General features: G+C 37.8%; 1 protein-coding gene and 1 non-coding gene across 2 annotated transcripts; both read left to right on the forward strand.

Moving 5' to 3' along the window:
- Positions 1-16,802: 16,802 nt before the first annotated feature.
- Positions 16,803-85,044, forward strand: LOC145989473 (uncharacterized). The gene is made up of 5 exons (XM_083124821.1): positions 16,803-16,999; positions 22,442-22,642; positions 51,032-51,232; positions 54,343-54,561; positions 84,160-85,044. Exons 1-5 carry the CDS (start codon positions 16,946-16,948, stop codon positions 84,340-84,342), a joined length of 858 nt encoding a protein of 285 aa, XP_082980947.1. The 5' UTR covers positions 16,803-16,945; the 3' UTR covers positions 84,343-85,044.
- Positions 85,045-100,982: 15,938 nt separating this feature from the next.
- On the forward strand, positions 100,983-101,054 carry TRNAT-UGU (transfer RNA threonine (anticodon UGU)). The gene has a single exon. It is a non-coding gene; the product is annotated as a tRNA-Thr (tRNA).
- Positions 101,055-115,752: the final 14,698 nt, after the last annotated feature.

Genomic DNA, 115,752 nt, shown 5'->3' on the forward strand with positions numbered 1-115,752 from the left:
TTAACAATTATATTTTGCATTGCACAGCATTGGGTATTAAATAACATACCCCCAAAAAATCTCTGCATTATGCGTTCTGTAAAAAATTGCCCTACGTGCCAAACTGCTGTGTCAAGTAAAAATTTTCAAAGGCACTGTCGTACTTGTGTGCCGGGAAAGCGAATATGTGCGACCAAACTGTGCTCTAAGTGTGGAAAAAATATTACTATTGCCAACTTCAAGCGACACCAGGTTACTTGCAAGAGCACTGGAACATCTCTACCGCAACCTTCCAAGCGAAAGGTAGAAGTAACCTCCCTCGATGCATCGCCACCTGCCAAACGCGTCAAGCTGGCAAAGAAAGCAGACCGGTTTGCGTTTGAGCATTTATTAGAAGACTTTGACATAACATCAGACAGCTTCTGCGATGTGCGTAGTTTTCTGGAGAGCGAGCGAGCTAAGATAATATCCATCCTCAACGATGCATTGGCCACACACCCCACTAAATTCTATGCTGTGCTATGCTGCAAGTATAAGAAACCGTCTGATGAAATATATAAATTCTTCCATGCCACAAAAGCAAAAACACTGCATCAGGCAGATGTCACTGACCTCGACAGCATCTACGACAAGTTTGTCGAGGAGCTTGTGGCAAAGCACGAGGAGCATCAGGCTGAAGGCTCGGGCGGTTCGCTGTGTGGCGACCCCCACGAACTTTGTCTGACACTTAACAAGTTCCTGCCACTGGCAGGGTCTAGCTATATTGCCCTACCACCCGAGGTTGAAGCAAGGAAAGCTGTTCTCAATATTCAGAACAAAGACACCAAATGCTTCCTCTGGTCGGTGCTGGCAGCATTGCACCCTATACCTTGGGAAAACAGTCCACGCTATGTTGCACACTACAAGCAGTATGAGTCGGAACTGGAGGATGCAATGGCCGGGATTGCCTACCCTGTAGAAGTCTCGCATATTCGCAAGTTTGAGGTTCGTGCTCGTGACTTGTTGGGCCTGCAATTAGCCATCAATGTTTACGGTCTCACCGAGGCAAACATCGTCTACCCTATTCGGGTAAGTGATGTAGATGATGATAGTGGACAGCAAATTGACCTTCTTCTTATCAAGAATAACACCTGCCACCATTATACGCTTATTCGCTCTCTTTCCAGACTTGTTTCAAATCAGAAAAATAGACATGATGGTCACATCGTGGTGTGTCGCAGGTGCCTGTCCACTTTCGACAACCAAAACCATTATAAATTCAAACACTCTCGAGGACCCAACATTGCTGCTGAGAAGCTAGCTCGCCACATGCTCTACTGTGGTACCAACAAGCCTGCACAAACTATCCTGCCCAAACCTGGTGCAGTAGAGTGTTTTCGCATGCACAGTGCTATGGTGAAGCATCCTGCCTATATTGTAGCAGACTTCGAGGCCTTTCTTCAACCTCTGTCTAACTGCCATCCCAACCCCGAAACATCCTCTACTATTCCTTTCCAAATCCACGAGGCCTCGAGTTACTCCTATGTTGTGGTGTGGCGAGACCAACATATTGCCTCCGAGCCCCATGTGTATCGCGGTCCCGACCCGGTCAAACACTTTCTGGAGAGAATGCAACAGGAAGGCATCAAGATAGGGAAGGTGCTGTTGGCCCCCAAGCCCATGCTGCCTCTGTCTCCGGAAGACAAGCATCAGCACGAAATGGCTCTAAATTGTCCTGTTTGCAACTCAGTCTTCAATGACGATAACAAAAAGGTCCACCACCATGACCATTATGGGACCGGAAGCTACATTGGCCCGTGGTGCAACAGGTGTAACTTGAGAGCCAGGGACCCGCGCTTCATACCGGTTTTTTTTCACAATGGCTCGGGATATGATTTCCATCACTTGGTTACACATCTAGGGTACGACAATGCAAGAATCAATATCCTGGCACAAAACGAGGAGCGTTATATTAGCGTCAGCAAGTGGGTGCCGATCCCCGACTCAAAAAACAGGAGCATCGAGCTTCGGTTCCTCGACTCTCTGAGGTTCCTCCAGGCAAGCCTGGATGCTCTTGCTGGGAAGCTCAGAGACGACCAACTAGCCATTACCACATCAAGTTTCCCGAACTTAGATGTCGCACTCATCAGACGTAAAGGGGTCTACCCCTACGAATACGTCACCGACCCTTCCAAGTTCGAAGAAGAGTTGCTGCCTCCCCAGGATAAGTTCTACAGCCAGCTGAGAGGTTCAGGTATTACCGACGAGGAGTACAAGCATGCTCAGTCTATGTGGGTCAAGTTGGGTTGCCGAACTTTTGGTGATTACCACGATGCATACCTGAAGCTTGATGTGACGCTTCTTGCCGATGTGTTCCAGGCGTTTCGGGCGACTGCGATAAACATTTACAACATGGACCCTGTATATTTTTACAGCCTTCCTGGACTGGCATGGTCGGCCATGCTCCTGCTGACTAAAATTAAACTTTCACTTATCTCTGATATTGATATCATGCTTTTCATCGAGAGAGCTATCCGGGGCGGCATGGTCCAAGTGTCGCAACGCTTCGCACACGCCAACAATCACCACATGGCCACTGGTTACGACCCCTCCCAACCATCAAGCTACATCATGTACACTGATGTGAATAATCTTTACGGGCACTCCATGATGCAGCCACTCCCAACAGGACAGTTTAAGTGGGTTGATCCTTTATACCACGACATCGAAAAAGAGTGCGACGAGTTTGGGTTTTTTGCCGAGGTGGACCTTGACTTCCCCGAGAAGCTGCAGGATACATTCTGTGACCTTTCGCCTGCTCCGGAATTCAAGTGTCCACCTGGCTCGGATCAACCGAAGCTCGTCATGGACTTGGAGCCCAAAAAGCGTTATGTGCTACACTACCGGAACCTCCAGTGGTTAATGCAGCAAGGGGTCTCGGTCAAAGCAGTTTACCGCGTGCTCTTGTTCAGGCAGTCTCCATGGTTGAAGCCGTACATCGAACTGAACACCAAACATCGCACTGCTGCCACTTCGGAACTTGATCGCGATTTTTTCAAATTAATGAACAATGCGGTATTTGGGAAGACCATGGAGAATGTGCGAAATCGCGTTGATGTGAGGTTGGTGATGAAGAAAACACAGTGTCGTCGACTTGTTGCAAGCCCGCTGTTCAGGTCTCGAACAATTTACAACGAACAGATGTCTCTGATTCACATGAACCGGGGCGAGGTGCTACTCAACAAGCCCATCTATGTGGGAGCTGCAGTTTTGGATCTGAGCAAGTTGTGCATGTTCGAGACATATTACGGCATACTACGTGCACACTACAACCACAATATCTCGCTCCTCTACACAGACACAGACAGCTTGGTGTACCATGTTCGCACGGCCGATGCGTATGGTGATATAGCCAAAGTTCCAGCTCTTGTCAAGCTCTTCGACACATCGGGCTATCCCCAGCTAAACCGGTATGGAATTCTGCCCCGGAACAAAAAAATACCCGGCAAACTCAAGGACGAGAAAGACGGGGATGTGATTGTGGAGTTTGCTGGACTTCGTGCCAAAGCCTATGCGATCCGGGCTGAGGGTTCTGTAACAAAAAAGGCAAAGGGTGTAAGTAGGCAAGTGGTTCGGGAGCACCTCAAGTTTGAGGATTACCTCGAGTGCCTCAGAACAAAATCGCCCATTCTACAAAAAGAGCATCGTATCCAAAGCGTCGATCATGTGCTTACAACTAATATTGTCAGGAAAGTTGCTCTGGATGCACACGACGACAAGAGGTGTATTCTTGAATGTGGGGTCCATACACTTCCGTGGGGCCACTATCGCCTCCAAACTAGTAAGGCCTGCCCAGAGTGTAACAAAAAGTAATAGGCAATGCGAAAAAAAAAACAATTTTAATTTACTTCCACTTCCTCGATTACATGCATGCATGGCACAGCAAAATTAAACTTCTGGAAACTGCTAATTGCAATTTGTACTTATATATATAAAATTCCACATTTCTTATTGTGTGCTATTTTTTTTTATTTATTTAAAACTGTTCAGTCACTCTTTCATTCTTGACGTCATACACAAATATTTTCTCTGCAATAAGAATGACACTGCACAGAGTATCTGCAGGCAAGGCGTCGTGGAACTCGCATACAATCTTGATGTTGGTACGATCGTTGACCACCATTTGCTTTCTTTTCGTGGTGTTGATAACGAACATCGGCCTGCGTGTTTTGAATTCGCTGGGCGCGTAGTACACGTCCACGCTTCCCTCGGTCACGCGTTTGTAAGCCGTGTAAGCTTCGTAAAGTTTGAGGTAATCGTCTTTGGTCATGTCGAGGTTGTAATTCTCGCGCGGGAACACTTCGTTCCTACCGTTCTTCAGATAAACGTTCTTGATCTTGCAGTCGTCGAACTTGCTGGAATCTTTTTCCTGATTCTTGTCCCTCCCGGTCTGAAAAAGCACTACGACGAAATCTGGCATGTCGAACTGTATGTTGTTGAACTGTGTCGTCACGTCGAATTCCATGTGACTTCCCGACGCCATCTTCTGCACGCACTGGTAACCGTGAAAGTGAATCGGCACCTGCGGACTTTTCAAGATCTCCGCTTTGTACTTGAGGGCGTAGTTCGTCTCGTATTCCACGATCGGCATTCTCAATTCCATGCTCCGGATGACGCATTTCGCTGCTTCGGGTAAAGTATTGGCTATCGGCGTGGTGCCGTCCGGACCCAAAGTAGCGTATCGCATTAGTGCGTCGTTGTCGTTGGCCGCTCTTCGAAACGTGATCCTCAGTCCTCCCTTCCACATGATCTCCTTGTAGTCCGAGAAGAAACCAGGCAGCAGACGCATGGGAAAGAGCACCGTGTGACTTCTCGTCGATATTTTGGTCCCGGCTTCGAATCCCCCGGCCTGGTAGTACGCTGCGTCCGTTTTGGATAATTTCAACGTTCCCACTGCCGTCGACGTGATGCCTGGATAATCTATTCTGTCGATGACGGTGTTGTGTTTCCTCACCTCCACCTGCGAGAACAGGTGAGGCACGAAGTTGTCCACGAGTATCAAGTTTGCTGCTGCAGGAAACGCGTCTCCGCTTTCCTTCTTCACCACGTCGAATTGAAGGTAGAGGTCCGCTCTGTGAGGATGAATGAACCCGTCGCCTACGTCCACGTCGTATTCGATCTCCCTGTTCGCTTCGTTCAGATTGGCGAACGTGCGACGGTTGGGAGGGAAAGATTGCAATTCGTAACTTTCGATTTGCTCCATTTTACATGTATGGTTATTTATTATACGTTGATCTCCACGATGGCCGTCGTAGTGGCACCTGCGAAATCCACCACGTCTCCTTTCTCGTTCGTCACCACCAACTCTATGTCGTCTATGCGGTTGCGACATACTGGAAAATAGATCGGCGAAGAGGGCGTGTAGATGATCGGTTCCATGAACTCGGAACTTGGTTTGAAAGTGGCTATGATTCCCGTCTGCTTGTGACTTCCTAATAATCCGTCCGAAGATTTCGTGATCATGCCTTCCGCCACGTTGCAGTGTACGTTCAGAGTCTCTATGGCCAAGAATTTAGGAATGTTGGTTGCTACGTGCTTGATGCCAGCTTCGAGTTTTGGGTGGTTGTTCTCGAAACCTAAAAGTTCTCCCATGGTGCCCAGGTCCACGGTCTCCGTCGCGGATAGGATTTCCACTTTGTGCGTGACCGAATTTTGAGAAAGGTATGTGCCTTTGGGTAATTGAGCTTGCAAAGTGGAAAGATTGTATTGTCCTGGCGTGACGACGTTGTGTTCGCTTCCGACGCTAATTTTGTTGTTGTGCTGCGTGACGTTAGGTATGAGGTACATGCTGTAGAATGCACGCAGAGCCACGGATTTAGGATAGACGATGTCGTCGTGCAGCGTGAGTTTCAAGATTGAAGATTCGCTCGTGAGATGGAACACGCCCATCCTAGTGATGCTGTTTGAGGTTCCACAATGCTTTCTGGAAATCCTCGATCGTAGGGTTATTTATTTTAGAGAGAAACGCGAGCACGGAGAGGCAGAGATGACCGCAGTTCATGTCTCCGAAATTTTGAATGCGTTCGTCGTTGTAGTATATAGAGGTTTTGTTCGTTTTCAGATAATGAATTAAATTTGTAGGTGGAACACCTCCGAAAGAATCGAAAACGAATGCTTTATCATCATTTTTGTGGTAACATATCCAATGCGTGCCTGGATTTTCTTGACCGTCCAAGTTGACTACTCCGCATTCTCTTCTTTTAACGCTTGAAGGTAACGAGTCGGACATGAAAACTCCTCTGAAGTGTTTGATTTGTAACGGTTCGATCAGAGATTCAATGTCTCGGTTGGTGAGTGCTGTTGTTTCTTTTTTTTAAACTTCTTCATCACGCCCTTCCCCCCTTTCTTCTCCATGGCCAGGTTGTGACGTTTCTGTTCTTCCAATTCCGCCTTGTTCTTCTTCGAGTCGATGACGGTTTTCGCGATGGCGGCACTTCCGCCAGCCAAACTTCCAACGGCCCCCAATGCTGCTAGGATGGCCGGGATGCTGAATATGAAACCTCCGATCTTTTGCTGTTTCCGCGAACGCTGCAAGCGTCTCAATTGAGGTGTGCTGAGAAGTAATTTCATTCCGTGTCCTTTGCTCAAGCAAGAACGTTTCTTCTCGCGTTGTTTCTTGGTGAGTAACCCATCGAGGGCACCTAGATTTTTAAGATTGGAGTATGGTATCTGGTACACGACACCCTTGGGCTTCATGTTGATGCTCTATGTGTTATTTTCACGGTATGTTATTTATATATATATTCTGAGATTTTTTCTTGTGTAGTTTTTTTACGGTATGTTATTTATATACCCCACCCTAATTTATGTTTCGTGTTCATGGCGATGGTGGTACCCAGTGCGGCGACCCGTTCACCCAGCGATGCGTCTCTGCTCACGAACCTTTCGAAAGCTGCGTGCTCTAACTTTCTGTCTGCTTCGTGACGTGCATCCAGATCCGTCTGCGTGGTGTTGTAAGCGATGTCGTGATCTTTGCATGCGGCGTCCAACGGATTCACACCCTTGTCTCCTCTCTCCAATCTTTTCTCGAGTTTGGTACCCGGTCCGCAGTACTGGTAGCCAGGTAGATGCATCTCGAAAGGTAACTTGTTGATGATGTCGTTCACGAGTCCCTTTCCTTCGGCCACGTTCCAAAATTTCGGAGGCAGCGTGTTGATGATTTTGATCAGGTAACCTATGCCCTTGTCGTCGTTCACGATGAAGTTGGAAAGTTTCGTGCTGATCATGTCCACGATGCCAACCTTCTCGTTGTAGAAATTACGATTGCCTGCATTCTCTTCGCCGGTTATCACCAACAATCGGTCCACGAGTTTCCTAACGTCGTCCACCCAAACGAATTCTTTGGGTAACGTGTTGTAGCGTTTGACGCCGCTGCCTGTTTTGACCTGGTTCCAAATCGGTTTGATGAGATTCCTGTACTTCTCGCCGCTGCTCGATTTCACCCTATTCTGCGAGGCGTCGTTGTTCTGGTACAAGGCATCCGTCATGATCAGAATTTCCTTGTAACTTTGGTAATCTTCGTCGGTGTAATCTTTCGGCTGCTTTTTGGCAACGAGTTCCCACAGTCCCACCGTACCCGGATACCTGGTCCAACTATCCTTCTCGCCTAAATTAACTTTAATGTCGTTGCCTTCGAAGGTCACCTTCGATTTCCCAATCTTCCACACCACACCACCGCCTTCGTTGGTTTCCATGCTGGGATACAATCCGAACACTTCATCCTTGTCGAATTTCCTCGTGCTCAGGTAGTCTCGTGCCAAAGGTCCCAACTCGATTTTATCCGAAGACGTGCTGCCTATGGCTCGACGTCGTGCCGGTGCATCCTTCAGTTCGAACGGCGTCGAAGGAATGCTCGAAATGGGCGTGGGTACGGCGTAACTTTTAGCTGCGAGCGGTACGAGTTCGTTGATCAAATTTTTATTTTGTTCCGTGACACTTTTAATTTCTTTACCTAGACCGCTGATGGCATCGATCACAGGTTGATCCTGACGTTTCTTCTCTTCGTACAATCCGCGATTCTCGGATTTCCAACCTTTGAAGCGTTTCGCGAGGTAATCGCGAAGCTTGAGATTTTCGTCTTCGATTTTTCGTTTCGTCATGACGTTATTTATACACATCGTTTCTCACAACGTTGCAACGTTTAGAAAGTCGTTGATTTTGTTTCTGTATTTTCCGTCGTTGGGTTTCCTCGTCATGTCGATCGTCGCGAATCCGAAATCGTCACCGTTCCAGCAAGTAGAGCAGCAGCGTTCCGAAAATTGATTGTAGTTCATGTCTCCGCCTACGTAGTCATCGTACGCGTGCTTGAGGTTGGTGAGATCTTGACGAAACAAACATATGAAATTAGCGTTGTCGCGTACTAACTGTTTTGGAATTTTGGAAAACGTTTGAGCTAGGTAGAAGCAATCCATTCCTTTGTGACGACCTTGCGTGAAAAAGTTGCGAATTTCATTTTGATTTTCCAGGATGGCGTCGTCGAACACAACGACTGAATTTTCACGACAATCGTCGAGTGGTTTTATTTCCGAGGCGAACGTTGCAATGTCCAGACCATCGTACAGTTTCATCAGTTGCTGGTATTTGGATTGCTCCAAACTTTTCGAGAACACGTACAGGTGCCTGTTCTTCCAATCTAACCAATTCGGTGCGAGGAGAAAATTGTCCACGAGCAGTGTCGTTTTCCCACACCCCGAAGGACCTACGATCAGACAGCGGATGCTGTCGGGAAGCAACTCACCGTTCTTTTTTTTTCTCGTTTGACTTTCCGGATCCGGTAGACGCTTCACCACGTTCCACGTACTCACAAGATCACTTCGTTCGCGTCGATCCAACTCTTTTCCGGAAGTCCCAGCCATTTGACAAACAGTTTGTCACCTTTCCTACGCAATACTTTCTCGATGAGGTACGTGTCGGGGTGTTTCGTTTTAGAGAGTTCCTCTTCGTAAAATCTTCCTTTCAAAATCTCGCCGCTACTATCTTTTATTATATACGTGTGTCGGTTTCCGGGTAAAACTAGAACCACCGTAAAAAGTTCCGTGCTCCAATTTTTTGTGAATCCCTTCTCGAAGGTGCGTTTGAATTTGCTGATCCTCACCCGGTCTCCAATTTTGTATTTAGCTTTTTTTGTCGTGGGTGTGTACTTTGGACAGTAAACTGTAGAAATTAAACGCTGCTCGTCAGATTTCGTAACGTCAGCTGGCTTCATGCCTATCGTTCTGTGTACCGTATCATTATAGGTGTCGACGAGTTCCGGCAGGATGTCGACCCATTTGTAATTTCCCCGAAGCGTGAATCGTTTCCACATGTGTGTTTTCAAGGTTCGATTGAATCTTTCCACGATGCTGGCTTTGATGTGACTGAAGGTCGAATAATGTTGAATCTTGTGTTTTTGAATAAACTTTTGGAATACGGCGTTGTAAAATTCTTTACCGTTGTCCGTTTGCAGAAACCGTGGTTGTCTGCCGCCGCTTTCGCGAAAAATTAATTTGAATGCTTCCGTGACGCATGTTCCCGTTTTCGCCTTCAAAGGTAGAGCCCATGCGAATTTCGAAAATGTGTCTATGACGGTGAGGAGGTACTTGTTGCCCTTGTTCAATTTATGTACGTTTTTCAAATTGCCGCTACTCATCTCCACGAGGTCACTTTGCCAGAGGTCGTCGATGCCCTTGGTTACCACAGCCAAACGTTCGTAGTTACGGCGTGCAGGTTTATGCAATTCTTCGACGATGGCTTGCCTAGTCATTTTTTTTTTAGAGATTACGTTTCAAGAGAAGCACAAGCGTGATGGGATTCAAAGAGGGTGGCACTTCGCTCGTGTTTTGAATGATCAGCTTATCGCCGGCACTCACGTCGAAAACGGTAAGATCTTCGTCTTCGTGTATTTCATATATGTTGCGCGTTTCGTTCCAACGTGCCAGAGGAATGTTTCCTGCTTTCTGGACACCACGATTCGATATCAAAGTCATGGTGGGAACACTAGCTTTTCTACCGTGAGACCAGTACGAAAATTCGTTTATCTGAATCGTGCCATCGAGGAGAAACTTGTAGTACGGATGATAAGGATGTAACATGTACAGTTTGTTACCTTCGACGAACGTGGAGATTCTCTGTTGATTGGGTACGCTGTTGATTTCGATGGCTTGCAGAGAATGCAGTTTAGCGAATTTAGTGTCGACGCCGAGCAGATTGCTGTGAACGTGTCCGAGTTTATTTTCGATGGGCAGCAAATGCTCGACTATGGTATCCGTTACGGCAGACAACGACGGTTTGATTTTCACTTCCACGTTCAACTGCTTGTAGTTTTCGTTGAGTTCTTGCAACTTGGCACCGAAAGAGGCCAGCGTCGATTCCTGCGTGGATTCCAGCACTCCAACTTGATCTCTGATGTTGACGACAATGTTCTGAAGGTTCTCGACTTGATTCAATTTCGAGCTCTTCTCGGTAAGATCGTTCACGATCCTTCGCATCTCTGTAAACTGCGTGTGAAGGTCGGCGACGCTCTGCGAAGTGGGCAGCGTCGACACCAGCGAACTAATTTCGTCTGGAATCTGTTCCACGTTCGCCGTTTCCGTTTCTAGTCGTTTCAGCATTCGAGATATGTTTCTTTTCAAAGCGTGCAATTCTTTGGAGGTGGGGAGATTGGCCACCCTACTCTCGAGATCGCTCAATGAACTTTTGATGTCGTTCGAATCGGATAGTGCCGTCACCGCCGTTTTCAATTTTTCCAAATCTTCGCCCGAAGGCACGCTCGTCCGTAACGATTCCAAGTCACCCTGTATGTTGTCGAGTACGTGATGAAAATGAGCGAGATTCGTTTCGACGTTCAAATTTTCTAAATATTCGATCTTCTGCTGAACCGTGCTTAACGTGTCTTGAATGCTCGTCAACGCTCTTGCTTCAGCGTGAATATTTTTAATTTCTTCGTTGATCAATTCCAAAGACGCCTGAAGCGTAGCGATGGTGGTTTGAATGTGTTCGAAATCTCGATACGCCTCCAATTGAATTTTTATGTTCGCGACGCTTTTACCGATGACCTGCAGTTCGTCCGACGATGGTAGGTTCGTCATTGTATCTTCCAAAGTCTGCAACTTGGATTTAATTTCTTCCAACGTGCTGGTGAATTCTTCTTGTAATTTGGAAACGACGACATGTAAGCGTTCTGCATCTATATCGTTCACGACGGTTTGAAGTTCAGAAAAATTCTTTTCTATTGCGGAAGTTCGTTCTTCGATTTCGAGTTTCAATTTTTCCAAATCTTCATTTTTCGATTGAAATTGCTGTAATTTGGCCAAATCATTTTGAAGCGAATCCACGCTCAACTGTATATTTTGAACGTTGTCGTAAGAAGGTACGTCGACATAATTTTTTATCAGCGTCTTCAGTTCGGAATCGATTTTCAGAATGGGGTCGAGACATTGCGTTTGGAGCGTAGCGATTTCCGACTCTAAACTTTTGTTTAAGGTCTCCTGCAAAGCAATCAAATCGGTCCTCAACTTCTTAACTCGAATGTCCAACATGAGAATCTCTTCTGCGTGGTCTACACGCTTGGTGTTGCCGAAAATGTCGTTAGGCATTTTTGGTTAACGGTTATTTATAATAGGATAGACGATTCGTAATTCTACAAAGAGAGGAATGAGTTTGTCGTAATCTCCGAGAAGTTCCATGTAAAGATAATCTCCTGCAGAAACATCGTACGTAATGTTAGAAAGCATCTTGTCGTGCTTGATTCGAAAAATATTCTTGCCGGTAGAAATTTTGATTTCGCCTGCGTTTTCCGGATTCACGGTGATTTGAAGTTTCCCGTCGATCGGAATTTCGTAGAAATGTAAATTGTTATTAAAAACATAAAACATCTTGCCCACATAGTCATTCAGTTTCGTCCAAATGCTGTTGAGATGAACAATCAGTAAACCATTGAGTTTAGATAACACGGAAGGTAAGAGGTTATTGAAATTTGGCGGTGCAGTCTCCATGTTGATCTGTTTGCGGAAGCCAAAAAGATTCATTGTCCTTGTTAGTTATTTAAGAATACGGTCAAAGTTTTTTGGCAAAGTTTTTTTTTTGTTTGCTTGCGTCACAATACAGGCACGCGCGCGCGCGTGTGTGTGTGCGACACATTGTTCCCGAAAGAGGTTTACAAAGGTCACGATATATAAACATTTGGTCCCACAGTTGGAAAATTATGATAAGGTGCATTCATCCTTCAAGGATGAGAGAGTGCATTCGTCACAATACACGCGCGCGCGCGCGTGTGTGTGTGTGGCACATCGTTCCCGAAAGAGGTTTACAAAGGTCACGATATATAAACATTTGACCAGGACTTGGAAAATTACAATAAGGTGCATTCATCCTTCAAAGGATGAGAGAGTGCATTATTTACTCATCACGCTGTGTCAGCGCAACGAATAAATGCGCGGAACGTGGAGAGAAAGTGAGGTTTTGAGGTTTTGATGAAATTTTCGTAGGTTTTGCAACACTGTGGCTCACTTCAGTGAATTGAACTGAGTTTTTTGATGTTTTGGTGTTGTTTTCTTCGCTGCGAAACATCATCACCGCAATAAATGAGTCGCGGAACGTGGAGAGAAAGTGACTTTTTGAGGTTTTTTTTTTTTATCCTCACTTAATAACGTTCAACCGGCCCACCTGCACTACTAAAGCCCTTTTTCTTTACCCCCTACGTATGTTTGCTTCGTACAAAAAAAAATAGGTTAAATTAACCTCTCTCCGAGAACTGACCCCGAGCGTCCATTTTCAGCGAGCATCATTTCAGCAAGCGCCATTTCAGCGAGTTTAGTGTTTTGTAGAGCAAGTTGGTAATACTGTTAGTGAGGTTAACATACATTATCAAAAGCACATCGTGAAAAGCTACGTTTTGCTCGGGCACACGTACACTCACACACACACAAAAAGCTAAAAAAATTATACGCCGTGAAAGGCTACAACGAGTTGGAAACACTGCTAGTAGGAAACACTGCTAGTAAAATTAACATACACCGTGAAAGGCTTCAAAATATCATATAGTGGAATTTTTGTAGAGTGGGTTGGCAACACCGACGAGCATCAAATGATGATTCGAGCCTCAAATAATAATTCGAGCCTCGTCAGTGCTGGCAATTTCTATTTGTAGGTTAGCTTAGCCAGTGAAAGATCATATAGTGGAATTTTCTTCGGATGGGTTGGCAAAACCCAAGCCTCAAAGAAGGAACATCCAATAGAGTTGCCAAATGTAAAAAGGGGACAATAGGTCCCCCTCATAAAAAGCTACAATAAGAGCCCACAGGTCGCCAACACTAAGCCCTTAATAGTGTTGCCAGACATAAAAAATACATGGACCCCTCAGGCCCCTTGATGAAAATTTACAGTGAAAAACCCAGTAGGTTAACAACACTGTCAAAAAATCTACGGCAGTGTTGCTAGATGTAAACAGGGGGCAATAGACCCCCTCATAAAAAGCTACAGTAAGAGCCCACAGTGTTGCCAACTCTGTGCCCTCAAAATATACATCATAAAAGGCTACGACAAGCCTCAAATGATGATTCGAGCCTCAAAAGATTATTTAGAACTGTCTTATTGTGTCTACTAACCCAACCTTCCCTTGACCATAAGAAGACTTTCGTCAATAGATAGTTCTCTTTCTGGTGTAACAAGTGTTCGAAATTTCTGCCACAGATATTCAATAACGGGCCATATTTTATTTAGCTTTGGATTTGGATGGGTTGCTGCATCATAGGTTTGATTGTTTGAAAAATGAAGGTAGCTTTTGATCTCAAGGAAACGACGGTGGCTCATTGTTTGTGAAAAAAAAATGGAGTTAGCAAGAATGGATTTTTTGTCCAATAAAACTGTAGGTCGGGTTTCTTTACAATGCTTTGTAGTATTGTAAGAGCAAGGAAAATTCGCATTTGGTTCACACTTACTTGATTCCAAGTTGCATTCCCTTCTTGCACTGCAAATGTGTTCGTTTCATTCACTATTAGAGTCACAATATCATTATCAATGTACTGTTCGAAAAATTGTATCAAGCCCTTACTTTCGTCTACATCATACTTGGCACATGGTTGAGCAGAAAAAGGAAAGTGTGGTGGAGCTGATGCTGGAGATTCAGGATCAAGTTCTTGCCACACTCGTACAGACGTCAAACTAACATCAGAATGCGAACTTTCGATTGAAATATCATCACAGTCAGTTAGCGTTGTTTCACTCCACTAGCACTTACACTACACTCTGATGCACTTATGACTGTGCTTATATCACTCATTTTGCTGCCAAAAGGACGAGAAAGTTCCAACCGAATCAACGCTTCCGAACAATGCGTTCTTGCAAGCAACCAAATGTCACGCAATGCAGAAAAGCTGTTGTCTTTCTTCACTTCTTGGCGCCTCAAGGCAGGCACAAAAATTAGTGCACACTCGAGACATCTGTTGGCCAGACTTGCAACTAACTCCACCTACCCAATTCATCATGAAAGTTCCGCCCGACTTAGTATGGCCGGTAAGAAAATTACATTCAAACTCCTCAGGTTTCCGAGATAACTCAGGATAATATTTTTCCGGAAGAGTGCCACATCCGAGATAATTCGGGTTAGTAAGGCAAGTGGTTAATGGCATCATGGTATGGTAGTCTTCTGTCATCCAGAGTACTTCTTTATTTCAACATGATTGAATTGTAGTAACATAGCTTTCTACCATAAATAACACCTCTGAATTTTGTTGACATAACTTAAGGTGTAATATGATTGACATTATAGTATTATACTTTTTTTCCATACATGTCACTTGATTATTTTCATGACAATGAACTGCCATCAGTGACACTGCTTTGTTTTATCACTAATGACATTGTTCTATGTTGACCTTCAGCACTGCAAGCCATTTCATTATTTAGACACCAGGTGCGTGCATTGCAAGTGTTTGGAAGTAAGAAGTTGCAATGCAGTTACAAGTAGGCATTACTTTTGAAATAGTGGTAACTGTCTCTTTATAAGCAACTCTGACAGAGTAACTTTTTCTGATAAATGTTATGAAATAAGGAAGTACTTGTACACTTACTTTTGTTTGCATTTTCCAATGAAATGAATTGTTTATCTGCTTCTTTTACCACATATTAAATCAAAAAATCTTCTGAGAGAATGGTTACACATTACACTTTCAGGTGTTTGGACATGACAGCAAATCCTGAAGCTTCCACTGTATTTAGTACAATTTAGCACTGAAAGAAACTGATTACTTTTTCGAGTTTCTGGTGTGTAATAGGTGACTTGACTCTTCCTAAAGCCACCCAAATGCCTGGCAACTAGACTCACTCTCATTATACTCCTCTGTGGGACTTACGTTGCACCGTATATGTGTTTGTGATTGTCCATACATCAACTCCATTGTATCACCATTCATTCTCGTCTTCATGATCAGCCAAAAGTGGCAGAAAAGCGATGTATTCCTAGGAATACATGTGGCAAAGAGGCTTGTTTCCACTCTTTCAGTATACCTTTTCTGTTTTTTCAATACGTCTTAACTCTACCTGCATGCTTCCTGAATTTTTTTATATCTTGTTTGATATCTGAAGTGGACAAGTCTGAGAGCAAAGTGATGTAGAGAGCTACTTTTTTCATCATCTAGAGCACAAAGTCTAAGTGCTTAGATGAAATGTTCATCAGCAAAAAGTTACTTGTTTGTATGATATCTACCAACATGCAGCCATTGTTGAAGTTGTTTTTCAACATCCTGAATATAATTCAATAGTTTGGAAGAAGACAAAAGTAATTTTATCTTTAAACAATCCAATACTATAATTGACTTAAAGCAATTGTTTTATTGGCATGTGTGCCTTGGGTTGGTTTGCTGTTCCTGATTTATAAATATATATTTTTCTCGACATTTTCCTTAAAACGTTGTTTGCAGTGAACTAAACATAACAAAACCATAATTTGTATTTGAAAGGAAATGCAATTTTTCTCAATCTAGCATGAGCTGAAGGTTGGCCATCCCTGATTTATAAATATATATTTTTGCAACATTTTCCTTAAAACGTTGTTTGCAGTGAACTAAACATAAGAAAACCATAATTTGTATTTGAAAGGAAATGTGATTTTTCCCAACCTCGCATGAGCTGAAGGGACTGTAGACTGCATTACACTGCTCTGTAAGAGTTACCTCATGTAATGGTGCTTTAATGACCATCTGTTGTGGGAAGGAGATGACTATTCTCAACTCTCACTTACTAGGTTCCTTGTTTTAGATATCACTTAATTTTAAACAGAAAGTATCATAAAGTTTACTCTATGTTATTTGGCAATATATTGTTAGTTTTGGATGTCTCAGTGGGAGCGTTATTCAATTTTTATGTTGGTGGAAGGTGATTGATTACCTGTTATGAATATTAAGAGTGGGAACCCTTGCTCTTCACGGTTATGTTAATTAATGAATTGTTAGATTTTACATGGAAATGTAAGTGAAAAATGCAGTTTATCATTATGTTAATTGATAAACTACTGTTAATTCTTTGATGACTCAAGATGATTACCTATTTTTAAATACCAAGTTCAGCTGATTTCTTGTATCAATGTCAAAGAGGACTCCTTTTTCATATTTGTCTTAATGTTGTACATATGTACTAATGGATAATTGCTTAAATATCATATGTCAAGTGATATGATCCTATTTTTAGAAATTTTGTTTGTTTTATCCTTATTTTCGTGATTGTACTTAAGAGGTAGAGAAATTGCATTAAATTTTAGATAAACTGTTACATTCTTATTCATCCTGTAATATTTCTTTCTATACAGGAAATAAATGTAATATATGGCAAGCATCTCCTGCAGCTTAGCATTACTGAATATGAACGTATCATCAGAGAATACACTCACCTGGATTACTTGATTGAAATACACAAAGTAACTTATATCAACCTCAAAAGGAAGTTTCAGAAAGCAATGTGTGATACATCTGAGGGTGATGCAGATGATTATGTTAGCAAACTGGAAAAGGTAAGACAAAGCACTCACTTCAAGGTTTTTAATAATATTTCTTTTCACTTTGTGTGAACATCAATAATGTTGTACAGCAAGTACAAGTGGTTAGCCTTCCCCTACCATTGCACCACATCAAACCACATAACCAAAACCCTTCCCTTCTAAGACATTAAAGTAGCACACAAACCCAATGCCAAAATAGCTAACAAACTAAACATACAAAAATGGTAGTACTTCCTCTCCCTCTTTGATAACCCAGGTGTATTTGATGCAGAGTGCGAGTGCAAAGCACATTACATCATCAGCAGATCCATGAGCTCCATCAATGAAAGAATCCAACAACACCTATCTGGTGCAAAATAGCTCAACCCACTACTGGTCTTCCTAAGCACATCAAATACAATAGCCATAAAATCCAAAAGGTGCATGTCAAGCACACAGCCCACACACTCGTAGACACCAAAATCAGTGAAACACATGCCATAATGCACTTCCCACATGAGCTAAACATCAATAGCACACAAGCACACCACAGTTGGATTCCTCTACTACAACAGTTAACTCCAGCCAATAGCAGATGACATGGACACAGTCGGATGGTTGACAACAGTGCACGTAGAGGCAGCCAGGAAACTATGAAAAATAGAAGCATGCGAAGCAGCAGTGCAACAAGTTTCAATGAGGATGGTGACAGTGGCCACTGAAATTAATAGAACAACAAATAAAACAGTTTCGTGGAATAAGTGAGTACTATTTTCTTGGCATTTATCTACTACCGTGTGTTTCATTTTCACATTATAAATCAATAGTGTTGAAGTTCAACTGCCCCCTCTTCACAGAGTATTTCATTGTTTTTGTGTTAACCACTTGCCTTACGACTTTTTTTTCCAAATTTATATCAAAATTCTACACTTTTTTTATTTTATATTTTACTACTACTTTACATGCAAAATTACATTAACAATGATTTTTGGTACAACAATCAAAAATAATCAAAATATTCTACTCCAAATAGGCATTCCTTTATTAACCCGAGTATACTCGGAGCTGTTAAATGTGATATAAATTGTGATATTTACTAACAATAATGCAACGAACAAAATGGTATGTTGTTTATGTTATAAATGATATAATATTGATTTCAAAAGACAAAAGAAGTAATTATTATTTTCACAAACCACTCACATAATTACTAGCCCGAGTTAACTCGGAGCAACAATTTTCTTTTTCATTTGAAAATGTTCGTTTTACCAACGTTTAGGTGTTCTGCTACCTGTAGCATTTCATTTCAGACACTAGGTGCTGTGTGGTATACACGGAAACAGGGCACTACACACAAAGCCACATTACAGTCAGGACAGTAGAAGCGGGATTCCCTTCTGATTTTTTTGCCCCGGGCATCACGTACTCTTGAACACATATAACACTGCTTCGTAGGATTTGATTTCTTCGGAGTGGGTGGCAAATACTCGAGGAAATGACGACCTGAAAGTCGTAGTGGACTTGGATGTATGCTTGGTCGTCCAAATCTTGGTGACAGTGATGGTGTGTGGTTCTGCTTGATCAGGTCATTCACAAGTTCCAGACGGAATTCCAGGTGTGTTTTTGTTCCACCACATTTTGTGTACAAAACAAACGAGTTCCATATGGCCAGATCAAGAAGGTGTAGGAAAATCTTCTTATAGTATTTTTTTTCCACGCTTTCTGGGTGTTGCATAATCAGCAAGATGCTGATCTACCCTATCCACCCCACCCATAGTGTCATTATAGTTAATAACAACCCGAGGTCTATATTTTGCTTCTCCCCGCCTCTCTACTTTCACCATATCAACTGTGTGTACACTCGACAATAGACCAACATATTTTTTGTCGTTCCACTTCATAACTGTTACTTTACCCCTCCTGAAACCTATGATTCCTCCCTTTTCAACTCGTGTATCTTTCAGTTCCTTTGGTAAGTCTTTTCTGTTTGTATTTAGTGTACCATAAACGTCTGTCTTGTTTGATATAAGAATATCTGCCAGCTGTGGTGAATTGTAATAATTGTCCATTGTTACGCTGAATCCCTGGTTTAGAAGAGGATGTAAGAGAGACATAACAACACGGGAAGACACCGGTAAATCTTTGTATTCTTCCATGAAGTGTGTATCTTTCCCAGTGTAAACAATTATATCCCAAACATAGCCACTTTTAGATTCACAAAGCATATACGACTTTATCCCAAACCTCGCTCTTTTTAGTGGTATGTACTGAATCCAACCCAACCTTCCCTTGACCATAAGAAGACTTTCGTCAATAGATAGTTCTCTTTCTGGTGTAACAAGTGTTCGAAATTTCTGCCACAGATATTCAATAACGGGCCATATTTTATTTAGCTTTGGATTTGGATGGGTTGCTGCATCATAGGTTTGATTGTTTGAAAAATGAAGGTAGCTTTTGATCTCAAGGAAACGACGGTGGCTCATTGTTTGTGAAAAAAAAATGGAGTTAGCAAGAATGGATTTTTTGTCCAATAAAACTGTAGGTCGGGTTTCTTTACAATGCTTTGTAGTATTGTAAGAGCAAGGAAAATTCGCATTTGGTTCACACTTACTTGATTCCAAGTTGCATTCCCTTCTTGCACTGCAAATGTGTTCGTTTCATTCACTATTAGAGTCACAATATCATTATCAATGTACTGTTCGAAAAATTGTATCAAGCCCTTACTTTCGTCTACATCATACTTGGCACGTGGTTGAGCAGAAAAAGGAAAGTGTGGTGGAGCTGATGCTGGAGATTCAGGATCAAGTTCTTGCCACACTCGTACAGACGTCAAACTAACATCAGAATGCGAACTTTCGATTGAAATATCATCACAGTCAGTTAGCGTTGTTTCACTCCACTAGCACTTACACTACACTCTGATGCACTTATGTCTGTGCTTATATCACTCATTTTGCTGCCAAAAGGACGAGAAAGTTCCAACCGAATCAACCCTTCCGAACAATGCGTTCTTGCAAGCAATCAAATGTCATGCAATGCAGAAAAGCTGTTGTCTTTCTTCACTTCTTGGCGCCTCAAGGAAGGCACAAAAATTAGTGCACACTCGAGACATCTGTTGGCCAGACTTGCAACTAACTCCACCTACCCAATTCATCATGAAAGTTCCGCCCGACTTAGTATGGCCGGTAAGAAAATTACATTCAAACTCCTCAGGTTTCCGAGATAACTCAGGATAATATTTTGCCGGAAGAGTGCCACATCCGAGATAATTCGGGTTAGTAAGGCAAGTGGTTAATGGCATCATGGTATGGTAGTCTTCTGTCATCCAGAGTACTTCTTTATTTCAACATGATTGAATTGTAGTAACATAGCTTTCTACCATAAATAACACCTCTGAATTTTGTTGACATAACTTAAGGTGTAATATGATTGACATTATAGTATTATACTTTTTTTCCATACATGTCACTTGATTATTTTCATGACAATGAACTGCCATCAGTGACACTGCTTTGTTTTATCACTAATGACATTGTTCTATGTTGACCTTCAGCACTGCAAGCCATTTCATTATTTAGACCCCAGGTGCGTGCTTTGCAAGTGTTTGGAAGTAAGAAGTTGCAATGCAGTTACAAGTAGGCATTACTTTTGAAATAGTGGTAACTGTCTCTTTATAAGCAACTCTGACAGAGTAACTTTTTCTGATAAATGTTATGAAATAAGGAAGTACTTGTACACTTACTTTTGTTTGCATTTTCCAATGAAATGAATTGTTTATCTGCTTCTTTTACCACATATTAAATCAAAAAATCTTCTGAGAGAATGGTTACACATTACACTTTCAGGTGTTTGGACATGACAGCAAATCCTGAAGCTTCCACTGTATTTAGTACAATTTAGCACTGAAAGAAACTGATTACTTTTTCGAGTTTCTGGTGTGTAATAGGTGACTTGACTCTTCCTAAAGCCACCCAAATGCCTGGCAACTAGACTCACTCTCATTATACTCCTCTGTGGGACTTACGTTGCACCGTATATGTGTTTGTGATTGTCCATACATCAACTCCATTGTATCACCATTCATTCTCGTCTTCATGATCAGCCAAAAGTGGCAGAAAAGCGATGTATTCCTAGGAATACATGTGGCAAAGAGGCTTGTTTCCACTCTTTCAGTATACCTTTTCTGTTTTTTCAATACGTCTTAACTCTACCTGCATGCTTCCTGATTTTTTTTATATCTTGTTTGATATCTGAAGTGGACAAGTCTGAGAGCAAAGTGATGTAGAGAGCTACTTTTTTCATCATCTAGAGCACAAAGTCTAAGTGCTTAGATGAAATGTTCATCAGCAAAAAGTTACTTGTTTGTGTGATATCTACCAACATGCAGCCATTGTTGAAGTTGTTTTTCAACATCCTGAATATAATTCAATAGTTTGGAAGAAAACAAAAGTAATTTTATCTTTAAACAATCCAATACTATAATTGACTTAAAGCAATTGTTTTATTGGCATGTGTGCCTTGGGTTGGTTTGCTGTTCCTGATTTATAAATATATATTTTTCTCGACATTTTCCTTAAAACGTTGTTTGCAGTGAACTAAACATAACAAAACCATAATTTGTATTTGAAAGGAAATGCAATTTTTCTCAATCTAGCATGAGCTGAAGGTTGGCCATCCCTGATTTATAAATATATATATATGCAACATTTTCATTAAAACATTGTTTACAGTGAACTAAACATAAGAAAACCATAATTTGTATTTGAAAGGAAATGTGATTTTTCCCAACCTCGCATGAGCTGAAGGGACTGTAGACTGCATTACACTGCTCTGTAAGAGTTACCTCATGTAATGGTGCTTTAATGACCATCTGTTGTGGGAAGGAGATGACTATTCTCAACTCTCACTTACTAGGTTCCTTGTTTTAGATATCACTTAATTTTAAACAGAAAGTATCATAAAGTTTACTCTATGTTATTTGGCAATATATTGTTAGTTTTGGATGTCTCAGTGGGAGCGTTATTCAATTTTTATGTTGGTGGAAGGTGATTGATTACCTGTTATGAATATTAAGAGTGGGAACCCTTGCTCTTCACGGTTATGTTAATTAATGACTTGTTAGATTTTACATGGAAATGTAAGTGAAAAATGCAGTTTATCATTATGTTAATTGATAAACTACTGTTAATTCTTTGATGACTCAAGATGATTACCTATTTTTAAATACCAAGTTCAGCTGATTTCTTGTATCAATGTCAAAGAGGACTCCTTTTTCATATTTGTCTTAATGTTGTACATATGTACTAATGAATAATTGCTTAAATATCATATGTCAAGTGATATGATCCTATTTTTAGAAATTTTGTTTGTTTTATCCTTATTTTCGTGATTGTACTTAAGAGGTAGAGAAATTGCATTAAATTTTAGATAAACTGTTACATTCTTATTCATCCTGTAATATTTCTTTCTATACAGGAAATAAATGTAATATATGGCAAGCATCTCCTGCAGCTTAGCATTACTGAATATGAACGTATCATCAGAGAATACACTCACCTGGATTACTTGATTGAAATACACAAAGTAACTTATATCAACCTCAAAAGGAAGTTTCAGAAAGCAATGTGTGATACATCTGAGGGTGATGCAGATGATTATGTTAGCAAACTGGAAAAGGTAAGACAAAGCACTCACTTCAAGGTTTTTAATAATATTTCTTTTCACTTTGTGTGAACATCAATAATGTTGTACAGCAAGTACAAGTGGTTAGCCTTCCCCTACCATTGCACCACATCAAACCACATAACCAAAACCCTTCCCTTCTAAGACATTAAAGTAGCACACAAACCCAATGCCAAAATAGCTAACAAACTAAACATACAAAAATGGTAGTACTTCCTCTCCCTCTTTGATAACCCAGGTGTATTTGATGCAGAGTGCGAGTGCAAAGCACATTACATCATCAGCAGATCCATGAGCTCCATCAATGAAAGAATCCAACAACACCTATCTGGTGCAAAATAGCTCAACCCACTACTGGTCTTCCTAAGCACATCAAATACAATAGCCATAAAATCCAAAAGGTGCATGTCAAGCACACAGCCCACACACTCGTAGACACCAAAATCAGTGAAACACATGCCATAATGCACTTCCCACATGAGCTAAACATCAATAGCACACAAGCACACCACAGTTGGATTCCTCTACTACAACAGTTAGCACCAGCCAATAGCAGATGACATGGACACAGTCGGATGGTTGACAACAGTGCACGTAGAGGCAGCCAGGAAACTATGAAAAATAGAAGCATGCGAAGCAGCAGTGCAACAAGTTTCAACGAGGATGGTGACAGTGGCCACTGATATTAATAGAAGCTCAAAACGAAGTTTCAGAAAGCAATGTGTGATACATCTGATGGTGCTGCAGATGATTATGTTGCAAACTGGAAAAGGTAAAACAAAGCACTCACTTCAAGGTTAATAATAATATTTCAATTCGCTTTGTGTCAACATCAATAATGTTGTATGGCAAGTACAAGTGGTTAACCATCCCCTACCATTGCACCACATTAAACCACAAATCCAAAACCTTTCTCCTTTATAATATTAAATTAGTGCACACACCCAGTGCCAAAATAGCTAACAAACTAAACATACAAAAATGGTACTTCCTCTCCCTCCTTGATAACCCAGGTGTACAATGATACAGAGTGCGAGTTCAAGGCACATTACATCAGCAAATCCATAAGATCCATCAATGAAAGAAATCAACTACACCTATCTGATGCAAAATAGCTCAACCCACTACTGGTCTTGCTAAGCACATCAAATACAATAGCCATAAATACCAAGAGTACATGTCAATCACACAGCCCACACACCCGTAGACATCAAAATCAAGGAAACACATGCCATAATGCACTTCCCACATGAGCTAAACTTCGATAGCAGACAAGCACACCACTGTTGGATTCCTCTACTACAACAGTTAATGCCAGCCAATAGCAGACAACATGGACACAGATGAGTGGTTGACAACAGTGTACCTAGGGGCAGCCAGGAAACTATGAACAATAGAAGCATGCCAAGCAGCAGGGCAAGAAGTTTCAATGAGCATGGTGACAGTGGCCACTGAAATTAATAGAACAACAAATAAAACAGTTTTGCGGAATAAGTGAGTACTATTTTCTCGGCATTTATATACTACCGCAACTATCTTCTCCCAATTATGAATCAACTGCCCCTGTTCACAGAGTATTTCATTGTTTTTGTGTTGATGGCATCATGGTATGGTAGTCTTCTGTCATCTAGAGTACTTCTTTATTTCAACATCACTGAATTGTAGTAACATAGCTGTCCACCATAAATGATACCTCTGAATTTTGTTGACGTAACTTAGAGTGTAATATGATTGACATTATAGTATTATACTTTTTTTCATACATGTCACTTGATTATTTTCATGTCAGTGAACTGCCATCAGTGACACTGCATTGTTTTATCACTAATGACATTGTACTATGTTGACCTTCAGAACTGCAAACCATTTCATTATTTAGACACCAGGTACATGCATTGCATGTGTTTGGAAGTAAGAAGTCCTGGTCGAGCCTGCATTTTTCGCTGAAAAATTACTACATAATACAACTCTGTGGTGCCTAATCTAGAGTTTCCTAGTGTATTGCAGATAGAAAGTCATATAAAATATCTTAGGAAGGTAAAAGAAACTAAAGAAGGACTAAAATTAAATGGTATGACTCAGTTGTTAGCATATGCAGATGAAGTAGACTTATTAGGGGATGATATAAATACAATTAAGAATAATGCTAAAATATTTTACAAAACTGCTAAAGAGATAGTTTTGGAAGTTAACAATGAGAAAACTAAATATATGCTTACAGGCCGAAACCAAGTGTTAGGTAATAATCAAAATCTGATTATTGATAACAACTCGTTTGAACCAGTTTCCAAATTCAAGTACTTAGGAGTAATATTAACAAATGAAAATTATATTAAAGAGGAAGTAAAAGGTAGGCTTAATTCAGGCAATGCATGTTACTTTTGTCTTCTCATTTAATATATAAGAAACTAAAAGTTAAAATATACAAAACAGTAATTTTGCCTGTAGTATTATATGGGTGTGAAACTTGGTCCCTTACATTGAAAGAGGAAGGCTAGAGAGTTAGTTAGTGGTAAAACTATCTGTAATTTTACCAATAAATGCCTATATGGGCAGATACCGAGAGCTACCCTACCTTGGCCTCTGTGGTTTCCATGGTTTAACATGTTTAATTGTGACCATAACCTACAGTCCTTGCCTGGTTCATAGTAAGCATTATTCAGGTTGAGCGTATAAATGCTCTAACAACAGTTGAGGTTGGCAGTCTGATTGGTGCCTTTTGCACACTAATATAAGTTATTTTTTTCTGTAAAATATATTTAAATATGCCCTCAGCATGGCAATCAATATCAAGATTTAGTTGTGTGTGTAACCAAGAGTGACTCTGCTCTATTGCTTTTTAAAATATATGACCAAAGTGCTGCCTACAATGAAAAAGGTACAGCAGGTTTAGCTTAATTGCTTGTCAGTTTTGATTTGGTGAATCCTGCAATAACTGAACCGGTTACACGAATAATGTTGTACCCAACAGTTTATGGCTTCCAGAATATATTCCTCTTGTAGTCTGCAGTCATTACAAGCATAAAAACACAGCTTTGATGTTTCAGGAGAACAAATGCTACCTTCATCAGAGGAAGCATGTGATCTGGTGAAACGTCACAATGAAAAACTGTGTTTTAATGCTTGTAATGACTGTAGACTACAAGAGAAATATTTCTACAATGCATACATACAAGAAAAATTATTTTCCAGAATATAGTAAGTGGCACATTTTATGAACAGATTAAAAAGTTTTCGGCACCATGGAACTTCCTGTTTGAGAGAAAATGTATAACAGAAAACAACATGGGTGATAATTGGTTTTCTTGTGATATCAACATGGGTGATTGTTGTGCTGTTTCTGTGGCATTAGGTCTTTGCTGAATACAGCATTCATTGTGTGACCAATTCACCTCATGCAAATCAAATTTCAAGTACATATACTCAAGAACCTTCATTGCCTCTCAATAGACCCCATGAATATGCTACATTTAGTTGTTCATAACCAAATAAGAGCCCTCCAGCTTCTATGGTGCTTTCCACAACAATTAAGACTGAAGGGTGGCTGTGTAAACATGGCTAAATGATAAAGTATCAGGGGGAGGGAAATGGTGACAGAATTAACTTTTTCTAGCCAAGTTATAATGAAATTTTATTTCAGATAGACAATTGTTCACCAAGTAGAATTTTAAGCAAAAAATGCAGGCTCGACCAGGACTTGACCACTGAGCTACCGAAAGAATGGTTCACCATGTATGTCAAGGCTCATGTAAGATAAATGGCAGCACCTTAGTTGAAAAGTACACAACACACAACAATCACCACCAGATATATTTCAGAAAAGGAATTCAGGAATGTCTCACTTCTCATGTCAGCTAAAGGGTTACAGGAAGCTTTGAAATATTTTTTTCTAGTGAATTGTTGTATGTTTGAAAAGAAATTTAAAACACTTTCAAGCAACAATAGAAACATTTCTTATAATTGAAAGGAACAGTCCACATAATTTGTCCTTTTAAGTTCCAACAAATGAATGAAGGTAGCTTTGTTACAGAAAACCATTGTCACCAGAAAATACAAAGAAATGTACTTTTAACCACTGTACCCCTCGAGAGTTAATGTTTTCCTTTATAATCAACAAATTTTGATGCTTTACGAAATATATAATTGATTATTGCATGCAGAAAACACAAATAACAGGTATTTGAACCCAAATTATGGCCAGCACAAGTAGAAACCTGCCATCTCTGAATACTTTTGTTGCTTTTTATTAGTAAAAAATGCTTGTATACACACTAAAATAATGAAAAAAAAAACCATGGAACTTTCTAAAACCTCCAAACCTAAGGCCCCTAACGTAGGTGTGGAATGTCTTGTTGGATGCTATATTCACTGGTGGGAAGTCTTACTCCTTCACAGTAAAGTAACACGCTAAGGTAACTTTACTTCACAATAACACGTTTCCATGAGCTAAAAATAACTGAAAATGTTCACAGCAAAACATTTCACAGGTACAGAGGGTCAAGGGTACCAAACATACTTCAAATGAAGGTTGAAAATACCCAAACAAAATTTCTACTTTAGCAAACACTTTTATTGTATGTAATAAAGTAAGTAGAAAAGAAACATTTTTGAAAAATGTACATGTTTTAGTTATGAACGTTTCTGCTCTTTACTTTATTTTTGTGGGTAGAAAGGTATCAATTGTATTTATTTTATTTTGATTCAATGAATGTGATAGTCACATAAAAAATCTTGTATCAATAGCACTGTTGAAAAATTGATTGAATGGTTGCAGCAACAAACTTAATTTTAAAACCAGGCATCGTAAACACTAAAAATCAAACCAGTTTTCATTTTTAAGACATCATCAGCTAAAGTGAACATGTTAACAGCTCCAGAACATTCTTGTGATAAACAAAGCAACTGAATAAATTCACATCATTCCACTTGAAATCCCAGAAAACTGTAGCACATGCTGCATTAAGTACAGTAGATGCTGTAATTTTCTACATTACCAAAAACTAAAATCACATGTATAACAGCCGGCCTCAGTGGCGAAGTAGTTAGCACAGCAAGCTACAATGCCAGGGATGCTGGGTTTGAATCTTAGTCAAGGCATGGGTGCTCTTTTTTGAGTGTCCCTTCATCAATTTCATCTCATTACCATTCATCCTCACCTTTGCAATTAGCCAAAAGTAACAGAAAAGCGAGGTAATATAAACCAAACCAATCAATCACATATATAACGAAAACGAGCACTATACTTATTAATGGTAGTGTCACAGCATCCTTGCTGACAAGACAATATCTATGCATGTTTGACTTGGACTGCAGATCTTTTCTTTTGGCTTTGCCTGATAAACCAACAAGCCCATAATCCAGACGGCAAAACATTGTTGAAGAATGGTGTGGACTGGTCTTTTAGTACATTACACATCAACATTCCCCAGAATCCTACATATGAACATTTCCTTCTCTGTGGATTTGTGTTTGTACGTGAAAGTAATAGGGATAATCTAGTTTCAACTTGATGATCTCATTATCTTTAGTCCAGCAAGATGATTTTACAGAACAAATCTCATTCACAGTAAAGTTTCTCAAACTGTATGGGCACTTTATTCCGTATACTCCCTTCCCACAGCATGGGTTATACCTTTGTCACAAACTTCAGGAAAAAGAAGGAACTTGGTCTCAGTACCTTAAAAAATATAGTGAAACAGATGGTGAAACTGCCAGTTGTCACAATGACCTTCATATTTGATGCAGTGTTCATCCCTAATTTGTACTGAAACCAGTTCAGCTCTGACTTGTACTGAAACCACTTTGAACTTGCTGCTTGACCACAAAATATAACTGTACATTTATTTTCCAACTTGATCACTAAATTTTGGCCAGGTGCCTAACTTGAATAACACAGTGGCGAGGGATTTTTAAAAGTGTTACCGGTTATCAGTAGGACATTTAAGGGAGACTTGGGTGCCTCCGCACCTCATGCCCCCCTCCACCCCAATGTCTTCCAAGTAGTTCATATAATATTAATCTGGTACGTCTGCAATTCAATACTAGATTTTGGTAAAGTTATTAATCAGGAAAAAAAATGTTGACATAAGGACTGAAGTGTAATCGCAAACATTGGTTGTTGACACAATAATACGTAATTTGATACTTACAGAAACATCGAAGGCTACTTATATAGCAGATTAGTGTTGCCCAAAAGACGAGACTTTGGCCTGTCTCGTCTCATGGAAGTCTCGTGGAAATGCTGTCTCGTCTCGAAAATATTCGTTTGTCTCATGACACATGGTCAATCTCGTCTCGTCTCGAATTTTTAAAAGCCTCTCCCATCTCATCCCATGGACAACACTATAGCAGATCAATCCGACGACTCTTCTCTTTGAAAATAATTATATGATGCTGGGGTCCCGGGTTCGAATCCTGGCTTGGGCATGGACGTTTGTGATGTCTATTCATCAATTTAATCATATCATCACTCATCCCCATCTTCGCAAAATAACCAAAAGTGGCACAAGCGAAGAAAAATCAATCAAATCAAAAAAGTTCTATGATGCTGTCATAAAGTGAAGTTTTTCATTTGAATTTGAATTTTTGGGTGCGTCATGGTCATGGTCCATGTTATCCACATCTGAATTCCACCCTTTTTTCACCCGAAAATAGAGTACATGGCCAACAAAAGAGTTTCGACAACTGCGCACATCCACATAACCACGGATAGTCGTTATACCACGAAACATTGAAATGTCAGTCATATCCAGCAGACGATTTGGTTTTCAAATCGTTCAAAATAGGCTTTGGCCTCCCTTTCACCACAATTTCGATTTTTTCTGCAAAAGAACGAACCGAAAGATTGCTTCAAAATATCTTCTATCGCACGATTACACACACTGTTCAGATAGGATGAACCCGCCACCTCGGAACTCGGAGCAAGCTCCATTCCGCTTGTTAATTAATTGACAATGCCCGAAAACAACATAAAGACGAAAGACACCACTCACAAAATCGCACTGCACAGTCCCTCCCACAAACTGTTGTTTACTTTTGTAACACGTGAAGCACCCTCCTTGCCCCCTCCCCTCTCAGCATCGACCCTTCCCCAATATTTCCTTCGGAACCTGCAAGAAGTCCAGTTCTACTACTGTTGCCATTTAGTTCTTTTGAAACCAGATTTGCCCAAATCTCGAAACTTTTAGTTTCAAATAAGACGTATGTAGAGTAGATGTAGTCTTCATCTGTTGCCTAACTACTCCCACTCCCATGTTTCGCTAAATCCACTGAAATCTCATTTCTGACACCACTACTATTTCGTATATTTTACGTCCTTTGCTACCTTTAAGGCTTTCGCTTTATAGGATAATCGTGACGATGAGGATGCATGGTGAATTATTGAAATAAAATTATTTTTTTTTTTGTGTATGTAATTATTAATTTTTATAATTATGTAAGTAAAATAATAACAACGAACATTGAAATAACCATTTCTTGCTGAGGATTCGAACCTGCGACACCTGACACTTAAGAGCGTGCTAAGATAACAATCGGGAAATTATGCTTGTAAGTAAGGTTTTCACTCAAAAACAGTTCTACCACCTCAAAAACATTGCTTCAATCTGAAATTATTGCATTCCTGCAACAACGTATGTCAATCTCAATCATTATTATCAACAATTATCACAAAATTCTGTAACAGAAATAATATTATATGTGTGAAATATAGAATTTTAGGTTGACAGTTTAAAAGGACAGCAGACCCCTTGTTCATACCCATCCCTCTCCTCTCCTTCTTGCCCATGATGTCGAAGAAGGACAAAGAGGACTTTCGTAATCGCTGATATTTAGTGTAAATACAAAATATCACTTGGTAGTTTGCTTTTCCCCCAGTGTGATTTGATTTTTTTAAATTTTGATTTGGCGATTAAAACCACTTCATGCACAGTAATGCTAATCGGGACAGTTTAAAGTTGGATCCATACCACTTGTGCCTCCACCGGGTATCGAACCCGGGATCCCTTGATTTTAAGGCGGCGACGCTACCACTGTGCCATCGTTCCCCAGTGTGACTGGACACCTTCAGAGTAAGATAGACCCGATTAGGCGACTTAGCTATTTTCTGTCAATTGAATATGGCAACACTGGTCTGTATCCGGTAAGGATCACCGGCAACTGCGCCGGCTAAACAGGCATGCCAAAAACCCGCCTCCTCCTCCCGCGATCAGTCTTTGCCGTAAGGCGAAGTCTTCCTTGCGTGGGCTCAGGCCCCTTTCCTCATGTTGCCTGAGGAGGGTACTGGATCAGTCCTCCTCTTCGCTTTTGCCGGTGTCAGACAAAATGTTAGTCTGAAATGTTTACTTTATGACAATATTACCAGTTTATGTACGTAATAATATTTTAAGATGGGTTCTTCAATTCTGTATATTTTGGTGTTACCTGCGGTAACAGCGGCTACATGCACGCCACGCCTCTGGAATAACATAATTTTGAAGGAATACATCTCACTTGTCTTTTGTAGGTTTCGGAATGTTTACAAGAGACTGATATTTCATCGGTGATTTCAGTTTCACTTATCATGTCCAGCCTTATTTTCTTCTGCATGGAAGCAATAAAGTCCATGATACTTATTGGAACGGTTAGTAGTGTTTACATATGAGGAAGCAGCCATGCATTTTCTTTTTCAATGCATGATAAATGATCCCTTTATTGTACACCAGGTTCAAGCATGAAGATGATTGCAGCAAGATGAGACCTCCCCAATACCAGCCATACACAAACACAAGCCATATGTTACTTCCCCATCCTCTTCCAATTGTAGTTCTGGGAATGCTTAATCTGAAATGCTGAAAGAAAAAATGAAAATAATTAGAATGAAAAATATATACATAACTATCAGAAGTAATACACTAGCCAACATGGTAATAGTTCAGATAGTGGTAACTGTCTCTTTATAAGCAACTCTGACAGAGTAACTTTTTCTGAAAAATGTTATGGAATAAGGAAGTACTTGTACACTTACTTTAGTTTGCATTTTCCAATGATAGGAATTGTTTCTCTATTTCTTTTATCATATATTAAATCAAACAATCTTCTGATAGAATGGTTATACATTACACTTTCAGGTGTTTAGACATGACAGCAAGTCCTGAAGCTTCCACTGTATATAGTATAATTTCACACTGAAAGACACTGATTACTTTTTCGAGTTTCTGGTGTGTAATAGGTGTCTTGACACTTCCTAAGCCACCCAAATGCCTGGCAAGAGGACTCACTGTCATATACTCCTCTGTGGGACTTACGTTGCACTCTATATGTTTTTTTTTTGTTTTTTTTTTATTTAGTTTATTTTACTTCGTGTTTTGTGCCTCTTGGCTAATTTGCGAAGATGGGGATGAGTGATGAAATGATGAAATTGATGAATGGACATTCACAAACGACCAAGCCTGACCGGGATTCGAACCCGGGACCCTTGGCATCGCAGCGCGATGTGCTAACCACTCGGCCACAGGGTCGGGCAAATATATGTGTTTGTGATTGCCCTTACATCAACTCCATTGTATCACCATTCATTTTCATTTTTTTTATGATAACCAAAAGTGGCAGAAAAGCGATATATTCCTAGGAATTCATGTGGCAAAGGGGCTTGTTTCCACTCTTTCAGTATACTTTTTTTTTTTTAATACGTCTTAACTCTACCTGCATGCTTCCTGAGAATTTTTATATCTTGTTTGATATAAAAGTGATGTAGAAAGCTACTTTTTTCATCATGTATAGCACAGAATCTAAGTGCTTAGATGAAATGTTCATCTGCAGAAGTTACTTTTTTGTATGATATCTACCAACATGCAGCCATTTGACACGCACCTTCTGCCTTTAGGGCTTTATGTTAGTCTGGTTACAACCCTTTTATCGGACTTCTCAAAGCCTTCTAAGGGTTAGTAGGACCAAGCCCTTGTGAGGTCTGTGGTGTGTAACGTCCAATTTTGCAAGGTGCTTTTATTTTTAGTTAAACTGGGGCGTTATTGTTATAACGTTACCTCAAAGGCCGGGATCTGAAATTTTAAGCACCTTGGGACAAGTCACAAAATCACGTGGGTGGAGGTTAATGTTACGTTGTTCGTAACACCTCAAAGTTACTCTGAACTTCACAATCCTTATCAGTAATTCAAATAAAGGTTGGGAGAGACAAGGCAAACATGATGACGTTTGCAAAAACTCAGTCCTAAAAAAAAAAAAGTAAGTAGCAACTCTACGAATTTTTCCAAAAATGCGTAACGCACCAGAGCAAATAACTTACTACTTAGTATCAATTATTCCTTTACCATAAATTACAAAAAAAACACTAACTACCAACACTTCCATTTATAGTGCATACATGTCGTCGAAGACAATAGGTGAATTAGGAAGGTAATGAACGCAAATTATGTCAAATAGGCAAAAGTCAAAGTTTAACAATTAATAACGTAATTTATTCATGCATTCCAAAAGATCAACAACAACAATTTAAAACGTAACCCTTTTTTTACGGTTACAGCATCAAGATTATGTATATAGCGTCATTAACAAGCTCCTAATTTGATTAGGGTAATATTCGCAATTTTACGTAAACAACGACTTGTGCGATTGTTAACTCATATTAAATTACAATACATTTGAACAATACCTTTTCATCGCGTGTAAAAAAAAAAATGCTTGCATTTCATAAATAATAGTCTTAATCAATTATTCAACAACAATGATATCAAAAGGGCACTGCGTTCAGTTTATGCCAATAATCTACAATTTATATTTAACTCACGTTTCTGCACAAGTTTTAATCACCTTTTTATTATACTGGCTTAATAAAAAAAAATGGTTCTTACGCCTTTACAATAAACCTTCGATTATTGTGACTATAGATTCATATTAAATAAATGTGCAAAGAATTTACAAGAACCCTTTTGAACGTAGAAGAGAGGCTCTCCCTAGATGCTCATTCTCCAATTAAGTAATTTATTTGCCTCGTACAATTTTGCCAGCAAATTAACCAAATCCCAAAATGACGAAAAGGGGAGGTGGGGGGAAAAATGGCGTCGGCGAAGTCTTTGTCGCGATTACTCCAAGTATGACTTTGCGACGTATTTTGCAAAAAGTGCCAACGAATACTTTCTTCAAAAAAGGCAAACGCGTTGCAGAACATTAAACAATGAACCAGTTTTACGCAGGCACATTTTTAAATTTGTCAATTTAAACTCTTTTTGTGTCCACACATTTAAATTGAGCGACACATATCACAACCACGTGGTAAACCAATGTTTTACGACGATATATATTTTTAAGATTTACAATTTCGCGAACATTTACAAATTGATTAACTAGGCTTATTTCTGCAACTTGGCGCACTCAGTACGAAACTTGCATAGTTCGTCGTCGCGTAAGAAAAAAATATCTGGTTCGTATTTTTTTTGTCTCACTGCTATTCACCACAAAATACTACAAACAATTCACTTCTGCATACCTTGTTTTGTGCGTGATTGCTTTCTTAGTCCTGGGAAAGGATACGACTTCCTTCACTGATTGGCAGACAAATCCCCGTGAATGCGTGCACGTCTTGGTTGGAATCACATGTAGTCCATTTTGTCGATTTCCAATATTACTCCCAATGCTGACTGTCAAATGGCCCTTTCCAATCTACGCGTCCATTTATCAACTGGTACCAAATTTAAGAAATAGTAGTAGCCTATTTTACAACAAAGGCTCTCAGTCTATATTCCACGAACAAGCTCGCCAATTCATCGCGCGTTACAAATTGTAAGTCAAAGCGTCAAAGTTCAAACTTCATTTTAATGAAGCATTTTGCAACGTGGAGCGCGAGAGACAGAGAAAAAAAAAGTTGTTGCTGGTACCGAACGCAATACACGACTGGCTGCTCTACACACACAAGTCTGCTCACTTTCACTTCCGTTGTTCCTTCCGGTGATCCAGGTGGCGTGATTTACGACTCGATAACTCGCAAATAACTAGTGGAGCCATCTGTCGTAAATCTTGGGAATTAAATAATGAGCGATTATGTATCGCGTATTTTGAGCAGAGCATTTTTTTCAACGTAAAGTAGGAAGTTGTAGGATTTTGCAAATTCACTTGCAATAAATCGCTACAGGTGTAGGATTTTTTTTTTAATGATCACCTATGTAGGTTTGAAATGAAAGATCATCCAGATCTTTAATCGAAGATTTATTTAAACTTCCGATGATATTTAACACTTTTCAAACAGACAATTCACCCGATACAACTTGTAGGCCTAAACCTATTAGTTGTACCGAAGTTTATAACCCTGGTCTTTTTGATGATGCAGGAGAACGCCTTATTCAGAGTTGGGTTTGTAGAATATCTGCCAAATGGAACACAAGTACACCAGCCAATTCGAAGATTGGAGCAAGATGTTACCCAACATCCCCTGAACCATCATTCTTTCGGCAACCAGGACAATATCCCGTAGGCCTAAAAAAGTCTAGCTCTTTTATATCATAATTTTGGTTACAATTTAACATGGTTACTTCATAGTTGTTTTATATTTCCATAGTTTCAGCATTTTATCCTGATTTAAGTTAAACAATTCATTACCTATTGTAACATTAACAATAACATTTTTTTTGGAAAGAAATTAACAATCTTTAGAGAAAAGATTCAACACTAATTCTTAACAACATAGATTTTTATAACATAGATTGAATAATTTAGTGCTTAAAAGGCATGTGTTGACAGGGGCAACACATAGCGTTCCCCCAGAAGAAAATAAAATTAAATATAAGTTAAAGTTATTGAATTTTGTTTTATAACTTTTTCTCCTTTTTCATATATTTTCATTTTTCTTTCTCTTCTTCTTCTTCATGATGTGAGTCGATGTTTCATTTGGGATCGTCTTCTTGGACTTCATTCTTCAGCTGCATGTAGCTTGAGTAGAAAACAGGAAATTAACATCTTGTTCAACACACTCCTTCGTAAAACTTGTTGACGTCCATTAGCCAGGTCTTCCATCCATTTAGATCTTCTTCTAGATTCTCCTCTTTTGGAATGGGAGATGGATTTTGTAAAGGAAATACAGGTTGTTTTGCACTTATCTTGCAGATTGAATTATTTACAAGTCCCGGTTTGTCAGAAAATAATGTGCAGTGTAGTTCATCCTCATCTTCTTGATTCACAACCCTGGAGCGAAAGCCTTCTTTCTTATATCTTCCTCGGTGGTGGACCTATTGTCTGAATGCGTTTCCCTTTCAGCCATCGATAGTTTAACACACAAAGTTTAACCATTAATTGCTTCAAAACTATCTTCTTGGTCATCTGGAATCAAACATTCTTCAACGACTTGTCCCTTCACCGTTACATATAATTTGTTGGCACCTGCATCCAAATTGACTCTATATCTCTTGAACAAGGGATATCCAAATAACCAATCTGCCTCTAAATTCTTCACTACGTAGACTTGTTCATCAAAAGTGTGTCCTGCAATTTAATAAAGAATGGTTCGGCATCCTACAATACATGTCCAACAAAATCTTTTAACCTTATTCCTGGACATCTTTGCAGTTTCAAGCCTGGTAATCTATCTCTGAGCTTTACCCAAACATTATAATTCATGACAGTGCATTCACTTCCTGTATCCAAGGTACATCTTATTTTCAGTCCCAAAACTTCTATTAGAATTTCTGGCTTTTTGTTACAGTTTTTTGTTACTTCGAAAACTGTAAATAATTTTTCTTCTTCTGAATTTGGATAAGAATTTAGATCTAGATATAAAACATCTAAATTTTTATTAGTAATTAGTTTGTCTTCTTCGCTCTCACAAATATCAAGATTGTGTCGTGTTGTAGAAAGGAGAGCACAATCTACAATGACCTCTGGTTTAAATTTGCTCGACTGGTAGAGTGAATTTCCCAAGAAGGTGCTTTAATTGTGGAAGGAAACGAAGTTGACTACTTGGTGAAAGTAGTAACTGATATGCTGTTTTCAGTACAAAGTTGCATTTATCTCGGGTGATCCTTAAGCATTATATCTACATAAAAAAAAAAAAAACATTGAAAGTAGTGCCCCCATGAGCATACACTGTTAATTTTTATTCGTTTTAAGTAGGTTAGGATCATTAGGTTTAATTATTTTATTATTTCCGCGTGTGTGTATAAATATAAAAGTAAGAGAACCAAACCTGACCCACCTAATCTACTCAAGCAAGCAGATACGAGGGGGTATGAAAAGTAATTGCTTGTAGAAAACATAACATAACATTGCAGATTAACTTATACACATGGAACTTGGGCCTTACACAAAAGAACAGTTCATAATATTAGTTTTCGAAACTGAAACCAAATCTGTACTGATATACGAAATGAATGGAATTTGGTTGGCGGTATTTTTTCTTTTGAAAAATGCTGTGATTTTACGCAATGATTTCATACAATGTTACGATAATTATGTTCACATTAACTACATTAGGTAAAACTTACTGTATCTCCAAAAACACTGTTTATTGACTAATATCAGATGACACAATTTCAAAATTTACGGGAACAGATTGGCTGACGGCCGGATGAAGCTACTTATCAAAATTAGAAACTAAATACTGTGTGATTGAAAAATGTATAGTATACTTACATTCCTGTTACTATTATTAAATATTACATATATTTTACTCGCATTCTCGAAATACATTTTACTAAAAGAGAAGATTCATGAATATTGACACAAATTTGACTTCAGCTGGTTTGCGAGGCAACGTCTAAAAACAGACTACTAACTACGGTCAACCAATATCCCATTAGACTGAAACAGCCCTGCCATAAACCAGGCCTTGGCTTTACCCACCATTAGCGAAGGGAGGAACTGGCATTCTGCAAGGATCAATTCTAGCTCCTCTCCTATATACAATCTTCACAGCAGATTTAGAAACCAACATAGAGCATAGTACTGTACACTTTTATGCAGATGACACCCAAATTCAAATCCCATTTCCACCAAAATCACCAGATTATGCAATAGCATTACTTAACAAAGATTTGGCAGCCATCAATACCTGGTGTAATGCAAATGGTCTGAAAATAAATCCACAAAAGTCTGTTATCACAGTCACGGTTCCAAGAATAGCCTCGCAATGATAAACCCGAATAATCCATGCGTCAAAATAGAGACATCTGAAATTCCACATTCAAAAAGTATAAAGAATTTAGGAGTTACGTTAGACGAACACTTGAACTGGGACCCTCATGTTCAAGAGCAAACTAAGAAAGCCTACGCAGCACTAAGATCCCTCTATAAATTTAATGAATACTTAAAAACAGATATTAAAATGAAACTTGTGCAAACACTGATTCTCCCTCTTCTAGACTACTGTGATATAGTATATGGTGCAAACTTCTCTGTTCGAAATAAAGTAAAAATTCAAAATGTTCAAAATTCGTGTTTACGCTTCGTTTATAACATTAAAAATTTCGATCATATTCTTCCAACCCTGAACGAGAACAAAATGCTAAACATGAACAGATGTCACAGACTTCATTTCTGTTGCTTTATACAAAATCTTTTGCATAAAAAAATTCCCGAAAATGTATTCGAGAAACTAGAAACCAGAAGGGAAATACACAACTACAAAACAAGAGGAACAGCAAAACTTGAACTCTTCAAACACTCACTGGAAATTTTCAAATCGTCTTTTACACTTTCAGCGGCAAAAACATGGAATGAACTTCCCCCCTCTATTACCTCCCTCCCCAGTCCTAACAAATTTAAGAATAAACTAAAGAATTTTCTGTTAGATGAGCAATATCTCTGTTCAAGCTCCCACGAGTAACACTACACAATACAGTTTAGAAACCATGAGAGCCTCGCCAATCCAATCCAATCCTTGACAAATCTACAACTATATTGTAATATTTACGTATGCGTTGTTCTATCATACCTCACAAAACTAGCATAATCATGTACATCAATCTCAACATCCGTGCATGAATGTCCTGCTCAGAAATGTTTAGTATGTGTGTTTTATTGTGTGTGTGTGTGCGTGTGCGTGAATGTGTTTTTTTCTCTCTTTCTTTTTTACGTGTTGTCCTAATTTTTTAAAATCTCGTCTTTGTTCTTTCCTTGTAACCATTTTTTTAATGTAATTGTATTTTTTTCTCTTTTTATGATTTTGTTTATGTACACTAGGTAAGTGTCAAATGGGGTTAGGTGGGAGAACAGCCACAGGCTGAACCTCGCCCTTTAATAAAGAAAATTTGAATTTAAATCTGAATTTGATACATCATGGGCATTTTCATTAAATCCATATAAGTATTTATCTCTTCCAGGTACCTCTCAGCAGATACTGAATTTATTTCTCCATTAAACTTGGTGAGGGAATTGACGTCAAGACATTCGGAGAATTCGATTGGATGAATAGTTTAAGTAGGAATTATATTCTACCATATTTTCCATAAAGCAGTTTCTAGTTCATCTTATTCTACCATTCCTTCTTCGTTTCTTTCTTTTGCATGGTTTAGAATGTTCGGGAGATTCGGAACTGGAAGAACGTGAGGAGCCAGAGGTTCTTACACATATCTTCTTTGGCAGAGTTTCCATCTCTTCATTGCTATTCTCCTTGCCTAGCTGTAAGGTCTCCAACTTTGAGGTTAACGTTTTTATAATTTCCACTTGTTGTGTTTGGACCTCTTTCGTTTTTCTTATTTCACCTTCCAAATTTACGGATATTTCCCTCTGACTTTCCTTCAGCTTGGTTAGCAAACTGCAATTTACATTATCCTTGTCCACTCGATTCTTCTTGGTTCAAACTTTCTTGTAGCTGTTTAAAACTGTCATCATCTATCTGCTAATCTTCTCTCCTTCTTTCCACTAGTTCTTCATATTTTTCGTCTCTATCTTTCTGATTTCAGCTATCGCTTAGGATATTTCTTTTCCTAGATTTATTTTAAAATCTTCGAACATTTTCTTACTCACTTCTCTTTCTCTTTCTGCTTTCTGTTCAACATCTTGTTCACCCAACGTTTCGATTAAACGTGCGAACTTTTGGTCATTTTCTTCCTTGTCCTTTATTCTTTGCTCTTGTTTTTCTTCCTTTTCTTTTAATCTCTGTTCTTTTTATGCTTCCTTTTCTTTTAATCTTTGCTCTTTTTCTGCTTCTTTCTCTTCCTTAAAATCAGTCATAAAGGAGATCGTCATTTCCCTCCAACTATCACCTGTTGGGGTTGGCGTAACTTGTTTTTCCACGCACTGTCTACATTTATCGTCTACCTCCGCTGCTACGTCACATTCTGGGGTTTTATGTGCGCAACTTTCATGAATGTATCTGTTGCAGCCGGAGCATGGTAATAAGGTTTCCTCCTTCTTTTCTTCTTTCATACAGTAAATGAGCCTCTTCTTTTGCTGCCTGGTCAAAGATCTCTGAGAACCTATCATCTTTGCTTCTTCTGTTTCTAGAACAGGCTTCTGCTTCCGTTTCTGGAAAAGACTTCTGCTTCTGATTCTGGAACAGGCTTCTGCTTCCGTTTCTGGAACAGACTTCTTCTTCTTCTGCTGGGCCATGAAGATCCACAGGTGGTTGCTTCGATGGTCCTGGTCACGGTCACCAAAAATCACTGACACGCACCTTCTGCCTTTAGGGCTTTATGTTAGTCTGGTTACAACCCTTTCATCGGACTTCTCAATGGCTTCTAAGGGTTAATAGGACCAAGCCCTTGCAAGGTCTGTGGTTCAGGATTTATTTTTAATTATCACCTATGTAGGTTTGAAATGAAAGATCATCGAGATCTTTTACTCGAAGATTTATTTAAACTTCTGGTGTAATACAAACACTTTTCAAACAGACAGTTCACCTGATACAACTTGTAGGCCTAAACCTATTAGTTGTACCGAATTTTATAACCCTTGTCTTTTTGATGATGCAGGAGAACACCTTATTCAGAGTTGGGTTTGTGGAGCATCTGCCAAATGGAGCACAAGTACACCAGCCAATCCAAAGATTGAAGCAAGATGTTACCCAACGTCCCCTGAACCATCAGCCTTTTGGCAACCAGGAGAATGTCCCGTACCTTACAAAAGTCTAGCTCTTTTATATCAAAATTTTGTTTACAATTTACCATGTTTACTACATAGTTGTTTTATATTTCCATAGTTTCAGCATTTTTTCCTGATTTAACTTAAACAATTCATTAACTATTGTAACATTAACAATAACATTTTTTTTGGAAAGAAATCTAACAATCTTTAGAAAAAAGATTCAACACTAATTCTTAACAACATAGATTTTTATAACATAGACTGAATAGTTTAGTGCTTTAAAGGCATGTGTTGACAGGAGTGACACACATTGTTGAAAACCCTGAATATAATTCAATAGTTTGGAAGAAGACAAAAATAATTTTATCTTTAAACAATCCAATATGATAAATGATCTGAAGCAATTATTTTATTGGCATGTGTGCCTTGGGTTGGCTGTTCCGGATTTATAAATATATATTTTTGCAACATTTTCATTGAAACATTGTTTAGAGAGAACTAAACATAAGATAACCATAATTTGTATTTTAAAGGAAATGCAATTTTTCCCAACCTCGCATGAGCTGAAGGGACTGTAGACTGCATTACACTGCTTTGTAAGAGTTACCTCAGATAGTGGTGCATTAATTAATGACCATCCGTTGTGGGAATCATGACTATTCTCAACTCTCACTTACTAGGTTCCTTGTTTTAGATATCACTTAATTTTAAACAGGAAAGTGTCATAAAGTTTACTCTATGTTAATTGCCAATATATTGTTAGTTTTGGATGTCTCGTTGGGAGCGTTATTCAATTTTCATATTGGTGGAAGGTGATCACCTGTTATTAATACCATGAGTGGGAACCCTTGTTCTTCATGGTTATTTTAATTAATGACTTGTTAGATTTTACATAGAAATGTAAGTGAAAAATGCAGTTTATCATTATGTTAATTGATTAACTACTGTTATTTCTTTGATGACTCAAGATGATTATCTATTTTTAAATATCGAGTTCAACTGATTTCTTGTATCAACGTAAAAGAAGACCCTTTTATATACACTGCTGGACAAAAAAAAAGCCGACGCTTGAATTTTTTGTGATAATGCATAAATTCTGATTGGAATGCTAACTAAATGTTGCAGAAATTAGATAACAATTTAAAATTTATTGTTAATAAGTTAAATTAGAACAAAGATGAAAGTTACAGAAAACTACCAAAAAAATAAAAAGGAAATCTTAGGAATTGTTTTTTTTAAATATTGTAAACTGGTTCTGGTGGGGTATATAATCTGTCTAGTAGCGGGTGTTACCTCCCCAGCCATCAATTACAGCTTGTAACCACCGTGTCATACTTCGATAAAGGTTGGCAATCACTTCTTGGTTCAATTGCTCCCATTCTTTTTGAATAGCACATCTTAGCTCTTCAATTGGTTTTGGAACTATTGCACGGTTTCTGATATGTCGTTTCAGTTGATCCCAGATGTGCTCTATCGGATTTAGGTCCGGACTTTGTGGTGGCCATTCTAATCGCGTAATGTCATGCATAAAAACAAAGTCCGGGCCTATGAATGGTGCAAATGGTACTACATTATCTGCTAAACATTCTGTAATATACCTGCGAGCTGTCATTACCCCATTCTCTACAAGAACAAACTCTGTACGTCCTTGTAAAGAGATACCTCCCCGGACCATGACACCACCTCCTTCAAAGGGTGTTATTTCAATGACACAACATTGTGCATAACTCTCATTAGGTCTTCTATACACATGCTTACACTTGTGTCTGATGAACGTAGGTTGAATTTTGACTCATCGGAGAATAAAACCTTTTCCCACTGCTCCTCATTCCAATGTAAGTGTTGTGTAGCAAATTCCAATCTTTGCTTCCAGAGATGTGCTAACAACTTGAGATCTGTAGCTGGCCTCCGAGATGATAAACCACTTTCATTCAGTCTTCTACGAACTGTTCGTGAAGAAACCACAGTTCTATGAACATTTCTCAAACGCTGTGCCACAATATTTGAAGTCATACGATGGTCTCTTAAGACTATCATATGCATTAAATGATTTTCCCATGCTGTTGTGCATCCTTTCCAACCAGAACCTGGTCTTCTACCATAGGAACTAGTTGCATCATACCATCTGAGAGCTTCATGGATAGTACTTCATGCTATGTTTAGCACTCTAGCAATATAGCGCACACTACGACCATCATCACAAAGAGCTACTGCTTTTACTACCTCTTCACGTCTCATTTCAAGCTAGCAATCTTACAATACACTTGCAAGTAAAACACCAGCACTGACAATATCAAATTATATCTGTTACTATGGCTACTATGAACCAAAAAACTAGACATTAAACAAAATAACATCAACAGGAATTGAAAATCAATAAATTAAAACAAAATTGCATGACATTGATTTTGAGCCTACTAGGTGTTCCAAATAAGTAAATACGAGTAAATAAATAAACAGATAATAAATGAAGGGCCAGGGGGAAAAACGATGAATGTTCATTCGAGACGATTTGCCAGGAAATGAAAAACAAAGTATTTCTTTCCATAAGTACGTTAATATATGCCAAAATAATAATGCGTTTTTCAGGCACTTCTCATCGTTTCCCAACGAAGGCCGTTCTCATTCTTATAGTACAGCTTCTGAACTATCAGATGGCGTTGCGATCTCAAAATGGGCGAAAAATCGACATTCATCGTTTTTCCCCCTGGCCCTTCAAATGGAAAGAGTATGGATAATATTCCATAATGAATGTTCAATTGTTCAATACTTAACTGAGAGCATAATTCATAAGTAATTGCAATTCAGATGTCAAATATTAAGGTGTCCAGTTTTTTTTTGTCCAGCAGTATATACAGGGTAGGGTGATTGGTAATTCAACCTATTCCTGGAAAGGGGTAATACTAGAGCACATTTGCAACAAATTTGACCCTATGCACCGGGGGGTTGGAAATCAATGTGTTTCGAGTTATTGCAGTTTGTAGATTTTCGTCACGTATTCCGACTTGCGACCAAAACTACTAATTATGAAAAAATTACTACACCCTGGGCACTTAGTTGACACGTTGCTAACAGCTGATGAATGAGTGACTACTGGGAAAAAATTCATGCCCAAAATTCCCATACCCACAGAAGGAAACAGTCATTGGAGCACACGTCATGAACAAATTTGGAAATTATCTTTTAAATCGAAGAGGATTACTCAGAAAAATGGTAACACACTTAGCGTAAAAATTATGGAAAAAACTTCCTCGTTTCATAAGCTCTCCAAAAAGATACAAATGATGTCAACTGGCTGTTTGACTGTTTCTTTCTGTGGGTATTGGAATTTTGGGCTAGAATTTTTTTTTACCAGTAGTCACTCATTCGTTAGCTGTTAGCAACATGTCGATTAAGTGCCCAGGTTGTAGTAGTTTTTTTCAAAATAAGTAGTTTATGGTTGCAAGTCGGAATACGTGACGAAAATCTACAAACTGCAATAACTCAAAACCCATTGATTTCCAACCCCCGGTGCCAAGGTTCAAATTTGTTGCAAATCTGCTCTAGTATTACCCCTTTCAAGGAATAGGTCTAAGTACCAATCACCCTGTATACATATATATCTTACTGTTTTCACAGTATAAAAAGTATAAAAACTTACGTGAGTGAGTATAATAGTCGTAACAATCCTATACAAACGATGTTTCGTGAAGCTACGCTTCGCTTCTTCAGGTTTTCTTATCAGTAAATAAAATATTTCGTCATATATATAAATAAATCCAGGATTAGGTAAAAAAGGGTATTGGGATATAGAATGTAAAATTACATGACGTTAAAAGTGCCATATAGGCTAGGAGATAATTCTAAAAGAACGGTGTACCCATACTACCATACAGAATGAATGACTACTGTAGCATACGAGTGCTACATCCCTTCCAATGTGAACTCCACAGATTCCGAAGTAGTGTGGGTCACTTCCGGCGTGACAAGGAATTTATCAGACTCTTTCTACACTGTTTTTTCACCATCGTTTAAACATTTTGATACATGTTTCATCCAAGTTGCCGTCATCCCTATTTAGTCTTTTCCCCCTATCAACACAAATATTTGCAGCCTCGTGAACGTTCCTATCAGGTTGTTTATGAACTCTTTTTACCACTTCCCTTTTTCTAATCATATGTTTCAATTCCAGAAAATGCTCGGAAGGCCCAGTCTTCGGTTATTGTACCTTTATATCCTTGTCGTGCTCGTCCCAGCAAGTTCCCATGCTTCTTCCGGTTTGTCCTATATATGCTTTACTACAGGGTGATTTTTTTAAAACTCATGGTTTTCTTTGTTGTGTAAAATTTGTAAATGAAGTATTATTTCCATGCGGTTTGTGGCAAATGCATAAGGAAGGATGGGAGATTTATTGGAGTATGTTTACCGGTTTATATGCATCCCGGGTAATATCGCCCACGCCTCAATAAAAACAGCAAATATTCACCAGTGTACCTTTCGCTTCTATATGGTCTGGGGGTTTGGATGCAGTGCGGAGGTTTAAGTTTCCTCCTGTAGATAGCACCGTTGTCATTGTCAACAATATCCAGGAAACTGAGCTGTTATATTGTTGTGCTGGAAAGTTGTGTGCTTTTGCGTAATTGTTGTGCTGAAAAGTTGCGTTATTGTGATCAGGACACACAGTAAGAATGGTGTACTCCTTGCAGGAACGTGTGTTTATCGTGAAAAGTTTTTGGAAAACTGATTCTGTTGTTGCTACGCAAAGGGTATTTAGAAACAAATTTGCCTCACGTTCTGCCCCAGACAAGGAACACAATATTGTCGCTAGTGAAGAAATTGGAAGAAACAGGATCACTTCTGAGTGAGACAGGGAAACATCGGACCCCGCGGGTAGGTGTTGTGGAAGATGTCAGTGCTCGACTCTTGAGGTCGCCCAAGAAATCTCTCTGTCGTTTGTCACAAGAAACCGGCTATAGCTATTCAACATGTCAAAAGGCAGCGAAAACTGTGAAACTAAGGGCGTACAAAATTACAGCTGTTCAAGAATTGAAGGATCCAGATAAAGTTAAACGTGTAGATTACTGTAATTGGTTTTTAATGTTTATTGTGCGTAATCCTGATATTCTGAAAATAACGTGGTTTACTGATGAAGCCTGGTTTAATCTCTCTGGGTATGTTAATTCTCAGAATACATGGATATGGGCAGCTGAAAATCCACATAGTGTAATCGAAATTCCGTTGCACTCACAGAACGTTGGGGTATGGTGGGCTGTCTCAGCATCACGTATAGTGGGTCCAATCTTCTTCAATGAAACAGTGAACACAGAGCGGTGCAGGGCAATATTCATGGAATTTGTTGAAAGTTTGGACGACATTGAACTCACACAGGGTTATTTTCAACAGGATTGTGCTACATGCCATACATCGCATGACAGTATGGCACTGATTGAAAGTTTCTTTGCGAATAGGGTTATTTCAAAGGGATTGTGGCCTCCAAGGTCTCCAGACTTAACTTCACTTGACTTCTTTCTGTGGGGCTTCCTAAAGAGACGTGTGTACACAAACAACCCTACATCCCTGGAAATGTTGAAGCAGAACATTATCACTGAAATTGCGAACATTAGCGCACAAACACTATGTCAGACAGCCCTTAACATGGAACGGCGTGTTCGACTTTGTTTACAGGAAGGAGGTCGACACTTTCAGCACCTTCTTTAAAGGTAAGATGTTATGTCATATGTCTGTGCCATAATTTTTATGTTTTATTTATGTTTGAGTGAATACAAAAAAAAAAGAACTCATTTTCATTTTCATTAATTCAGTTTAGCAAAAATCAAATACTTCAATGTTATTGTACGGTACACTGGTGAATATTTGCTGTTTTTGTTGAGGCGTGGGCGATATTACCCGGGATGCATATAAACCGGTAAACATACTCCAATAAATCTCCCATCCTTCCTTATTCCTTTGCCACAAACCGCATGGAAATAATACTTCATTTACAAATTTTACACAACAAAGAAAACCATGAGTTTTAAAAAAATCACCCTGTACAAGAACAAGTTATCCTATACATGCCCTTCTCATCTCTGACCTCTTTTCACACCTTTCCATCGTTTCTGTATTCTGTGAAATACTCCTCTATATTTCGGGGTGCTCTCATTCCCCCTTTTAACCTGAAGTCTTTTAGAATTTTATCAAACTTTTTGGACACCCCTTTTACATATGGGATGCCGATGCATTTGTATTCTACTTCCCCTACTTCTTTATTCTCAATTTCTCAATTTCTCGTGAAGGAGAAGGTGAAACCTGCTCAAATTTGGCGTAGACTGCAAGCACAGTATGGTGAACAAACACTGTCACGGGCAAGAGTGTACGAATGGTGTCATAAAAGTTCCCCTCCATCCAAGAAAAGCAAAGTGCTGCCGTCTGCCGGTAAGATTTTGGGAACAGTCTTCTGGAACATGAAAGGTGTTATCCATGTGGATTTTGTGGAGAAGGGTGCCACAATTAATGCCAAGTATTACTCAACACTGCTTCACGGTGCTGTACGTGGGGCTGTTCGTAAGAAAAGGCCTGGAATGTTGTCGAAACACGTCATTCTTCTCCATGACAATTCCAGGCCCCACACGGTTCATTTGACTCAAACAACACTGGCCAGCATGCACTGGGAGGTTTTACCACACAGTCCTTACAGTCCAGATTTATGCCTCAGTGATTTCCACTTGTTTGGGGCACTTAAAGAGCATTTGGGCGAGACGCACTTCCAGACAGATGAGGAACTCAAGAACGCTGTCCTGCAGTGGTTACGACACCAACCTACTTTTTTCTACGCCATAGGCATCAAGGAACTTCCACAATGACGGCAACGGTGTCTGGATGTTGAGGGGGAATACTTTGAAAAACTGACATAGTTTGGTGCTTCTATGTATGTATATTTCCTGTCTAGAAATAAAAGTCCCGGTCAACCTTGAACGACCCTTGTAGATGAAACCACCGTACAAACTCCCAGGCCGTAACATCAGTTCCCTTATCCATAACCCACCTCTGAAGACAATCCATGGCTTTATTTCGAGGAATGCTAGGATACAAATTAATGACATCAAAACTACGAATTTCATCCTGCTTGTTTATATTTATCCTCTCTAATCCTTTCTTCACTTCCCTAGAGTTCTCAATGCTGTATTACATGACGTTACATTCTATATCCCAATACCCTTTTTTACCTAATCCTGGATTTATTTATATATATATGACGAAGTATTTTATTTACTGATAAGAAAACCTGAAGAAGCGAAGTGTAGCTTCGTGAAACGTCATTTGCATGGGATTGTTACGACTATTACACTCACTCATGTAAGTTTTTTATACTTTTTATACTGTGAATATATTTAGTGAGTAAACGCACAAATTCAGAATTTACATTACTTCCAATACGGGGAGAAATCCAGGATTAATTTGGTACATGTTATTAACAGGGTGTGGTTTCTTAAAATATTCAAGAAACTTGACATAGTACCACAATTTTTAAAATGGGGATAACGACCGTTAAGTCAAAGCAGAATTGAACAAAAATGCGATATTCAGATTAAGATGCTGGGGAAATCTGTTCGTGAGGCATATGCCGAAATTGAAAGGTTAAATAAGGAATATTTAGAACTATATTTCCAAATTAGCGGGGAACTTGATGGCGTGACTTGGAATATGGTTGAGGAAAGGCACAGTAAACATGTAGAGCAGCAAAGATCCAAAATAACTGTTTTGAACAAGTTCAATAGGTTAGTTAAGAAAAGGGAGAAGAATGAAAAAAACAGGGAATATGGGAATAAATAGCGCGAAAGAAGGGATGAACGAGAATAACACCTATAATGTTTTGAACTTACCACAATATGAGCTGCCTCGTGAACTCGTTGAAAAAACTGATAAGGGACATAAATTTGCTATAGGCCGGAATAAAATATAGATGGAAGAATTTGTTATAGCCACCGAACGAACCATAGGCATTTTGTCAGATGACGAGAAAAATGAACTAAGACATAAAATGCATGATTTCATTGAGGAAAGGATTAGGAAAGAGGTAGGGGGAGGTGGGAAGTCATATGGAGAAACGACACCGAAACCTAGGAGAAAAACGTAAATGAGTGAGGGAGTGGGCCGACAACAACAATTTATTCCTTATAAGATCCGATAAGGAAAATAAATTGGTAATAATGGAGAAGAATACATACCAGGAGAAACTGGAAAAATGTTTCACCAATGATGACTTTGAAGTAATAGAACGAAACCCAATAAGTAAAATAAGAAATGAAGTTAAAGAGGGGATCGAAATGTGTTTGACACTTTCGAGATCAGAAAAGAAGAAACTTAATGAAGACTGTAAGAGGGGTGAAATTCCTATCGCTTTCGGCATTCCTAAAACTCATAATGAAGGGATCCCGATGAGACCAATTATACCCATATATACTCACCCGGGATATAAACTGGCAAAATCATTAGTAAAGAGGTTAAGGGAGGTTGGGGGGAAGACCAAATACAGCATTGAGAACTCTTGGGAAGTCAAGAAAGGATTAGAGGGAATAAATATAAACAAGCAGGATGAAATTCGTAGTTTTGATGTCATTAATTTGTATCCTAGCATTCCTCGAGATAAAGCCATGGATTGTCTTCAGAGGTGGGTTATGGATAAGGGAACTGATGTTACGACCTGGGAGTTCGAGCGGTGGTTTCATCTAGTATCGGGGTACAATTATTTCTGTTTTAATGGTAAAATATATAGACAAAATGAAGGACTGGCTATGGGGATTTGTTGAGTGAGCTTAACAATGATATTCAATATTTTTGTAGGTATGTAGATGACATCTTGGTTATCGGGAAAAATAAATATTAGATAATATTTTCTAAATACAGGGAGAACAATATGATAGGATAAAATTCACAAGTGAGAAAGAAAACGAAGGAGTAATTAACTATTTGGACATGAGGATTGAACGAGTTAATGGTGTGTTTCGAACAGGGGTTTATCACAAGAAGTTGGCAGGGGATAGATATATCCACCAAGATTCTGAACATGCAAACAGAATTAAGAATAATGTAAACATGAACTTCTACATTCGGGCTGGGAGGCTCTGTAATAGTAGGGAGGAAAGAGAGAAAGAAGAAAATTGGATAATGAAGGTGGGGTTAAGAAATGGTAACAAAGTAGAGGAAATGAGGAGAATAAAGAGTGGGGGGCCCTTAAAGTTTTGAATAAGGAAGGTGGAAGGAATAAGGCAAGTAAGAATAAAGAAGTAGGGGAAGTAGAATACAAATGCATCGGCATCCCATATGTAAAAGGGGTGTCCAAAAAGTTTGATAAAATTCTAAAAGACTTCAGGTTAAAAGGGGGAATGAGAGCACCCCGAAATATAGAGGAGTATTTCACAGAATACAGAAACGATGGAAAGGTGCGAAAAGAGGTCAGAGATGAGAAGGGCATGTATAGGATAACTTGTTCTTGTAGTAAAGCATATATAGGACAAACCGGAAGAAGCATGGGAACTTGCTGGGATGAGCATGACAAGGATATAAAGGTACAATAACCGAAGACTGGTCCTTCCGAGCATTTTCTGGAATTGAAACATAAGATTAGAAAAAGGGAAGTGGTAAAAAGAGTTCATAAACAACCTGATAGGAACGTTCACGAGGCTGCAAATATTTGTGTCGATAGGGGGAAAAGACTAAATAGGGATGACGGCAACTTGGATGAAACATGTATCAAAATGTTTAAACGATGGTGAAAAAACAGTGTAGAAAGAGTCTGATAAATTCCTTGTCACGCCGGAAGTGACCCACGCTACTTCGGAATCTGTGGAGTTCACATTGGAAGGCATGTAGCACTCGTATGCTACAGTAGTCATTCATTCTGTATGGTAGTATGGGTACACCGTTCTTTTAGAATTATCTCCTAGCCTATATGGCACTTTTAACGTCATGTAATTTTACATTCTATATCCCAATACCCTTTTTTACCTAATCCTGGATTTATTTATATATATGACGAAATATTTTATTTACTGATAAGAAAACCTGAAGAAGCGAAGCGTAGCTTCACGAAACATCGTTTGTATAGGATTGTTACGACTATTATACTCACTCACGTAAGTTTTTATACTTTTTATACTGTGAATATATTTAGTGAGTGAACTTACAAATTGAGAATGTACATATCTTAATGTTGTACATACCTCAGTAATGGATAATTGCTTAAACATCAGATGTCAAGTTATATGATACAATTTTTAAAATATTGTTTGTTTTATCCTTATTTTCATGATTGTACTTAAAAGGTAGAGAAATTGCATTAAACTTTAGAAAAACTGTTACATTATTATTCATCGTAAAATTTTTATCTTTGTACAGGGAATAAATGTGATATACTGCAAGCATTTCCTGCATCTTACCGTTAAGAAATATGAATGTACCATAAGAACATGCTCTAACCTGGATAACTTGAGAGATTTACATATAGAGACTCAAAACTCCCTCAAAAAGAAACTTCTGGAAGCAGTGCCTGACAAATCTGAAGGTGCTGCAGATATTTATGTTAGCAAACTGGAAAAGGTAAGACAAAATGACCAACTTTAAAGTTTTAAATAATATTTCTGTTTACTTTGTCGCAACATCAATAATATAGTACTTCCATTGCCCACTGTTCACACAGGGTTTTTCATCGTTTTGACATTGATAGCATCATGGTGTGATAGCCTTCTGCCATTCAGAGCACTTATTTATTTCATAATTAATGAAGATTTGCATTGCCTGGAACAGTAATTTTGTGCTTATTAAAGTGATGAAATGTTATCAAGGTATATGTGAAACATGGTTACTTACATGTGTTTATGTGGAATGTTCTTACCTCTAAATGTTGATATTTAACTGAATGAAATACTGTAACTTTATAAAATGAGAAACTGGGTTACTTTTGAGCCAAGTATCTGCTTGCAACTCAGTTATACATTTAGTAACTTTCCAAACATTGCCTTCTCTGGACACACAGTAATAATAACCCATCATGCCACAGCCCTTGAGGGCCAGGGCATATCTTTCGATTGCTGGCCTTACTTTTGTATGCCTCAGTTACAGGCTAACATGTAGTCAGAGGACAGACCCTCCCAGTCATGGTTGTAGGTTTCCATGACCAGATTACACTACTCATTCATAGCTCCCTGGTATCCTAACAATGGACATTTCCACTTGAAGAACATTTTAAATCCATTCACTTTACGGATAATGACACAAAAATGAGATGTGCAAAATATCTCAGCAATATTTGTTTTGGTTCTCGAGAAACACGCCTTCAAACACTGCTAAAATTCACCTCCTACGTCACCCATTTGAAAATGTCCCCTGATTGCAGGCAGGGTTTCAGCTCGTCCCGTCAACTTAGCCATGAAAGCAACAGCAAGTAATTTGTTACTGTGTAAAACAAGTATCTTATAGTTATAACTTCCAGTGCAAAAATGTGTGCTTCATTTCTTGGAGATGAATTATGCCTTAACACTGCAGTACTTACTGTAATTCAGCCACTCAGTAGAAGGTTTCTCCATTAGACTGACAAAGCAATACTGGTAAGGTAACAGTAAATGGCTGAACATATGAACAGCCTTGTTCATTGCTAATACATAGGTTCTGACTGGCAATAAATTATTGTTACAAGAATGGTTTTTCGGGAATTACAATTATTTTCGTCATAATATTTTCTTTACAAATTTTAAAATAACAATACGTTTACAACATTCGGGTTGACACGTCAAAAAAAAAAAAAAAAAAAAAGAATGGTACGCAGAATTTTTAAATTGCCTACAGTAAAGGACAGTTTTCGTCAGTTAATATATATATTACAAATGTATGTATTTATCCTACGTCGCTTTTCCGTCACTTTGTCTAACCACAACGATGAGAACACATGGTTAATTTAGTATGTATCTTCTCTAACATCACATTTCTTGCCACTTTTGGCTATTCACGACAATGAAGATGAATGACTACAAGCAGTATTCCAAGTCGGGGTTGCAGGAGAACACTAACCCCCCCCCCCCTCCACCAGCACCACCAACAACAACTGGCACAATTTAAGTATCACCCAACCTGTTTCCTTTCTCATTCTTTGATTTTTATTTAGCTCTTTTGGCCCTCCTTACTTTTACCCTATATATATATATATATATATTGTAGCTGCTGTCAGTGGTGTTATGATGTAATCATTAATAGGCCTAGGGTTGATAATTTAGATTGTAAATTTTCAGGTAGAGGAAAGTTTGGAAAAATGTTAAATACGGACCTGAATGTTTGAAATACTTAAACACCATTGCAGCTATATTGTAACTAATTTTTATATACAAGGTGTCCCATAAGTGTGGAACCATAGGAGAATAACAAAATAAGTATATGTTAGGAATTGGCATTCATACAAATGAACTTAGCCAACACACTATAACACACTGGTACTGGTTTCTTCATTAGTAACAGTTTTCGGCAATCCGTTATGATGTCTGTCATGTATGAATCCAATTTCTTTCAATTTGTTTACCAGCTTGCCGACACAACTGTGTGATTGGTGCACAGCCCGGTTTCTTCATTAGTAACAGTTTTAGGTGATTCACTATGATGCCTGTCATGTATGAATCCAGTTTCTTTAAATTTGTTTACCAGCTTACCGACAAAACTGTGTGATTGGTGCACAGCCCGGATGTAGCCTATTGAATTCTTAGGCCACTTCCCGCTTACTGCAGGTCCCCACCAGCAAAATAACTTGGATTTCCTCCTCCATAGTCAGTGCCATGGTTAAGCTGTTACAAATAAAAGGGTAATATGAAAAATACCTATGGTTTCAGATTTATGGGACACCTGGTATATCTGTTTTGATTTGAATATGCTGTAAGTGAAAGAAGTAACTATTCTGTTATTGTAATGGTTTTATTGTCATTTAGCATTAGAAATATATGGCTGTATGTATCAGCAAGATATTTTTAATATTTTAAGTTCGTTTCATGGTGTTCCTAGTCTGAAAGTGCATCTTCAATTTCAATTAATTGTCCTCAATTTTCCTTGTTGCGATTAGGAAAGATGGTGGAAAAGCAACATAAAATAAGAAACATATAAAATAAAGCTTCACAAAAGAGTGACAGTTTTTATTAGAGACCCAATTTTTATCCAATTTTAGTTCACTTTTTTAGGTGCCTATTTTAGAACCTTTTTATTTTAAGTGCCTTTTTCAGTGCCTATTTACGTCATTTTGGTGCCTATTTGCCTGCCTTTTTGAGAGGCTCTGAGTGCCTATATATCCGCACCCTAGTTATTATCCTTATTGAAGTTTATTTGAGGTCCAAACCAATAGCTTATGGCCTCCCTGATGGTGCAGTGGCAGCGTCGTCACCTTGTAATCAAGTGGTCCCGGGTTCGATACCCAGTGGAGGCACATAATGGTTTGGATTCCACTTTAAACTGTAGGTCCAGTCCCGATAAGCCTTACTGTGCATAAAGTGGACTTAAAGCACCAACTCAACTCAACCAATTGCTTATTTTTGTTGTAATAACAAATACACTTTCTTTCAGAGATATTTACTAAGGAATTTTTGTAGTATAAATTGTTGGGTGTATTTTTGTAGTTCCTGAACTTATCCCAACATATGTGCATGAAAATTACAATAAAGAATCCCTGTTTATTTTAGAAAATCAAAGCAAAGCTAAAAGATGTGGTATTGGAGAAGGTAATAGCCGTTCACAAAAAGAATCTAGAGGAAAAAATTAGTTACCTATGGCTTGCACTTGGTTGGACAGAGATAGAAACTTTCAATGCAGTGAAAGATGAGATACTTAAGGATCTCAAGAGATTGCTTCCTGTCATTCCACAAAATGAAGTTGCTGATTGTCACAGAGTGGCTGTTGAGGTTTGTTATTTTTATTTATTTATTTATTCTTTGCATTGTTCCTTGATTTGTACTAGGTTAAGTGCTCTAGTAATGGATACTCAAGAAAATTTCACCATCAAATATTTTCAATAATTCAGGATTATCATTTCACATATTCTACACAGCCTACATATTCCTGAATAAGATTGTATACATTGATACAGAGAGTCTACTCAGATGTTTCACAACAGTTGGACACTTTGGTCTCTTTGTGGTTTACCTACTCTTCAAGTAATGGCTGCTTAGTGCAGAAATTATTATTCACTCATACTTATAAATTATGACAGTTCGTGGAATGTGGATTTAGTTTGTTTAACAAATAGTGTCAGTAACAAGAATTAAAGATTAAAATGTAGTAATGTGCATATTTGTAAGTTACATAACAAAAAATACTTAATAAAAATACATTTCAAAAACATGCATGCAACACAAATGTAAATGTTGTGATTCCTTTAATATAAATAAGAATATTCATGGTTCAAGTGTCTTACTTTAATGAGCAAATCATAACACTATAATAAATAAATTTACTTTTTATTGAACAATCAGTTTGAATCCATAATTGTGAATCATTTCATACTTCTCATAATACATTACATATATTAGCTATTATTTATGTATATCATCACTGCCTTTCTCTGGTATATGTTAGGGAAGTGTGCAATGTAAAATGATTTTGAAAAATAAATTCACAATTACTTAGAGTTGCAAAAAAGCCAGCTTTTTTGTGTGGACATTTTTTTTCGATAAAAAGCTGGCTTTTTTTGGAAAAAGACCGGAAATTTTGGCTTTTTTTGGAGTTTTACCAATTACAGCTAACCTATTTAATTTGAAGTTACTGTTATATGTTTACAGGTTTGTAATGGCATATTTTGCAACTAGCTAAAAAAATGTGTATGATTTAGCAGCCAAGAGACAGATATTGGACATTGCTTGTTGTTACTAATTTGTTTTTGCCTTACATGTATATGTATACCCAATGGCATTGTGGTAATGCTGTTGTTTTGCAATCAAAGGGTAGTGGGTTCAATCCGAGTGGACGCATATTGCATAGTGGTTCAGGTATAATTTTCACCCTAGCTTACCCGAGGGGGGCTTTCAGGCCCACCACCTATATTTTTTAATTTTTCAACTGTTCAAAAATAAATTGCATTGTTCCCTAGGATGTTCCCATTATTTCTGTAGTACTTTTGTTCATAGAAACTTAAATGTAATGTAAATAGAAGCCAAATTGCACTTGGTGCGCCTATCAGGTGCCATCTTTGAATGTCTCTCTTGCCAGTGACAGTACAATTGGTTGGTAATTATTATTATTATAATATTATATTTAATAAACAACTGCACCTTTATAAACAAAAAAAGCATTAATAAAAAATTATTATGGATTTCGTGAGTTTTAGTGAATGATAAAATATGTGGGAGACGCTCCTGCAATAATTGGTTATAATTTTTATTAATTATAATTTTTTGTAATTATTATAATTAATAAATAACTGCACATATATAATCAACAAAGGAACTAGTGATTCAATAATAAAATGGTTTCTTGAATTTTAGTGATAAAAAGAGTGTGCCCCTGTTAGAATACCCCCCTTTTTCCCCAAGGTAAGTAAGTTTCTCGTACGGCATGGGTAAGCTGTGGTTAAAACTAAACATGTAGTCGTGATGAGCACATCTCACCATGAAATGGACTTAAAACAAGCTTTTACATGTTTGTGTCTCAATTTAAATGTCTATATCATAAAATATGAAACAAATGTTAATATCAAAATATAATATTTTGGGACAATTAAAAATCTTTACTGTTCACAAAACACATGCAGAAGTATACATATTATGTGAGTGTGTGTATATATCATGTTTAACAGAGCTTTGAGACTGAAGCGACACGTGGGTTTTGGAATCCAACCCTTAGAAGTAAATGCAACCTTTCGAACTGAAGCAACATAACCTGTAAGTGTCGCTTGTCACTTGGCCTGTACCATTTTCTCAGTGAACTTTCAGACTGAAGCAACAAGTGACTTCTGTCACTTGGAAGCAGACCCTCAGTAATCAATTCAACCTTTTGAACCGAGACACAACCACAAGCTACACATGTCACTGGCATGTTGCCCGGACTGGATTGTTTTCTCAATGGCCAGCATCATGCCACTTTGGTCTGTTGTTCTTGCATGCACAGTGAATGTTTTGCTTTATACTGAAGAAGACTGTGTTGCTTGTCATCTGTGACTTCAGTCTGAAAGCTCCTTCAATGGTGAGCATCATGTCGCCTCGGTCTTGTTTGTGCATGCATGGTGAATGCTTGCTTATAGATTGAAGAGGCTTATGTCATTTCAATGTGACACCCCACTGTCATGTGTTGTTTAGGTCTGAATGTTCTGTATACTTAACAAGATTGTTTGCGACTTCATCAGAGATGAAAATTTAACTTAGCCTGTAAATCACAGAGAACCAATTGCAAGAACTGTTGTTGGAAAAAGGCCAGCTTTCTGATAGAAGATTCCTTTTATAATCATGAATGAGCCTCTGGAGTGGAATAAATAAGTTGGTGCCTTGTAATAAAAAGGGGTAATAAAAAGGGGTCTGAGGTTCACTCCTCAGTGGAGGCAGAGTGCTTCGGATCTCATTTCAAACTGTATGTCCAGGCCAAATTTCCTAAATAGATTTTTTTTGCCTTTTGCAGCCAATCTTATTTGCTTCTGCTTCAGTTTTAGTACCATTGTTTCTCAACTGCTGGACAGCAAAAGGTCCGTTGCCCCCAGGGGTTGACTATTTTAAATTAATTTTATATTGACAACAAGTCTATACATAATTGAACTATTTATTACTCTTTATGATTATGCCATAATTGATATATTAATATTATATATTAAATTATATATAAACTTTAAAGACCAGAAATGAATTTATGAATAAAATTTGCCGGTGCCCATGGCAGAGTGGTTAGCAGATGATGCTACAATGCCAGGAGTCCCGGGTTCGATTTCTGGCATGGGCATGGATGTTTGTGAGTGTCCATTCATAAATTTCATCATATCATCACTCATCCCCATCTTCGCAAATTAGCCAAAAGTGGCACAAGAAGCGAAGTAAATTAAAGCAAATCAAGTACAAATGAATAAAATTTTTGGGTTCTGGGCATTGACTTGTATGAAATAAATTTACTGGGATGTGGTCCCTCAAAGGTTGAGAACCACTGCAACAAGCAGGCAAAATACATCACTAGTTGCTCCATGCCCAGGTTTAATGGCCATTCAACCAAATTATACATGATGTACTGGAAAGCCAGGATACAAATGTATTTTACTGAACACAAAATTTAATGTAAAGAGATTTGATACTAGATTTTCAAAAGGTAGAGCAGCATTTTCTTTTTCGCTTCATGTACGTGTTTGTATAACAAATTCAAATGTTGAAAATCATATCATACTATTTGATTCTATTAAAGGCATATATAAGGGTTGCCCAAATGAGAGTGAGACTCTTGGGTTTATTTCTGTAATGATTTATTGGTTGGAATATATGAAAATACAGGAAGTAAAAGTGATCCATGGGTGACATATACTCTACACATAGTCACCTTGTCTGTTCAAACAAGTGTCCCAGCATGTCGCAAGGGTATGGATACCCGGAGCGAAGAACGTCCGTGCTTGACTGCGGAACCAATCTTCAACGGCATAACAGACCTCAGCACCGTTGGCGAACCAACGGTTCTTGAGATTTTTTTTAGTGGCACAAAGATGTGGTAGTTGCTGGGTGAGAGATCGGGCTGTAGGGAGAATGGTCGAGGACTTCCCAGCGGAAACACCACAGCAGATCATGAAACACCTTCTGCCTTCAAAAATTGCATAACTGCTCACTGGGCCTGTTTGGATGAATCCATGTTGTGAACATACTTCTGCACATGTAAACAACACACTGCGTTGTCAGACCATACCAGGTATGCATATGATGTATGCTTTCTTACATACAACGTCACCTACCAGAGGAAACACAAAGCTCTGCATAGTTAAGCTACAATGCTACAACAAAAACCTTAGTTTGGTTTGGGCAACCTTTATACAAAACTGCTCTAGTTATGTTAATATGTTTATACTACATAGATATATTTAATAAGCCTACCAAAATATGAAGATAATACTTGGAAAGAACAGCACAAACATAAACACAGTTTATGTCTAGCAATAAATTTCATATTTTAAATTGTATTTTATATTTAGAAATGAGTGTCTATTTTATAGTAGAAAGATAAACGAAAACCATAGAACAAGAAAAATACCAACAACTCCTGCCTGTGTTTTCATTGATTTGAGACACTTTTATCAAAAAAGCTGAAAACACCAAGGGAAAAATTTTTTTTTCCAAAAAAGCCGGTTTTTTCTGACCACTTCCAACTCTACAATTACTCTATACATAATTATTTTAGCTCTATATTATTTTTCCCTCCAAATGCTTTGTGAATTTACTGACCATCAGTTTTAAATTTCACTGCTTAACTGTGGTATGCTGAAAATGAGCAATATAAATATATTTTATCAGATAACTTTCATATCCATTTCAGTTAATGATTGATTATATCTCTGTCGTATAAACACCTGCATGATTTGAGGTTACATATATTTATTCCAATTTTTGGGATCTGAATATTCTGTAATCTGAATTACCAAAATACTGGAACAAATAATTTTGATGATGGGTATATTCATGATCCATATATCAATGTTGAAATCATATACCGGGTGTCCGAGAAGTCTCTGTATGAAAACAAAAATTAACTGTATCCATTATATGCAACATAGACATGAAAAAATGGTACCAAAATGTTCGGAAACTATTCAAGTTTTATTGGCAATAGGAAAGAAATCAATAAATCTCCACGTGAGCACCCTTGGTAGAACGGAGTACATCTAGTTGAAATTAAACTTCTCGCCATGCATTAGCCAACATCACAGGAGGGATTGATGTGATGACTTGGGTTATTCGTTGTCGCAGAGTTGCAAGATCGGATACAGGAGTTCTGTAGACATTGTCTTTCACATAACCCCATAGAAAAAAATCTAAAGGGGTTATGTCTGGAGACCGTGCAGGCCACGCTGTCGGTCCATCTCGACCAATCCATTTTCCAGGAAATGTCTGATCAAGGTAGGAACGAATGTCCAGACTCCAATGTAGCGGTGCATCATCTTGTTGAAAGATAACATCTGGGTGATATTCTAGTAATTGAGGAACAGCAAACAATTGCAACATATCGAGATACACTCCAGATGTTACGGTGTCCTCACAGAAAAAGAATGGTCCGATTATTCTGTCATGCAGCAGCGCGCACCAAACATTCACCTTCGGGCTGCCCATGGTCGACTCCCTCTCCTCATGAGGGGGCTCTTTACCCCAGATACGCACGTTGTGTCTATTCACTAAACCACTGACATGAAAGACCGCCTCGTCTGAAAAAGCAACATGTTCCAGATAGCCATTATCAGCGTCAATGCGTGATAACATTTTCACCGCAAAGTTATACCGACGTTTGCCGTCATTGGGCAACAAAGCCTGCAGGATTTGCACTTTGTACGCACGAAACAGTAAACGTTTGTGTAACACATCATGAACAGAACCTTTTGGCATCTGTAATTCATGTGAGGCCGTACGCACGGATTTCTTCGGACTGCGCACAAAAGCCACTCTTGACATCTTCCACCCTTTCGTCTGAGGTTGATGGTCGGCCACTTCCCGGTCCGTCAGCAACAGATCCTGTGGTCTTGAATTTGTCATACCACGACTTAATGCTCCTACCATCGGGCGGCACCTTTCCGTACGATGTTTGAAACTCTCTCTGCACTGTTTTTTGTGACCTGCTCTCGCGAAACCACAGGACACACTCAGCTTTTTCCTGATTTGTGTACATTTCCGGTTTGCTGGACACTGGCACTGCTACACTACCGCAACATTACAGAAATCTGAAACAAAAAAAACTTGAATAGTTTCCGAACATTTTGGTACCATTTTTTCATGTCTATGTTGCATATAGCAGATACAGTTAATTTTTGTTTTCATACAAAGACTTCTCGGACACCCGGTATATGAATTGCTCATACATATCTATCAGACATTCTAATAATTCAATAATTTCAATTATGGGGTCATTCCATATCAAATCAACCAAGGTCTGAACCTTGACATCTCAGAAATTGATAATTTTTGGGATTTTTTTACCAGTTATTTTCGGCTCTTAGTTTTTGAGTTATTGACTTTCAAAAAAGCAAAAATCCAAAAATTTGACGACATTTTGAAATCTTCAAACAGCTGTAGATCAAAAGCTATTTGACCTAGAGAGCTCAAATTGTTGTCATTCTCTTCTGCTTTTAATGAGCTTCAATTTGGAATACAACATGACAGTTATATTTGAATTTTGTAATGTAAGAATGTAAGAGCATGTAGTGAGCCAAACTGCGACAGTGATCATTTTCTACTGAGAATCATGGTCAGACAAAGAATTGCTAATATACAGAAAATTAAAACTAAGAAAAAGGAAGAGATTGAATATAGAGAAGCTAAGGGACAAAGAATGTCTTAAAAAGTATCTAAATGAAGTGGAGAAAACACTAGAAATAGGAAAAGAAGAAGAGAATATTGAAAGAAAATGGGAAAAAATTAAGGCAACAATAAAGAATGTAACTGATAAGGTAATTGGCCAAATTAAAAATAAAGGAAATTACGAAGAATGTCTAGAGGCTTTAAGATTAAAGAATGAAGCTAGAAAGAAAATGATGCAAAGACAACCTAGACAAAGAACTGAAAGATATGAACAGCTGAGAAGAAAAAGTTAAACATCAACAAAAAGAAAGATATGATGAAAAAGAAATATAAAAAGAAGCATAGAGACAAGAAATACATAAAATGAGGCTAAGAAGTTTTATAAAGAAATAGAATGTTTACAAAGGGATATCAACCAAGACTCAATGGCTGTTGAGACAAGATTGGAATCATAATAGGAGGTGAGGATGAAATAATTAAAAGATGGACACAATATTTTGAAGAATTACTAAATGAGAAAATTCTAGAAGATACAAATGAAGAACACCTACCCTATATAGCTGCAGAACCATGGATCGAAGAGCCAACAATTGAAGAAGTAAATGAAGCTATAAGTAGACTTAGGAATGTGAAAGCACCTGGCGAGGATGAAATAGTCAGTGAATTAATAAAAAGTGGGGAAAGGAATTACATGAAGAGATATGTAAATTGATTAAACTGATGTGGGAAATTGAAGAAATGCCTGAAGAGTGGAGAGTAGGCATAATATGCCCTATTTATAAAAAGGGATACAAACTAACCTTTGCCAACTATCGTGGAATAACCCTTCTAAATACAGCCTACAAAATATTTTCTAATATTCTTCTTACAAGACTGAATATCTATGCTGAAGAAATAATAGGCGAATACCAATGTGGATTTAGAAGAGACCTTGGAACTTCAGACCAAATATTTGTTATACGACAGGCAATGGAAAAATTTTATACGACAGGCAATGGAAAAATTCCCTCGAATGCATGCAAGATTTGCATATGCTATTCGTGGATTTTAAACAAACCTTCGATAGCATATCCAAACAAAAATTACTTAATTATATGAAAAATAAAGGCATTCCAGTAAAAATAGTAAATCTCATTAAGATGACCATAAATATCACACGTGCTAAAGTCTTAATAAGTGGAAGAACTGGGGAACCATTTCAACAAAAGAGAAGTGTACGTCAAGGGGATGCATTGTCAGCTACTTTATTTAATATTGCTCTGCAGGGAGCTTTTGAAGAGAAAGGGCATATTGTCTACAAAACTGAATAGGTTAAAACTAATAGCATGAAATGTGAATAGCCTAAAAGAGAAATTGGTATGTATTTGATTTAAGGAGTAAGGAAAATGGGTTTGAAAATTAATGAAAGTAAAACAAAATATCTGAAAGGCAACAAATTGTATACAAGATCCAAACATTGACAACTACAACTTTGAAGGAGGTAAAAGATTTGTTTATCTTGGATCAACACTTAATAATAATAATAGAGTTTGTGAAGAGATACAAAAAAGAATTATAGTAGAAAATGAAGCATACAGCGGAACCCTGATTTTACATTCCCTGGTTTTATATTTTCCCACATTATACACTCAATATTGATATTCCCTACATAGCAAAATATTATAAAATTATCCTCGATTTTACATTTTCCCACATTGTAATTTTTTAGGGCTTGGTCCCTTAACTAACTAACTAACTCTCTAGCCTTCTTAAACCCGAAGGTTCATGGCTGCAGCAATAGAGGCCTTTCATCTGTCCCTATCTTGAGCAAGATCGATGTACTATTTTCCATCCCTACCGATTTCCTTTAGGTCCATCTCAACGTTATCCCTCCATCTTCGTCTTGGCCTTCCTACATGTCTCTTACCATCAGGTTTCCCAACAAGAATTCTGTAAACTCTTCTTTCTTCTCCCATTCGTGCCACATGGCTTCTTGATTTAATTATTCTAGTAATATCTGGACATGAATACAAATTATGTGCTTTAAATTATGTAACCTTCTCCACTCACCTGTCTCCTCATCCCTTTTAGGTTCAAATATTTTCCTAAGGATCTTATTTTCAATACTCTCAATTTATGTTCCTCTTTCAATGTAAGGGACCAAGTGTCACACCCATATAAATAATACTACAGGCAAAATTACCGTTTTGTATATTTTAACTTTTAGTTTCTTAGATATGAAACGAAAAGACAAAAGTTTATGAAGAGAGAAGTAACATGCATTTCCTGAATTAAGCCTACTTTTTATTTCCTCTTTAATATAATTTTCATTTGTTAATATTACTCCTAAGGATTTGAATTTGGAAAGTGGTTCAAACAAGTTCTTATCAATAATTAGATTTTGATTATTACCTAACACTTGGTTTTGGCCTGTAAGCGTATATTTAGTTTTCTCTTTGTTGGTCCTTTGAAAAACATAAATTGAGGTTCCACTGTACTTTTCAAATCTCACACTATTAAAATCCAAACTAATATCAAGATTAAGAAAACATGAAAATATATAAAACACTAATAAGACCATGTTAAAACCATAACTTATGTTGAGTTGTTGATGTTGGGAGTCTTCATGTTAATATCTTTTACAATTTTTGGACTACAAATAATATGAAAATTTGTAATATTTATCACTTTTAATAGCAATGTATGGTACATATTTTATAAAAAAATCTCATGGTATATAACAACCTTAATATATAAATGTATGATATTAAAATTTGAGGAGTTTTCAGACCATCGTGACATGCTGCAAAGTTACACTTTTTGCTTGTTCCTTGCATGTTGCTCGGACTGGGTCTTTTTTCAAAAACGTGCATCATGTCGTTTCGGTTTGTTGTTCGCGCATCGTTACCCCCACACCCCCTATACACCTTCATGGCGTGGTGCTAAGCACAGGGGAACACTCTTACCTTTACCTTTTTTTTTGTTCGCGCATGCACAGTGAATGCTTACTTATAGACTGAAGGGACCTGTATTGTATGGAAGTCAATAAATTTGGCAAATTTCCCACACATTACAATGGAAATAGAAAAAAATATCCATAGGGACCCATTGCCGTCTCATTATGATATTTTGCACACAAATAGTCAATTCATGACTTCAAAACATACATTTTTTTTCAAAGAAATTTAAAATGGTGTGTTTGAGATTTTCAAAAAAACTTCCGATTTTTTTAAAAATTACAAAATTCAAATACCACAGTCATGTTGCATTTCAAATTAAAGCTCATTAAAAGTAGGAGAGAATGACTCCAATTTAAGCTCTATAGGTCAAATAATGTTTGATCTACAGCTGTTTAAAGATTTCAAAATGTCGTCAAATTTTGGGATTTTTTCTTTTTTAATAGTAACTCAAAAACTGAGCCGAAAAAATTGAAATTTGACAGTTTTTGTCCTATTGATAGGTACAATGTATAAACAAAAAATAATACGATATTGCTTAATACGAAGTACCCTTTAATCCGAAGTTCTTCCCATTCCCCAGCCGATAAGATAGGATTTATAATGTATTTTATTAAGGATAAATCGAAATACGGATAATTTTTAATAAAAAGTTGTTTACAAGACCCTTAAGCAAAACTGGTTTCGCTTAATTCGAAGTAGACACCTGCATAAGTCGACAAGAGAAGATCGATTGTGGAGTTAGCTTGTATGTTATTTTAACTTGACCTTGACATGTTTCCTTGTCCTAAGAGCTTCTGACAACACAAGGGAAGCTGCCTGAAATGCCCGCTGGACTTGCATTCTTTGTCAATGTGCCTGGCAAGTCAAGATCTTTCACTGCTAAATACGCCACCTTGGAAATATCACAGAGAAGATAATTTTCTTCTCTGTGGAAATATTCACCAGTGCCAGATGAGAAATGCAAGATAAGATCATAGGAATGTTCCAAAATACAAGACGCGTGGCGCCTGGAAGTTTCACCCATCAGTCTAGCTTGGAGATCGAGATTCAGCAGTTTCCTGTGAGCGAGCAACTCTTGGCCTGGTAGCCGACAACTTCCGGTAACCACTTTGATTAAAAACGTGTTCTTTGTGCCCTGTAGAACTTCATAAGAAAGGGTAACTGTTACTGAACTTCATAAAAAAAGGGAAACAGTTACAGATAAACAAAGCCACATATGTCAACTAAAGATCATCAACCTTGCTTAATGCGTTATCATCTAGGTTTCCATAAAAGTTGTTGTAACTGTCATTTCCCATTTCATAAGTTTCCCAACTGTGGGGGTCATATAATTTCCCCCCCTCTCACAAAAGTGTTCTGTTGGCTGAGTAACTTCTCCCTCTTTTCCTATCAGCAAATGTGGGGGGTCGATGCTAATTGTTCCGGCCACGATTTTCTTGCTGGTGTGCGCACACAGGCTGATTCCGGGTGAGGTTGGATCCCTCCTCCCTTCCTTTGGCATCTAGAATGAAGCAAACAGTTCTGAATACGTTCTTCAAAACGTACAAAAACCGTAGGATAAAAAAAAGTGACCCTCCCTCCTTTCTCCTACAACAGCTCATTCTCCGCCACTGGTGTGCATGGCAATGCTATAATTGCAGAATCTAGGTTCCTCTTTCTTGTTTGAATGCAGCTGTCTGGATAGGAAATATTGCCCGTACTAATGTCTGTTGCAGGGTAAAACGTAAAGCAAGGATCATTTCTTTATTTTTCACGCTGCTGATAAAAGTTCGGTCTTCGAGAATTGCATTATCTTTAAAATGCGGAGGATTTCCCTTCTGCCATCTGCTGCTCTAACTTCCAGCTGGTCTCATTGTGTTTACGCTGCAGCTGCAGCTGGCGCCAGTGTTATGTCTAGCATCTCCAAAGCTGTGACCGATAATGGCAATGACTCATCCAGCGTGAAGGAAAAAGTATCATTGTTTTGAATCTTGCAAAGCTGTTTTGATTTGACGATAATGAAATTCGACCTCCAGAAAGAAAAACAAGAGTTAAAACAACTTCGTGATGCACATAAAGATACAGGGTGACCTGTAATTAGATGTGTTCCCTGAAAGGGGTTAAAGTAGAGGCAATTTGCAATAAATTTGACCATATGATACCCCATCTGAAAATTAGTAGTTTTCGAGATAATCATTTTTTTTTTTTAAATTACAAATTTCCACATAAAAATACGAATTGAGAAAAAAACAGCTCATTGTATGACACTTATTTCAGGGTTTTCTGATAGCAAACAAATAAGTGGTTTGTTGGAAAAAAAGTTTGTCCCAAATAGCAATCACACGTAACTAACGGGTGGCAGTGGCATAGTCAGAGGGTGCTCCCCCGGCTCAAGCCCCCAATTTTCAATAGAATTTTCGATTTTGAATTAGAGATACACGATCGAGTATGAGTGTGACACATTTAATGCTTTTTCTCTTTATATTCCGTTAATTGTCCGAGGACTAAGTCTCATAGTTGAACTGAAATTTGGGAATCGATACATTGCGATTTGACATTTGGATGCATGGTCATAACATCCCTGTTTATCGAATGGGTGGAGTGGTTGCAGTGCATGAATGGAAGGTGGGTAGAATTAAGCTGTACTCTTGGAATTCCACTGTCACTGGCTTCGGTATTTACTACATTAACAGGAAATCTTACTGCCCTAGGTTATTTCTGGGTTTGGAAAGTTGGAGAAATGGGGATTTGAAGACAAGAGAATGCAGTTAGTGTCTGGTCCTGAGAGGTCATTGGCCTGGAATGCAGTAGGAAAATAGCCACAGTCTGTAAGTCACGCACAAATGACAAAACTTCACCATGGCGAATGATTCCTTCTCCTCGCCCCTTGCACAGGAAAATGCGACTTTCTTTCATATGTTCCATCAGTTTTCGCGCAGGCCAAGAGAAGTCACAATGAGCCAAAGAAAGATTTCTGTTTTCTTCGCCAAAAAACAGAAACTAGAAAAGGACTTCAAACCCAGTGTAGGTTACGATGTTTGTTCATTTCATTCAGATGCCTACATCCCTAGTTCACACATCACAACTACTTCTGTGTCTGTTAGTAATGTTAGTGTAGTTCATGCTGATCACAAGTTGGATATAGGGGTGCATGTTGCGAGTCCCCCAAGTGACAGTGTTGTTTTGGTGAAACTGTTAATGGAACCCTGGACTCCGGATGAAAACTATGTATTCCTGGCAGTGAAAGGAAGGCGTTTTCAGATGAAGTGGCTAGGTCAGTTCATGTCGTTATGTTACAGTGATTACGGTGAAGGGGCTTATTGTCGTTTGCTGGCAGAGAGGGAGGCGTGGTCAAAATCATTCTCAAATTGGATGCTCTGGAATGCTTTCGTTCCCACGAAGAAACACAATCCATCTGCAGCTTCCAGTTTCCTACCATTATGGAAAGTCTTGGCAGCACACACAAGAGACAAGTGCTAGAAAACAGACAAAAGCTTATTTCAATTATAGAAACAGTGGTGCTCTGTGGTCATCAAAATATTGCTCTAAGTGGACAAAGGGATTCAGGACCATTAAATATAGATTCTGAAGAAAACGATGGGAATTTTCGTGCATTGCTAAGACTTAGGGTTGCTAGTGGAGACCAAGTTTTGAGAGAACATTTACAAGCAAGCTCATTGAATGCTCAATACATTAGCCCCCAAATTCAAAATGAATTAATTGAGATATGCGGTGATTTGATTCTTGAGAAAATAGTAAATTAACTTAACAGTGCTAAATGCTTCTCAGTGCTGGTGGACGAAACAGCTGATATTGGGGGTATCGAACAATTTTCGTTGTGTGTTCATTACGTTGCAGGAAAAGAGGGGGATTTTAATGTTCGCGAAGATTTCATAAAATTTGTCCCAGTTACAGACACAACAGGTTCAGTTTTAGCTCAGGCCATTATCACTAACCTGTCTGGTTATGTATTTTCTTTGTGGTCAGGGATATGATGGTGCAAGTGTTATGAGTGGTAGTTTCAAAGTAGTTCAGGTTGAGTTAAAGAAGGCATACCCACTGGCTGCCTATGTCCATTGTGCAAATCATGTGCTGAATTTGGCCCTCTCAAAGTCATGCACTGTCACACCTATCAGAAACTACCTTGGTATTGTTGAAGAAACCATAAACGTTTTTCGTGCTTCCCCCAAAAGAACTAACCTACTGAGAGAAAACATGAAAGAGAGCTCCAATAGTGCCAATACATCAGAGAACCTACACCGCTTGTGTGAAACATGGTGGGTAGAGGACATGAAGCGTTAACCACCTTCATAGAACTTTTTCCCATTATTGTCATGAGCCTTCAACACATACAAGACAATTTTGATAGAGACTTGTGAAACAAGGCTTGCCAATTATTTTTCTGTCTTTTACGTGGAGAGTTTCTAGTCAGTTCGTTGGTTTGTGAAAAAGTGTTCTCATTAACATATCCCTTGTCAGTGTCACTGCAATATCATAGGTTGCGATTTAGTGTTGTGTTTGGAGTATGTAGACACTGTCATGCAAACTTGACAGAAATACAGGGACAACGCACAGTAGAGTTTTACTCAGATTTTTGAATCTGCTGAAGATCTTTGCAAAGGCAATGACGTTGATTTACAAAAATTGCCTCGCCTTGTTGGCAAGCAGGTAAATAGGGAAAACTACATGGAAAGCGATCCAGTAAAATATTACTGTGTGTCAGTGTACATCTCTTTGTTGGACTTCATGTTAAGTGAACTAAACGAAAGTGTAAAATGCATAGAAGTACAATTTATATGCTTCAAATGTCCCAAAATTTTGTGCTGGTGGTTCATGGGAAAATCTCTTCGAAGCAGTGATGTTTTATGAAAATGATTTACCACTTTCAGTTTCTGTAATTAGAACTGAGTTTGAACTCTGGAAAACAAAGTGGGAATCTGTTAAACTCGCAAGCCTCCCTTCAACTGCCATTGAAAGCCTCAACACGTGTCATCAGATTTTCTTCCCAAATATTCACAAACTCCTGAAAATTCTCTGCACTCTACCTGTGACAACCGCTACCCCAGAAAGAAGCTTTTCGACTCTTCAGAGATTGAAAACATATTTGCACAATTCCCTTAGTGAAGAACGATTGAATGGACTGGCACTGCTTAATATACACAGGGAAGTGAAAATTACACCGGTGGAGATTCTCAACAGATTCACTTTGCAAAGACTGAGACTGGATTTTGTTTTATAACTTTTGGTGACTCTAAATTAATTTTAAATTTCATTGCATGATATGTATTGTATTTTAAAATAAGTTTCATATAGGTTTAGGGGCAAATTGTTTAAATATGTTCCTAAAATCTCCCCTCCACCTTTCCTCCTTTTGAAATTTCTGGCCATGCCACTGTGTTTCTTAATTGTAGGCACAAGTTCGTTAAGTATTTTCCCAACAAACACTGCCCCCCCCCTCCCCCGCCAATTTGAAATTTCTGGCTATGCTACTGATGGGTGGGTCTAAACTTACAAGTGGTGATAAAAAAAATGCACTCTTAGTTTACTTGGCAAAGTATTAATAACAAAAATGGTATAACACGAAGCGTACAAATTACTTAAATTACTTCCTTGTGTCATCAGCTATCCAACAAGGTACAAATGTAGCTAACATTCACATTTGTGTACAAGAAATAATACTTCATTCATTTTCATGTGAATGGAATCAATGAACATTACAATTAAAGAACATTACAAGTCTTGCTCAAAGTGGGCACCTCCGTTATGAATGCAGCATGCAGGTTTTTACGGACATTTGTTTTCGTAACTCATGGTGTGATGGTGTCCTTGATTTGTTGAGCAGCTGTTAAGATCCTCTCCCTGAGCTGGTCTTGAGAGTTTACTGGTGTCTTGTAAACTAAGTCTTTCATGTGGCCCTAAATGTAGAAGTCGCAAGGCGTCAAATCGGGGGATCGAGCCGGCCAGGGAATCGGCCCACCTCGGCCAATCCATTTATTTGGGTAATTTTCATCCAGCCACTGTCGCACGCCCAAGCAGAAGTGAGCTGGGCAGCCATCATGCTGGTAAATCATGTCACGTCTTGTGGCTAGAGGCACATCCCCCAACAACATTGCCATCTTGTTCCTCAAAAAATGTTCATCAGTGATGCTATTTAAGATTTGGGCTAGGAAAAGTGGCCCGATCAAATTGTTGTTGATGACGCCCATCCATACATTCAATGAGAATCTCCTTTGACTGGCCTTTTCTTTGACATTTTTTGGGTTCTCGCCCTTTGGTGCCCAATAATGGGCATTATGGAAATTGGTTACACCTTTCCGGTCAAACTTTGATTCGTCCGTCCATAAAATCTTGCCGAGTTAATCTGGATCTTCGAGATCAGCAATTATTAGAAAACGTCAAGAATCCATCCTCCTGGCAGGGTCTCCCTTCTCCAGAGCATGCACGGGTGTGTAGTGGTGTGTAGTGGTATGGATAAAGCCATGCCAAATGCAAAGTGTTTCCACTGACTCATGCCAAGTTGCTTGGCCACAACTCTCGTCAAAGTAGTGCTGTCTCTTTGAAAACACTCCAGTATTTCCTCCTCTGCTTCAGGAGCAAACTCGCGAGGTCTGCCTGCTTCGCCTTGCCATCGTCGAACCTAACCGGTTTCCCAGATGCGCCGGTCTGTCGTACAAAACACTCGCGCATCTGGTAAACTGCGATTAAGGAAACGACACTCGTATTCTCTTCGTGCTGCAGCTGTGTCACCATCACAAAACCCAACAGTACAAAATAGAGGTGTGCGGGATCCCGAAAAGTCGGGACCGGGATCGGAAAAAAATTTCCTGTCCTGATCCCGACTTGGGGAAATGACTTCCTGACTTTTCGGGGTCCCGAGCAGTCAGGAAATACTGAATGGTCATTTTAAAAAGTCATTAATTCTGGACGTTTTCTGCATTGTAAGTGTGCCGAACGTATCGTAAATTGTTAGTTCCAGAAATGCAAAAACAATCACGTAAGGTGAAAATGACGTTTATAATTCAAGATTTCAAGAGCTTCGGGAAATTTAGAACATTAAAAAATTTCCCATCCCGATCCTGTCCCAACCCAAAAAAATTCTGCACCCCTAGTACAAAATATCAGCGTATTCTTCATTGTCGAATGCAGCTATTGTTGAACAGTACAATAACAACATTAGCACCTATTCTATCACTTATTGATTTCGTTGCGAGGCTATGCAAAGTAGTTCAGCCACTTTCAACCTGAGATAGGCTCTTAGGTACTGGTATCTACAGTCCTGCAGAATTAACTTGAGACAAATGGCTGCCAGCTGCTGGCGCCGCTGCAGTAGTACCAACCTACAGTGAACGCTTGATTCTCACGCAAATCACAGGCAATCAGCTGACAACGGGAGATGGGAGATTTGATTTGAAAAATAATTACATTGTGTAATGGAAATATCACTGTATTGAGAGGACATGCTAAGAAAATTATAAGCATTATAAGTATTCTATCTTACACAATAAATGGATAAACAGTTTATTCAGAAAGATAGCTCTATGCACTGCCACTTCGCTAGCTTCACCAGTCACTGCACATGAGTCCTTTCAACAGTTGGTAACATTTCGCGTGTCCGAACATTAGAGTTTCTGTTGGAAGCAGGATTATATATATATATATATATATATATAATCGCCACTTTTCTTCAGAACCATTCGCATGCTGTAAAAGAAAATATTAATAATCCCACAATGCTCAATGTAGGAATGGACGTCAAGACCTACAAAAAAAAAAAATATACAAAAGAGGAAAAGTTTTGGTGGAGCGATTGTTTGACCTACAGAATACTCCTAAATTCAACAATAAATTGTAAATAAGATTAAATAACAATCCCCCATTTTCATATCTGAAAATACACAAGTTTTGTAAAGCTTGTTTTGAGTTCATTTTATGCTGATGAGCTAATCGGGACTACGTATACAGTTTAAAGTGGAATCCAAACCAGAGTGATTACGGAGTGCGGCACTGTTTAATGTGTCCTAGGATACACATTCGGTGCAAACAGATCGCAAGTTGCATGTTTCCTTTTTCATGGCAGATTACAATGCAAGTTGAGGAAGAGTCTGGACTGCTTCCTGGAAATGGGGAGGGGTGAAGCAAGGAAAACATAACTTTTTATACGATTTGTTTTAGACAGACAAAGCAGAACGAAATTTACAGCCCCAAGTTTTTTTTTTTTTCTGGTGCTGAGAAAGGTTGTGTTGTCCCCCAAGGAAATCTTATCTTACCAGTTAATCCTGTAATGGACAATGTTCTAGGGAACCCACATAAAATCCAATATTCATTGTCCGATTATCACCTGCCTTTTGCTCGCGCCAGTGTGGCTGCTGTCAAGATTCTTCAGAGTTTCATTTCTTACAATAAACGAGAGATTGTTTTCCTTTCCGTAGGTCTCCGTGAAAAAGGATTTCTTATAGAATTGTAAGAATTTCGTTGAAAAGCAAGAAATGTGCAGAATTGAAAGAAAATACCATTTTTTAAAATACTATTTTGGTGAAAATGATTTCATGTTCTATTTTCATTCCCACAACATGCATCCTGTGCATAACAGGTTGTATAACTATGCAGGATAAATGGTATTACAGTCTCCTTGGAATCTTTGTGTCCGCGTGAGCTCCGTGTCCTCATTTTGTGTAACATTTTTTACACTTTCTTTAAAACTTACTATATTATTATATAGTGCATGTAAAGCTTATTTTCTGAGCTACTTCCAAGTAAAAAACATCCATTGTGCAGGTAATTTATACTCTACTTTATTTACACCTGAAAAACAGGTGCCATCTTGAAAAGTTTGGATAACTCGAAGTCGTTTAATTCGAAGTGGACATTTTTTGGTCCCTTGAACTTCGTATTAACAAGGTTTTCCTGTAACTTTTATTCTTTGATTTGACATGGAGTGACGCTCTGTAAATCTAGATGATGGAACCATATATTCAGATTGTATGAATAGTCATTCTGATGGCTAATAGATATACATATAGATAATTTAATTATTCATACATAATATTAACCCTAGCTTACTCATGCTGTATGAGAATCTTACCTATCTGAAAGGAGGAGTGGGCTTATAGGCGCACACTTTATCACCAAACTTCAAGAAACAATTTTATTGATTCACTGCTTCCTTTGTTGATTAAATAAGTGCAGTTATTTATTAACCCATGTTTTGCTAACATTGCAGATATTTTTTAAATCATATTAAGATGGTAATTTTTTTTTTCTGAATTTTGTGTTTTTATCATCAAAGAAGTCCCCCATTGTTCATTATTTTGATTCAGATAGTACAATAAGTGTTCACTACAAAAAGTATGATTTCTTTTCTGATGACATCATCATGTTTTCTATAATTTCTTTACCTAGCAACACTATCATATTTGAAACCATGTGTTCCATGTGATTGTGTTCATCACATATCCTGCTAGAAACTACGCTGCAAGGAATTCACCCCTGGTTTCATTTGTTGGAGTCATTAATATATTTTTATTAGTGTACCATGTATGCAACTTCAGCGTAAAAGGCTATAAAAAAATCAGTTACAACTTTCTATCTAGGAATATGTCCTAACACATTCATGTTTCTAAAATATGTAACTATGATACACGACAACTATGTATCGTGGAAATTTGATCACACTCGATGAAGCATTAGAGCTGACCTCCATGACAAAGTGGCTAGCACAGCATGATATGATGCCAGAAGTCCTGGGTTCGAATCCTGACCTGGGCACTTGTGTTATTTTTGAGCATCTCTTCATCAATTTCATCATGTCAAAACTCATCCTCATCTTTGCTCTTAGCAAAAAGTTGCAGAAAAGAGAAGTAAAATAAACCAAACCAATCACTGAAACATTACAGATGCTTGCAAATTCATCACACGTAGAAGGATACATTGTTATTCTTCCTTCAGAGGTAGCACAAGTTACAGATTAAAAAGGAAGCCGATGACAGTGACATGATCTTGGCTAACAACTTCCCCTTTGACACAGTAGGGAAAAGATAAATCAATCTGTAACAATGGATGATGATCAGCATTCAACTGACAACAATAAACATCCAATTTTGAAGAAGACACAGTCAAGTTCAAGAAATAAATTCCATTACTATTATTTTTCTATACAGTATGGAGAGAATTCCTGTGTGCCACAAATTGTCAGATTGCAATTGGTTACTGAACGAGGATTCGAATGATTTCTTTGCCTCCTCTGCAAGATGTTGGGCACTTTTAAAGAAAATTGATAATTACAGGAGGCGAAGATGCCCAGTCAAGTATCACATTCAAACTTGATTTGTGTAGAACTTTACCTCAGAAGTGCACGGAAGATTTTCGAAAATCGTAATTGAAGAAATTGTTATATCACAAACCTTATAAGTACATAAATAATAATAATAATAATAATAATAATAATAATAATAATAATAATAACAACCCATTTCACAACATCTCGTGAGGGCAGAGTGTAGCTACCGACTGCCGGCCTCACTCCGAACTGCTGAGGTGGAAAATCATCCAACTAGTTATGGGGTGACATCTGGTAATTGTGACAAACACCCAATCATTGTTATAGGTTTCCATGACCTTGTTACGCTACTCATTCATAGCTCCCCAATTTCCTAATCTCATGATGGTGAGTGGCCACCAGTCCCATACACACACCAAAACCTTGGGAAAAGTTGTTATGCTTTCCCCAGGACACTCAAACCTTTGTGCGTCCCATAGCCGGAGCACAAAGCATGACACCTTAGACCGTCCAGCCATGGTGCGGGACTTTATAAGCATATAAAGAGTTTTAAAAATGTGTATGCAAAAATATGTCATGATCCAAAAGTAATTGAAGATTCAATGTTTTTTGTTTTATGTTTTGCAAAACTTCCATAGAAGTCTAGTTGAAACTACAATGACTGCTCATAGTATATAATCAGTGACATGCACTGAGGAGTAGCTAGTCTAGCAGAGATAGATCAATCAATCTCACGTCTCTAATTATTTTCAAATCACAATATTTATTGTCTTGAAGAATCAGTTCATATGCAACACTTCTTTCCACGCGCTTCTCGTCCTTCGATGTGATCAGCTGGCAAGGCTGAATACCCTAGCTGGCTCTTCTTCCGCCTTACCAGATTCAGGTATAGACAACCGCCCGAAGCGAAAGGGAAGATTTCTGCCTCTACCTCCCTTGCCCCTTCGCCCCCCCCCCTCCCATAGTTGAAAGCCCGTGCTTTCAGGTCCTCCAGTCTATCTCCTATAGGACAGATAGGGGATAGGTTTCTCTGAGATTCCTTTGTAAATCCTCTAAAGAACTCAGGGGAAAATTCTGTATTTACACAACCTTTTAAACGTTGTACAATATGTATGTATAATATGGGATGTAGTTTTATTTGTATAAGAATGGGAACGTACTTGTATTATGTGCAGACAAAAATGTTATGGTTTCTTTCTTTTTTTCAAATAAGGAATATATAATGATTAAATAACAAATATTTGCTAACGCTCTCTCTCTCTCGCTCTCGTTTTAGTCGTGTTTTATTTAAATATACTAATAATTTGGCATCCAATAAAAAAAATGGGTAAGTTAGTCATAAATACGGATGTATTAATTTGGACAAGAAAACGCGCGTTCTAATTGTTGTTGTTGGTTTGGTTTATTTTACTTCACCTTTCTGCCACATTTGGTTATCCCGAAAATGAGGATGAGTGATGATATAATGAAATTGATGAAGGGACCTCACAAAGAACAATTCACGCCGGGATTCGAACCCGTGACGAGCGTGCATTCTTGTTCCTATGTGTTGTGCTCTGCAGTGAATAATGAAATAATTTGGAATGTAAAATGTATCCCAGAACTAAAAAAGCCAAATGAAGGTTGTTGAAGAAATTACAAAAAAGTGTGTTTTGTTACCTGTTAGTCCCCTCTAATATATTTAATTTTTGCCACCTTCTATCACTTTTTCTAGCTGTATAGATTTAATGGCGATAAGTAGCTAATGAGCTTATGGAAGTCATGAGGGACAATCATAAACAGAGAACTCTGGACTCCTCATTTCACAGTGCCCTGCAGATGCACTGAGAGGAAATTATTTGTATTTTCTTTTTCCTTTCTTTAGCGTTGCTTTTCCTTCACTTTATCTAACTTCTGCCATGACGATGAACGTTGATTAAATTAAACGGATGAAAAGTGGTTACAAAGGAACACTCATGCACAGGCCAGGGCTCGAGCCCGGATCCTTCAGTAACGAGATTGTGAGATGAAGAAATTAGGGAAATCAAGCAGTGCAAATTTTTTGGAAAATGTTAATCATATGCAAATATGGTGTTTCAAAAATCCAATTGAAATTTACGTACCACTGAGTAAATACGCAGTTTGCTTTACCGATACCCAATCATCCGAATAGTTAGAGCTTTCCACTCATCTTTGTTGTCGGCCGACCTCCGTGGGGGAGTGCAAGTGTCCCCGGATCGGTACCAGGTGGACGCACATAGTGGTTTGGGTCCCACTTTAAACTGTGGGTCCAGTCCCGATTAGCTTTTATGTACATAAAGTGGACTTAAACACCAAATCAACCAACCGCGGGGTAGTGGTTATCACTGCACTGTATGACACCTGGAGTTCCGGGTTCGAACCCCGACCTCGGCATGGGTGTTTTTTTGTGTTTGTCTCTTCATTAATTGTATTGTACCATCTTCGCGATTAACCAAATGTGACAGCGACGCTAAGTAGCATAAATCAAATCATTGATTGATTGTTTCATTTGGTTTGTTTTACTTCGCTTTTCCTACACTTTTGGCTAATCGTCAAGATGGTACGATAAAATTGATGAAGGGACAAACACAAATAACACCCATGCCCAGGTAGGGGTTCGAACCCGGGATCTCTGGCTTAATAGTCAAATCAACATGTTTTGGATTTTCGAAAGTGGGTGGGATTAACACGTGATTCTTTTCAGTAGTCCTTCCTCATTTTGCAATCCTTTCCTTTCTCTGACGTTCTATTTTTAGGAATACTGGACCCTAAAGGGGGAGGGTGATTATGACCCACACCAACCTCCCTTGGGCATGCCACTGATTGCTACCCCAAGTGTCGACATCACCGCACGTCACTGTATATAATGTTACTATTCCTCTAAAGAATAAATATTGCGATTAAGTGCTCCATATATGTATTAATACTCCTTTATATTGATATAAACTTCTAAAAAAATCCGGTTGTAGTTTTCAGTGAGAATAAAATAACATTTTTCTAGAAGGAAAACATTTTTTTCCCATTATAAAATTTTTATACCTCATTTCGCTGACGTTGCACATATGAAACACCCAAATTTTCATAGTCAGCCTATATATTGAAAAAAAATTACATTTGTTTTGCATTATTAGTGTGTCTAACAGTAATCTAACATGAATTTGAAGTAATTTCATCCAGCTAAAAATTTGCTGCGAAAAATGGGTTAATTATGTATGATACTTACAAAAATTACCATCATTAATAAAAAATAATAACCGATTATTGCATGAGTGTCACACACATACCTTTCACTAAAACCGTAACAGTTTTTCATCAAGGCATTATTGGTTACATAGGTACAGTTGTTTATTAATTATAATAATTACAAAAAATACAATTATTACCAACCAATTGTAGACTGTCACTAGCATAAGTGTTTCGAATAACACGTATTCAAAAAGGGGGACTGATGGGCCCACCAAGTAAACTTTTGCCTCCTATGTACAGGTACATTACATTTGTTTTTATGAAAGTAATAACGATATGTTGTAATTTATATTAAAATTTTTATAAAAATTTTCACAGTTGAAAAATTGAAAAACTAGATGTCGACCTGACAGCCCTCCTCTTGGGTAAGCTAGGGTTAATTGTCTTGGTACCCATTAATCAGAGATATCTACACATATCATATTTATAAAAAAGGTGCCCATCAGCCAAATATCCAGATTCTCAATTTGAGGTTTCCTAGATGCTTGGATTTATCTATAATCTTTTTACCTCAATGTTCAAAATGTGAATATGCAGATGCTCACCATAACAACACCTGATTACTCATCATCCTAATACCCAGATACCAATCAACTGGAGGTTGATACCCTGCACCCAAATACCCATCCTGTTGATACCAGGATATATCTCATCCTGATACACTTGTTATGCCAATAACTCCTATCTACTGTAGTCATCATCATCATCATCCTTCGCTGTGTCCTGCCTCTGGCTGGGTCAGCGTAGAAGTCAAGCCTCTCCATTTTCTTCTGGTCTTCTACCACTCCTCTCTTTCCACGATGTTCCAATCTTGTCCTCTTCTCCTAACACTCTCCACTATCTGCTCTTTCCACCAACATGTTGGTCTCCCCTTTGGCCTTACTCCCACTCCTTGTGCAATAAGCTCTTACTGGCATTCTTTCTGCACCCACCCTCTTCATGTGTCCGAACCACCTCATTTGTGCCTGATCTATTCTGTCCTGAAGCTTCACCACTCCCACTGTGGGGGGGATCTCTTCATTCCTTGTTCTATCCCTTCTAGTGTTCCCCAATATAACTACTTAAACATTTCATCTACACTGCGTGCATCTTTCTTTTGTCTTTCTCTGTCATTGCCCAAGTCTCTGCTCAATACGTAATTATTGGCTCGTAGTATGTAATATACTTTCTTGCATTTCATAGGTATCTACTCTAGTCAAGGTTCAAAATCTTGAAGACTGCAGGGAAGAATGATCTTGATCTATACACACATGCATGCAAATAAACACACACACACACACACACACACACACACACACACACACACACACACACACACACACACACACACACACACACACACACACACACACACACATACATGTAGAACAATACAGGGTGCCCAGTCACTATGGCTCCTGACAATTTTCACTTGGTGCCTGAATTTTTAAATTCACTTCTAAAAATATACATATAATTTTAATATTCTGAGTTTGCTTGTGAAAATTTCTATTACCTTTAACAAGTACAGTGTGTGTTTTTTAATGTTTTTTGTGTATATGTGTGTTTTCTGTATCACGTATATCATTAAATCAGAATAATAATCATGCCTTATAAATTTTTGCACTGTCTGTAGCCGAATTTTAAAATCTGCATATATTAGAATGTTTAGTATAGTTATTCATTCTGTTACCAGTAAAGCCTTCTTAGAATTCAAGAAATAATTTCTTCTAATCCAATCTTGTTTTTATTAACAAATTTATGATTTAAGATCGTATTTCAAAATGTGTACCTTCATGTTAGTTAGGATCAAGGCTTTCTTAGATTGTGTTGCCCCCACCCTCCCCTCCCTGCAAGAAAAAAAAAGGGCTGGCACCTGAATTTTAAAAAGATTAGCCTGTGTGTGTGTGTGTGTGTGTGTGTGTGTGTGTGTGAGTGAGTGTGAGAGAGAGAGAGAGAGAGAGATTTTATGATATGCATATTTATAATGTTTTTAAATCTAAAATAAATTAAATTACTAAATATTTAGAAATACATTATTATTAAATACATATCAAGGAATTAATTTGTTACTTTTATACAGGGTGTACCAGAAGTGATAGGGCAAACTGAAATGGTGAAAAGTACACAATAGCAAAAGCAAAAAAGTCTCAGCAAACATTGGGTCGCAAGCGAACCATTTTCGAAGTATGGTTATGATCTGCCACTGACTTGATTGTTTGTACACATCATATGAAGACTTGAAGTAAAAAAGGATGTAAGTGCGATTTGCAAACCTATGAGGAAAATGAGTTTTCTAGGAATTCCCTTGTCAATATGAACACCATGTTGCTGCCTTTGGTTTCTGAAACACATGAAACTGTACTACATTGAATACAAAAACTTTAATAGGGTATAGGAATTGACATAATAATACACATCTGCAAAGTGTGAAAATGTTGTAAGTCCAAAGTGCCAGAGGTATTAACACAAAAAGTGATCAAAGTGCCAGATATTCAAACATATAATATAAAGCACAGGGTGTAGCTTGTCCTGTAAAATTTTGCAACAATCATAATTGTAAACATTTGAAAAGTAACAAACAATACGTACTACACATGACTATGAACTGAAAGTTGTCCCATATGTGAACATTGGTGTTAAAGGTATTTGTCGTCATGTTAACATTGATGTTAAAGGTATCTGTCGTCATGTTAACATACACGATTCAATACACAGTACTATAAACTAAACATATTCACATACCTTAACAGAGGTTTGAAAGTTATGTGGCTTCATTCAGCAGTCAGCTCAGCTCTGCATAGAACTGCCTTTGCTGTTGATCTTGAAAGATAGGAATAATTTTCCTCAGATCTCTCTTTTTGTCTGCCGACAGCTTAGAGTTGCAGGCCAAACATGGAAGTGGGGTATTTGCTATTACTGCTTTGATAACGCCTTTCCTTTGCGGAAAACATTGCAGTCCATCCAACGTTCCATGTCATTGAAAGTTTGTTTGATGTGAACAATAACAGGCCTGGCAGCAGTAACTTTCAACCATTGAGCTTTAGATATCTCCAGTTTGGTTGTACACAAAAATTTCTCAGGAGCCTGCTTAAAGTAAATAAAGTGATCTTTCTCCAAGATTGCAAAACAAAAGGATTATTCTGTCGGAATCATCACACGGCCAAGTGCAAGCGCTAGGCACTTAGATCATAATATACATTGAAGCGCTGGACACTTACACCTCCCGCCATCTATTACCACCCAACATAACTATGCAGGAACGTGTCTGGACTTTGATTCTTCTTTATGTTATTGGGCAAAGTACATACATCGTTACTACTAGTATACAGAGGTTGTTTCTGATCTATGGTGACGATTTCAAACTGCACCTACTTTAAGAGAAACCATGTTGCTACCATCGAAAGTGCTCTATTTGGTGGCCCTGCATCTTGGCAATTGCCCGACAGCAAAGTTTCCACTGTAGGAGACTGGCACGAAATGTAGTCATGCCCAGCCTCAACCACTCCTCCTGACATTGCCCTTCAATGGTGCTGGGTCTCCTGTGCGACAAGGCTCGTTTCAGAAGGCTGAAGGTGCAAAAGTCCATCGGTGAGGCATCAGGCGACTTCACTGGAATGTCTGTGAAACGAATGGCACGAATTCCAGTTGCATCTGCAATTTTTTTGGAGGAAGAGGCGGGTTGAGTGAGATGTGTGACTTGACACCTTGTTTTGAGCTTATGAACATGCCCTTTGCGTCGCTTTTCCAAACCCAAATCACAGTGAATGATGGTGTGCAATGTCTTCAGTGATGTTTGTAGCCGGTTTGCGATACTTCTCTGTGTGGCTGGATTCTCCCTGATGACCAGCGCCCGGACGTCCCGAATTGTAGCTGGTGTGCGGCTAGTGGCAGGCCGGGCGTTGGCCTGTTTCTGCCCCATATGAATCATCCCACGCCTCGCCTTACCTGCCCCTTTCAACACCCATGATGTGCCATTTTTGGACACAGTGAATCCACGCTCCTTGCACAGTTTTATAATGGCACTATCACTGTAGTTTACATTGGAAAGTGCAGATATGTCACCCTCCCAATATGCACTGATATTGGGCAGCATTCTTCCCGATACGCACTGGCCACTCCTGTCATGCACAGTCAACAGTCTAACGTGCCCACACGACTGGCAGCTTCGCTCTCTTCCCGCTTGGTGGTGCTGCAAGAGGTGTGCAATTTCGTCACCATATATCGGAAACAACCTCTGTACTCGCACAATTTTCCCAAAAATGACACTTACATCCTTTTTTACTTCAAGTCTTCATATGTTTTTCACGTGTGAGGTGCCATAGTCCTACTTAGTAACAAATAACAGAATTAAAAGATTCACCTCAGACATTATGCTTTTATTACCATACAGTACGTTAAATGTTCAGCAGTGTTCAGTTTGAAACAAAGAAACCTCTGAGTGTGCAAGGATACAAGCATACGATGTGTAAAAACAATCAGGTCAGTCAGTGGTGGATCCTAACCATACATTCGCAATTATCTCACAAATAATGTGTACAAACAATGAAGTCTGTGGCAGATCATAACCATAGATTCACAATTATGTTGCAGACAGTTTGTTTGTGACCCCATGTTTACTGAGACTTTTTTTGCTTCTACTATCATGTACTTTTCTCCATTTCAGTTTGCACTATCACTCCTGGTACATCCTGTATATATCAAATATTTATAAAATAGAAAACTAATTCCTTTACTAACTGATTTAAGGTGTCAATAAATTACAAAATAATTGAAAGAGTTTTATGTAATAGTTGAAATAGTTTTTGTTTAGTTCTTACTTTGTATTAAAATAAATCAATTAGATTTGATATTTATATTTATTTTACATTCTTGTTTTACTTTTATTGTGCATATATTGCTATTGGTGTAGATCTGGTAATGATCTCTTGAAAGAGAGAGTGTGTGTGTTTTCAATATTATCCTTTGTAAAGTATATTTAAAGTCAAAATTAATTGCTCATCTTTTGTTGTTATAACACCTCCCCCCCACCTTCATATAGGAACAATTTTTTCTACATATTTATGTACTTATTTCACATGTTTTGGATACATAAAAATCCTGCCTCAAAGTATAATTTTACGAGGGTAGGTTGATAAATTTGCAGTCTCCCTTTAAGACATGGATATGCCCAACATTGCTTGGTTTTGTTCAACATATCCTCCTCCTAACACAATGCACTTTTCACATCACTGTTGCAATGCTTGCAAACCTTGCAAATAGAAGTCCGAAGATTGCTCTGCAAACCAAGCCTCTGTGCAATTAATTATGGCATCTGCACCAAGAAAATGCATACCCTTCAGAATCATTTTTCATTTTGGAAAGAGATAATAATCCGATGGTGCCAAGTCTTGGAAATAAGGGGATGCTCCTATATCTGTAACCTCAGCTGCTCCAGTTTATCCATTGTTTGACATGCCTTATGGACAGACGCATTGTCCTGCAAAAAAGATGACCCCTTTTGCCAGCTTTCTGCATCGCCTTTTCTTGAGTGCTGCCTTCAGTTTGTCTAACAATGATATATAATATGTGACATTGATGATTGCACCACACTGGAGTTAATCAGGTAGCAGGATGCTCTCTCAATCACAGAAGCACATGCTCAGAACTTTTGCACTGGACCACTCTACCCTGGCCTTCTTTGGTCCTTCCCTGCCCATTTTTTCACAGTGGTATAGGATGATGCCTTGCCCCCCAATGTCATGATCAAGTCGTCGTGGATCTCCTTCGGCAAGAGCCCCTTCAGGAAGAGGTACGTGATGAAGGCACGCTGTTCAAATTTACTAATGTCTGGAATCTTGGTTGACATCCTCATTTTGTAGCCTGAAAAAGGAAAGTTCTAGTTATTTTATCCAGACATGATTTTGCATGCTAGGTTCACATATGATGAGCATTTAATTGGTGCTAGTTTGTGTTGTACTGGTTTACTCAAACCCATGCATGCTGCTAATTTTTCAGATTTCCCTCTTATATTTGATATTATTAATTAATACTGTGTTTTCCCTCATGATGTCACTATGCAGCATATTTCTTCTTAGTCAATCATCAAAACACCAAATACATATTTCATATTTTGACAGTTTGTAATTGTCGAAATGCCCATTCACATACTATTAGTCATTATTTGGCACCTTGTGTCACACATCATTTTATACAATTATTATCATTACACAATATTGTTGTATGATTCATAGAAATGGCTGTATAGCGAACAGCACTCCTGCATCCATCTGGTTCCTGGACCCACAACTAGCATGATCCCCTGATGTGTATTGTCTTATCAATTTAAATGCTATAGTTCACAGCTTATAGTGTAGTGAATTTAGTTCTTTGATGATTTACTTTGTTCTTAATGTGGTTCTTATCTTAGACTCAAGTATTTGTTCCTTCAATTTGCCAATTTAAATTAGTTCTGTTTTTACTAAGGAGCTTCTGTCCCACTATCAGAAGAAGGATGTAAATAGCCTCAGTGCTGGTGCACCTAATTATAGTTTTAAATATATGAACATAATTACCAAAGAATTATTCTCTAAAACTGCCCTTGGGTAGATTCCTCAGAGTAATGTGTCTTTTGTATGTTACAAACAGGCTGTACAAGAAACTTATGACAATTATCGTAAATTTGGAGCAAAAGTTCGTAACGCTGCTGTTACAGCTGGAACTGTTGGCACTGGCATTGCTGGTGTTGCTACTGGAGGTGCTGCTGGTGCAGTGGTAGCCGCAGGTTCTGCATTTACTACTGTCTACCGCTGGTGGAAAAAGAAACAGTAGTATTTTGCAGTGTTCATGGACTTATTTGAACATGTTTTGAATGTTATTTTGACTTTAATTTTTTTGATGGAATATTATATATGAAGTGTACATTTCTAGATGATTTTCAAAATTTGTTACAAGTGTACGTGTGTCAGAATTAACTAAATATCATTGTTACTTGCCTGTAGGTTAATGAAAATAGTTCCATACCAACATGCAATGTTATTTGTGACACCATCCATTGTCTAGTGCTAATTATGTTTTTACCTATTTCAATACTATGTTTTGAGGGAGTACCTCTTCTCCCATCTTCAGATGAACAAATTTATTTTTGCTGGTGTTGGGATGAAACCTAAACATTGAAAGTGAGAAAAACATAAAGTAGCAGCCTTCATCCACAAACCTGTATGTCATCCCAGTTCATGCAAATAACCTACCCGATCCTAGTAACTTCAAAGTAGAAGAAAGTTATATAGAATGCCAGAAGGTACTGTGCAGTAGGTGTTAGCACACCAGATTTGTAGTAAACTGCAGGTCCAACACAACTAACAGAAATATATTTGTTTAGATGAAGATGAGACAAGAGGTACTCAATGGAAACAGTGTTGGAATAGGTAACTAAGTAAAAAATTCTCAACAATTGATAATATCCAGTTAGTACTGCATGCTAATATCACTGTTCTTCCCGAAAGTATGCATAACCACTGTTGTAAATGGAAAAAAAAGATACATTGTAATAAATCATATTTTGAAACTGGCGGCATTTCATTGTAGTTTCCAGAACTTTCAAGGTTAGACCACCAACATATACATCTTTATGTGCTATGAACACTAGCGTAAAGTGTCAACCATATAAGGATGTGCGTGCATGTGTGTTGGTAACAGTGGCCAATACAGCTATCCAGAGAGGAGTATCAGAAGCTACAAGGCACCAGCCTACTCATATTCCAAGTATATATCAGTGGCAAATTCTGAAAATTTGACTTGGTTTACTGCAACAGTTCTTACTTATTATTTATATTAAAGTCGGGACGTGCTAGCAACCGGCGTGGAACCACCCACTCTGGTAGCGACGCGCTGTTGCCGGATTGACCTACTTCAGGATTTTCGGGAGCCCACAGAAACACGTGTAGGATTAAACATCTGGTTAAACAGTCAACAACGGGACACTTCCATTGTTCTCATTCCGACTCTGTTCATATTTGAAGGAACAACAATAATAGGCGGAGAGCTTTTGGCTGAGTGAAGTGGGCCTTTTTTTATATATATATATATATATATATATATATATATATATATATACTAAACTAACTAACTCTCTAGCCTTCTTAAACCCGAAGGTTCATGGCTGCAGCAACTCAGGCCTTCCATCTGTCCCTATCTTGAGCAAGATCTATATACTCTTTTCCATCCCTACCGATTTCCCTTAGGTCCATCTCGACGTTGTCCCTCCATCTTCGTCTTGGCCTTCCTACTGGTCTCTTACCATCAGGTTTCCCAACAAGAATCCTGAAAACTCCTCTTTCCTCTCCCATTCGTGCCACATGGCCTGCCCACCTAAGTCTTCTTGATTTAATTATTCTAATAATGTCTGGACATGAATACAAATTATGTAGTTCTAAATTATGTAACCTTCTCCACTCACCTGTCTCCTCATCCCTTTTAGGTCCAAATATTTTCCTAATGGATCCTATTTTCAAATACTCTCAATTTATGTTCCTCTTTCAATGTAAGGGACCAAGTTTCGCACCCATATAATACTACAGGCAAAATTACGGTTTTGTATATTTTAACTTTTAGATTCTTAGATATTAAACGAGAAGACAAAAGTTTATGAAGAGAGAAGTAACATGCATTTCCTGAATTAAGCCTACTTTTTATTTCCTCTTTAATATAATTTTCATTTGTTAATATTACTCCTAAGTATTTGAATTTGGAAACTGTTTCAAACGAGTTGTTATCAATAATTGGATTTTGATTATTACCTAACACTTGGTTTCGGCCTGTAAGCATATATTTAGTTTTCTCTTTGTTAACTTCCAAACCTATCTCTTTAGCAGTTTTGAAAAATATTTTAGCATTATTCTTAATTGTATTCACATCATCCCCCAGTAAGTCTACATCATCTGCATATGCTAACAACTGAGTCACACCATTTAATTTTAGTCCTTTAGTTTCGTTTACCTTCCTAACAGCATATTCTAAGGCAAAATTAAAGAGCAATGGAAATAATGCATCTCCTTGTTTTAACCCATCATGAATTGTAAATTTGTCAGACATATTAATACCCACACGAATTTTACTTTCTGTTTCACTGGTGCATATTTTTATCATACTAACAAGTTTTTTAGGTATTCCAAACTCTACTAATATATTATATAATTTATCTCTTTTGACCGAATCATATGCTTTTTTGAAATCAATGAATAGCTGATGGACATTTTGATTATATTCCCACTTTTTTTCAAGTGTCTGTCTGATGTGAAAAATTTGATCTGTAGTTGATCTGTTGCGTTTAAATCCACATTGATAATCACCTATAATTTCATTAGCATATGGGGTTAGTCTTGTTAAAAGAATGTTAGATAATATTTTATATGTTGTTGAGAGTAGAGAAATTCCACGGTAATTATTGCAGTTCATTTTATCACCTTTTTTAAACACAGGAACAATTATGGATTCTTTCCACTGTTGAGGCATTTCTTCTTTATTCCATATTAAACAAATTAATTTATGAATTTGACAAATTAATGAATTTCCACCATATTTAATTAACTCAGCTGGTATTAAATCAATGCCAGGTGCTTTGTTATTCTTTAGCCTTTTAATAGCATCTTTAACTTCAGTCAAGTTAGGTTCTGGGACTAAAGGTTCTGCTGTGTGTACTTCATTCACTTCTGATTTATCTCCTACATGGACATTTAAAAGGTCATTAAAGTAGTTCTTCCATCTATTTAGAATATCGCTTGGGTCAGCTAGAAAATCACCGTCTTTATCTTTTATCAAGTTTACTTTAGGTTGCCACCCCTTTCTAAACTCATTTACACCTTTATATAAATCTCTGATATTTTTATTTTTGCTGTTTGTTTCAATTTCGTTAATTTTGCTTTTCAAGTAATCTCTTTTTTTACTTCTAAACGTGCGGTTAACTTCTCGCTTTATTCTATTATAATTGTTTAGATTTGTATCATCAGAGTTATTTAACCACCTAAGTCTAGCCTGATTTCTTATTTCTATTAGATTATGACATTCATTATCAAACCATGGCTTACTTTTTCTCAGTTTATGGTATCCTATACTTTCTTTAGCTGCTGATTCTATTGCATTACGTATGTGCTCCCAATTCTTATTTACGTCTGTTTCATTTATATTTTCATCATCATTTAAATCCTGCAAAACATCAAATCTATTTGACAGTTTAATTTGGTAATCTTTCTTAATTCTTTCATCAGTAAACTTTCCTGTATCAAATTTTAGAACTTTTAGATTTTGTTGCTTATGATTAATCACTGAGAGTCTTTCTCTTAATTTAGCAATTACTAAATAATGGTCACTGGCACAGTCAGCACCTCTATGTGTACGAACGTCAATTATACTAGTATGCCTTCTCTTATCAATGAGAATATGATCTATCTGATTATGAGTTTTACCATCTGGAGAAGACCAGGTATGTTTATGGATATCTTTATGTTTTAAAGTGGTACTTTTCACAATTAAATTCTTTGAGGTTGCAAAAGTAATCAATCTTATACCATTATCATTACTTAATTCATGAAGACTTTCTTTACCAATCGTGGGTTTAAATGTCTCTTCTTTCCCAATCTGTGCATTACAGTCACCTAACAGAATTTTCATATCATACTGAGAAAATTTATCAAAGACCTGTTCTAACTCTGTATAAAAATCATCTTTAGTATTATCATCTTTATCTTCCGTTGGTGCATGTATGTTTATTAAAATAATTTACACCACCTACCCTGTAAAACTGCATATGATATCCTATCATTAATAAATTCTATTGTTTTAAGAGCCGAGATAATTCTATTATTTATGAAAAAGCCTGTTCCAAAATTATGATTTTCAGTACCACCATAGAAAAAAGTATAATTTTTAGTTTTACAATTCCCTTCTCCTGGCCACCTAACTTCCTGGACAGCTACTACATCTAATTTATACTTGACTATCTCATTAACTGTACACTGAAATGCCCCAGGCCGGTAAAGGCTCAGAACATTCCAGGTGCCTAATTTAATATTTTTCTTATTCCTAACGTAGATCTTATCCTTAGTCCAGGGACCTCCCAAAGTAGTCCCCACCCGGAGATCCGAACGGGGGACTATTTTACCTCCAGAATATTTTACCTTGGGAACATCCATGGCCTTATATTGCTGATTCTTGACATGGCTTTTTACAGTGCAGAGTTGTCAGCTCTACGCCTAACCCCCAATATGAATGGAGGAACTACTACACAAGACAAACACAAACACATTAGACAGCACAACTACTACACAAGACACACACAAACACTTCACAACTATATTACAATATAAACACAAACACACCACAACTACTACACAAGACAAACACATACCTACTAGACAGCACAACTACAACACAAGACACATACATACACACCACCGATACTACACAAGACAAATATCTACAATAATGTGCATAATGGTGAAGTATCGGGCTTGAGTTAGAAAAGAAACTACAGTAAAACCTCGTTAATCCGGACTTATGGGGGGGATAAGTTGACCTGTTTAAGAAACGTCTGGATTAACTGAAATAACCTAAGAGAACAGTGGAAAGTGCATTAAAACTCCATTTATAGCAACAAAACACGTTTATTATGGTGTATTTAAAGAGCATAATAGGCCTAAATACACTATACAGTACTGTACAAATTCTGCGGGAAACAGAATAATTATTATATCAATGCAAACCGAACAAGCTTTCTAATTAACTCGGGTATACATATTCATACATGAGATTCGTAGGATTCACTCACAATTTTTTTTTTTTTAAAAAAATCAAACATTTAATTTAATACACTTGTAATAATAAGGATTTTCATATTCGGCAAATCATATTTATCACGTGCACATCTCATCGCTTTACATAAATACCTAAATATTAATGAACTGAACATGAATGCACTGCATGTCATCTCTTTCCTTTTTTTTTATCGAGAAACTAACAAAAAGAGCCAACACTCTGAAACCACAGACAAAAAAACTTCCCTTTGTAAACTCACAGATTATCTTCACATGCCCAAACTTTGCTCTGATTGGCTGTTCCACAGAATGCAATCGAGGAAAGCCAGTAGCAATTAGAACATGTCCTATTCCTCCAAACCAGTCAAGCAGCCAGCCAGGCAGCCAGTTCAGCGCCAACTAACTGGATATCCAGTTCCGTGTGATTCGGCCTTTACTCGGTTTTTCGTTAAGCCTTAAAGTATCTCGTAACGATATTTAAATGGTTGACTCGATACCATCCACCATAATCTCTAGCAAATATCGCAAATGTGAAGTTCTGTGTATGACCAAAGCTTTTATGCCACCTACAAAGCTTGTCTACTTGATTACAATGGATGCAAACCTCCACACTCTTGACCGTTCAAAAGAGTCACACTTTAGAACTCTTTGCCAGATGGCAGGCCAGTGGATTAAACTAATCGCAGAAATTGCTTAACATTAATACTAATATCCGGTTCATATATTCAAGTATTAATTTACTGTAATTAATTTACACTGAATTACTTGGTTAAACAGAAAACACTTCTGTGCTTGATGAATCCTTATTGTAATTAAACGTGATAGTATTGCCAGATTACCATAAGAGCACTATGGAACATTAGAGTGATTTGGAACGATGCGGTAGATGGCTCTAGTCAACGCTTCATAACCATAGAGTACATATTCCAGATAAGGAAGTTTGCAATCCTGGCTAATTCCATTATTATTGTTGTTATTCGCGATTTAAAATTACCATCTGAGCGCTAGTGTCGCTTCCAATATGGCCGCTCTACGTAGGATAGATCTTTGTTTACATTCAGTAGTATAGTACGTAATAGCAGCGTGTTGTCATTGCTGGTATGGAAGAAACGTTCAAATTACGCGTTATATTTAAATATTGCGAATACGATGTGAATTCCAGGAACTATAACGAAGGTGAAGCTGTGCTGAGAGCGAAGCATTTAATTATGATAATAAAAATAACACGGGAAACGCACACGAAACTAATGTATACGCACTGGTTTTTCAAAGCGGTGCTGTTTCATCTGCACTGCACCTCGGTTGTAACTGCCTAACTGGGGCTCTCAGAAATGATTTGAAAATAAAGCAATTCACCTGTATTGCAAAGCTTGGAAGGAAATAATAATAACACCACCGGATAATGATAATAACAACAATTTCATTGAGGCTATTTTCAGTCTTCACTGAAAATTGACATACTGAATGAAACAGCAACATTAGCATGTCAATTATGTTTTTCTGACTTACCTTTATGATTACGGACATTAATAAATTCTCAAACTATTTTCATCTTTGCACTTCATCGACTTGCACCTGTTCCAAATTAAATACATAATACATTGTTTTCGAAAAAAATGTTATATTCATAAAGAACAATTTAAAACTTACTTTCATGGCAATAAAATCATCTTTCCGAAGGATTATTTCGGAAAATAGAGTGAACAGACCCGTACATTCTTCGTAATTTCTTTGCCGCATTTCAGTTATGACGATCTTGTCAATCAGTTCTGTTTTCCCTGATTTATTTAAACATTTCATTTTGTTGATTCCACATGCAAGCTTTTCACTTGTCCTGAACCACAAAACGACTTAGAGCAAAAAACTGAACAGTATACGCTAGTTTTTTTGCATGTTCCCCATGCTTTGAATGGTTTCAACACGACGAAGCGAAGCTAGGTGTCCTACGTGGAATGGTTCCTGAAAATCTCACCAGATGGCATATCGGATAATTTTAATCGCGAATAGTTGTGACAAGTGGAATATATATATATTCAGTCCGATTTCTGTATTGATAACTTTTAACTTTTGTGCGTGAGCGGGCGTTCATGTGTGTGTTTGTAAGAGTTGTTTGGATAAATTGTACTGCAATGTCTCGGAAAGAAGAAAGAAAGTAATTGGTACACAGGGAAGAGAAATTATTTTGAATGTACGGGAGTATTTTGAAAGGGAACGTGAAAACAATGGACCTCTATTACCTGTTGCACAGGTTGTTAAAAGAACAGCAAATGCTACCAGGGTTAATAAGTGCACTGTTTCTAGGATAACATCAGAGAAGTTTGGGAAGTCTGGCAAGGAGGAAAATGAACTTCGAACTCCAGGAAAACACCGAGAAAGGCCGAAACCAGTGACAAATCTAGACACGTTTGACTTTGACGCAATTCGTGCACACATTTACCAGTATTACGCTCGCGGTGAAATCCCAAATAGGAAAAAGTTAGTGAATTTGTTAAAAGAAGCAGGATTGTTCAGTGGAGAGAAGACATTGCTTTCAGTTGTTCTTCGCACACTTAATTTTAAGTATAAAAAATTCAATGGGAGGAAAATACTGATGGAGCAACAAGACATTGTTATTTGGCACTGCCGGTTTCTTCGTAAAATGATTAATGTCGATTTTAGCAATGTCATTTTTACAGACGAAACCTGGGTGAATGTGAATCATGTTATTCCGCGAATATGGACTGATGGCAGTGCTTCGTCTTCCGGGGTTTGTATTATTGTGTGTCATGCTGGCTCGGTTCACTGGTTTGTGGAAGGAGCTTTGTGGGTGTTTCAATCCAGGAAAAGCTGTGACTACCATGAAGAAATGGATGCTGAGGGTTACATTTCTTGGTTTGTAGACAAACTGCTGCCAAATATTCCTCCCGGTCAGACAATAATCATTGACAATGCACCATACCATTCAACACAAGTCGACAAGCCCCCAACGATGTCATCCCGCAAAGCTGATATCATAACCTGGCTGGAACGCCATAACGTAGCATGCGATATGAGCATGAGGAAGACTGAACTACTGCAGCTCCTTACGTTACACAAACCCCAGTTCCCCATATATCGAATAGACAAGCTTGCAGAAGAAGCGGGACATATGGTGGGCCGTCTCCCGCCTTATCATTGTATGTACAATGCAATCAAACTTATTTGGGCACAGGTCAAAGGGCTGGTAGCACAGAGGAACACTTTGCCACCTTTTACACCGTCTAAAATTTTGCAACTGACAGAACAGGCTATCGGGGATGTGACAGCAGATAGGTGGCGTTCGGCTATGGAACACACAAGGAAGATTATTTCCAAAGCATGGGAGAAGGAGGGAGTTGAAGAGCAGCAAATGGAGTATTTTGCAATTTCACTTGGGTGGGAAGACAGCAGTGACAGTAGTAGCTTAGATGAAGATGGTGATGTTTCTTTACCAACCAACAATGAACATGATCTTAGGACAGCGCCACTGCAATGGTAGCCGGTAAACAAAAACAACTGATTCTTTAACTACTACTTCTGTCCTTTCATTCATTTTTTATGTTTTTACATACAGGTAGCTCAAAGCATTAAGTACCAACTGTATCATTCATGTTAAGGAAATCGAGCAATTGCCAAGTGTTTCGTTGTAATTTATTGAACTCTGTATTGCCAGAGCCTGTATTCTCATGTAGCTTCCAAAAATTGTCTCACTTCACACACCCACATGTGCCTCTCCGATGCGACAGTGTTAGGGTAAGCATCGTCACCTTGTAATCAAGTAGTCCTGGGTTCGATATGCTGTCAAGGCACATAGTGGTTCGGATCCCACTTCTTACTGTAGGTCCATTCCAGATTAGCCGTAGTGTGCATAAAGTGGACTTTCAAACACCAACTCAACCAATCTATCAATCCACACACAATTGATTTGTTCTCGATAAATTCTTCTCCATAATACAGTAACTCAGTTCTGTAAAATTCTGTTTTAGAGGTAAATTTTTGTAGGTTCGTCAAAATATAATTTAAAAACGTGTTAATGAAACCAAGTTGTACGTAATTTTTTATACGTAATTCACCCTAATTTTCAAGAAATACATTTCATTTGTACGTTCCGAAGCTTCAACAATGTCACAGAAGTATAAATTCCATGTCGTTACAAAACAAAGAGTGAGTTTCGTATACAAAAACAATAGGCGGGCATAGCTGCGGTCGATATCGATTTGCGATAAAGACGAACGTCGCGGTGTGACAAAGAAAGCAAAGAGAGGCAGCATAAAATCAAAGGAGAACGATTTGCCACAGTTGTTCATAACACAAGCCGCATTTTCTTTTGTAGGTAATTGTGATACGATACAACACAAGTAAAAAGATGCCGGTAGCTGATGCTTGCAATGTACCATAATAGAAACACAACAAAGGTTCTTTCAGTGAAGGTTTTCGGTTGCTGTGTAGAGCAGGAAGAGAAAATGTTTCATGCTTGCCAGAAAGTAAAATTCACACGGGAAGTTAACGTTAACCTACAACAAACTTCAGATTCAAACTTCTAGATTAGTTAATTTAACACTTTACGACGGAAATAGCATATATTAACGTACTGATACGTACGTGCTTAATTTCGCGTGACGTTTATTTTTCCCGAGCTTGCCAACAGCTGATTAGCCTGTCCGCCTGTTTGTGCGAACGTGGCAACGCAGAAAACACCCAGCCACATGGCAGCCTATGAGGAGTCAGAATTTGGTCACATTCTACGTTCTGATTGCACACCGCTTCTTATCGCGGCGTGACAGTAATTATACACCCCATCTAGATTAATTAGATATAATAGAAATAGAACACCGATGCTATTTATGCAAATAAAACAAAAACAGAATTCTGACAACTTTAAATTTTCCAGCAGTACCTGTATTTTTTATTTGGGTCTAATGTTAGACCTGGATTTTTCCTACATAGAGGGAAATTTCCCTTCATGTATCAACACTACCTCTGCCAAGTACGGTGCAGAAAGCAGGAAGTAACAAGCAGTGGTCTCCTGCCAATGCTGTTTGAAGATGTGGAATTTACCATGCAGGCTGCATTTTTTTAATAGTAACTTGTCCACTTTGTCTTCCCTTCCCTCACCCTTACATTGTCCAACCGGAGAGGAAACTCTGTCATCAGAAGGGTACAATGATGGCATATATAAACCAGTCTTTGAGTTATTTAAATATTAAGGGTAGATAAAGTTTCCCATACACGTTGCACCATCCCATGAGGCATATGTAGGGGGATGTGAGGGTAGGGCTCCATACATTCTATCGATCCTCGCCATGTTGGAAGTGATGTGATCAGCACTATGATCCAGCCCATGGGCGTAACTTGGGGCCTAATTTCTAGCCTGCAGAATCAAATTTGGGCCTAGTTTTTGAGGGGACAGAATTTCACTTGGGGCTTAATTTTGAGGGAACAGAATCAGACTTGGGACCTAATTTTGAGGGGCAGAATCAGCCTGGGACTTAACTTTGGGAGAAGAGGTTCGAAAAGTTATCCATCTCATAAAAATAGAGTCCAGGATTATTTGCTAAATGTGACGTTAGAAAAATCTCAAATATTACTCTTTATTACTTTGCTCTTCAGGTTCCCTAACTAACCTGAAAATTTTGGGGAAAGGCAAGTACCCCCCCTTGCCCCCATCAAGTTACGCCTATGATCCAGCTACTTTTACCCTCAAGGTTGCCCCCATCTCCCCCCTCACCAGGTACCCATTTAATTAAGGCTAAGTGAGCATCCAGAGCTGCTTAATGTGAGGACAAGGCCGGAAAATTTCTGACCCTTGGATCATCATCCACTTTTGCGGCTCAAAGTTATTTATTGAGCAATTATCCATATATTAAAGCTAAATAACAAAAAAGTTGGTTTGCCAGCTATAAATGTAGTAACATGGAGATAACTCCACTGGTGTGTGTGCAGAGGCCAACACATATATCTCTGCCGCAGTGCAGAACCCAATTTTCGTTTCATCTTTATTTTTATATATTTACCAGAGAATTCCAAATACAGCTTTGGCCATTTTACATTGGAATATAATAACAATGGAAATAACAAACAATAACAATCTAAGTAACAATAAATAATAATAACATAAACTAAAATACCTAATTTTTTTCCCTTCATACTTCGCGTTTGTGCATACATACATATGAGATAAAGTGGATTACATGTTACACAGTAGCTTTTTAAAACGTGACTGGTTTTCAAAAATATCAACTTGGTTTGGTAGAGTGTTGTATTGGCCGGGTAGTCTGTGGAAGAGAGGATGTTGTATTAGGCTTAATCTGGGTTTCTGATATGTGAAAAGCTGAGTGCTCCTTATGGTGCGGGATGGTACTCGAAAGTGAATTTCTTGATGAAGGCGATCACTTCTTATGTTCCCATTGATTATTTTATGGAGGAAAATATGGTCTGCAAGTATGTGTCTGTCATGAGGGGTATGGATATTTAGCATTTTCAGAAGGACGGACTTTTGTAAATGTTTTGTGGATGGAATTCGGTGGCGAACAATGGCCAGGAAGAAATTTAGAACAGAATTTAGTCTATCTAATTTTGAGGGGCATGCCATAGACCAGATCGGAGAACAGTATTGAAGTTTAGGTGCAACGAAAGATTTGTAAAACGTGCCGAGAGCAGACAGGTTGTTTATTTCAGTAAAACGATAGAGGAGACCCAGCATACGCATGGAACCCTTAGTGACTGCAGAGATGTGTTCAGAAAAGGAGAGTTTCTCATCAAATATGATGCCTAAGTCCTTCTGTGTGGCAACCCTTTGAACGCAATTGTTTTCTATGAAATATTGCGTATTAAATGTGTATTTCTTTAAGGAGAAGGTCATGGTGGTACATTTCTGAGGATAAAGTTTCAGGTTTCATATTTCACACCACTTTATTAGGGAATCTAAGTTCTTTTGCAAAAGTGCCATGTCATTTAAATTTGATATTTTACTGTATATTTTGCAATCATCGGCGAACAAAAGAAGGTTTTTGCAAGAGTCAGAGAGATATTCTGGAAGATCATCAAGGTAGAGGATAAAGAGAAGAGGTCCAAGAACACTTCCTTGGGGAACACCAGAAGATGCACTTCGATATGAAGAAGATGTTCTGGAAAGTACAACCTTTTGTTGTCTGTTTCGGAGGTACTGTTTGAGCAGAGAGAGAAATTTCCCATGAATATTAAAACGATGAGATATTTTGTGTAGGAGGTAGTTGTGGTTTATAGAGTCGAAGGCTTTGGAGAAATCAAGATAAATTACATCCAGTTGAGAGTTTTCAGACTATACAGTTGATAGCGTCAGATAATACGGTGCTCAAGTTAGTTAAGCAGGAGCTGCCTGGTAAGAAGCCGTGCTGTGCTGTATTTATGTATGGAGAGGTGAATTTGTAAAGTCGGTCCTTTATTATTTTTTCACAGGCGATGGAAAGTGGCGATAACAGAGAAATGGGTCTATAAGAAGCAACAGCATCCTTGTCGCCAGATTTATATAACGGTACCACATTAGCCTTTTTCCATGAATCCGGGAATGTTGCCTCATTGAAGCACCTGTTTAATAAAATTGAGAAGGGAATAGCGAGAGAAGAAGCAGTGTTTTTGAGGAAAATGGTAGGGATTTCGTCAGGACCATTTGCGCGATTTTCAGGCAATGAAGATAGGATGCTTACAACTTCTCCCGGAGATGTGGAGAGAGATGTCAGAGAGTGACAGCCAACTGGAGCGAGATTAGGAGGAGAAGAAGCTGGTGTATTTGACACTATATTTTTAGAGAAAAAGGAGTTAAAGAGATCAGCTCTGTCAGGGTCCTCTCTCTTAGAATCACGTGGTTCTACCCTGCTCGCCAACCTTTGCCATTGTTGCCAATTATCATTCCATTCCTGGACACTCGCGCAAACATCATTAAAAACAATAGAATAGCGCTCCAGCTTGTAGTTCACACCATTCGACAGGGACGGTAATGTGGCAATATAGCATGACGTAGTGGTTGCTGCTTTTATGCGGTGCATGGTCATTGGCTAGCTAGTAACTAGTGTTGCAAACTGCAAGTATGAAGCACTATTTCTGTCACGGAAGGAGAGGCAAAGGGACTGTGAGTTTTGTTAGATTGGAAGTGCCATATTTTTATTTTAAGTATTTGACCAGTTTGACGTTGCGTGTGTGTATGTGAAAGTGCATGTGTTCGGTTAGTGGTTAAATTCCATAATGCCTCCAGTACTATTGTTCATATTTCATCACTTTAAAATTACTCAAAAGAAAAATATTATGTGGATGCATGAGCATTTGAACTCTCGGCTCCGGTATTTGTTCTTGTAGGAATTGTATAAAGGAAGCTGTTATTTCAAATTTGAACAGCTCAAAACACCCCCAATCGATTTTGCTCATTTTTGTATATTTTTAACAATCAACCTTCCTCTTCATACTGAGAAAGTTTTATCGAGGTGTTTTTTTGATATAAGGGAGAAAAATTAGATTGAAATTTGTCTTGCATCAGCAATGAACTAAGCTGCAGCATCCTTATGATGAGACTTTTCATTTGTGTCGCGCTAAAGGATATATATACAGTACTTACTGCTTAGGAACAGATGATATTTAACATTAAAGTTGGCTTCATTTTGTGCTGTTATTGCTAATTTATACATTACTGTTTCCATATCTTTAGCCGCGTTCGTGCAGATGAGATGTGGGCATGTTGTGAAAACTTCTGTGTTAGCCAAAAAATGAAGGAGGAAAAACGACGAACGTCGGGAATGTTTAAGAAAAAATTCATTATTTATACAGCTCCTGGCCATATTACTAGATGCATCGAAATTCTTTTTTTGAAAATAAGAGTTTTGAAGGGGAAACTTGTACAAATTGACCATTAGTTATCTGAAAAGTTTCCAGTACGTTATTTGAACCCTGGCAGATACGAGTAATACGTACAAAAGCACTTTCTTGCACAACATTGATAACAATAATAATAATAATAGTAATAATAATACAAAGTAATGTAATTCGACACAGTGGACACTTTTAACAGTTCTCTTACTTTTCACATTAAAAATGTTGCAATGGGGTTTTTTGTGGCTGAACTTTTGATTATCGTAATGATCAATATGAACAGAGGATGTACTGTTGTTGTTACAAACAATACAATACCGTCGACACCAAACGTCATTGCTGTTGATCAAACATGCTGCAGTTCAATTCAAGCTAAGTTGTTGAGAGGAGGATGTCTTGCGAATAGTGAATCGTATTTGTGCTAAATTTTACAGTGATATTGCGTTTGTACACTGTCAGTATATTTTTAAAATATATTTTAATTATTAACATTAGGGAGTCATGGTAAAAAAAAAGTGACTCGACACCGAGAAAGATTGCTGAAATTAAGACAGTAATGGAATGTTCTGTAATTGAGAGATTTCTTGAAGATCTGATGTGTCTGAAGCATCTGTGAGGCAAATAGAGAAGAAAATTGAATATGGTGGAGAGTGTGAGCCACAAAGGACAGACAGATGTGGGCGTAAAACTATTTTTACTCCAAGATCCTTAAGCTGTTTGAAGAACATTTGCCTCACGAAAAGATTTGCGAGTACAAAGGAACTTAAAGATAAACTTGAAAAGAGTGGTGTTCTTGCATCTGAAAGAGCAGTAAGGCTTAGGCTTTCTGATATGAAAATGAAGGCACTCAGACCTGCTAAGAAGCCAAAATTAACGCCTGCTATGATTCCTAAACGTTTCCATTGGGCAAAAGCTCACAAAGAAAAATATTTGAACTTTGGTAGATCTATTTGCTCTAGTGATGAGTGCACGTTTCAAATGTGCAGGTGAAAAATGCAATCCTGGTTGAGTTGTGGAGACTGTCAAACATCCAATATAAGTTATGATATGTTCAGTCATTAGTAGCAAAGGTACTGGATGTCTGTATCTGGTTCAAGGAACAATGATGCAAGAACAGTATAGTGCTTAGTGCTTAGACGAAAGTTGCTACCTCAAGTAAGAGAGTTGTTACCAAATGGAGAACCGCTTGTATTCATGCAGGATGGAGCCCCATGCCATACCGCAAAATCAATAAAACAGTTTCTACAGAGTGAAATTGTTCCTCTCTTGCCCTGGCCAGGAAACTCTCCAGATATTAACCCAATTGAAAATGTTTGGTACCTAGTGAAAAAAGAAGTGGCAAAGCAAACAATTACGACAAGAATTGGCCTAATTGAAAAAATAATTCAAGTGTGGAATCACCATCCTCATATGAAGGAGACGGTACAAGCTAGCATTGATAGTATGCCAAGACGAATCCAACTACTGATAAAGGCCAAAGGTAGCTCAACCAAATGTTAAAATTGTCTTCCAGTCATATGTATTGTATTGTGTAGCTAATATTCAAGAAACACAGTAAGAAATTATATTTGTAATTATTAATGTGTCAAGTAATTGTTGTTTTTTGTTAAGGTTCATGTGTAATCAATGTAATATTTCATGTAATAAAATGAAGAATAAAAAATGGAGAATAACAAAAAAACTAGACGAGATAATAACATATCCTTATAATTTTGCATAAAATTTGGAGGTGCGTCTAATAATTTGGCCAGGGGCTGTGATACTTTATGACAATAACTGTGAGTTAGAAGCAATGGCAGCGATTAAGGGGGACTTGGGGCAAATACTTTTTGGAACTTTTTTGCCTCACACTGTGGCCTCTTAATGCTAAGTCTTGTCTAATAAGAAAATTAACTGCCCTCTCCCCCCATCCCTCAAGGTTTGGCAACCAATCGCCGCTACTAGTTAGCAGCCTTAAAAATATTCATGAATCAAACGATAGTATTATATATATTGTAATATTGGGTAATGTTTATTAGAAGTTTTAATTTAAATTTTAGATGAACTGAATACTTAAAACACTCTTTTTATATTTATAAAGTTACTGGACAAACGACAATTATACAAAATTGTATTGCTTGAGACCTCATTTCGAGATGTTGGGATATCCCTTCTTATACGCAATTTATACGTCGTGTTTGTCGTGCATTAATTCTCTCAGAAAATCAGTTATTTTTGAAGAAATAAGCACCTAAATAATTCTAGTTAAATGTAAAACATAGTATAAACATCTCAGAAGAGGATTCCTTATAAATTGAATGCTGAGGTAATCAGTTATATCTGAATAAAACTGATAAACCATGACAGGCTGTGCAAATTGCATTCATCTTCACGTCCAAATTAAAAGCTGCGAATCGAGCTCCAGTCAAAGAACAAAATAATTGAACTATTAGAAACAGACCTGCAACCTAGATGTCCCAAAAGGAAACCGAGAATATGAAGTAAGTAGCATGAAAGAAGAAAAAGGTACTTGGAGTGAACTTGTTAAACGAAGTGCAAGATCTAAAGTATGTCCGAGTAAAGGAGTACTTTCGTGTGCAAAAAAATGCATTCCCCGAAACTCTGTAGCGCTACAAAATACATATGCTCTTCTAGATATTAGTGATGTAGAAGACGTGAACATGAGACAAAATAGAAGAAAAATGAGAAATGCTAAATTGCGGACAACTAACTAACTAACTAACTCCCTAGCCTTCTTAAACCCGAAGGTTCATGGCTGCAGCAACACAGGCCTTCCATCTTTCCCTATCTTGAGCAAGTTCTATATACTCTTTTCCATCCGGGGCCTCCCCCATGGCGCAGTGGTAGCGTCATTGCCTTGTAATCAAGGGGTCCCGGGTTCGATCCCCGGTGGAGGAGGCACAAGTGGTTAGGATCCCACTTTAAACTGTAGGTCCAGTCCCGATTAGCCTTACTGTGCATAAAGTGGACTTAAAACACCAACTCAAACCAAACTCTTTTCCATCCCTACCGATTTCCCTTAGGTCCATCTCAACGTTGTCCCTCCATCTTCATCTTGGCCTTCCTACAGGTCTCTTACCATCTGGTTTCCCAACAAGAATCCTGTAAACTCCTCGTTCCTCTCCCATTCGTGCCACATGGTCTGCCCACCTAAGTCTTCTTGATTTAATTAATATCTGGACATGAATACAAATTATGTAGTTCTAAATTATGTAACCTTCTCCACTCACCTGTCTCCTCATCCCTTTTAGGTCCAAAGATTTTTTTAAGGATCTTATTTTCAAATACTCTCAATTTATGTTCCTCTTTCAATGTAAGGGACCAAGTTTCACATCCATATAATACTACAGGCAAAATAACGGTTTTGTATATTTTAACTTTTAGTTTCTTAGATATTAAACGAGAAGACAAAAGTTTATGAAGAGAGAAGTAACATGCATTTCCTGAATTAAGCCTACTTTTTATTTCCTCTTTAATATAATTTTCATTTGTTAATATTACTCCTAAGTATTTGAATTTGGAAAGTGGTTCAAACGAGTTGTTATCAATAATTAGATTTTGATTATTACCTAACACTTGGTTTCGGCCTGTAAGCATATATTTAGTTTTCTCTTTGTTAACTTCCAAACCTATCTCTTTAGCAGTTTTGAAAAATATTTTAGCATTATTCTTAATTGTATTCACATCATTGCCCAGTAAGTCTACATCATCTGCATATGCTAACAACTGAGTCACACCATTTAATTTTAGTCCTTCTTTAGTTTCTTTTACCTTCCTAACAGCATATTCTAAGGCAAAATTAAAGAGTAATGGAGATAATGCATCTCCTTGTTTTAACCGATCATGAATTGTAAATTTGTCAGACATATTAATACCCACACGAATTTTACTTTCTGTTTCACTGGTGCATATTTTTATCATACTAACAAGCTTCTTAGGTATTCCAAACATTTTATCACCTTTTTTAAACACAGGAACAATTATGGATTCTTTCCACTGTTGAGGGATTTCTTCTTTATTCCATATTAAACAAATTAATTTATGAATTTGACATATTAATGAATTTCCACCAAATTTAAATAACTCGGCTGGTATTAAATCAATGCCAGGTGCTTTGTTATTCTTTAGCCTTTTAATAGCATCTTTAACTTCAGTCAAGTTAGGTTCTGGAACTAAAGGTTCTGCTGTGTGGACTTCATTTACTTCTGATTTATCTCCTACATGAACATTTAAAAGGTCATTAAAGTAGTTCTTCCATCTATTTAGAATATCGCTTGGGTCAGCTAGAAAATCACCGTTTTTATCTTTTATCAAGTTTACTTTAGGTTGCCACCCCTTCCTAAACTCATTCACACCTTTTTATAAATCTCTGATATTTTTATTTTTGCTGTTTGTTTCAATTTCGTTAATTTTGCTTTTCAAGTAATCTCTTTTTATACTTCTAAACGTGCGGTTAACTTCTCGCTTTATTCTATTATAATTGTTTAGATTTGTATCATTAGAGTTATTTAACCACCTAAGTCTAGCCTGATTTCTTATTTCTATTAGATTATGACATTCATTATCAAACCATGGCTTACTTTTTCTCGGTTTATGGTATCCTATACTTTCTTTAGCTGCTGATTCTATTGCATTACGTATGTGCTCCCAATTCTTATTTACGTCTGTTTCATTTATATTTTCATCATCATTTAAATCCTGCAAAACATCAAATCTATTTGACAGTTTAATTTGGTAATCTTTCTTAATTCTTTCATCAGTAAACTTTCCTGTATCAAATTTTATAACTTTTAGATTTTGTTGCTTATGATTTATCACTGAGAGTCTTTCTCTTAATTTAGCAATTACTAAATAATGGTCACTGGCACAGTCAGCACCTCTATGTGTACGAACGTCAATGAGAATATGATCTATCTGATTATGAGTTTTACCATCTGGAGAAGACCAGGTATATTTATGGATATCTTTATGTTTAAAAGTGGTACTTTTCACAATTAAATTCTTTGAGGTTGCAAAAGTAATCAATCTTATACCATTATCATTACTTAATTCATGAAGACTTTCTTTATTAATCGTGGGTTTAAATGTCTCTTCTTTGCCAATCTGTGCATTACAGTCACCTAACAGAATTTTCATATCATACTGAGAAAATTTATCAAAGACCTGTTCTAACTCTGTATAAAAATCATCTTTAGTATTATCATCTTCCGTTGGTGCATGTATGTTTATTAAAATAATTTTACACCACCTACCCTGTAAAACTGCAATGATATCCTATCATTAATAAATTCTACTGTTTTAAGAGTCGAGATAATTCTATTATTTATGAAAAAGCCTGTTCCAAAATTATGATTTTCAGTACCACCATAGAAAAAAGTATAATTTTTAGTTTTACAATTCTTCTCCTGGCCACCTAACTTCCTGGACAGCTACTACATCTAATTTATACTTAACCCTTATGGACACGCGTGAATATTTGTGACACAACCACACGCATGGGGTGTTTTCCACCCCACACTTTATATTGCAGTTTTTTACAAATGTATGAGTAAAAAAGGTTTTCTGTTGTTTTTTTTGTTAACAATTAGTCTTTTCCATAATAGTTAAACATATTTTAGCTATATAAAACAACTGTATAGTGGTTTGAATAATTGTTGATTAGACAGTTACATTTTTCTTCTGTATTTTAAAATATCGTCAAAAAAGAAGTAAAAATGTTAACTGTACCCAAAAAAAATAGTTTTTTACTTGCATGTGGTTACAAGACAGGGCAATGAAACAACTGAAGGTATTTTAGTCATAGGTTTATTATACAAATTTATTAGTAAATCACCATCGAGTATTGGTCAATTTAGCCAGCTGTTTATAATATCATAAAAACTTTTTCCCAAACCAACAAAATTTTTAGTGCTTTTTTTAATTTTTGATAAAATCTAAACAAGAGTATTATTTAAAGAGATACATTTATAAAAAATTATAAAATTTAAATCAAATTTACATGTTACTTAGCTACTGACAAAGGTTTTTGTGAGTGAATGTTCAAATTTATTCTGGGCAGCATTCTTCGCAGTAGATGAAGGTGTGCTCTTTACAATGCTGTCTATTATGCTTTCGTCTATCATACACAACCACTCATCAAGTGGGGTTTTTGGCTTCTTTAGCAGCGGCTTTTACAGTAGGATGATGTGTACTTACAATATTATGAGCTCTTGTCCTTGCGTTTTGTGGTGGTGTTTGTTTCTTCCATACAGTAGTTTAATCTTTCCCTATATAAGTGTTAAGTCTGTGAGCCAATGGTAGTTTGCTGTCACTGTCACTTTCTTCACTTTTACCACTGTCACAGTCTTGTTCAGTTTCTGTATCATGTTCACTTTCGTGTAAACTGTCTTGTTCTGCATCACTATCTTCGCCGACAATTGATTCATTATCACTTCCACACTCATCCAACATGGACAGAATCCTCGCTTGTTTGCTACCCAAATTATCCATTTTTGGAGAGTTTTTTTAAATTTGCAACTTAAAACACCATCTAGACTACAGTTCATAAAAAAACGTAACAATTAGATAAAACAAATAACAGAAACTAAAAAAGCAGCATTTTGGAAATGTGTAACGTAAGCACACGCGTGGGGTGTAAAGCACCCCTGGCCAAGTTTGACGATGTTCACTGAGTGACAGCTGCGCGCAAACTGATTGACCTTGAGTCAATGACTAGAGGGGCAAACAACGGAAAGGTACCTGGAAGGCCACCAACAGAAACAAAACACTTTTAAACGTAGTAAAGAAGAGAGACTGTCTGGGGTGGATTACACCCCAGCGCGTGTGCATAAGGGTTAACTATCTCATTAACTGTACACTGAAATGCCCCAGGCCGGTAAAGGCTCAGAACATTCCAGGTGCCTAATTTAATATCCTTATTCCTAACGTAGATCTTATCCTTAGTCCAGGGACCTCCCAAAGTAGTCCCCACCCGGAGATCTGGACGGGGGACTATTTTACCTCCGGAATATTTTACCTTGGGAACATCCATGGGCTTATATTGCTGTTTCTTGACATTTTTTTTTTTTACAGTGCAGAGTTGTCAGCTCTATGCCTAACTCCCAATATGAATGGAGGAACTACTACACAAGACAAACACAAACACATTAGACAGCACAATTACTACACGAGACGAACACAAACACATTAGACAGCACAACTACTACACAAGACACACACAAACACATCACAACTATAACACAATATAAACACAAACACATCACAACTACTACACAATATAAACATAAACAAACTACACACCACAACTACTACACAAGACAAACACAAACATAGTAGACAGCACAACTACTACACAAACATACTAGACAGCACAACTACAACACAAGACACATACTTACACATCACCGATACTACACAAGAAAATCAAGGTCCCTACTAATTGGAAATTACTTTCTGGCCAACCCTCATAAAAATCATTAGATGGAAAGTGAAAATTTAGCAGGGCTGGCAGAGAAAAGTCAATTCGTGAAGAAAGTGGACTCTGCTACTACTGTTCTCGCAATGCTGGGTCAAAACCGAAATTTCGGAGCTCCCTCCGATGAACAAACCCGGGAACACTCGAATTGCGGACAACAGGAAATGCAAAGGTTACACAGTGCAACAAATTTGAACTTTGTGTCTCGCCGCGAGATGAAAGAAGGTGTTCTTTACTAAATCAAATACGCTGATTACGAAAATGAAATCAGAAATGTTCCATCACGTACCAACTTTTCTGGAAAAGATATGTTACATGTACCACTTAGCTTTTATTTCATATAGTAAGCCATATATTGTAATATATGAAAAACAAAGTAGCAACTTTCGCGACACTTGGAAACGACTCCATTACAGCACATGAGGAACCTGTAGCTGGATAAAATAGAGATCAGGGAACAAAATTAATTGTTTGTATTACAAAATATAAAAAAAAGGTACGAGAAATCTGCAATAAGCTTGAAATGTACTTACAGTTAGAAACATATCCTGGAAACTTTCCGTTTGTTGGCGGATGGTAAAACTTCTTATATTAGTGTCCAGCAGTAATCTGCCAAAATTTTTAGTGACCATCTTCCCTTATATCGTCTTTCCATGGCAGCAATATCTTGGTGAAATCGCTCACCTTGTTCTTCACTCATATCCGAGATTAGGCAGGAAAAATCCAATTGAAAATGCAGGAAATGTATTTTCAAGGACATGTTGCACCCCATAGCCTTGTAACAGTCCAGCATATGTTCCATCAGTTCCCTGTAATTGTCAGACCTGACGTTACCCAAGAAATTGTTGCATACATCTTTGAAGGCAAGCCAAGCTGCCTTCTCAGTATCTGTCAGCAACTCTTCAAAGGTTATGTCATTCATCAAGTCGCGAATCTGAAGCCCAATGAAAATACCTTCTTTAATTTTTGCAGTACTAATCGCAGGAAATTTGGACAGTAAAAATTAAAAACCCCTGCCATCTTTGTCCATTGCTTTCACAAAATTCTTCATGGAGTCCAATTTCAGATGAAGCGGTGGTAACAGCACACTGTCTTTGTCAACAAGGGGTTCATTCCAATTCTGCCTGTGACAATGGCTGTGGTTGGGGCTGTAATGTAGATGGCGTGTAATAAAGATCTTCGTGATCTATTGGTTGGTCACTACCATCGTCTGTTTCATCTTCCAGTGTCCATAGTGTCCATTCCGTTGCTGGTTTTGGAACTGGGAGAGAATCAGAATGCAGAACTGGGTGCATTGCAGATTCCAAATTTGGATATGAAACTGTGTGTTTTGATTTACTTGAGATTCCAGTTACTTTTGTTAAACAAAAGTAGCAATCTGTTATGTGGTCTCTAGGTTCCCTCCACAACTGTGGTACGGCAAATGACATAGATGGGTGGGATCCATGCAACCAGCCTCTTAAATAGCTGGAGCAACGTGAGCAACAGTTCTGTGGTGCCCAACACTTAGCATCATCTACCTTTGGTTCAAAATACAACTCGTACGCCTTTTTGAAAAGCGGGTAAATGGGATGTCTTTGGGACTTCGTCGTAAACTCACCACAGACACACAACAGAAAAGGTTTGATAAATTAACACACTTCCTAGCCATCGCTGAACACAAAAAACACGCGAACACGCACAAACAGTATTCTTCACGTTAGGGGTTTTGCATGGCACACACTGCAGGAACAGACACTGCGTGATCCCACTAGCAACTGACTGATGCAAATAACTGCAACTCATTATACCTTACTATACCTCAACATAGTGGCTATCTATCCCTTCCCTCTCCACCCCCTCCCCTATGCACTGTCGAGCCCTAGAAACAGGCTGTGCTGATAAGTGACAACAATAACATGCAGTCATGCGCTGATAAAATTGCGTTTCCAGAAAAAAGTTTAGGTGATAGCGAAAAACGATTTTCACTATCGTCATCAGGGCACTGAACTCCATAGGAATCACATGTTTATGTTCTGTGGCGATTTTCATTGTCGCACAGTGTTATCAAAGGTAAGGAACCCCGCATAAAAAATGATGAGAAGAACATTCATTATACAAACAAACATAGCCTCAGGGAAAGCAGTACTGAAAAGATAGGCAAACCACAAAACAAACTAAAAAGGGAAATTTAGCTATCGTCACAAGAAATCCACATATATGGTGACAGTCAATGTCACGGACTAGCTCCAATTTTGTCCAAAAAGATGAATATAGCAGTTTGTGGCACGGTGAAACCAGGTGCTACATCAGAAAATGTACTAGCAAGTGTCGAAAAAGAGTGCACAATGTTAGGACATCATGATCAGGCAATAATTATCACTGGCACCAATGATGTATCAAAAATGAAGGTTCAAAAGTAATTAGATCACTACAAAACAACCTAAACAAACTTATTGATACCAATGTTGTTGTAGTCATTATCCCACACAGGTGTGATCTGATGGAAAATTCCTGTGTGAACAAAGAAGTACACACTGTAAATAGTAGAATAGCAAAATTGTGTAAAGGGTTTGCAACTGTAACAGTTCTTGAAGTCCACACTATTGCCAGGGACATGTATACCAGACATGGACTTCATCTTAGCAAAAAGGGTAAGGAATACTTAAGTGATAGAATAATAGAAATTGTAAACCAGAAAAATGATAAATGCAGTGAACCCATTCCACTTACTTGGAAATCTGACCTACAAAGTATCAGATGAAATGATAAGGGCAAGAGAAGAATGTCATGGGAATGTAATGCAATTGATAAAAACAGAATGAGTGAAATTAAAAATGAGGAAGGGGTATACAAGCAGCTATCGTCTACACGGAATGTATGATTTCCGAGTAGATTCAGTGGGGATTTTTTATGGTAAATACTTCCGATAAAATTACCAAGGTCAGTGATACTACAGCAATGTTTGGCATAAATCTAAGCCATGAAGAATATAAAAATTAAATTGCATTCACATCAAACCTTTACTCATCATCTATAGCAAAAAATGCTAACACACCCAGACTCAAAATTACAAGTAAAGTAAATAATAAAGATATGCAAAATCAAATGACAAGTAACTCTCCCCTGACAATTATGCACAATAATGTACAATCTGCCACCAATAAAATAGATCTCATAGAATTATCTTTATATGAATTCCAACCCGACATTCTGACATTGACTGAATTTGGCCTCACCGAGGACGAATCACAATTTTACACCCTAGAAAGGATATAGCTTGGTGTCAAAATTTACCAGGGAGGAACACAAAAGTGGAGGTATTGTCCTATATACAAAAACTAGCTTGACAAGGACGAGAGAGATTAAGTGGCTTCAACCATTATGCAATGAAATGGTATTTGAAGCTGCTGGATTTGAAGTTAATATAAATAATCATATTTATACAATAATAACATTATATAGATCCCCAAGCTGTAATATCAATGATTTTCTTTCAAAATTAGATGTTGTGTTACAAAAACTAACTCTGCCAAATTGCAATATCATTATTCTAGGTGACATAAATATTAATCTCCTTCAAAACAATACAAAAAGTAAAGAGTATATAGATCTTCTTAAATCTCATGGCCTTAATCAAATTGTAAAAAACCCCACCAGAATAACACACACTACTGAAACTCTAATAGATGACATTAGCACTAACATGACATCTGACATGATAAAAGCAGAGGTGATCCACAATTTGATATCCGACCACACAGCACAACTGATGCAAGTAAACCTGCCCACAAACCCTAATATAACAAAAAGATATGCAATAGTTTGCGGAAATATGAATGAAGATAATATCAGATATTTATCCTATCTTCTAAATAAAGAAGAATGGACAGAAGTGTACCAATCAGATACTACAAAAAAAATTTTGGGAAAATTTAATAAACACACTCTTATATTATCTAAATGTTGCATGCCCTATTAAAAAATTAAAAAGAAATATATGTATCTAAATGAAATAAATAAAGATTGGGTCACATACAAAATTCTGCAGAAAAAATTTGAACTAAAGAAAGTAATAGCAATAAGTCTAAAATCATATGGGATATACTAAACAAGCAATGAGGGAAAAATAACAATAAAGTCAAAGAAAATATCTCGCTAGCTATAAATGGAACTGAGGTAAAAGATCCAGAAACCATAGCAACAATATTCAATAAAACACTTGTGAATGATAACCCAAGCACCAGATTGCAAACAAAATACAGTAAAAATTTGGGCCAATACACTAATGCCATTCAAAACTCTATAATGCTAGAGGAAATAAGTATCAATGACCTTGAGAAAACTATTAATTCCTTAAATAACTAGAAATCATGTGATGTTGATGGTTGGTCTAACCATCTATTAAAAAATTGTACACACTGTCTACTCCTGCCTCTACAATTTGCTATAAATGCATCTTTAAGAAATGGTATATTCCCAAAGATCTTAAAAAGAGTGTCATAAAACCGATATACAAAAAGGGGCCTGAAACAGACCCCTTAAATTACAGACCAATAGCAATTACTTTACCCTTCTCCAAAATTCTCGAAAAAATAATCTCCAATAAAATCCATGATTTTTGCTCCAAATTTAATATTATAAATGAATATCAGCATGGTTTTCAAAAAGAGAAATCAACGAATTCTGCAACTGTACAGTTTATAAAAATAATTACCGAAGCCTTGGAGGACAATGAAATTCTAAGCACAGTATTTCTAGATCTGTCCAAAGCATTTGACTCTCTCAACCACAACACACTTATGCATAAACTGTATAGTTTAGGTATCCGAGGTGGCACATATAACTTAATTAAATAATTTCTCTCTGATCAGATACAATGCACTCAAGTTGAGCACGTAGATAATTCATCAAACAAAACCTTCTACTCCAGCTACAAATCGTCCAAGATAGGTGTCCCTCAAGGATCTATACTTGGTCCATTATTATTCATCCTCTTCATCAATGACTTTCTGATGAACAACATGACTCAAACTATCACCTATGCAGATGACACTAACATAATATGTAGGGCAAAAACAAAAAAACAATTAGAAATTCAGACTTACTGTACATCTCAATTAATCAAATAACCCAGTACTTGAACACTAATAGCCTAAATGTAAACTATCAAAAAACAAATTTCATGATTTTTAACCCTGGCAACAAGAAGAACTTTGATAACTTGACGGTTTACTTAGATGAAAATGAAATAGAGTATACTAACCATGTAAAATTCCTAGGATTTATCATCGATGATAAATTAAATTGGGCATGTCATACAGTAGCGGCTCGTGCCTAAAATAACAGGTGATGAAGTACATTTATAGGCAATGAAAAACAAATAGTAAGTGTCAGTGCCCCCCCCCCAATTTAAAACGTCTTTTTTCTCTTCATCCGTCCATCTGGAAAATGGTGTCTGCAACAAATTACACACCAAGTCATTTACTGGGTTCATTGTACAAACCACAGCTCAACACATGAACACAACACACGATAGGAAACGCGAAACACACACGCGGAACAAGATCTCGCGAGAACGCAACGATTTTACCACAACCACTAGATGCAATGTTTTCTGTCGACGAGAGAACTGCTGCACCTAGATGGCGACACCCGTTCAATTCCAACGCTAGGTGACGTCACCGTTGCCATGACAACCGGCTAAAGTCTTCCGCAACCTGGCGGCGTCTGCTCTTGGTTTGTTCATGCTACGACGAACTCTTCACGTGCGTAGCGCCGAGCGGCGTATTATTTGAGTATTATCGTGTGCGTTCTGCTGGGAAATAGTTTAATTTAACAAGCAAATAAAAAATGTCAATATTAATTTGAAAATTAGGTGAAAATATCTGCACTTGTTGCACTTGGCCAGCCGCCACTGATGTCATATTGACTATATCTTTGATAAACTAAAAAAAAAAATATCTATTGAAAATCCTTTCACAATATAATATTAAGGATATCAATATGAACCTGTATTATGGCCTTGTTTATCCTCACTTAGAATACTGTATTACAGGTTGGGGAGGGGCAGCTCATGTACATACAAAAAGAGTTCACACTACAGAAAAGGGCTGTTAGACTTATATGCAAAATCCCATTCAGATCCACATGCAGAATTGCCTTCCGTGAGAACAAAATTATGACTGTATACTCGCTCTATGTTTATAAATCTATTATCTATGTACAATTAAGAAATGAAGAAATTCATGGACAAAGACAAAACTTCCATATCCAGACTAACAGATTAACTCTGACAGACAGATCACCACATTCTGCAGGTATAAAATTCCACAACAACCTTCCTCCTTGGTTAAATAATATCACTCCCTTAAAGAAAAAAATGCATCTAATCAAAAAATACCTTACAGACAGAGCTCTGTATGACATTAATGAATTATAAATTAGACTGGTTACAAATATCAACTGGACAAAGAAATGTAATGATACCATAGAAGGAACAATGTAACTTCTAATTTATTATATATTTTTTAAAAAAAGTAATGCATGTACTTTATATATACAGTATATATATACAGGGTTGTTCACTTTATCTCCAACCATTTTTGACGGGTACTCACCTTAAGAGATACCGCACCGCCACCACCGATCATGTTCTATTGGACCCCCAGCATTGTGGACTATCGTTCGGCATCGCAGTTTTCATTGCAGCAAGCTCCGGCACAGGACAGGCATGGGAATTCTGTCGCACTCCTCCCTGCAAGCTTTCCATAGACCATCCAGGGTGCGCGGGCGGCGATGTTGAAGACGTCGTTTCAACAGTCCAAATGCGCAAAAATCCATTGGACTGGCATCTGGGCTTTTCACAGGAATGTCTTCAAACGGAATGACACAAATTCCTAATTCCTCTGCCATTTCCTGATAAAAACGTAGTGATGTTCTGGCGGTATGACTCGAAGCCTTGTCCAAATGGATCATCACCTGGTTCGCGTCCATTCCATACAATTGTGGGGTGTTTCTGCGATAGATACGTGTCAGAATGGAGTCTTGGAAGTATCTCACATTCACCTTCACGTTTTTGTCCACCTTGCGTATCATCAACTTACCCTCATATCCAAATCCCGTCACAACCATAATGCCACAAGGGAAACTTTCCCTGCACTGACGAACAAAGTTGCTGCGCCCCTTGCCGTCAATGTCACAGTATGTGATCACCTGAATGTGACCACCAGCAGTGACACTTTGCTTGCAGCCCTTCTCCTGGTGGTTTTCATGGGTGAATGTTTCACAAGGAGAGCCTGTTGTGTGTAACGGGCCACAATAGCTTTCGCAGTATTCACCCTGAGTGTTAACCCATTCTCCCGACACTGTTTCACAATGCGTATGTATGAAAACTTAGCATGGAAAAGGGTCATTATGTAACCCTCCCAATACCGGTTGATTTTCGGCGCCATTTTATAACATTCACTACCAACACTCACGAACCTACAAGGTCAGACACAACATTGCTCCCGCCAGCAGACCCATAGTTCCAGCATGATATGCCAGGTGGCAGCACTGAATCAAAATTGGTTGGATATAAAGCAAACAACCTTCTGTATATTATACAGGTATAAATGCTTATCATTGTTTTTAATGTTGTGAATTTAATGTACAATTTTTTATATTTTTTATCACATATGTGCAACATGTAAAAATCTTTTGTTCTTATACGTATGTAATTGCTTGTATACCATACCTTATATTTTCATGTATCTGGACGAAATCCATACCCATGAAAAAATGGGTCAATGGATGAATAAGGATTATGATTATGATAGGACTGAAAATGTAAGGAGATAATCAACATAACTTTCAACATGCAGTTATTCTTACAAACTGCTTTGAAAAATGAGTTTTTCTCAAAATAATCATTTATTTTTAAAAATAGATTTATTGATTTAGTGTGAAAGTTTATACTATTTGGAGCACTTCTGAGAAAACCAGACATTGATAGATGTCACCGTTCCAGAAGTATATCAAACCAAAAGTATCCAATACAGCTTTAAATGGCATAACAATTTTATTACCTAGTCTCTTGCTTTTATCAAAAAGTGTAACAGTTCTTCAATCATTAAAAACTTAGCCGCTGGACAGTAATCAAGATGGTGGGTACGAAGTCCTCTATTTGGAGACACATATTATGGCGATTCTTTGATTAAACACATTACAACTTATATAAGTTTAACGCTTATACGTAAATTTGGCTATAATTTTTATTCCAAATAATTTTCTGTCGCATAATTTGAAAGTTGCAATGGAGAAACTTCTAAAGGTACAGGAAGAATTGTCTTTTTTTTAAAGATGATTTCTTACATAACATGAAAACCACTTACATTATTGAACAACCTTTTCTTCAGTCCATCTAATGAGGATCAAAAGTTTAACAGCAAATAACTGCTTAGAATTAGGCTAGTAACTTAAGGGGAAGCACAGGGGACAAGGGCGTGAACTTTTGAGATTGTGTACTTCTAGTAGTGGTCTAAGAACTGACCAAAATGGAAACCGTAACGGATAAATTAGCAATAACAGCACAAAATTAAGCCAATTTTAATGTTATATATCATCTGTCCCTGAGCAGTAAGTCTATATATCCTTTAGTGCGACACAAATGAAATGTCTCATCATAAGGACGCTGCAGCTTAGTTCATTGCTGATGCAGAACAAATTACATCTCATTTTTCTCCATTATATAAAAAAACACACATCGATAAAACTTTCTCAGTATGAAGAGGAAGGTTGATAGTTAAATATGAGAAAAATCGATTGGGGGGTGTTTTGAGCTGTTCAAACTTGAAATTTAAACAGTGTTCATATTTTACTAAGTTTCAACATTTGATCATCTCATAATATTCAAATATCTTTCCTTACAACGAGCTCAAGAACGCTTCTGTATCTTCATTCGTTCCCGAGATATACTTTATTGAAAAGAGCATGTTGCTAAAAAAATGACATTTTGAACAACCCTTATATAATTCGTAATAATCATATTTCAGCAAAATCCGTTCACAGGTATCGGTTTTGGAGCAAACCAAAGCTGTGTACCAAATATCATCAAAATCGGTGACTATGAGGGTGAACTCCTGCCTGATTTGACATGGAAATGAAATGACCTATATATATATATATATATATATATATATATATATATATATATATATATATATTCAAAAACAATTTAAAGATGTTTATGGAAAGGAAGCAAGGAAAATCCAGTTCGTATTTAAATAGTGGACTCTAGTTTAAATTTGACAATTCCAAAGTAATTTCAATTCAATTTCAATTTAATGATTTTTACAATAATAATAATAATGAACTGTAAACTATAACTTTATATCTCTGAAGGACAAAATGTGAAATCTTACTTTGAACCCACCACCAAGAGATAAAATTCTGCGGGCACCCTTGCGTACGGTCTTGGAGCTGAGAATACGGTCCATTCATTTGCCATGTGGGTACGGTCTTATCCTGCTCAGAGGTTGGCAACGCTGGTCATGAGGGACCAAAGTCAGAAATGAATCACAAATAATAAATATAATTTCATCTTCCATACTTTAATATTCGGGAAATAATAATAAAAAAATAGATCCCCAATTCGATTTGATAGTGCAGTAATATTCCCGCAGCATAGGAACGAACATTTTGATAATAAATTACTAAACAATATGAAACCAACCATAGTCTATCCTACTACATACTAGATGGCATCAGCATCCAAATTGAGAATGAAACTTGAAAACTGAGATTGAGCATTTTTTGTGTTTCCCCTTCAACTGAATTAATTGTTATTGGTTAGAAACATTTTACACATGACAAGCAAATCAGAGCACGTTGATTAATGGACGAAATATTTATTTACAGTGCCGTTAATGTTTCATATTTAGTTTTATAGAAGTAGTATGGATTAGCCGATTTTACGCCCGAAAGTAAGATTTTTGATTAAAAATACGAGGGCCCATGGGCCCTTGGCGTAGCGTTATACGGTGTATTTTTGAGGGTCTGTAGTTTTTTTATGATGTGTCTAAATCTTATGGACTCTTTCTCGATGTGTTTGAGGGGTCTATGGACCTTCTGGGGCATAGTGTTTTACGATGTCTGTTTTTG

This window comes from Lepisma saccharinum, chromosome 6 (assembly GCF_977018435.1).
Source record: "Lepisma saccharinum chromosome 6, izLepSacc3.1, whole genome shotgun sequence".
NCBI lineage: Eukaryota > Metazoa > Arthropoda > Insecta > Zygentoma > Lepismatidae > Lepisma > Lepisma saccharinum.

Excerpts from the sequence above, each read along its gene's own strand:
- LOC145989473 (XM_083124821.1), top strand. The coding sequence starts at position 16,946 with ATGTGTGATACATCTGAGGGTGATGCAGATGATTATGTTAGCAAACTG. Across the intron at positions 17,000-22,441 it reads ATGTTAGCAAACTGGAAAAG|GAAATAAATGTAATATATGG; the intron begins GTAAGACAAAGC and ends CTTTCTATACAG. Across the intron at positions 54,562-84,159 it reads GTCACAGAGTGGCTGTTGAG|GCTGTACAAGAAACTTATGA; the intron begins GTTTGTTATTTT and ends TGTTACAAACAG.